General features: G+C 42.6%; 1 protein-coding gene across 1 annotated transcript; it reads left to right on the top strand.

Annotated features, from left to right (window-relative positions):
- Positions 1 to 64280: 64280 nt before the first annotated feature.
- Positions 64281 to 111447, top strand: LOC126235377 (uncharacterized). Its single transcript, XM_049944100.1, has 2 exons — positions 64281 to 64562; positions 110209 to 111447. The coding sequence occupies exons 1-2, from the start codon at positions 64281 to 64283 to the stop codon at positions 111445 to 111447; spliced, it is 1521 nt and encodes a 506-aa protein (XP_049800057.1).
- The last annotated feature ends 32732 nt before the right edge of the window (positions 111448 to 144179 follow it).

Here is a 144179-nt window from a genome sequence, read left to right as displayed (position 1 = left end):
TAGATTAACCCGCTGGATTATGGAATCACATTACAGAAACTGATTTGTACTAGGATCCCGGAACACACACTGTGCCCCAAAATTACAAAATATCTCGGCAAAGACTATCTATTGACATATAACCAGCACGTATTCAGAAAATATCGATCTTGTGGAAATGGATCTTTATCACAAAGTCATGAGTGCTATAGACAGGGGATCGCAAGCTGATTCCATATCTTAGATATCCAGAAGGCTTTCGACACCGTTCCTCACAAGCTGCTTATAACCCAATTACGTGCCAATAGAGTAGGGTCTCAATTGTGCGACTAGATTCATGAATTTCACTCAAAGTAGTTACTGAAGTAAAGTAACCTAGTGAATCTGAAGAATATGAGTAGCTCCCCAAGGTAGTGCTCTAGGCTTTCTAACTTTCTAAAGCTGTATAAACGATTTAAGAGCCGGCCGCTGTGGTCGAGCGGTTCTAGGCGCTTCAGTCCGTAACCACGCGGCTGCTACGGTCGCAGGTTCGAATCCTGCCTCGGGCATGGATGTGTGTGATGTCCTTAGGTTAGTTAAGTGTACGTAACTCCAAGTCTAGGGGACTGATGACCTCAGCTGTTAAGCCCCATAGTGCTTAGAGCCATTTGACCATTTGATTTAAGAGACTACCTGACATTCTTGCAGATGATACCCTCGCTTACGGTCTAGTAAAGTCATCAAAAATCATAACGAATTGGTATCACTTCGCGATTTATGCAGTGGCAGCTGACTTCAAACGATCAAAAGTGAGAGATTCTCCACATAGCCAATAAAAAAAAAAAGTCAGTTGCTTGATAAACCACACCAATTTGAAGGTTATACATTCAACTACATACATTTTTATTACAATCACGAACAACTTAAACTAGAACCACCACATATAAACTGTGTGGGGAAGGCAAACTAAAGACTGCATTTTGTTGACAAACCTGAGGCACAACAAATCATCCAACGAAACTGTCTACACTACCTTTCTTCGTCCTCTTTTGGAATACTACTGCGCAGCATTGGATACTTGCCATATACACGAAAGCGCCAAAGAAACTGGTATAAGCAGGCGTATTCAAATACAGAGATATGCAAACAGGCAGGATACGGCGCTGCGGACGGAAACGCCTTTGTAAGACCACAAGTCTCTGGTGCAGTTAATATTTATGTGAGTTTGAACGTGATGTTATAGTCAGCGGACGAGCAGCACGGAGATAGCGATCAAGTGGGGATTTTCCCTTACGACCATTCCACAAGTGCACAGTGTACATCAGTAATCCGGTAAAACATCAAATCTCCATTACTGTTGCGGCCGAACAAAGATCCTGCAAGAACGGGACCAACGACGACTGAAGATAATCGTCCAACGTGGCAGAAGTGCAACCCTTCCACAAATTGTTGCAAATTTCAATGCTGCGCCATCAGCAAATGTCAGGGTGCGACCTATTCAACGAAACATGACGATATGGACTTCCGGAGCCGAAGCTCACTAGTGTACCCTTGATGGGGCCCTCAAAACCGATATTGGAGTCTTGATGACTGTAAATATGTTGCCTTGTTGGACGAGTCTCGTCTCAAATTGTATCGATTGGATGGACGTGTACATGTAAGGATACAACCTCATGAATGTGTGAGGCGTGTGCACTGGGAGTGACATGCGACACATAATACGTCTAGATACGACTCTGACAGGTGATACGTACGTAAGCATCACCTGCGTCCATCTATGTCCATTGTACATTCCGACTACCTTGGACATTTCCAGTAGGACAATGCGACACCCCAAACGTCCAGAATTGCTACAGACTGGCTCCAGTAACCCTCTTGTGTGTTTAAACACTTCTGATGGCCACCAGACTCCACAGACATGAACATTATTGAGCATATTTGGGAGCCTTGCAACGTGCTGTTTAGATGATGATGATGATGATGATGATGATGATGTTTATGATTATTGGTTTGCGGGGCGCTCAACTGCGCGGTTATCAGCGCCCGTACAAATTCCCAACCTTTGCTCAGTCCAATCTCGCCACTTTCATGAATGACGAGGAAATGATGAGGACAAGACAAACACCCAATGCCGTTTAGAAGATATCTCCACCCCGTCGTATTCTTACGGGTTTATGGACAGTCCTGCAGGATTCATAGAGTCAGTTCCTTCCAGCACTACTTCAGACATTAGTCGAGTCCATGCCACGTCGTGTTGCGGCACTTCTGCGTGGTCACGGAGGCCCTACACGATATTGTGCACGTGTACCAGTTTCTCCGGCTCTTCAACGTAGAACCGACGGAGGACATCGAAAAAGTTAAGACGCCCCATTTTGTATCATCGCGAAATAGGAAAGAGGGGTTACGATAAGTCATCCGGGGTGGGAATCATTAAAACAAACGAAATTTCTATCACAAACTTTTTCTTCCGAATGTCAAAATATTTTGTACCCACACTTTTTATCTGCGTAGGGATAAGTACCATTGCAACAAAATAAGAGTAATTAGAACTTGTATTGAAAGACTGAAGTGCTATTTTTCCCGCATGCTATTCGAGGGTGGAATATTTGAGAAATAGTCTGGCAGAAGGTTCTTACAAACAATTTCAAAAACTTAAGCGTGAATTACAAGATGAAAACTAGACTACGTAGTCATTTGCTGAAGATTCGTGCCACGAATGGACCCGTTAACCTGAATGAATGGGCTCAAGTCATGGCGTAAGCTGCCCATATTGTTGGACACCAGAAGGCAACTCAAATTTTTAGTAAGAAACATTCTATCAACGTTATTATGTAACTGGGAGTATTGGAAGTGTGGAATTATGGATGGTGAAATAGTTTTACAAAGACGATAAGAATGTTTGGAGGTCAGTAATATGGTAGAAGGAGAACTTTAGCACTGATTGGAAGAATGTGGATGTAGGTCATGACACATCATGGACCTATAGAAAACGGTAAATCGGACCCTGGATGGTCTAACGAATTGTCGCCCCTTCATTTAACAAAGTGTCTGGAAGCAGAGAATGTAAAACAATTACAAACTGAGAACTGTGTTTACAGTGATCCAGAAGGAGTTTAGAAATTTCAGGATATATGTTGTGTTTTGACCAACAAATTACTAGTTGCGATGAAGAAATACGAAGGCTAATAGGTGAAATCTGAGGAATTATATGAAATGAAGACTGAGTCCATGGACAGGGAAATGCAGATCGCTAAAAGGACTACGGAGTTGTGGAAAAAGGGAATAATCATAATCGGTAATTTGGTTAAACAGTATTACAAGATGACTCCACGGAATGACAGTCCTACTGTCGATAGTATGAGTGTACGGCCAGTAAAAGGACTATCACTGAGAAACAATATTTTGATTTTTATATACCTAGGGAGAACCCAGCAGGAAATAATGTTACATCGTGTGATATATATGGATGTAAATAAAGCGCTTGTCCTGTCGTTATAATGACCGTGAAGAACTTTTACGTCAAAGATTCGTTAGACATGCGAAGTATGGAAAAAAAAAATCTACTAGTCGTTATATGAAACCACTTTCTAACTTTTTGAACGATTGGTATGATAATTGAGGACAATATGTGTCGTCTGTATTGCCACCAATGCAGCGACGTGGGACTGATGCTTGTTGCTATCCAGAAAGTGTTAAATAACAGTTCACATCGGCCGACATGATTGTGTGTGGTTAGAGTTAATTCGTAAGGAAACGAATGGCATTATTAGAGGGACAGTAAGATTTCAGCCTTCACAGTCACTGAGAAAGGGTGACACTGTTGACATGGTAATTAGAAATACAGAGAAGAATCCGTAAAGGCTGAAGAGTTTCTCTGTGGATCGAAAAGCCTTACTGCGAGCCTACTACCTTTCCAGTAAACTGAGGAATAAATGGAAGAAGTTGTTTGTTCAGAAGTCATATAAAGTGCGACACATTCCCCATTCAAATGTTATTGAAACAGGAACAATACGAACCAAGAAGAGGTGGCAAAAATGCGACGTCTCGGATATCATACGATTTCGGGCGTAATTGAAAGGACTGTCTTGTCGCTAGTAACTGGACATATTAAAGAAACCTGTGACTACGAGATATAGACGCAGTTTTCCCAGAACTGTGGGCTGTGATCTTAACACATTCTTTTATGAACATTAATCTTGTTTTGTCCTATGTGGGAAATGTTGCTACATTTGCCATGATTCTGAGATTTATTCATTTTATTCTGTAGGGCTGATCGTTACTTTAAGAATTTCCATTGTAGATGTTGCTTATATTCGGGATTTGAATTTTTATGGTTATTGAGTCATGATAAAATACACAGCGTGTTCGGACATTCCCGTTGCAAACTTACTCAAATATAATATAATTAATGGAAATTTAACTTTGTAAAGTGTACACATAGGTTGTTCGGATATTCCCTTTACAAATTTCTAGTACTTGTAGCGGGGAGTGAGTGTAAAATATTCTGAACAGGCACCCATGTCCGGAAACGTACCGTTTCCGTTCTACGACGGGTTCAGTTCAGATTTGTGGCGCGCCTACGTGTGCTGAGGAAAATAAAAGTCTGAGTCGCTTGTGCTGGTATGCAATAGGGTAGTAGACTGGTTCTTGTGGGATCGTATCTAATGTTTCATTTACGTGACTCCTGTACAGACAGGGGGAGGTCTGGCGTCACGAGTTCTCGCCGCTGCACTTGTAACTGAAGAGACGCCAGAACATGCTTCGTAGGTACAGGAACAACGTCTGTACCAACATCGAGTCGCTGTTGTAATGCATCAGTCCGAGTGGAGGTGGTTTGCCATTGCCTTGCTCCGGCCGTAATGGGGATGAATGATGATGGTGATTAAGACGACACAACACCCAGTCATCTCGAGACAGGAAAAATTCTTGACCCTGCCGGGAATCGAACTCGGCAACCCGTGTGCTGGAAGCGAGAACGCTACCCCAAGAGCATGAGCTGAGGACTTTGGAAAAATGTAAAACGATTATGTTTAAGTGTTAATATAAACAAATGTGCCTAAATGATTAATGGACGATTCGTTATCTTTCCTTCCGGATTCTTACCTAATCCAATTTCCCAAGCAGTAATGGTGGAGCTAAACATCTCAACTGAAATCATCGTAGAATGAAAACAGTGTGTTACCCAGCATAGGTTCCCAATCAAAATATTATGTACTCACTCCCCCTTACAACTACTAGGAATTTGTAAAGGTAATTTCCGAACACCCTGTATAAATACACTACAAAGCTAAATTTTCATTTGTTAATTTCTTTTTGCTTGTTATATTACATACACAAAACGCACAGAACTGAACTAAAATGTAGAGCCAAACAGAGAATAGTTTATTTCTCGTCCAAAAAAATATCCAAATGTGTGAATTCCTAAGGGACCAAACTGCTGATGTCATCGGTCCCTAGATTTACACACCGCTTAAATTAACTTATGCTAATAACACACACACACACACACACACACACACACACACACACACACGCGCGCGCCTCGAATGTCCGGCGGGAGGGGCCGCGCAATCCGTCAAATGACGCCTCAAACCGCGCAGCCACTTCGCGCGGCAATTCTTCGCCATGAGCTGGCTACACCACAGTATGATTCACTTCGAAGTGGAAAAGAAGAAATATAATTACAGAACTGAGTGAAATTAGTTTACTAATGCAGAACAAAACTGAAAGCAGGAGAAGGGAGGCCCGATAGAGGTACTCAAGGTACCCTCCGCCACACACCGTTAGGTGGCTTGCGGAGTATGGATGTAGATGTAGATGTCTCAAACGGTATGTGAAAGGCGATTTCGTTGTCATTTTTTGTTCGGTACATAATATACTAAGGCTTATACGGAAGTGCGGACAGTAATAGTCAATGCAGAGTTCTTGAGCGTGCAAGCCTCATTACTGGCGTAACGAGAAACATTTATAAAACTTCCGACATATTAAAGAAAACCGAGAAGGCAGTGCGCAAGTGGATTTGACGACTATACGATGAGAATGCGTATATGGAGGCAGGTCACGACGAGCGTCGAGATAACTGTGGCACATCGCGGAAGGAACGCGTGTTTACAGACGTAAATGTTTACTCTAATTGGTGCGTGAGCTCAAGGGTAAGATTTGTGCTACACCGTCTGAATCATGCAACCAAATCATATTTTAAAATGATACACGTAAGCTCTCCACACAGCACAACGTATGAAAACATACACACACACACACACACACACACACGTACGTACACTTTCACAATCAACATCCTTTACTAAACACTCGAAAATCCTGACAGCTCTCTCTCCCGGATAATTTTTATTTAAAATCGTGTTGGATATGCAGGGTGTAAGGCTTTCTCTGTTCTAAAACAAATATTTCCGAAACACCTGAAGAATGTTTTAAGTTATACTAAAAATAATACAAAACGAACATGAAAATATCTTCACAGAATCACTGTGGAGGAAGTAGATTTCAACAACTGGAACAAGACTCATTACCCTACTTAGGAGGAAATGAAAATGAAAATACTGAACTACAGCTATATCCGCCCCTTCTCCACAACGTGTAAATTTTTTTTGTATTTATTACAACAGCAAACAGGAAGTATGGGATTTTAATCAAACGTGAGACAGACTGGCCTTAGGAACGAATGCAGCACAGTGTCCATATGCAAGTCGTAAAGTAATCTATGAAAGAGGCAATGGGTGTGAATGAACGCTCTTCCTGGGAACGTGAATTTCAAAAATTTGTCGTCTCAGTTTCAACACAATCAGTACCGATAGCTTATGAGAAATAAGGCTTTTATTCAAAATACTTTGCTACGCATCGTAGATTCGGCTCCTGCTATGTTTTATACAGATGGCCAAAAGTTCATAATTAAAGTGGAGGCCATACAACGGAATTCCATAGCAACTTACTTTGAGAAGCACTAGATATATCTTCGGCTCGCCTCCAATTGGGAACAAGAATAAGGAATACCTGTGACTGGAACACACCAGAACCACCTTCATTTTGTTGATGGAACTGTAAAGTTAGCATACCGTGCGGAAAGGACTAACCACCCAAAAGAACTGTTCTGTTATTCAGAACTTCCTCTTAGTCATAACGTTTTGGACGTCTTGTCTATCTGCGTATTTCCAGCCGTTTCACTCAAGAAACTGGTAAGTCTATTCTTCAGTTGTTCTCTCACTGCTATGTTCATTTTATCCGACAATTTATATAAGAAAATGCATAGGAAACTTATTCTAAATTAAAACTAACCTCCTGTGAGAAAATTTCTTAGGAACCCAACCTGGTACTTCTTATATTCCATAAACTTAATAAAAATTTTACAGACACAAGCCATTAATACCAACTGAGACACACATATTCTCCACAATGCATAAAGTAAAACGTGGTAATTCTTCGTTACTAAGATAGATTTGTCTCCAGGCTATTCTTGGGGTATAGTTAAGTATGTGTCACCGGATTCATTATTGCCCTCATTCTCAGCTAAGAGCAGTTACATGTTGAAGTGCACTGGCGAACATCTGTAGCATTTACTGCTACCAACATACTTATGCTCTTTATGCCACGATTTGATAACGAAGCTAATACATCTGTCTCCCTTTTCATTTTAACTTCATCAAGAGAATAGAATACCAGTGAGTTAGTTAGCTTTGCTAGCTTGAAGTAAGCAAAAAAGAAAAAATCCAGTGGTGTACTATCCTTATAAGAACTGTCAAGTACACCAATTACAGCAGAAACGCACTCCCCGCATACTTACAATTCTCTGCCGCGATAGTACCTCCTCATTCGTTCCCTCACTCCCCTTGCTGTGTGAGTCATCTGTGTGGTCCAAGACATAGAGGGTCATTATCCCATGCGGTATGAAGTGCCTATCTACTTCCTGTATTATGAAACCCATTCCTTTTGACATCTAGGACTCAATTCTCAACTTGAACTTGCACATCCACTACAGCCGTTCAAGAGTGCTAAGATACTGTGGGCTCGAATATTGATACATCATCTTCACTAGAGATTAGATGGGTAGATCACATAACTAATGAGGTATTCAATAGAATTGGGGAGAAGAGGAGTATGTGGCACAACTTGACAAAAAGAAGGGACCAGTTAGTAGGACATGTTCTGAGGCATCAAGGGTTCACAAATTTTGCATTGGAGGGCAGCGTGGAGGGTAAAAATCGTAGAGGGAGACTAAGAGATGAATACACTAAGCAGATTCAGAAGGATGTGGGTTGCAGTAAGTACTGGGAGATGAAGAAGCTTGCACAGGATAGGGTTGCATGGAGAGCTGCATCAAACCAGTCTCAGGACTGAAGACCACAACAACAACATCTTCCCTAGGGTATAGCTTGGATTTTTCCAGGTCATTAGCTACGAGACATTCGTTCTTTGGGTGTGCCTATCCCTCCTCTTGTTTTATGTGACATCGGTAAAAATCCAGAGAATCTTTTGTCCCTGCATCTGGTGTACAGTGGCAGGATTTTATTTTGGTTTGTAAATATTCAAACTTCGATGTCATATTTATTTTGCCTTGTCAATATTTTCGATATCACATACCTTCTTAATGAATCTTATTCACAGAGTTGATTTGCAAAGGTTGAGGGATTAGCTAATTATGGTTAAGTAATTTACCTTATTCTTATTTTAATTGCTTCGTGATCAAGTAACTAGAAGCCGACAGATCGTAAAACTTCTGTTGACTCCTAATCGCGGTGTATATCAGATGTATTGAGCAATCATTCTGAAAGCATTCGCAAGAATAAATTTAACAGACGCTTACTTTTGGTTGTACCAGACCAGATATTGCATAATCACTAATAGTATTCAGCATCAGCTGACAGAACATCGACAACACTTTTAATTTTACTCATTCAGTATTAAATCCCAATCATATAACGCTTTATCAGGTGGAAAGTGTTAATTAAGTACTGAAATCAAACACACACTCTCTGTCCACATTTGTCCTATTTAACATAAAAATTTGCTGCTGCAGCAGAACAAATAAATTTGTATACATTACGGAAGGGCAGGCATTAATTTCAGTACTATTCTTCTCCTTCAGCAGTAAACAGATATCAGTCCTCAGGTAAGCAAAGACAAAGAACTGTAATGGTTTCGCAACCGCTATTCAACTTTTAGCCCTCTGACTGGCAACATGAGACACACGGCACTTTTACCGATCTCCAGTGCGCTCAGTATGACATAACATATTCACCGCTAGAATTTGGGGAACAGAGATGCCTCAGGCCTTTATTTCCTATCAATCCGTTCAGCAATTCTCTGCTTACCAGTAAATAAATCGCAACCATAGAGCGTAGAATGCGTAACACAATACGGGCGATTCTTCTTGAATTGTTCCAGCATTTAGCCAATGACATAGAAAATTCCCTGAAAAATACGCCAGGTTTACTTCTCCGTCTAGCTTCTCAAATCCTTGTTGCAACTCATCAATTATCTTACTTGAAAGTACGCTACTGCCCATTAGTTGTAGTTTGTCAATCTCCTCTTTCGTTTTCGTGAGCTCGTCCCAGATTTCCTGTAATTCGTCCCCGGGCTTAACTGAGTGCGCTGCATAGTGTGGTGTACTGATAGTTCATTCGATTTTCTTTCGTATCTTCAGCTATAGTAAGTCAGTTACTCGACCCTCCAAACTAGCAAACGTGGAACTGGGAACAGTCGTTATATCCATGTCTTTGGTTTGTTCTAGTTCAGTCAGTCTCGATGGTGTGTCTTAGATTTGTTGTTTTACTGTTGTAAGTTACTCTTCAATAAATTCTTGCTTTTTCTTTATGTCATTATTTACTTCACGAAATTGCCAATCGACCTACTTTACTAGATCGCATTGTTTATGTACCTCGGCCTGTAACTCTCCAGTCAACGTCTTTATTACAATTTGCAAATCTGTAAATTTAGCATTTATTTCTTGTTTCTCTTGCTGAGATTCCTTAATGTGTACCTCTGAACTTGTTTTTACCCTCGAAGATAATTCGGCTCTGTAGTTAGTAATACAAGGTGTTTCAGTTTTGATACTTGGCATTTCGTTCACTAAATCAGTTATATTCTTATTCAAATCCCTTAACCACTCAGGGATATTTGTTGCCATGCCTCCGGTACCTATTCGCATGCACTAAGAAAATCGGAGTCACAAAATTCCAATTTAACGTATATTTCTGCAGCACTACAAAGACTCCGTGTACACCCAACGAAAGGAAACTTTAGTCACTCAGAACTACTATGATACCACTAGCACCCGCACACCACAATTACCTCAAAAACAGAACGTCTCAAGTACAGCTGTTAGAAGATGAAGAGCAGCAGACGTCGGCGAGAAGTAGATTCACCTAACAAGGCGGACCGCGTCACCAGCGATTAGTCGTCTGCGACTGCGGCCGACGCACATGTAGTTGACTGTAGATGCGTTGACCTGTGCCGAGTGGCCGAATTAGCAGCTTACAGAAAACTCGCATGTTGCAGTTCCCACGCGTGGGCTTATTTGTTTCTTTAATGGAGAGACTGTCGAGGGATTGAGCAGCCCCTTCAACATATTTACTTTTTGTAGAATTTGTTCGTGTGCAGCGGAAACAACAGTTTATAAGCTGCTGCAAATCAAAGTTATTGCCTTAGTTGCTAGGGACAACGACGTCTGACGAAACTTTTCTTATTTGATGCTTTATTTGCGTTTCAAATCGAATATTTCTTTTTCTCAATAAAAACTTGTTATTCGCTGCTACAAACTCGTCCAGACGTCCTCTCTCAAAGGGTGTCAGAATGGAATGTAACGCGCCTACCGCTGTCCAGGCGTCTTATGGAGGTTACAAGCTTTTGTGGTCGCAGTTACTTATCTCTGGTAACTGTTTGACTGGCCCTTGTTGCCCTTTCTCGAGGCAGCGGACTCCGTTTGTAACGTCCCCTTACTGATCGGCCTATCCTGCTTACGATATAAAATATGACCGTGGATCGAGTGTATACGTAATGAAATTTTTCTAATTGGATAAGGCTATCTTTCCCGAAGAAGTGATACCGATAAGTAGGGGGAAAGTGTACAACCGATCTTTCTGATAGAAAAGTCTACTAAAAATAAAAAAGTGATTAATCCGAACAGGGCTGCAATTTGGAGAAATGAAAGTTATTTTGTGCATTCACTCACGAACAACACAGGACAGAAAAGGGGTACCACTGATCATGAATCCAAATGTTACACTAATGAACGAAAAGGATATAATTACGATCGCCAGCCCACTAGGGCGATTTACATCCAAAATCCTGTACAAGATGATGGGAAAGAAAAACATTATTAAGCACTGACGTGGCAACTGATGGTTGTGAGGTTTTTTGACACTAATTTAGCCGGCCGGTGTGACCGAGCGGTTCTAGGCGCTTCTGTCTGGAACCGCGCGACCCCTACGGTCGCAGGTTCGAATCCTGCCTCGGGCATGGATGTGTGTGATGTCCTTAGGTTAGTTAGTTCTAAGTTCTAGGGGACTGATGACCTAAGATGTTAAGTCCCATTGTGCTCAGAGCCATTTGAACCATTTTTTTGACACTAATTTTAAGTGAGTATGTAATGATAAAGAAAACTGAGAAGTGACTTTTACGTTAAGTTTGTCATTAATTTTGAAAAAGGCAATCGAATAATGATTTGAAAATATCCACTTAAACTGTATGTTAGTATTGAACTACGTTACGTGAACAATGACTTTCAGAGACCTCAACATAACGTCATCAAAGAAATTTAGAGAAAGGCAAGCACTTTTTACTTTGCAGTTACTTAATTTTCAAATCGGATTTCATATTATTGTCTGAACAACTGAGCCTTTTTCTTTACTGTCTTGAACAGAATACTAGAATACGTACCAAACCAAACAGCCATGTGCTCCAAGCTGTATGTAAAATAAATAAAACTTTTGCACTCTTCATTTGGACATTTTCTTTAGATGTGGATGTTTTCCAGTGATAGATTCTCAAACTTCGGTTAGCATACAAGGAAAAACGGGAACAAGGGAACAAGGACCTTGCCTGGTAACAATGTCTGGGGGCAATGAGGACACAATCGCCCTGAATTTAACTGCTTATTATTTAAAGAAAGTCCATTAATCAAATCACATTAAGTTGTGCTGTTGGGTTAGCCGTTAATACTTTCTACCAATGAACAGTCTTACTGCAGTGCTATGCGTGCGACGAAACTGAGCCGACGACGAATCTGTGTTGCTGGAACTGCTGCTGTTGTTGAAGACGGTAGCATCTTGCGAGGCCACGGCTAATTACAGGAACGAGCAATCGTAATTAATACAGCCTCTTCCGCCCGTCCACTGACCTTCCTCCTGCTACTACTCATCTGGCCGGCGCGCGTACGTGATGCCGCCGAAATGGTGCTCTCCCCTGCGAGAGCGTTAACACTACACTTACGCACACCACAAGCGCTGGAACCCGTCTCTCCCTCTCCCTCTCCTTCCGCTCTGCGCAACTACCCCCTACCCAAAGATTTTACAACGCCCAAGCACTGCTATTATCGTTGCTAGTTGATGCAAATAATTCCTTTGGCTTTTTCCCAGAGCTTTTAAGTTTCACATTAGAACACAGACAAATACAATAAAACGTCAACAGACTTCTACCTAAATGTACACATACAAAGAAGCACTGTCCTAACTTATTAAAAGAAAGCATTTAAATTACTATTATTTGCCTAAAATTTAAAAAAATTATATATCGGTAGCAGGTGCCATGCATCCCGCATTTTCGGTGTTACACGTTCTCGAAGACGACGAGTGAAAAGGCGTTTGTTTGGCTGTAATACTTGGACCATTTACACTTTGTACGCAAAAATGGTGTAACCGCGTATCAAGCACTTTATGAACATATAATTTGCTAGCTGCTGGTAAATCTTTCGTGATGTGAGCTTGTGGTCCAAGAAACTCTTCTGTTCCTGACGTTTCGTCCAGAAGAGTTTCTTGGTCCACAACTTCACATCCCGAAAGATTTACCAGCAGCTATGTCATCCTATGGTGAAAGCCTTCATTCTACATAATTTTCTGTCTTGCAGTTAGCGGGATGCTCTGCTAATTGACTTCTGGTGACTGTGCTGAAATGCAGTTTGCGCTCTGTCAACACGTTCTTGAGACACAGAGGGAGGACGTCCACTTTGGAGAAGTCCTTTGACAATATCTGTATCTTCAAGGTTTTTGGACCACCTCATTATGCTTGTTTTTACCGATGGTGCCCTCCCGTACTGCCGTCAATAATTCCACCGTACAGGTGCACAGATTTGGACGCTGCATACCAGATGAAACTTTACCCCTTCTCCTGGTTTCTGACCGTTTTGAAGCACTCAAAATCATATCTGCAACAAAGAACGAAGGAAAAAAGTCTTCAGAGCTGCTATACGATTCTCTGTCAAATAGTTTCTAAGTAAGAGTTTTTGAAACGATAATGAGATTTCATGGACACCCTCTATAAAAGGATGTTGTACATGTAATAACTCCTCTCAAATTCATGTCATACTATACCCTCGTTTATCACGGTGAGTACACCAGGTGCAGCATTTGGCAACTTCTCTGGGCACTGAAGCATTTTCTAATTGTGCTGATCAGCGTTACATGTTTCGAATTTTCGCGTATTTAGACACACTAATTTTGAATCAATTCAAATTGAAAACTGAAAAATATTACCCGGGCACTGAAATCTAAACCACAAAACTTAAGTCTGAAATAACATTACTCTTCAATATGCCGAAGCAAGTACCACCATATAGACCGAAATGATAAAGTATTAGAAAGCTTTTTCTGAAAGTATTTAAGACCAGACGCTAAAATATGGAGGCGAATCGTGGATGACAAACAGTGTAGGCTAGACGAGAGTAGAATCTTTTAAATCTAGTGTGACGTAAGTTATCAAAATATTGTGTGGGTAAATGGGATAATTAATAGTTACTGCATGGAACTTCCGCTTTAGTTACTGAGATGTCAACGCGAATCACTGTCATGTGGGGGCCCGGGTTCAATTCCTGGCCGGGTTGGAGAGTTTATTCGTACGGGGACTGGTTGTTGCTTTGTCTGCATCACGATTTTATCAAGATCGACGCTTCAGGCTGCCGAAGAGGCATCAAAAATTGACTTGGATCTGGCAGCTGAACCAATCCAGATGAAGTCTCCCGGCCAATGATGCCCTAAGATCATTTTATTTCATTTCACTGAATAGAATCAGGGAGAACGAAAAGAAGTTGATTAAAACAAAAGATCTGCTGGTACGATATATCCTCGGATGTCAAGGAATTGTTAATTTAATAATTATGGAAGTGTGGGATATAAAGACTGTTCTACTTACGCAGAGATGCAGCGACTTACAAGAGACAGACTAGCTTGCAGATGTGCTGCAAACTATTATTCGGACTGAGGAAGACGGCAGCAGTTTACAGAGATAAAAATGCCAGCGGCCTGGGAATGCCACTGCGGAAGACGTTTAAATACTATTCTGTGTATCAGTACGAATAAAATATGGGGAGCACTAAAATCTGTGACTTGTAACTATTTTAATAATAACTATCGTAGTCGTAATATTATAATTCGAGCGGGGAAATGGGGGGGGGGGGGGGGGGCAAAAGGAAACAAGAGAATCCGTGATTGTTCCAGCGGAAACTTTATATTGGATGATCAGAAGGAGAGCTTCAGGCGTTTTATTACTTAGAGAACAAAAGACTAGCAAGTCGGAGAGTCTCTTATAACTGAAAGAAAGTGCCCAACTACTTTAATTAAATCTCGTTTGATGTCTGTCTTCTGTGCTTCAGATCTCAGTGTACCACCTCTACAAACTGCAATATGGACCTAATAAGGCATTAAGGATGGCGATGGGAAAAGTGAAACGTAAATTTATAACTGTTCACATTGCCGTACCCCTTAATTCACCAAGCTAAATAGTGTTATACTTGAGTCAAAAGGCTTCTATTTTGGAGAAGACATCCGCTGCTGAATAATCGACTAAAGTTTTCCGTGTATTATGGCCTTCAGCTGCGTGCATCTATGTTCCTTCTCCATGTTTTCCGGGATCATCTACACAATTGGCATTATTTAGTCTTCTTCCTCTTCATGCATCTCGTAAAATCCAGCAAAGAAATTCACACGGCTCTCCCCCATTTGTCAGGCTACATTCATTTCAGGCCTCGTTTCAAATTATTTCTATTTATTGTTTGGGGGGGGGGGGGAGTTCTATACTGGCAGCATCCTGAAGTTGATTCTAATATTTTACATCAGTTCGTATTCCTTTTTCGTTTTCGCTGTTAAAGGTTTTCCAAACTTCCTCTAAGATTGCTAAAATAGTTTTTTGTAATGTGTAATACCTCTGTCTGACTTTTTCGGTATTGAGCTTTACGCTATCCTGATGAAGTCTACTATAACTTTTAGTATTATTGTGAATAATATTCTGTATATTATCGTAGCTTGAGTAAACAGACTTGAAACTAGGACAAAATCTTTCTCAAGATGGTGGTAATTCATAGCCGTTTCTCCGTTCTATTATTTTGTTCTTGATGCATAACTATCTACTGTCCTATATTAAGTTCTGAAGCCGATCCGGTCCTCTCATTCAAATGCATATTTTTCCTTGTTATTCATATTTTCAGTTGTTTTGCACATTAAGGTCTCACGCGGAAAAATTGTATCGCTGTTCCGGTTTTCGGAAACTGCCTTCATCCCCAGACCATCCTTGCAAGATGCTATTATTTTATCTTTTCCAGTTTTCTTGAGACACTATAATAATTTCTCGGTGCCTCCGCTTTCTTCGAACCACGGATGGCTTTATATGGCAGTATAAAGCAGGGTCGTTGGACGAGGATGTGATCAGACTAAATTTATATTGTGGCACGCTGGTAGATCGAGAATCTATCACACCAACGGCAAAGCTCAATATCTGTGTACCTGACTGTTATTAATATTTATGGAAAACTAGAAATTATTGCTGGAAATTCTGCTAGGTGGCAGTGTGATAAACATTAATTCCTAATACAAGTTTGTAGACGTAATTACTTTCTTCTTATTGTGTTCAAATCCAAACTTCCCTGTTATGGACTGTTCTCCTGTTTGCTCTTTCACAAATAAACTATATCAGGAATCACTTTAGATATCTTTCTCTCTATGTAGCTCCAGCTGATTGGCGTCGAGGAGTGTCCTCATTTGTCAAGTATAGCTCCCCCAACCTACGACGGATCTGACACTGAATTACAATCCTGGAAAAGGTACATCATCCATCACACTTCGTGCCGGCATACATTCTTAAACTATGTCTTTCACAAGCAAACATCATTAGCTGCTATCGCAGTTCCTGCAGGAACGTAGTGGCTAAACAATGCGTGAGGCTCGGAATTAAAGTTCATGGAAACACTTAAATAGTAGCCAAATTATTAATGGTTTCTGAACTAGACATTTTTTAATTTATCATTCGATAAAATCACAATTGTTTTCAGCAGAATTCATGTCGTGAAATAGTATTCTTCAAACATAGTGCATTAACCCAGCTGCTTAGGATGTCAGCAAGCGCAGCGTCGAAATTTCTCACTTGTATAAGGACGTTTAGGCGCAACTGAAATTTAGAAACACCAGAAGGTGAATGCGAGATCAAGATTCCAAGAGTAATGCTAAAAAGCTACCCATAAGGTTTTAAGGTTTTTTTTAAATTGTACCCGCGATGCAAAAAGGGAAAAGATTGAACTTGCCTGAGCAAGGCAGGATTGAATAACTAGTATGTTCTACTGGGACTAGCGGTTTTTCTACTTAGTCCTCCCTCTTGGCACCACATCTATGGTGCGTTGCCAGTGGTGGGGCGTGAAGATGGGATGAGAACTGACCAGGGCTAGGTCTTTCATGGAAACTATGTTGTGCAGGTTTGCGGCTGCCCAACGGAATTCGTATGGTTTGGGAGCATCGGGAAGTTGAGGTAAGGATACGTACCACCTCGCAGTGACTCCGCTAATATGTCCATCACCATCGTCGCAGCTTGCGTGTTGTCTGGCAGCCGCATGTGGTCGCGATTGGCAGCAACGTTTTCACACCATAGTAACGATAGCAGCGACTTGTGCTGCTTCTTCGCCCTCTTCTTCAGCCTGCTGTGCCGCCGCCTCAGTCACCTCGACCACCTCTCCAGCAAGCTGCATTTACGCATCGGCCAGGGAGGCGGTTGTCTGGGTTTCCCTTTCTGATGGTTTTATTTATTTATTGTTCCGTGGGACCGAATTAAGGAGAAGTCTCCATGGTCATGGAACGAGTCAATACATGAAATTATAACACGATAGTAGAAACAGATAACATGAAATATAAGAAACATATTCAGGCGACAAGTCGTAAGTTTAAATAAAGAAAATCAACAATGTAACACTGGAATTTGCTTAATTTTTCAGCTCTTCCAGGAGCTCCTCGACAGAATAGGAGTGAGCCATGAGGAAACTCTTCAGTTTAAACTTAAAAGTGTTTTGGGCTACTGCTAAGATTTTTGAGTTCTTGTGGTGGCTTATTAAAAATGGATGCAGCAGAATACTGCACTCCTTTCTGCAAAAGAGTCAAGGAAGTGCATTCCACATGCTGATTTGATTTCTGTCTATTATTAACTGAGTGCAAGCCGCTAACTCTTGGGAATAAGCTAACATTGCCCACAACAAACGACATCAAAGAAAATGTATACTGTGAGGGCAATGTCAGAATTCCCAGAATATTGAACAGGGATCGACAAGAGGTTCTCGAACTTACACCACATATAGCTCTAACTGCCCGTTTTCGAGCCAAAAATAACCTTTTTGAATCAGAAGAATTACCACAAAAAATAATACCATACGACATAATCGTATGAAAATTTGGGAAGTAGACTACTTTTCGTGTTGAACTGTCACTTACTTCATATACTGTTCTAATGGTAAATAAAGCAGCATTTAGTTTCCGAACAAGATCCTGAACATGGGCTTTCCACAACAGCTTAGCATCTATCTGAACGCCTAGGAACTTTAAGTGTTCCGTCTCGCTTATAATAAGCCCATTCTGTCTGATCAAAATATCGGTGCTTGTTCAATTGTAAAAACTGAGTCTTACTGTGATTTAGCATCAAATTATTTTCCACAAGCCACGAACTTATTTCATGAACTACGTTATTTGATACGGTTTCAATATTACACACAAGATCCTTCAATACCAAGCTGGTGTCATCAGCAAACAGAAATATTTTTGAATCACATGTAATACTAGAAGGCATATCATTTATATAAATAAGAAACAGCAGTGGCCCCAGCGCCGACCCATGGGGAACGCCCCACTTAATAGTGCCCCATTGGGATTGAACATTACTACCACACTCAATATTGCGGAAAATTACCTTCTGCTTTCTGTTCTTAAAGTAGGAGGCGAACCAATTGTAAGCTACTCCCCTTACTCCATAATGGTCCAACTTCTGCAGTAATATTTTGTGGTTAACACAGTCAAAAGCCTTCGTTAAATCAAAGAAAACACCTAGCGTTCGCAACCTTTTATTTAATCCGTCCAAAACCTCACAGGGAAAAGAGAATATAGCATTTTCAGTTGTTAAACCATTTCTAAAACCAAACTACTGTACATCTGACAGCAAATTATGTGAATTTCAATGCTCCAGTAACCTTGCATATACAACCTTCTCTATAACTTTAGCAAACACTGATGGCATAGAAATAGGTCTAAAATTGTCAACATTATCCCTGTCTCTTTTTTCATAAAGTGACTTCACTACCGGGTACTTTAATCGGTCTGGAAACCGACCACTCCTAAAGGAAAAGTTACAGATATGGCTAAGTACTGGGCTAACATACATAGAACAATACTTCAGTATTCTGCTAGATACCCCGTCATATCCATGAGAGTTCTTGGTCTTTAGTGATTTAATTATTAATTCAATTTCCCTCTTGTCAGTATCATGGAGGAGCATTTCAGGTAACATTCTCGGACCACTTTTTTCTACGAGCGCTATATGATTCCCTGTTGGGACTAGGTTTCTATTTAGTTCACCTGCTGTATTGAGAAAGTGATTATTAAATACTGTACATATATGCGACTTGTCAGTAACACGGACATTTCCACTACGCACTGATTCTATATCCTCTACCTGTCTCTGCAGACCAGCCACTTCCTGAACATATGGTTTTAATTTTATCCTGAGACATAGCTATTCTATCTGCATACCACATACTTTTTGCCTTCCTAATAACATTTTTAAGCACCTTACAATACTGTTTGGAATGGGCTGCTACATTTAGATTTTGACTGTTTCTAACGTTTTGATATAATTGCCACTTTGTCCTACAAGATATTCTTGGTGGTTGGCACCTCTTCTTTGCGGGTCACCACGCCTGACGAGGAGCCTCTACCGGTTCCATTCTCAGGGCCACCCACTCCTCCGCCATGGTGTATTTAAGCGTTGTGACGGCATGGCCAGTGGCTTTACATAAGGTTTCACGTGAACTGTCGCAGTCGTCGTCTTCGCGGCGGCGCGGTTCGCTTCCGCATCTTGGATACGGGGTCGAGGCGGCCCCCTTGTCTTGTTGGGCCACCTCTTCAAGTTTAGCACCCTCAGTCTTCTTGTTCTGCTTCTGCTTGCTCCAATTCTTGATATAGCTGCAGCGATGATGATTTTCAGCATGTGCGCCACCACAGTTGACGCACTTCGGAGTAGCATCTCGCGGCTTACTGGAGTCGCGTGTATTGTGTGCCTTTGCACACTTCACTTCATGCACGCGACCTTGTTGCCACAGGACTTTGCTATATGGCCAAGTTTTTGGCGCTTGTAGCACTGCCGCGTCTTCTTCTCGTTCTTCTTTCCACTTCCTACTTCATCGGCCAGTGCTGCAATAGGACGGCGAGATGGCGGGATCTTGATTTCCCCTTGGATTCGCCTCCCTTGCCTCGTCCAGCCATGTCTGCGACATACACCAGTGGCGACAGAGACAGCGACAACGACAACGACGAAGTGAGCGGCAGCGAGTCGAGCAGTGGAGTTTGCTCTCTCTCACCTTTTACGTTCCCCTCCTTGGGGAAGTGTATGGAGGAGTTTGTAGCCTGTTGGCTCTTACTCCGTATTGTATGCTTTTGTGTGTGTGTGTGTGATTATCTTAGGTAGGCGAGATGTTGGGTATCTTATGGATTAAGGATTGACATAAGAGATTTTGGGATTTTTCTCTTCGACTTAGCCGTCGAAGAACGTCAAAGGGTGTTTATACTTATCGCGGGACGTGTCATACCGACCTAGGGAGTGAATGAGGTTATTTCCAGATCTGGAAGAGGTCTCATAGAAAGCCCTTGGTAGATCCTGGAATCTTTCTTTGAGGAGTGGGATTCCAGCAGTGGCGTGCAAATCGCCTGTTGGAAACCCATAGGGTAGATGCGTTATTGGACGTATGAGAGACTGGTAGTCATTCACCCCTATCGAACAGGAGACATGGCTTGTTATGTCGAGGATTGGGTATAGGATGGACATTTTGGCGCAGACCTTCCTATGGACCTCGTCTATGTGGGGCTTCCACGTTAGTCGTGAGTCCAAGATTACGCTGAGCTACTTGGCGGATCTGTGACAGGGGAGTCGGGATCCATGTGGGTGTAGGTGTAGGTGAAGGTGAAGGTGAAGGGAGGTGGGGGGGGGGGTTGAGGGAGTCCGCTTCTCCAGAGCTTCCAGGTGATCAGCATAGCCTGTCTTTTCAGGGTTGATGGCGGTGTACCAGGGACGGGCCCAGGTTTCTATGTTATTTAAAACCTTTGTAGCCTACGAATGACCAGGTCCTTATTCGCATTGTGAGTGTAAAAGGCTGTGTCGTCAATATACTGTGCGGTGTGCACTAAGGGGGCTGTGGGGTTGTCCGCATTGTACAGACTGTACAAGACGGGCCCCAGGACCAATCCCTGTTGCACCTCAGCGCGAATACGTCATTTGGTGGAGGTGGCTGTTTCTACCTTGACAGAGAAAGTTCTGTTCGTGAGATAGCTTTGGATTAACCTGAATATACTCCCCCTGTGTGTATAACTTGTATGAAAGCCCTTTGTGCAACACTGAGTCGAAGGCTTTGGCTACACCACGTAGCACTATCTCGAAATAGCCTCTGTGGCTGAAGCCCTTTGTGGCTGGTTCAACCAGTCTCAAGATCTGTTGCGGGGTGGAGTGCTTCTGTCGGAATCCGAATTGGAAATCCGACAGAATTCGCTCGTTGGTGATGTGATCTCGTATTCTCGTATGGGTATTAGCAGGAGGCTCTCAGAGATCTTTATGAGAGTTGGCAAGAGGCTTATGGGCCGGTAATCCTGCGGGAATAAAGTGCCTGTCCCCGGTTTGTGTATCGCGACAACTTCGACGTCTTTACAGTATTCTGGGAACTCGCAGGTACCAGTACTCTCGCTGAAGACGTTCTCAAGGTGTTCGATAGCCGACAGCGGTAGGTTTTTAAGTAGCTGGTTGGCTACACTGTTATGTCCTGGCGCCTTTTTTGTAGGGAGGGACCTAATTACTTCTGCCACGTCTTCGGGGGCCCAAAGTGGAAGATAGCCAGTTGACGACGGACTACCTCTTCATGTTCATTATCCTGGGGTTCTGCCACTTCAAACGGCTTCTCGAAGGAGTCGGCGAGGGCCTTGGCGTTTTCAACATGGGTAAAAAGTGCTCTGACAGTTCTTGCCTCTCTACGGTATACAGGCAACATGACGTCAATAATTGGGAGACTGCTAAAACAACACAAAATTGACACGGTCTTCCGACCACCGTCCAAGATACGGTGAAAAACGGATTTGGCCCCAAGAAAGCGGGTATTTACAATATTTCATGTGGTTGCGGCAAATCCTACATCGGTCAAACAATCCCAACAGTCGAAGACCGCTGCAAAAAACACCAACGTTACACGCGCCTAGGCCAGCCCAACAAATCGGCACTGGCAGAACACTGCATCGAAACTGGACACAACGCGAAATACGAAGAGACCAAGATTCTTGCCCCTGCCAGCTTCTACTGGGACAGCACCTTCAAAGAGGCAATTGAAATTCGAGTAACGGACAGTCTCATAAACCGACAGACAGGTTTCCAACTCAGCAAGGCATAGAAACCATCACTTAGCTCCATCAAGAAGTCACGCCTCAAGAGGACACCAGATTCTTCCACAACGGCCGCCAGGAACACTACCAGCTGGAGCGACGTCGGGGATGGCGAGGGCCTGTGTCGACGCCCGCAAACGAATTGTCGGCAGCCGCAATCGAAGCGTCGGCACTAGCAACAGGACCGTCGGCTCAGGGTAACGAAGCCCGACTGACGGACACAAAAAACACCGACAATGAGCAGACTCCGCGGGCTTCACTCGCTGTGGGTCACATCGCTGCTGCTCGCTGCTTCAACATGCTTGGACATGAAAAGGGAAGACGAGGAGAACAAGTCGCCGCGATCGTCAGCCTCCTGGACCAAGCGCTCGGGCTGGACGGCAAGCAGAAGAGGCAGAAGCCTGTGCAGGGCTTCCGCAGTCAGAAGCTGGGGCACTTAGCCACGGATTGCACTGGCGCACTCGAGTGTTTAAAGTGTGCAAAGCCGCAACTCACACGCGACTGTACGAAGCTGAGGGCCCGGACGGTGTGGCCGAGCGGTTCTAGGCGCTTCAGCCTTGAACCACGCGACCGCTACGGTCGCAGTTTCGAATCCTGCCTCGGTCATAGATGTGTGTGATGTACTTAGGTTAGTTAGGTGTAAGTAGTTCTAAGTTCTAGGGGACTGATGACCTTAGATGTTAAGTCCCATAGTGCTCAGAGCCATTTTTTGAAGCTGAGGTACGTCGCCACCGCATGTGTCAACTGCGGCGGCGCACAGGCCGCCATCTACCGCGGCTGCAGTTATCTCAAGAGCTGTGGCCACGGTAAGGGGCGGCACACACGCCGACGCAGAGCCACCTCTCAAGACAAGGTAACAATGGATCAAGATGCGGCAGATACCCCGCCCGCGCGTCACACCATCAGCACCTCTGCCGGTGTTGAGGTGGATGGACAGCCGTGTTGCTGCACCCCTGACAGCACTCGCAAGGTCGAACACGCTGTCGCCAACGCAGTCGCCACTCTCAAATCCGCCACGGCGGAAGACAAGGCTGCCCTCCATGCTTAGCCGGATGAGGTGCACCCCAGCTCGTTCAACTCCGAGGTGCGAGACAGACACTCACTGGACCCATTGGGCAACGTGGGGTGTTGTGGGGGGCGCCCATGGAAGTTGCGACGGTCTGCCCCCTCCCCAAAAGGGGAGGCCCTGCAGAAACAATTTACCGATCGAGCCCCTTCAGCAACACAGACACCGAACCACCTGCCCGCCCTCCCGAGGACGAGGCGGAACAGCCGATGCCGGGAGAAGAATTCCACACTGCTACGTCCAGCCAAGAACATGACGCAGAAGTGGTCGTCTACACGCAGCCAGGGGAGACAACCGCGCCTCAACTACTGAAGATGGTCGCGAAATCATTGCGCAACAAGACATGCGTGCACCACAATAACCCCTAACCTTTCATCGATCGTAACGTTTCTAAACCTCCTCTACACCACAAACCTTTTCGGTTGGGCCATTGGAAACCTGACCGCCGTCTTTCCCAAGAGGGATCTGGATCTCATAAACAGCTTCCATATCTTTACCGAATATGACTGGCAACGTATTAGCGATACTGCGCCAAGCGTCAGACAGAAGAAGAAGAAAAAGAAGAAACATCCCTCTCCCTCACACCGCTAGTTTCCTTGCACCTGCAGTATTTTATTCTGTCTAGCTCGGACAAGTTTTTGTCAGTCCTTTTAATCTCAGAAAAGTGCCTTCTTTTTATCCTTGTAGAGTAAGTCAACTGACAAAAACTCTGGTATTGATAACCTCACCTAAGGTAGTCTAAAATATTAGAGAGCAGAGAGAACAGACTCCGCACTGACTCGCTGAGTGGCAGTCAAGGCTGGAGCGTCGATTCCGTTTACTCTCGCACATACAGCCAAAGGCCCCCGCTTGTATGGGAGTAAAACCAGGAGTATATAACGGCTTTGTTTTTATTAAAACATTGACTGGCACTAGCAATGAGGTCTCGCAGCGTAGAAAAACGACGCTTGGGAATTTTTGCGTGGCGTCGCCTGACAGCAGAACTGTCATGTCGTCTCGTCGAAGCGGAATGTCGAGCTTGTGCCTTGAGATCATGGCGGTCTCACTCCGACGAAGGTACGAGGCGCGTTCGCTTGTAGCCACGGGCTGCGCCGCCCGTCTTTTCCAGCATTAAGGCTGCAGCAGAGCCAGGCTTTGCTCCCCCAACATATGGGGAAAATGTGGGGCCAGGACCTGCCGTCTGCTTCACATCTCCTGTGCAGCGAGCTAAGTTAATTTAAGTATTAACTGTGTTTTCTTACTTGTCACTTCTTCTTCCGTGTGTTTTTGCTTTAAAGAATCTTTAATTTTCGAGTACTAGTAATAGTGTTCCATAGATTCCGTGTTGGTTTTGAATACAGTCAGAGTCCCTTTAGTCAGCTGTAGTGCCAGTAGTGCTAGCTTTTCTTTTGAATACAGTCCAGAGACGGGTAGTGCTTATTTTCATTGTTTTCAACAAGAAGTGTCTAGTAATCACAGTTTAGTAGGCTATCAGCCGCCTTTGCTGAATTAGCAGTCTAGTTAAAAGTTGATTAACTCTTTACAGTAAATTGATTTCTTAGGATGGATAGGATGTGTGACTGCTGTGTACGGACGCAGGAGGAGCTGGCCACTGTTCGCGAACAGCTGAACGTGTTGATGGCCGCGGTCAGCCGTCTTCAGGCTGCTGCCTGGGAGTGTAGCGCCAGTGGGGAGTCTGCTGCGTCGCATGGTACACCCCATGGGTTACATGCTTCGCCCACGGTCCCTGCTGTCGAGACATCTTCGCGGGTACCGGGCGCGGTTGGGCCACCCTCTCCCCAAGGGGAGTGGCGGGTTCAGAGGCGTTCGCAGCGCACGAGGCGGAGGGTCAATGTGGAGGCTGGCCGTGTGGCACCGCCCTCTCTGCCTGTGAGTGGACATGTGGCCGCTCCATCAGCAAGGTCCGAGCAGGCACACGGGGGGAGAGGTTTAATAGTGATTGGGAGCTCCAATGTTAGGAGGGTGATTGAGCCCCTTAGAGAGATAGCGGAAAGGTCGGGGAAGAAGGCCAGTGTTCACTCTGTCTGCTTGCCGGGGGTCTCATCAGAGATGTGGAGGAGGGCCTGTCGGCGGCGATAGAGAGCACTGGGTGCACCCGACTGCAAATTGTTGCTCATGTCGGCACCAATGACTCCTGCCGTCTGGGCGGAGTTGGTGAAGGCAGAAAGCCTCGGTCGCGGGGTGGAATCTGAGCTAACTATTTGTAGTATCGTTCCCAGAACCGATCGCGGTCCTCTAGTTTGGAGCCGAGTGGAAGGCTTAAACCAGAGGCTCAGACGATTCTGCGGAGATCTGGGGTGCAAATTTCTCGACCTCCGCTATCGGGTGGAGAAATTTAGGGTCCCCCTGAATAGGTCAGGCGAGCACTACACTCAGGAAGCGGCTACAAGGATAGCGGAGTACGTGTAGAGTGCACATGTGGGTTTTTTAGGTTAGAGAATTCCCTCCCTAGGCCCGACAAGACGCCTCCTACTACGCGACAAGGTGGTAGTAGTAGGCAAAACGCAACAGGGAATAACAATATTAACGTGCTAATAGTAAACAGCAGGAGCGTCTGTAGAAAGGTCCCAGAACTGCTCTCATTAATAAACGGTCACAACGCCCACACAATACTAGGGACAGAAAGTTGGCTGAAACCAGATGTAAACAGTAATCAAATTCTAAACTCGGATTGGAATGTATACCGCAGAGACAGGCTGGTCAGTGAAGGGGGAGGCGTGTTTATAGCGATAAAAAGAACAATAGTATGGAAGGAAATTGACGGAGATCCGAAATGTGAAATAATTTGGGTGAAGGTCACGGTTAAAGCAGCCTCAAACATAGTAATCGGATGTCTCTACAGGCCCCGTGGCTCAGCAGCTGTTGTGGCAGAGCACCTGAAGGAAAATTTGGATAATATTTCGAGTAGATTTCCCGACCATTTTATACTTCTGGGTGGAGATTTTAATTTGCCGGATATAGACTTGGAGACTCAAATGTTTATAATGGGTGGCTGGGACGAAGAATCCAGTGAAATTTTTTTAAGTGCACTATCTGAAAACGACCTTGAGCAGTTAAACAGAGAACCCCGACTCGTGGCGATAACATACTAGATCTTCTGGTGACAAACAGACCCGAACTATTTGAAACAGTTAACGCAGAACAGGGAATCAGCTATCATAAAGCGGTTACTGCATCGATGATTTCAGCCGTAAATAGAAATATTAAAAAAGTAGGAAGATTTTTCTGTTTAGTAAAAGTGACAAAAAGATTTCAGAGCACTTGACGGCTCAACACAAAAGTTTTGTTCACGTACAGATAGTGTTGAGGATCAGTGGACAAAGTTCAAAACCATCGTACAATGTGCATTAGATGAGTATGTGCCAAGCAAGATCGTAAGAGATAGAAAAGAGCCACCGTGGTACAACACCCGAGTTAGGAAACTGCTGCGGAAGCAAAGGGAACTTCACAGCAAACATAAACGTAGCCAAAGCCTTGCAGACAATCAAAAATTACGCGAAGCGGAATGTAGTGTCAGAAGGGCTATGCGAGAGGCGTTCAGTGAATTTGGAAGTGAACTTCAGACACACTGTGACCAAAATGGTACTGAAACAGAGGATGACAGACTAAAGACCGAAATACTAAATGTCTTTTTCCAAAGCTGTTTCACAGAGGAATACTGCACTGTAGTTCCCTCTCTAGATTGTCGCACAGATGACAAAATGGTAGATATCGAAGTAGACGACGGAGGGATAGAGAAACAATTAAAATCGCTCAAAAGAGGAAAGGCCGCTGTACCTGATGGGATACCAGTTCGGTTTTACACAGAGTACGCGAAGGAACTTGCCCCCCCTTCTTGCAGCGGTGTACCTTAGACTCAGCGAGCAATAGACACGGGTTCCCAGGTAGATGCCGTGTTTCTTGACTTCCGCAAGGCGTTCGATAGAGTTCCCCATAGTCGTTTAATGAACAAAGTAAGAGCATGTGCACTATCAGACCAATTGTGTGATTGGATTGAAGAGTTCCTAGATAATAAAACGCAGCATGTCATTCTCAATGGAGAGAAGTCTAACGAAGTAAGAGTGATTTCAGGTGTGCCGCAAGGGAGTGTTGTAGGAGCGTTGCTATATAAATAAATGACGTTGTGGATAACATCGGAAGTTCACTGAGGCTTTTTGCGGATGATGCTGTGGTGTACCGAGAGGTTGTAACAATGGAAAATTGTACTGAAATGCAGGAGGATCTGCAACGAATTGACGCATGGTGCAGGGAATGGCAATTGAATCTCAATGTAGACAAGTGTAATGTGCTGCGAATACATAGAAAGAAAGATGCTTTATTATTTAGCTACAATATAGTAGGTCAGCAACTGGAAGAAGTTAATTCCATAAATTATCTGGGAGTAAGCATTAGAAGTGATTTAAAATGCAATCATCATATAAAGTTGCTCGTCGGTAAAGCAGGTGCCAGACAGATTTATTGGAAGAATCCTAAGGAAATGCAACACGAAAACAAAGGAAGTAGGTTTTAGTAAACTTGTTCGCACACTGCTTGAATATTGCTCACTAGTGTGGGATCTGTACCAGAAAGGGTTGACAGAAGAGAGAGAGAAGATCCAACAGAGAGCAGCGCGCTTCGTTACAGGACCATTTAGTAATCACGAAAGCGTTACGGAGATGATAGATAAACTCCAGTGAAAGACTTCGCCAGAGAGACGCTCCGTAGCTCGGTACGGGCTTTTGTTGAAGTTTCGAGAACATACCTTCACCGAGGAGTCAAGCAGTATATTGCTCCCTCCTACGTCTCTCGCCCGCATCTCGTGGTCGTGCGGTAGCGTTCTCGCTTCCCACGCCCGGGTTCCCGGGTTCGATTCCCGGCGGGGTCAGGGATTTTCTCTGCCTCGTGATGGCTGGGTGTTGTGTGCTGTCCTTAGGTTAGTTAGGTTTAAGTAGTTCTAAGTTCTAGGGGACTTATAGAGCCATTTGAACCATTTTTGAACCTACGTCTCTCGCAAAGAGACAATGAGGATAAAATCAGAGAGATTAGAGCCCACACAGAGGCATACCGAGAATATTTCTTTCCACGAACAACACGAGAGTGGAATAGAAAGGAGAACCGATAGAGGTACCCTCCGCCACACACCGTCAGGTGGCTTGCGGAGTATGGATGTAGATGTAGATGCAGAAGCGGGCCGCGGAACCAAAGAGAAGGTTCTTGCCGCCGCCGTCCTGAGTTCCACGTCTACCATCGTTATGCTAGAGCCTACAATAGAACCGAGAAACTCTATGGTGCCAACGATGGTTGTGTGCGGCACCCCACATGGCAACAGTCCCCCCCCCCACCCCTTTCAGCTCCGTAAATGGTGACGTCCACACATTATGAAACTACACTGAAAACACAAATAACTTCATTTTTAGTATTTGTGATCACGTCCCTCCCTCCCCTCTCCTGAGCCCATTCCTGCTTGCCAACGCCCAAAATCGACTCGCCAAACACATCCTCGACCTAAATGATGAGAAGCAGAAGTCCCATCAACCGACCAAAATCCTCCCCCAAACCCACAACTGCGACTCAAACCCCCATCCGATCCCAATTCCTTAAATCCCTCCCACTCAAGTTCACGCCCACGAAGCAGTCGCGTGCAAAGAAGGTTCGCAAGGATAGACACCAGAAGAGCAGGAATTCCACCCCCTCCCCAACCCTAATCGCACCTCATACCCCTTAGGAGCCACCGGCAGCACCTGTTGTTCTCCTGGAAGAGAACCAGAAAACCGCTGGATTGGAAGGGAATCACGAAACCGGGGATGATTTGGAAGGCTTTGTGCTGGTGAGTAAAGCCTTCCGCCAGCCGAGACTCCAACCTACGTGAAGGGTGGACCCCATCAGGCGGTGGCCGATGCGCCAGACGAGCCACATGAAAGAACATCACGAAGTCTTGCGTGAGGTCGGTCGCTTGACTGTGTGCTTGGTGCGGCCCTGTCAGTTGCCAGTGCGCCGTAAGATAAGGAGGCTCGCACTATGGCGTATTGCTTCTAGTCGGGCGTGCCGCGACAGTCATCACAAGGGGAAGTGATGCGTTTCATATAGGCTCTCCTTTCGAAGTGGCTCTTTCTGCCTTCCAGTGATGTCAGACGTCAAGCTCGGCATTTCTCGGGTTCGCCCGAACGCTGCCTTGCAACTGAAGGGAGAGCTGCGGCCCAACCCGACGCGAAAGTAAAGGGTGTGTGGCACAGGGGGACCTGTGTCTGAGGGACCGAAGATCTGTCCCTCTCTCTTTTTGCAGGGCACAGACCAGCAGGTGCACTGAATTCTGGTGATCCCATTTGTCAGCGTGGGGTCACAGCGCGAGTCTGCAAGGACGCTTCGCCGCGCCCCTGGGTAACTGGGGTGTGTTCTTCCAACTCCAGGAGGTGGTGACATCGCCTGGGCCAGGATATCTGGTTGCAGACGGCTGAACAACTGGGTGACCGGCCCACCATCTGAGTAGGAGTGGGTCCTTCGCCAAGAGGTGGAAGCTCAGGCTACTAAGTGGCGAAGGGCAAGAGCAGCATTTGCCAATAGGGAGCGTGGGGTGCACTTGCCAAGGAGCATCGGGTGAAATCGTCGATGATGGAGCCACCGATGGGGACCAGTGCGCTGGTGACGGTGCGTTGAACCCAGCAGCTCGAGGGTGCCCATGGCCTTGGGCGAGGTCGGTGGGCGAGCTGCGTTCTTTGTCTCTCCCCCCCCCCCCCCCCATGCCAGAGGAGCTGGTCTGGGGCAAGAGAAGGGCTCCCACCTTTTTATCACTCGTTACTAATAATGGCTAAAATTGAAACGAGTGATTCGAGTGCACCTAAACGGGCATGTGTGGTGTCTGCTCCCTCTCCACAGGACGAGATGGGACAGGCAGAGGACGAAACAGTAACACAGATACATGTGAGAATTACACTGCTCTTGGAGAAAAATATTAAAAATGGCAAAATAAGTCAAGTGGCTTTGTCTGTAATCAAAAACGAGTTATCTGTATGGGGTATAGCCAATGCAAAACTTGAAGGCCGCGTCTGAGTTGGAAAAAGAAAATGACAGATTAAAGAGGTAACCCACTAAGACTGGGGTGGGTGTGGCTGCACAACCGCCAACCAAGCCACAAACGACAAAAGACACTATTGAAATACGTCACCAAATGGCCAGACATGGCAGTCGTCCTCAGGACCTTGCATGGCCAAGACACCGGTGTTAAGAAAATTCAAGAACTATTAACAACCACAATTTATCCCATAAAAGACAAAATTAAAATTAAAAGCGTTAAACCTATTAGGAACTTTGCGATCGAAGAATTTGCCACCGAGGACAAAGAAAAATTATTAAACAATCAAAAGTTGGATTCGGTGGTCAAATGTGAACCACCTAGGAAAAGGAACCCCTTGGTCATTTTGTACGATGTACCGACAGTAAATTATATGAGACAATAAATTATACGAGACAATAAGGGCACAAAACTTCGAAAAAATTGATGACGAAGAGTTCAAGAATTCTTTCAAACTGAGATTTAAAACGAGGCCTTCGGACCGTAATGTCGTGCACCACGTCACCGAGGTCTCCGCACAAATATGGAAAAGAATCAGGACAATGGGCAGACTATATGCAGGATCATGCGTTAAACACGAGGGATTATATCTTGGTACCTCGTTGCCACAACTGTGGTGACCCGGACCACATTCTGAGGCACTGCACCAAGGGGTCGGCAAGCTCCAAGTATGGTGTCCCTGAAAAGAATGTAGAGCAGCAGGGGTTTGCATTCCACGCAAAAGTCACGGCAGGAAATCCTGTGGTACCATTGGACGGAATTGGCCCACCTAACAGATGCTTGTAAAAAGGTTAATCTCAAGAATTGATCATGGCTGAGCAGGGCACAGTGAAAAGGATGCCTCAGCGAAAATCCCCTAGCAAAAGGAGGAAGGATGCCATGAGCGCGCCGGCCGTGGTGGCCGAGCGGTTCTAGGCGCTACAGTCTGGAACCGCGCGACCAGTACGGTCGCAGGTTAGAATCCTGCCTCGGGCATGGATGTGTGTGACGTCCTTAGGTTAGTTAGGTTTAAGTAGATCTAAGTTCTAGGGGACTCATGACCTCAGAAGTTAAGTTCCATAGTGCTCAGGGCCAAAAAATGGTTCAAATGGCTCTGAGCACTATGGGACTTAACAGCTGAGGTAATCAGTCCCCTAGAACTTAGAACTACTTAAACCTCACCTAACCGAAGGACATCACACACATCCATGCCCCAGGCAGGATTCAAACCTGCGACCATAGCAGTCGCGCGGTTGCAGATTGAAGCACATAGAACCGCTCGGCCACTCCGGCTGGCTGCTCAGAACCATTTGAACCGTTTTTGATCCATGAGGGCACACAGATTTAATGAATTTATAAGGTCACTCTCGGGCGCCGCTAAAGTTGAAACAGTAGAGAAAGGAATTCAAACAGATTTCCCTATGATGGACATATGTACTCAAACAGATTTTCCTGTGAAGATCACAGCTCCCTCCTCCCAGAACTGGGAAATGAGGCTGATTAAAGACCAGCAGCGGCAGAGCATCCTGTGGTGGCGGCCCCGCCTCTGGCAGTTTCCAAAGACGAACGAAGCAAAGTAGAGCGTCAGCCACTTCAAGAATGCATAGTCATTAGCTTCAGTGCACACGCAACCGTATCAGACACCCCCGTAATCAGGCTACCGCCTGTAGACCCCGTTAGTGTGTATCCCAACATATAATAGCCTATACTATTGAACTCACAAGATTGAAGCAGCCAACTATCCTGACCACTGTCTTAATACATGTGGTCCGGGTGGGACATGAGAATGGCAGAAAGGTCACCTTCTCGGTAATGGAGGCTGTAGACACAATACAGCTAAAGTCAGTGAACCTTCCCATCGACTTCACAGCCCTGCGGGACTTACTTAAGAAAGTTTTTGAGAGACGTGGTGAGAAAGTTGACCTCAATGACATCTACACTCAGTCAGTTCTAGCAAATGGTCGTATCGCCTTTGATTGGAGCAAGACCTGGCCTGAGGATAGAATACACACTTACTTCCCATAATGACTGAAATAACTATTGGCCAACTGAACGCACACAACAGCAGACATGATGCAGGTGATTCGAAGGGAGGTGGACGAGAGGAGGCTTGATGTGCTCTGCCTACTCTCAATCCAGGAAACTATCTTTCACAGCCACTGCAGGGCAGATTGTCAGTAGTAGGGATGCCCCCAGAGCGGCAATGGGAGTCACAAACAAAGCCCTACAGGTAATGACACTTTCGCAACACTTCCAACAGTCACTGCAACGTCATGGAGATACAATCTCCTGGGGAGGTTATAACTCCCGTTAACATGTATTTCCAGTATGGAGACAACATTGAACAACACCTAGATCACTTCAGAAGAGTAGCCACGGCGTTGCGGGGGCGAAAAATGGTTGTAACAGCTGCATAAATGCTAATCCCCCCTATGGTACAGTGGCACAAGAGATGAAAATGGTGGTAAAGTGGAGGAAATGATCATGGCTCTACAATTGGGGTGGCTAATAAACCTGGTAATCCTCCCACCTAGGTGGCGGGAGGAGGGCAAGCTACCAACATCGATGTGACATTAGTCTCGCTGAATGCTGTAAATAATGCTACAAAACTGGAAAGTTGAAGAGAATGCCACCACAAGCGATCAAAATCTTATTACCTTTACCTTAGGAGACAGAGTGCCACTGAGCTATGGTGTGGGCGCTGCAATTGAACTACGAAAGAGGAGATTGGGAGCGACTAGTGAGAGAATGCGACATTCCTCCATTGCCAGAAGGTGACGTGCAACAGGACATTGACGTGGACAAGAGGGCTGAAGAACTGATGAGTGCAGCAACCAGAGTGGTGAATGCAGCCGTACCAACCAGGAGGAGGGCCATGACGGCCTCCCCGTCACCATGGTCAGCTGAACTAGAGGAATTGTCAGTCTGTCAGAAGGCTGAGGAGGCACTACCAGCGCAGTGTCGTCTGGTGGGAAAGCAAAAATGGCTATTGCAATACTAGGAGGCGAAAGAAAAATTTCAAAACGAACTTCGAGCATTCAGGATACAAAGTTGGGAAAGCATTGTGTTAAATCAATTAGCATTGTACCCATGGGGTGTACCCTATAAACTAGTTATGGAAAATATCCGCTCCCCAACGATGATATCAACGATCAGCCATAGGGACGGGATGACGGAATCATGGCAGGAGACTGCCGAGGTCCTTCTCCGGTCCCTGTTGCCTGGTGACAATATGGATGGAGATACTGAACATCAGCACCAACTACGGAATGGAGATCTTGACAGACTTGTAAACGACAGGGCAGTCTACCCCTTTTCTGAAGAGGAGCTGGCTGCCCACATTAAATCTCTAAAGAGAGGCAAAGTCCCTGGCCCAGACGGCATTGTGGCGGAGGTGGTGCAGTTCTTAGCACCCCAGCTGGTAGCTCAACTTACCCACCTATTTAATGAATGAATTAGACAAGAAAAATTCCCTAAAATCTGGAAAGTAGCTTACGAAGTAATTATTACAAAAGGCCCTGATAAAGACCCAGCTGAAGCTAAGTCTTATAGACCTATTTGCCTATTACACATTTTTTTTGAAAATTACTTGAGAAATTGCTAACTGACAGACTGACTGCACATCAAGTGCTGTGCGGGATGAGCTTCAGGCAGTTCGGCTTCAGGCCGGGGCGATCGGCAACTGGTGTAATCGCCCTGACAGCTGAGGTCTGCTCTACCCCGCACAGGTACGTTGTTGGCATCATGGTCGACATCAGTGGCGCCTTTGACAAGCTGTGGTGGCCTTCGCTCTTCTCCTGCTTGCGGGAGAAAGAGTGTCCAGGGTTAGCTATATGGTTGCCTGAGGAGCTATTGTGAGGGTCGGGAGGTCTGGCTATCATCCCCTAGCGGTTGGAAAAACCTTAACAAAGGGATGTCCCCAGGGTTGCGTTTTAGATCCCCTAATCAGTGACACCCACATGGAGCCACTTCTGGACAACTTGCAACAGAGTGAAGAGGTGCTAGAGGTGATAGCCTACGCCAATGACTTCCTTCTGTTGGTTGGCAGCCGGAACCGTGAAGACATTGAGCTGAAAATAGAGATGGCCGTGGTAAAATTGCAACTGTGGTGCCGAAATACTAAAATGACTATTTCACCAACTAAATCAACTTACCTTTTGCTGAAAGGACAGCTAGTAAGAAATCTTACAGTGAGAATTGGGGGCTCACCAGTTCTTAGGCGACATGAGACACTAACTTCAGTAGTGGGTTTCGGCTCGGGAGTCTGAGCACACAGGCTCACAAGCATGGTGTCCGCCATCACAGTACGAAGAGTACAGAGGATCATGCTGTTAAGACCTGTGGGGGCTTATAGGACATCTCCAGGGGGTGCCCTATTAGTGATAATGGGCCTCTGGACATCAAAATTAGGGAGCAAGGAGTATGGTACTGGGCCAAGAAAGGGAATGATATGAAAATACAAAACGTTTTGGGAGTTCGGGCTAGGAACAAGGGTGAGGTAGGGAAAAGGGGCGAAGATCTATGGCAGGAACTATGGGAAATGGATGAATCTGGCAGAAGAACCTTCACACACTTACCAAATGTAAAAGAAAGGTTAGGCATGAGGTATTTCTAGCCAACCCGGGGTTTAATTCATTTTCTCACCGGTCATGGGCCATATCAGACAAATCTATGCCGGTTTGGGAAGAGGGCTACGCCTGAGTATGACTGTGGCGCATCGGAGGGTACTCTCGACCATGCGGTTTACGAGTGCTCTCTTTTCGATGGTGTAGCAGCTACATTACGACAATAACTACCAAACAACGATACATATGACTTGCTGAGACACGATAAGACTTTCGAAACCTTGAATAATCTGGCTAACGAGGTATCACGTAAAGTTCTGACAGCATACCTGAGGGACATTCGTGCCTAAAAATAACAAACTACTGAACGTGTACCTAATCCTAATCCTGTACCGCCTGTGCGTGGACAGGTCGACTCGTAAGTTGCAATCCGTCACGTGCAGGGCTAGAGGGGGTTGGGTACATGAACGTCACGATAATGACAGCACCGGACTTGACGTACGTTAGTTAGTAGTTATTAGGATTTTGAAGTAGATACAAAACTAGGAACCTGCAGCTATTAGTAATTTTGGCCTGCCTAGTGTCAGGGGCACGATCATCGGGATTAGCTCGATGAGCAACGCATTGCAGTAGGTTTATATCCACACTGACACACCTGTAACGTTGCAGGCAGTTAGGATTACTTACAAGTAGGAAGTAGTGTGTATAGCTCAACATAAATCGTAAGTTTGCCCATTAACCTGTGTTGTCTATACTGTCTGTAATTTACAAGTTAAATGTAATTAGCTGCAAATAGCAACATCGTATCACTTAGGACCCACTAATCATTAAGGTAGTGGGTTACATTTGTATAATTATAATGTATAGTTTAATTAAAGATTTAAAAAAAAAAAATCGCACACCACATCGCCTCCTACCGATCGTCGCGGAGTTTCCTGGTAACTACGAGGAACTCCACGACATGCTTTAAACACAAATCAAGGGGGACAACTTCAAAGCAAAATTAGCAGGGGAGTTCAAAATCAGTATCAGACTACACAACACAGAAGACTACAACTTCATAAAAATGGACCTCCCTGACAAAAATATATCACACTTCACGTTTCCCAACACCAATACAAGAAACAAAAACATCGTTATTAGGGACGACTCTCCCCCAGGTAGTCAAACCAGACCTGACTGCTCTTGCGTAATTATATATATTACGTACGTTAATAAAATAATAATTAAATGGTGTGTGATGAGCTCTTTAAAACGGGCGAGATTTGTTTTTGGTTTGGATTTAAATTATTTTTTGAAGTTGATTTTTATGCTTTTCACAACTAATTGGTCAATAATAATTAATCATGAGCAAATTTTTTGTTCATGTTAGTTACTGTAATACGAGCCAATATTGAAACACATTGCATCTTGAAACACATTAAGAACTGAAACAAAACTTTTGTATTTTGCCTCGCCTAATATTGTTAACAAGCATGAGATCTTTGATCATCATTTCTAATTGCCCAGTCATGCTAGAAAATTCTTCTTACCACTTTTAACAATTAATTGTAGTCCGAGCCGTGGCTCTCAATCTCGGACAATAAATGAAAATGAAAATCTTAAAAACTACGTCTTCGTACGCAGCGTCGAACGGCTGTGGAAAAAATATTTATATTATAAGTGGGCAATTTCTTTGCTTCCGCGAATTTCATGAATTAAGATTGCCACGCAATGGCGCCTGGGTGCATAGATCCTGAGATATCAGTACCCAGAACAACCACCTCTGGCCGTAATAACGGCCTTGATTCGCCCGGGCATTGAGTCAAACAGAGATTGGTTGGCGTGTACAGGTACTGCTGCCCGTGCAGCTTCAACACCATACCACAGTTCATCAAGAGTAGTGACTGGCGTATTGTGACGAGCCAGTTACTGGCCACCATTGACCAGACGTTTTCAGTTAAGAGATCTGGAGAATGTGCTGCCCAGGGCAGCAGTCGAACATTTTCTGTATCCAGAAAGGCCCGTATAGGACCTGCAACATGCCGTCGTGCATTATCCTGCTGAAATGTAGGGTTTCACAGGGATCGAATGATGGGTAGAGCCACGGGTCGTAACACACCTGAAATGTAACGTCCACTGTTCAAAGTGACATAAATGAGACCAAGAGATGACCGAGACGTGTAACCAATGGCACCCCACACCATCACGTCGGGTGATACGCCAGTATGTCGATGACGAATACACGGTTCCAATGTGCTTTCACCGCGATGTCGCCAAACACGGATGCGACCATCATGATGCTGTAAACAAACCCTGGATTCATCCGAAAAAAATGACGTTTTGCCACTCGTGCACCCAGGTTCATCGCTGAATACACCATCGCAGGCGCTCCTGTCCGATGCAGCGTTAAGGTTAAGCGCAGCCATGGTCTCCGAGCTGATAGTCCATGCTGCTGCAAACGTCGTCGAACTGCTCGTACAGATGGTTGTCGACTTGCAAACGTCCCCATCTGTTGACTCAGGGATCGAGACGTGGCTGCACGATACATTACAGCCATACGGATAAGATGCCTGTCATCTCGACTGACAGTGATACGAGGCCGTTGGGATCCAGCACGGCGTTCCGTATTACCCTCCTGAACTCACCGATTCCATATTCTGCTATCAGTCAATGGATCTCGACCAACGCGAGCAGCAATGTCGCGATACGATAAACCGCAATCGCGAAAGGCTACAATCCGACCTTTATCAAAGTCGGAAACGTGATGGTACGCAGTTCTCCTCCTTACACAAGGCATCACAACAACGTTTCACCAGGCAAAGCCGGTCAACTGCTGTTTGTGTATGAGAAATCTGTTGGAAACTTTCCTCATGTCAGTACGTTGTAGGTGTCACCACCGGCGCCAACCTTGTGTGAATGCTCTGATACGCTAATCATTAGAATATCACAGCATCTTCTTCCTGTCGGTTAAATTTCGCGTCTATAGCACGTCATCTTCTTGGTGTAGCAATTTTAATGGCCAATAGTGTAATATTACAAATGCGCTTACATTCAGCAGCAGTGAACCAATATGTCCGACGTCTAAGACGACAGACGAGAGAGAGAGAGAGAGAGAGAGAGAGAGAGAGAGAGAGAGAGAGAACTGATAAAGAGAAGACAATTGAACACAGTTCTTCATTACATTAATTTTCATTGTTGGTGTGGTGCGTAATTATTACTCTTTGCACTCGAAAGTTTATGTCAACATTTTATATAATAATAATAATAATAATACAAATGAAACAAATTATCTGCCGCCTGAGCGGCCAGTATCGCACTCAGTATAATATTTAGCATCGAGATAAAAGCCCTCGTCCATATTAATTGTTTTAAATAATTGCGTTCGAGTTTTTTCCAATACTTTCACTGGGGACGGCACACTGCCCAGGGAGTTGCTGTAAAAACCGTTCAGCAGATGAGAAAAAATGGGGCAGAGAGTAAGTGGCCATTTTTCCAAGTCACTCTGCCAGACATACCCCAGAACAGGTTGTTCTGGCAGTCCCTGTCACCACGGAGCCGCTCTGCCGCAAGAACAGAGTGGTGCCATGCTTCACGTGTCAGGGACTTTATCACACAGCCGCCCATTGCCAGATGCCAGTATGCTACAGAAAATGCGCCGAACCCCGTGACACCAGGACTTTTACAGTGATACGCATGGTCCCACAGATAGGGTACGCGTTGTGTGGGAGAAACCACACGGCTGGGTACCAAGTTTGTGAGGTCGACATCAAACACACCCAAAAGGCAAATGTAGCGAAGGCTGCGCCCACGCTCGAAAACAAGACACCATCACCCCATCAAACCACACAGAGAGACAAAACAGGACAACACACACAGAGACAAAACTTGGGTAAAACCAAGTCCCGACACACCAAGGGCAACATACACGGAAGTGGTTTCTCCACCAAAAAGCCCAGTCACCATAACATAAGACACACGCACAAGAACAACACCGCAAAAGTACAACGACTACCAGGTCCACCAAGACAGAGGAAGTTGTAGGGAACCCCACACTCAGTCCACCCCCTCGGATCAGCCATTATAGACCAGACCATATACCTCGACATGGAAATGATGAAGTAATTGGGGGAGGCCCAAAGGTAGAACACTCAGATCCTCGTCGTCCTTCAGGAAGCAGTCAAGCAGTCCAGCAGTCCTCTGCGACTTCCTCAATAGTTTCGAAACCTCATCATGGACAAACGACGAAATGTCCAGGCCTGACAAAGTGCGTCTTTAACGCAGACGGCATTGTTAATCAAGTGGTCGGGTTCAGAGAACTGGAAGAGGCGCACCGTCAGGTGTGGCAACTGACGGAAGCCTTGAACCTTGCGACTCGTAAAGTAGAGGCGCCGACCCCCACTAGGAAGGGGCTAAATGCGGAAACCTAGACGACCGCCTCCCTGGCCGACGCGGAACCGCAGGTTGCTGGAGAGGTGGTCGAGGAGACGGAGGAGGCGGCACAGCAGGTGGAAGAAGAGGACGAAGGAGCAGCACAAGTCGTTGCTATCGTTGCTAAGGTTGAAGAAGATGCTGCCAAACGCGACCACCTGCTCCTGTCAGACAACCCGCAAGCTGCGAAGATGGTGACTGACGTGTTAGTGGAGTCACTGCGAGGTGGTACGTATCCGTATATCAACCTTCCATATCCCATTACCCCTCCCGATGCTCCCAAACCATCTCTTGCCCACCAACCATACGACGTCGGTTGGGTAGCCGCAAACTTGCTTAACATCGTTCCCAAGAAAGACCTCCTGATCAATTCTCATCCAGTCGTCACGTCCCACGGAATTGGCAACACATATTATATGTGGTGCCAAGAGAAGGGACTAAGAAGAAAAACCGCTAGTCCCACTAGCACAACCTCTTATTCAATCCTGCCTTGCTCAGGCAAGTTCACTCTTTTCACTAGTCCCAGTAAAAATCCTCATCCCATTATTTTTGGAGTGAATGTCAAAATGACAAAGACTCCACATTTTAGGCAACCTCTGGGAGGCTGTCAGTCATAGAGAGCAAGAAAGAGAGCAGACAGATCATTCCATCAGAACCATCTGGCGATGACGGTAAGGTTATTCGCCGAAGTATCGTGGGACTTAAACCATCACATCCGGCTGGACACCCGATAGCCCTAGAAACAACAGACCAATTCCTGTTCTCGATTTTCATTTCCATTTGACGCTTTACTAAGCACTTTACACTCGATTGCTGAGGTAAAAGTGGTTACAGGCTTCATAAAAGCAATCAAAATGCAATCCTATTATTCTTTAATTTAGATCCCTTTACTTTCCTTTGAGACTGTAGAGGTAGTTGGTTTAATTTGATCAGTTTCCGTGAGCTGTATGACGTTACAACATGACCCACTGATTTTCTTCTTATATGACGTATGAAATCCAAGTTTTACTACAGATGGCTATAAAGGATGAACATTAATAGAACAAACAAACTGCAGGGAGGGATTCCTGATGGAAGAAAAAAGATCCTATGAACACTTATCCGGAAATTGAAGGTGTGCGTGCAACGACATCGAATTGTCCAGGAACACATTACAAAGCTGCATCGCATCCATATCTCAAAATATGTTCTAAGTGGCCTCCACGGGATTGCAGGTGATAGAGGTAGTAGCGACTGTCACGCAGTACGCACATAATCATACTTTGGCTTACACCATGTTAGCGGGAAACTTGCCAGGAGCTTGTACCACGTTTCGTCTCAATATCCTGTACAACCTGATCCTCCAGATCTGGTGTATGCACCGTCAAACGCCTCTCTGCACGTTCGTCTGTCTGAAACAACCCATGAACACACAAACGCCCAAAAAGGGCTTTCGTGAGTCAGGATACTTGCTTTGGTATAGCCGTGCTGCCTCTCGGCCGTTTCCTCTGCTCACCGTATACAAACACCATCTCGGCTTATTCCTGACACCAATACCGGAGCATTCTGCTACTGAGAGTATGCTACGTGGAACACACAAGGAACACACGCCACGTGGTCAGAGTAACTGTCATTTGGCAGTGCCACCTACCGTGGCAACGATGTATTTCCGGACACATGTCATTAGGTACCTTTTTCCTCCCTTTCCTGTCAGGAATCCGCCTCTGAAATTTGTGGGCTTTATTAATGTTCACCCCGTATAAGTTATACCTCGTAGTTAAAGCAGCCGCAAAAGGCAAGGGAGCGTTTCGCTCTTGGTATATTTGCTGCACTTCATACGCATACAGTTTCAGAAAGCTAGGAGTTTCAGCTACGGTATACAACTGTAGATGAGTCTAAAGAAGCAGTACTCACAGTAAATCTACGTTTTTCTCGCACTTTTAGGTTCTCATGCTCAACGAGGTAGGCCATGATATACTTTATTATTTCATTTCGAAACGATAGCATTCACTTTGTGCATGCTTTAGTTTTTTTCTGTAATTACAATGATTCCTAACGTGAAGATCTGCGCCAAAGTATAACATGGTCGTACACCTGGGAACAAAATATTCTATTTTAATTTAAAAACTTAGAAAGCCTTGTCAGTACTGTATCATTTTACTGGACATCAATTACACAGGAGAACAGCAACTAGGTTGTCTAAGATTCGCGTTTGACCTTTGAATCCAGAAGACAACCTCAGATGTGGTCTGTCGCGTCAACCTTTTAAGCTGCAGTATACCCTCTCCTTGTTTCAAATGTCTTACAAAATGTGCATACCAAAAAAAACCTATAGATTTTTTTACAAAGAATAGATTTATTCGCACAAAGGCTATATCCAGTTTCTGAAAATTAATTTGTGTTCATACAAATAGTATAATTTCTTTACCAAACGTTGAAGATACAAATTAAGGTAAACATTTTCGTTTATAGCTTCTTCTGGAGCATGTAATCTATAAATATCTCGCTTAATGCTGGAACAATAGCCAGCCATCACTTGTACATAACATTTATCCATAGTTCCTCTGTGATCTTCCAGCGTTGGTAAAATCTTTAATCCTGCTCATCGTTGACTGTACGAACATTTTCTGGGAAATCAGCAAGATGTTCAGTTTGTAACCAAGAATTTTAAAGCTCTCCGAGAGTTTCTGTACCATTTCTGTGTATTTTTGTGCTCGTCTATTTCCCAGAAATTCTTGGACAATATATTTCAATGGCAGTATTCTGTTCCAGTCCTGTCTATGAAGTGACATACTTGAAACAGTCTCTTTCAGTTGAAAATGCTTTAACAAATTTCTTCACGAGATCCAATTTTATACGCAGAGGTGGAAATATAACGTTCTTCCTGTCGGCAAGTAGTTGACGTAGAACGTTTGCATCACCAGGTTTCAGGTCTTGGTGGCCAGTTGACAGCACCCAATGCGTCTCACACTCTGTGCTGTCTCACAAGAGACACTTGGTACACACGTGTTGCTGGAGAAGGACGCAGCAGACAATTTTAAAGTCAACATAGATGACCCATTGGTGCTTGAGATTGTAACAAATCAAGGACATCTTTATCTCTTAGTATCCTTTACGCAAAGAAACTGAATAACCCATTGATACTGTACCAAATAAATTACCATTGTGGAGGAGAACACACTAAAAAATAAGTAAAAACGTGGAGACTGATCTTAAGATCCTCAGAGATAGCAACAGTCTCTATCAAAAACTCGCAATAGAGCAGAAGTACCACATATAAGAAACAATTATAGGGGAAAGAGAGTCCTGAATAAAAATACAACACTGTGTAGCAAAACACTGTTTTGAACACTCAATGAACTACACAAAGGTGACCCCCTATAAAAAACACTCTCTCACACACGTATTTTTTATATATATATATATATATATATATATATATATATATATATATATATATATATATATATATATAATACGTGTGTCATCTGCAAACTAGCCATGAAAAAAAATTATTGCGTATTTGTGGAGAGCTGTTTAGAGTGTAGCGGTTACGTACGTTTCTGTATTTACATTTTCCGTCCTGTTCAGTGTCCATGGTTGGTGTCACAATGAGCTACTATTTAGTGCATTGTTTTCACTTTCATAAATTTCCGCTCACTACTTCACCTCAAATGCACTTACACAAAATGTGGCGAAATGTGGTCTGAGGAGACACTTCTGACATGGCGCTGATTTTGAATATATATATATATATATATATATATATATATATATATATATATATATATATATAGAAACGTACGTAACCGCTACACTCTAAACAGCTCTCCACAAATACGCAATAATTTTTTTTCATGGCTAGTTTGCAGATGACACACTGTCAAAAAACGACGAAAACGAGCACTAAAATCGATGTATAATAATAAGTTCAATTAGCGATGTAATTTTAAGATGAGTATTCAAACAAAACTAAGTAAATTGCAAATATTGATTTTCGTAGGCCTACAGCAGTTAAATTATTACAAATGTGATAGTCTACTTTGCAGGAATAAAAATTTAACCCACAGAATATGACACATTGGTGTCGAAACATGTCTGGGGAAATATGAATATAAAATAATTGTGTTTGAATAAGGCTGATTTCCAAAACCACCCAGTTTTTAAATCGCAAACACGGAAAAATGAAAGAGGAGCTTCAGACCTTAGTAAAATGAGTATCTCCGTTTTGGCTATCGAAGACAACCACCATTCAGTTCCGTTATAGGATGAAATTCCAGACTCTTCCATTAAACCATGTGCATTAGGGCAATATACAAATTCATCATCACTTCCAACGCAAGCACTTACTATCCGAATTACTAGTGGCCGAGATAAGGAACAGATTCATTTCACATATAAATAAAAACCATAAATACAAACAAGAACTTGGATTCTCACGTCGGAATGTTATTCACTAAATCAGAGCGACACACCACGTTTCACTATAATATTTCACGTGTAACTGGGCTGGCACTGACAATATGAACCTGTCGCTGGTCCGCTACAGCGTCGTCTTTTCGCCAGTTAGATAAAGTTTCTGTTAACCAATAGGAGAGTAATACCGCTTGCTGTGCTCCATGTTTGATCCGACGGAGACTGGTCACATTTTCGTATAATATGTTGAGAAGAAACTTGACATGGTAGGAAAAAACTATTTACACTTTTGAAATCAGCAAGTCTTTGCAACTCTAAAACGGCTCAAAAATTTAACTCGACAGAAACTGTTCCAAATTGTTCCCCAGTATAGTCAGTAAGTGAGAGCAAGTTAAGAAGTATTACGAGAAACCAGTTAAGAGCAAAAAAGTTTTGAAATATAAATTATTCACAACTAACACAAATATCCCTTTCCAAGACACGGAAAATTGTTAAAACATTAAAGGAGCCCAGTGCATTTAAAAATACGAATGGTAGAAGACTTTCCAATTCAACGTACAATATGGTCCACTACTGGCGAAGTATCGCTTATTCGTCTACACGTTATATAACTTCTTTTAGAAATATACAGAATTTTACTTGCCATAAAACTCTGTAACTGAAGAATTAACAGTATCCTCCAAATAATTTGAATAGACTGGCTGTAACCGGTATATGCGCAAATATTTCTGTTGGTGACGTGACGGTGTACTGAAAAACGCTACATCAGTATTTATGTCAGTTGCAGATTAATAATTATAGAAATTACAAAAAAATGGCTCTGAGCACTATGCGACTTAACTTCTGAGGTCATCAGTCGCCTAGAACTTAGAACTAATTAAACCTAACTAACCTAAGGACATCACACACATCCATGCCCGAGGCAGGATTCGAATCTGCGACCGTAGCGGTCGCTCGGCTCCAGACTGGAGCGCCTAGAACCGGACGGCCACTCCGGCCGGCTAGAAATTACAATTCGTATGTTTAGAGTGGTTAGTACTTCCAGTAACTGAAGTGAAATGGAAAGAAGACAAGGATTTATGGACAGACGAACATAGGGTAATAACAACGGCAGCAGAAAATGGCATAACGGGAGTACTATGCGTTATAAAGAGGAAGGTGTGGCAGAGAGTGTGTTATTTGTTATCAGAAAAGACAAGAAACCAGCTCAGACAATAGTTCAGATATACATGCCGATTCCATAAGGAGAAGACGAAAAGAGAAAGTATATGGGGATACTGAACGGGTAATTCTGTATGTGAAGGGAGATAAAAATGCGGTTTTAGGGAAAGGAATAGAAGGAAGGGTTACAGGAGAATAGGGGGTTGAATGACAGAAGAGACACTAATTGAGATCTGCATTAATTATCAGCTACTGATAGCAAATACTTTGTTAAAGAATCATGAGAGGAGGACGTGCACTGAGAAAAGTCCAGGAGATGCGGTGAGATTTAAATTACGTTATATCATGGTCAGGCACAGATTCCCAAATCAGATGTTGGATCCTAAGGCGAACCCAGAAGCAGATGTAGACAGATCACAATTTAGTAGGCTGAAGTTTAAGAGACCGGGCAGGAAAAGTCACTGCGCGGCAAAGTGGGATACGGAAGTACTAAGGATTGAAGAACTAACGCTTTAACTTCTCTGAGGCTATAGATACTGCGACAATGAATGACTCAGAAGGCAGTTCATTTGAAGAGAAATGGATATCTCTAAAACTGCCATTCGCAGAAGTTCGAAAGAAACCGTAGGTACAAGAAAGGTAACTGCAAAGAAAAAATGGCTAACAGAAGAAGTAGTTCGGTTGATCGACGAAAGAATGAAGTACGAAAATGAAAAGGGAAATTCAGGAATACGGAAAACAAGCCACTTAGGAATAAAATGTATAGGAAGTGCCTTGCAGCTAAGGTGAAATGGCTGCACGAAAAACGTGAAGACATCGAAAAAGAAGTGATTATCGGAGCGACTCACTTACCATACTGAAGCTTCAAAGCAACCTTTGGTGAAGTTAAAATGGAGTGTGGTAACATTAAGAGAGCAATGGAAATTCCACTGTTAAATGCAGCGGAGAGAGAGGATAGGTAGAACTCATACTATTGAAGACCTCTATAAGGGGAAGAACTTGTCTGGTCACGTCATGGAAGAAGAAACAGGGGTCGACAAGGAACAGATATGAAATCCAGGATTAGAATCAATTTTTAAAAGAGCTTTGGGCGACCCAAGATCAAATAATGAAGAAGGGATGGATAATATTCTTTCTAAAACCATTGGTGAAAGTGGCAGCAAAACTACTACTCACGTTGTGGTGTAGAATACCAGACTTTCGGAAAAATGTCATCCACGCAATTCTCAATACAGCAACAGAGGACAAGTGTGAGAATCATCTCATAATCAGCTTAACAGTTCATGTACCTAAGTTGCAAACAACAGTATACAGCAGAATGGAAAAGAAAATTGAGGATTTGTTAGATGAAGATCAGTTTGGCCTTAGGAAAGACAAAGGCACAGAGAGGCAGTTCTGACTTTTCGGTTGATAATGGAAGCAGGACTTTAATACAGTGGTACAAAATGTTCGAAATTCAGAAAAAGTTAGGGGTAAGCTACAGGGGCAATATCCAACCCGAACAAGAACGAAGAAAGATTAATAAGACTCTAAGACAAAGAACAAAGTGCTCGGATTAAAAAGCATGCAACACAGGCATGTAGTCTTTCAACCCTTCTGTTCGATCTTTATATAGAAAAAGCAATAACGGAAATAAAAGATTCAAGGTGGGTTTGAAATTCAAGTTAAATCAGTACCAGATTCACTGACAATATTACTATCTTCAGACAAGGTGAATGAGAATTACACGATGTATTGAAAGGAATGAACAGTCTAATGAATACACAGTATGTGCTGAGGATAAATCGAAGAAAGGTGAAAGTAATGAGAAGAAGCAGAAATGAGAATAGCGAGAAACTGAATATCAGGATAGTCACGAAGTAGATGAAGTTAAGAAATTTTTCTACCTAGGCAGCAAAATGACCAATCATGGACGGAGCATGGAGGACATAAAAAGTAGATTAGCACTGGCAAAAATTACATTTCCGACCAAGGGAAGTCTTCTGGTATCTAATTAGGGATTAATTTGAGGAACAAGTTCCTGAGAATGTATTTTTGGAGCATAGTATTATGCGGTAGTGAAACACGGAAAAGCCGAACATAAGAGAACCTAAGCATTTGAGATGTGGAGCTACAGAAGAATGTTGAAAATTAGGTGGACTAAGACGGTAAGGAATGACAAGGCTCTACGCAGAATCAGCCACGAAAGGAATGTATGGGAAACACGGAAAAGAAAGTCACAGGAAGATAGCATATTTGTTAAGACATGTCTTCCGTTGTGCTACAGGCAGCTGTAGATGGTAAAAACTGTAGAGGAATACGGAGTTTGGAATACATCCAGCAAATAGGGACCAGGTTGTGATAGCCGAACCAAATCACTGAGAAGACCGATGACACAAAAAAAATATTTCCTCCATTAACATTTAAGATTTGAAGCTTATTTTCAATGGGCAGTAGGTCAGGATTTGAAGAGTGGACGTGTGGACGCAAAATGGTTACTGGCAGTTACGATCATGCGTATAACAACAGGTAGTAAAGTTTGTGACGTGTTTATGAGAAGACTGTTGGCAGAGAAGACTGCCTTTCACGGCTAGCTGTATTTTATTATTAATCGTTCATTTTAACAGACTACCTAACTAAGGGTATTAACCGCAATAGAAGTAAACAGTGCTGCAGATCGCTGTTTATATGTGTGTCATTCTTAAGACTGGATCTCGCTACTTAACAATGGAATACAGCCGCCTGATCACATAAACTATGCTTTCTGACATGTCGATAAAAATTTTATTGTACTTTTATCTGAGATTCCTTGGAGCCAAGGAAGCTGTAGACTACCTCATCGTTTGACAAGTCGTGATTTATAGAGTTTATTTGTTCTGTTGGTAGAAAACATTGCTAGCACAGAGTACAGCCGAATTTCATTGCTTAAACAGTCACGTTCACTGCTAGAGTTTTAACAATGTGCTTGGTGTTGCTATTATAGCTTTCAACTAGTTACGGTTAATATCGATAGACTCGATTCCCAAATAACCACTCTCTCGTTTGCTCAGCTCTTTAATCGTTAACAGGATGACGAGTGGGCGGGCAGACAAATCTGATCAAGCGAAGGAGGAAATGCGAGAATTATCTAATAACGGCAGTAATTACTTGAAACGTCAATAAATTGAGAGGGTCGGTTACACTACTCTCTTCTTCTCCGTACGATTCGTTGAAGTGTGCGAGCCTAGTATGCAAATGCAAGAGAGCTGTCAAACATCGCTGAAGTGCCACGGCATCTCTGGAGCTCCTAAAGGAAATCCATCCGAAGAACCACGCGTCACGTACGCCGCTGTTTGAGTTGCGTAAGGCATTTACATAAAGTGTAATCGGCTGCACAGGGTTCTAAGCAGTCATAAACTTCATTATACGTAACTTAACAAACTGACATAAGTGAAAAAAAATTTACTGCACAGTAGTTCAGTCTCTCCTTTATCTGCACAGTTTCGATCAAATATAAGAAACGAAACTGAGCATGAGGGAGAGTGATTGCAAAAAAAAAAAAAAAAAAGTCCCTAGAGACGGAGAGAGGGAGACAGTGTAGGGGGCGCGGATGGATGTTGGTGTATTTGCTCTTTATATACAGGATGAAGAAAATTTCGGACACACTGACTTCGCAGCACGGTTCCTCACATACTACCAATACAAAAGTGTGTGTCACAAAATTTCGTCCTGCGCATATTTCGGGCAGTAAATAGACCTTAAAGACTGGCAATCTGGCAACACAGTAATCAGCATATAGCAGTAGTCCTGTGCAGTTAGTGCTGTGGATAGCGTTTTGTATTAGCATGCAGGAGGTCGAGGATTTGATTCTGGATCGTGGGATATTTGTTTCATTTGTTAAATATACATGTGTTAGGATATCTGGCGTCTTAATCGTCATACTGCGATTACAGTGGGTCCTCTACAAAACATTTGGAGTTACATTCTATGAACCCAGAAGTACAATCGTTTTCATTCATCAGCTTTTAAAGAAATCTCTTGCATGTAGTGGACGCAAATTGTTTCGCACCACTGCATCTACTAGATTCCAAACTTATTTTGTGTGCAACGTCCCCTAAAGGTCGCACCGGTAAATACCAACTATTATTCTTTCCACGCTTAGGTCCATCACATTTCGTTAGGTTCTTACGTCACACCTAGGGACAGCAATGTGCTTTGCAAATAATTGCGATGGGACCATTGCGGAAGGGTACACAGAAAACAGGAGTCTAGTAAATGCAGTGACGCGAATCAATTCGCCTCCATGACGTGTAAAAGGCTTCTTTAAAAGCTGACCAACAAAAATGATTGTATTTCCATTTTTGTGTTCGTAATATGTAACTGCAAATGTTTTTAGAAGACCCACTGTAACCGCTGTATGACGATTAAGGCGCCATACACTGCACCACGCAGACTACATTTAGCAAATAAAAAGCAATAAGCCTCAACCCTGAATCGAACCCTAGAACTCCCGCATGCTAGTCCGAAACGCTATCCACTGCACCAACTGCACAGCGCTGACGAAATGTGCTAATAGACATAGTTACTGTACATGTGGTTACAGTGTTGCCAGTACGAAATTTTGTGAAAGACCTTTGTGTTGCTAGTATGTGAGGCACCGCGCTGCCAAGTCCGTGAGCGTGAATTTTTCTTCACCCTGTAGATAATTGCCTGGCAATACGGTCACAGCAGGGCAGAGGACGCCAAACTGGGCAAAATTTTCCAAATAATCGTTGGTGGGAAAAGAATCGTTGGTTGAAAGTGACAGACCATTCAGGAACGAGCACTCAGAGGTTTATGCAAGAGTGCATGGCTCTGAGCACTATGGGACTTAACTGCTGAGGTCATCAGTCCCCTAGAACTTAGAACTACTTAAACCTAACTAACCTACGGACAGCACACACATCCATGCCCGAGGCAGGATTCGAACCTGCGACCGTAGCGGTCGCGCGCTCCGAACTGTAGCGCCTAGAACCGCTCAGCCACTCCGGTCGGCAAGAGTACATGTTTGGGTTAATCTAGCACTACAGTTTCGTCTGCCTAAGTTTTGTTATGTTCATATTCTTAACAAATTAATGACATTACGTTAGTTTTAGGGTAGGTTATTTAATATTGAGGTTAACTGAAACCATTATTGACAGGTAATTTAATTAGCAACTTGGCTCTTGCAACTATAGTATTCGTTAGGATAAGATGGTTTAAATCCACACATTTTCGTACTCTCGTCAGTGATTGAGTGTTGTTTTATAGTCACATGTTGACATTGCTGCTTATCTGAAATGCGATTATTTAGAAACTTTTCCTCAGTTTGACATCCTACATCCTGCTCTGAACACAGTTGTTGTTCTCCTCCCTGATATACCGAGAGAGAGAGAGAGAGAGAGAGAGAGAGAGAGATTGAGTAGTGGGGGAAGGTTGTAAAAGGTGAAAGACTGAGAGAATAATGCGCAGTGGAGGGTAAGAAGAGTTGGAAGACTAAAGGGAGGAGAACTTCGATTAAATGTCTTCCAGACGACGTGGCCACTAGAGATTTAGAAAGAGGAGGAGAGGCAAATAGTGGATGTAGAGAAATGGTTGGGATATAAACTTGGAGAGACAGGGTGATACAGAGAGAACAAGTCGTATGAAAGGGAGGACGTATTTTGAAAGTAAACGACTATGTCCACAAATTTCTACGAGTCTGTATTGTCACTGTACATAAAACTCTTATGCTGACCACTTGTCCTTACGCTTAGTAATTTCAGATTCATGGCTGGAGAACCAACTTTAGAGCTATACACAGGTTTACAGTGGGGCCTGCAATTCACTCTGCTACGACTCTACACAGAGCGCTCGCAGAATTTACGGGCTACCAAAGCGGTCACAGTTCTGCTGAAACAATCGCCTTTGGCAAACGGCGAGATAAAGCCGGTCTGGCGGGCGGCGAGCGCGACGAGTCGGCAACTATGTCGAGTGGCGGATAGAATGTGATCGACGCGCCCCCAGGCCCGCCGCGCTATTGTCCTTAATGAATCACTCCGGCCGGCCGGCCTGCGGCACTCCATTGGCGAAATGACCCGCAGGCCGTCCGCTCGCCTTATATCTCACTGGAACAGAGCGCGCACCCACTTCGTCCGTTCTGCCCTTAGCGTCGCAGAACAATGCGATTTACCAGATACGTGCCGAGTGCCTTCGGCAAACCCCATTAGCTCTTCCGGATCGTATCGTAACAGGAGGACACGTAAGCGCAATTTGCACATTCGTTTGAGTTTCCCGTAGTACAATGAAACACCCTAGTATAGACTGGACTGAGTCTTCAAAAGAGAAACTCACTTCAAAGTAAATAAGAAAAAGAGTAAAGGAAAGAGAGATGCGAGAAACGAAAATAACACTTGAGCGCTGAAATAAGAAAACAAAGCCTTTCCGGAATTTCACAAGAAATACTGCACGGAATGACTGAAGTAAAGAAGTTGGGAGAGACAGATTACACAGGTTAAGGAATATTACAGGGATGAGAACATGAAACTGACCCAGAAAATATTTCACGCAACTTGGCGTAGGCAAACCAGTTTACATCATCTGCCCGGGTTGTGAAGTTGTAAGTTACGTTGCCTGCCTTAAATTGCTTTAAATACTGCCTGGGCCAGTGTCACTTAACCAGCCCTATCTTTCTACTTCAGAAATTCACTGACATCAAAAATTAAATTATGATGAAGAAGATGCTTGCACAATTATATGATTTGAGCACAACAACGAATTTCAGTGAATGCCAAAATAATGCATGTGAAGAGGAAGACGCTGCAGGAATACGAATTTTTGTCGTACAGGAAAACTGATGGAACAAACAAACTGGAAAATATAGAGTCGTTAATATCTCTATAAACGCATACACCCAGCAAACTTTCTTATGGAGTACGATGCAATACTTCTGGTGACTCACTATTTCTTCCCTTCCATGATGCATTCACAGAGAAGGGGAACGATGACTGTCAGTAGTCCTCCGTATGAGCTCTACCTATTTTTCATATTCTAGTACCAGATTTTTTTCGTGAGACGTGTGTCAGAATAAACAACATGTTCCCCGAATCTTCCTGCAACGTGTGCTCTCTGAATTTCAGCAGTAAACCTCTCCATGATGAACAATGCTTCTACTGACTATTGTAACGTTCTCTCGCTTACCGAACAATCCGTCTACGGAACGTCACCGTTCTTCGTGGGACCTTCTCTATCTCTTTTAGGTATTCAAATACCCAATGAATGACAAGCAATACACAAGAGTTGATCAGACAAGTGCTCTATAGACCCGTCTGTGGTGGACGAACTACGTTTCCTTAAGATTCCTCAAGTGACTCTCATACTGACACTAGCTTTACCTTACATTAGTATTATGGCGTATTCCACTTACGTTGCACCGGAGAGTTAATCGTACGTACTTTTAGGGCTTCGTACCTCAACAGTTAAAAAGGGAAGATTTGTAGGACCACTCTGTAGTCCGTCTGTCTCTCTGTATGTTAAGACCCGTTTTTCTCAAACAAGGCTAGAGATATCGAGTTTGAAATACACTATGTGATCAGAAGTATCCGGACACCTGGCTGAAAATGACTTCGTTCGTATCGCCCTCCATCGGTACTACTGGAATTCAGTATTGTGTTGGCTCACCCTTAGCCTTGATGACAACTTCTATCCTCGCAGCTTAAGGTAAACCAGGTGTTGGAAGATTTCTTGGGAATGGCAGTCCATTCTTCACGGAGTGCTGCGCTGAGGACAGGTATTGATGACGGTCGGTGAGGCCTGGCACGAAGTCGGCGTTCCAAAACATCCCAAAGGTGTGCTATAGGATTCAGGTCAGGACTCTGTGTAGGTCACTCCATTACAGGGATGTTATTGTCGTGTAACCACTCCGCCACAGGCCGTGCACTATGAACAGGTGTTGAAAGATGCAATCGAGATCCCCGAATTGCTCTTCAACAGTGGGAAGCAAAATGTTAGTTAAAACATCAATGCAGGCCTGTGCTGTGATAGTGCCACGGAAAACAAGGGGTGAAAGCGCCCTCCATGAAAAACACGACCAGACCGTAACACCACCGCCTCCGAGTTTACTGTTGGCACTACACACGCTGGCAGATGGCGTTCATGGGCATTCGCTGTCCGACAGCCGGCTATCTGATCGTCAAATTGTGTACTGTGAGTCATCACTCCACACAATGTTTTTCCACTGTTCAATCGTCCAACGTTTACGCTCCTTACACTAAGTGAGTCGTCGTTTGGCATTTACAGGCGTGATGTGTTGCTTATGAGCAGCCTTTCGAACATGAAATCCAAGTTTTCTGATCTCCCGCCTAGCTATTATAGTATAGTACTTGCAGTGTATCCTGATGCAGTTTGAAATTCCTGTGTGAAGGTCTGGATACATGTCTGGCTTTTACACATTATAACCCTCTTCAACTGTCGGCGGTCTATGTCAGTCAACAGACGAGGTCGGCCTGTATGCATTTGTTCTGTACGTGTCCCTTCATGTTCCGACTTCACTATCACATCGGAAACAGTGGACCTAATGATGTCACGTGCAGACGTGTGACGCAAGTGACACCCAATCACCTGAACACGTTCAAAGTCCGTGAGTTCCGCGGAGCACCCCATTCTGCCCACTCATGATCTCTAACGACTACTGAGGTAGCTGATATGGATTACCTGACAGCAGATGGCAGCACAATGCACCTAATATCAAAACCGTATGTTTTTGAGGGTATCCCGATACTTTTTATCACATAGTGTATGTGCCAATTACGAGTACTAACGTCTACGGTTCCTTGATCCTGTAAAAAATTTAAGTTAAATTTAAGTATCTAAGTTAATGCAACCAAAAGATACGGCCGGCTGGTAATAACCTTTTCTCGCAGGAATGGCTACAAATATCAAGTTGAAATTTATGCCTAATACTAGGGTCTACGATCGTTTGGTGGTGTAAGAAATTTTACTACGTCAATGTAATCAAAAGATACAGTAAATCATCTCACATATTTTGACACTCGTAAACTCACCAAAACTTACAGATTTACTAAGTATATACATAGTTAAGTAAGTTCAGAACCCTCAGAGCGCAAATCCTATTGGCACGTGTGCGTTATTTTTTCGGCTGTGTAGTGGGACGCGAAATTGAAGCGTCACCCATCTACCCGTGTCAGCCCAGTTTGCAGGTGAATATAAGTTTAATTTAGTTTTTTGTTTATGTATTTTTGTAATATTTGTAAATGTTGTGAAATATCTAAAGTTTTGTATTTATTTTTTATGTTTCATGTACGGAGAGGGCGGCGCAACGAACGGAGACAGCATCTTCACTGCCGGGACCAGGGAGAAAATTGCTGGCCACTATACGTCGCGGGTCGACAGCCAAAGAGCAACAGAAGATCCTGAAACCGAGTTGTTGCGTCGTGCTTCTAAAATACTGAAAAAATAAGAATTTGTAATGTTTCTACAACAATGACGTTATAGAAAGTCAGTCCTATGTTCAGTCCTATCTCGTCGAGGCTCAGGTTCACCTCTATATGTAGTATATAGGAAGATAATAAACTAGTGCATACTACAAAAGTTTAAATACGTGTTCCGAGAATTTATTTATGAAGAATTATATTAAGGAAGAAGCATTACTGATTTATTTGACAAGATTATTAATTTTTGACAACGTTCATCGCGAGTTTGAGTCCTGAAAGTTTATTCAATGTGGTTCTAATATTTATTAAATCAGATAACTTGCATTAATATAATTTCTGAGAAGAAACAAACGACATCTAAATTGAAAAAAGTTTGCGCAAAACAATTGGACTGAGTGACGTAATTCTGCGCATACGACTCAAATGATGATGTTTTACAGTTTCGTTCAAGAACCATTCAGAGACAATTTAAAAAGAATTTAAATAATTTTGAAGTGTGTTGTAACTGACGTAGGTGACGAAGTCTGCGCATGGTCATATGTCAAAAGAAAATCATTTATACAAAACTATACGTCGTTACACTACAGCTGCTATTACGTGTAGTTGAAAGTGCAAATGTGGAGAATCCACAATTATGAAAGAAATGGGTGAGACAGTTTCAGTTATTTCCCACAGTGAAGTGGTTACGTTACTTCGGGACCGCTTACTACATTTCTGCACAGTTTACTAGCGATTATTAAGCTTTCAGACACGTCGCGGTATTCATATGCATGGCAAAATGAAAACTCGTAGTTTGCTCGGTTTTCTGTAATTGGAAGCTGATTATAGTGAAGAATACTATCATTGCAGACCGCAGTAGTGCAGACGCAGAGTTGTGATCATTTCTTGACTTATGACAGTTGCTGCTTTGTTAAAAGCGCCTTATCGAGAACGTAATAATGCGATAATTCCTTTAATATTTAATCACATATACGACGACGTGGTGAAAAGTATACCTCTGAACTTTTTGTTCTGTTCTCCATGCATGTCATGCATCCTTGGTTAACTTTCCCGCTTCGCTGACGCAACTTGCACCACTTTGTTGCTACAGGACTCCTAACTGCAGCGCGTGGGGATGTGTAACGTAACTACGTCGGCGTGTGAGGAACAGCGTTCTGTAATCGAGTTTCTAACCGCAGTAAACGTATGTCCAATTGAAATCTATAGAATAATGAAAGCTGTGTACGGTGATGACTGTATCGATATCAGTAATGTGCGAGTTGGGTTGTTCGTGTTCGTAGTGGAGGGAACGGCGGTGCTGATCTGAACGTGTGCGTTAGAGCTAGGAGAGAACAACGGCGTGCAGCACCCGACGAGACTCGTCGGAATCGGGTTGATGAACTTATCAGACAGAATCGTCGGATAACATAGACAAAGATCTCAGGTAAATGTGGCATATCACGAGAGCGTGTTTAGGCCATACAGCTGGCCTCTCGTCGGGAGAAATGTCTTTGTCGCTAGAACGACAACCTTGAGACATATATGCAAGGCTCGTGTTCATGCCATTTATTGTTTGTCATCATCTATTACTGTACTGCCACCTCATTTTCTCATTCCATTTACTGGCGTCACTAACTTCCTGCCTTACTTGCCCGTGAGCGGCAGCAGCAGCGCGTATCGAGAAGTGCACTGTCGTACCATCTCTGGAGCGACCGATAGTATTTCCGGGTCGTTGTGTGTCTGGCAGTCAATTGGAGACGGACCAGCAGTTCAGTCGGGACGCAGCAGCAGCAATGAAATCAGGGACAGGGCGCCGATAGCCAGTGCTCGCCAACTGCTGGCGACACACATGAACTGTCAGCCAGAGGGAGATTGGAGCGGGTCGACCATTGATTGGTCGTTTGGTTGGTCGTCTCATCGGACGACGTATACTTTGTCCTTTCACAGTTCGGTTCTAGGTGCTTCAGTCCGGAACCGCGGGACTGCTACGGTCGCAGGTTCGAATCCTGCCTCGGGCATGGATGTGTGTGATGTCCTTAGGTTAGTTAGGTTTAAGTAGTTCTAAGTTCTAGGGGACTGATGACCTAAGATGTTAAGTCCCATAGTGCTCAGAGCCATTTGAACCATTTTTTTCACAGTTTCTGGGCCTGGGAGTTGGTCGGTTGGCGTGCAGCAGCGAGGATATCTCCGCGGCACGTAGTTTGGCCGAGGCCGCTGTCGGTGTCCACTCCCGGTCAGAGTGTGTGGTGCTGTTCCCATTGCTACAGGGTCCGTGGCTCACCGATCCTGGACACGAAAGCTGGGTTAATCTTCCAGTAAGTCACTACTATTCACATTGTGTCGTTTTGTTTTCGTTGTCGGCTGTTAGGACATTCCCGCGAGCAACAACGTGTGTTCTCAAGTTGGGAAATTTTAGCCACCCTCCGGTGGAGTTTAACTGTACTTGGGTATTTTGAATTGAAGTGCATCAACGGAATCTTCTGCCTTTTGACGTTCCGGTTAGCTGCCCTGGCCGTTGACGTAAATTCAGGCAGTGTATTTTCGTCATCGTGTTGTCGCTGTCCGACACGGTGAGTAGGTTGACAGCTCAATGTATAATTCGTTGTGGGCGCCAATACCTTCTACGTTGTTTCATTGAGCTCCTTGTTGTGTGCTGGTAGGGTGGAGCGGAAGTTATCTTCTCGGTGGGTCCGTTGACTGTGTCGGTTGCGTTGTCGTTGGATCGAGAATGGTTGGGTCGACTGCCTGTCTCGCCTCGGAAACTTCTCAGCGCCGATGGGTGTACTGCCTTTTCTTATTTGTTCTTGTTGTTAGTATTTGTATGGCTTCTAGCCGATTTTTAAATTAAGGTTGTTTTGCCTTTAAGGCGTAAGACTGTTTGGGCCTTCAGCCTAATTGAAAGAACTGATTTAAGATAAGTCCTTCTACCTTTAAAATTTCTGATTTTGGTTTGAGTTTTAAGTTATTGGCTTTCAGCCGATTTTAAATTAAAATGGTCTTGCCCTTAAGGCATGAGATTGTACGGCGTATTCAGCCGGCTATTAAGTTCTAAAAATTAATGTTGTGTTTTCTTTAATTTTCTTGGCTCTTGTAATGTTTGATCAAATAAAGTTGGATGTTCGAGTGTAACTGACAGCCGCTTATTTTGGTCCCTTTCCACAATTTAAACTACCTGTCCTGTCCTGAGGGTTTAGCAGGGCGTACCAATATGTAGATATGAAAAATAAAGATGTAGATTGTTAACAAAGTTTGTTTTATTTACAAAGCTTTAAGAATTTTAACATTAAAAAATCTTGTGAATTACTTTTCAGGACGTCCTCCTATATAATTTTTTTCTAAATTATTTATGTCCAAATAGTAATTTCTTTGTTAATTTTTCGTCATACAATGTCATGTTGCATGTCCGCCGTATTGCTCAAACTTGTTTATTACAACCACAGCCCGTGAATATTTTCAATATCACCACGTATTGAATTTCACTCGAAAAACATTAGTAATAAATATTTTCTCTCTGTATACTACGAGGCCCGTTCAGTAAGTAACGAAAAACATTATTGCTGAAAGCATGTTGGTTTTATTCGGCACCACAATACACCATATTTTTCCCCACTCTTTTGACTAAAAAATCCTGTCTTTCAGTATAACTTCCGTTCAATTGACGGCCTTACGCCACTTTACTCGGAGGATCTGTATGGCCGCATGGTAACACTCTACTGATCTACGTCGGAGAAAACGTCTTGTTGCTTCAATAATCTGCCCATCATCAACCTACTGCTTCCCACAGAGTGCATCCCTCATCAGGCCAAACGAATGAAAGTCGGAATGTACGAGATCCGGGGGTTGATGAGGGAGGACAGTCCAATGAAGTTTTCTGGGCGCCTCTCGGGTGCGCGGACTTGTGAGAGACTCGCCCTTTGTCATAGGTCGTTCCTTCAATTTCCTTAGGGTATCACAATACACTGAAAACCTGGTTATTGCACCATGAGAGAGGCAATCAAACAGAACAGCTTCTTTGAAGTCCTGGAAGGCAGTCGCCATGATTTTACCTGCTAAAAGTACGGCTTCGAACTACTTCTTGCATTTTTGTTTCGGTTCGAACTATGAACCAATGTTTCATCGCCTGTGACGATGTTCGACAAAAAAGTGTCACGATCAGCCTCGTAACACAAAAGTGATTTCGCGAATATCCTCCTCCGTGCTCTTTACGTTCTTCTAATAGGCGAGGAGGGACCCAACGGAGACACACCTTTAAGTACCCCAACAAGTGAAGCACTACCAACAGAGACGTCCAGCTGAGCAGCGAGGTGGTTGATTTGTGAAACGTCGATCACCTCCAGTGAGAGTGTCCGCAAGTTTCAATACTGCAGGAGTCACGGATGTAAGCGGGCGATCGGATCACGGGTGATCGGACACGTTCGCGCGACCTTGTTACGATAATGACAGGTACCACGCCCAATGAATCACAGTGCTTTTGTTTACTGCTGGGTCTCTGTAGACATTCTTCAAGCGTCTATGAATATCCACAATGCTCTAGTTTTCCGCCAAAAGAAACTCAATGACAGCTGTCTGCTTGGAGCGCACCACTGTTAAAGATGCCGTTTTGAAAGTTACTTCTGGGAATAGTTCACTTCTTTTTACGGCACACACAGCTTACATAGTGATTTATCGCCAGAGAGTATACGGAAAGTAATGGATCTCTTCCCCTATTTACGCACAATACGTCACATTTATTTGCGTTCTGTCAGACTCCAGCCTCTGTATGAATCATCGCTCCTCCACAGATTATTTTGCAATCCTGAAAAGTCTTCAGGCGCTGCAGTCTTCCTATAGACAACAGCATCATCTGTGAACAGCTTCACGGGCCTGCCGACGTTATCTACGAGTTTCTGTGTACGTATTTCAAACATTTACGGCTTTTGGAGGGCTCCTGAAGTTACCTTCCGTTTAGTTCCGTTAAAAATGGCATGTTGAATTTTATCTCCAAAGAAGTCCTGATATGAATCTCAAGTCTGGTTCTACTGAACATACAAATCCAGGTCATAATATTACATGTTACACAAGTGTGAGTAACGAAATACATTGTCGTAACCAAAAATGTAATAGTTAACCACCAAGGCCCAGCGGAAATGCTAAGGATACAATCATGAAATTCAACTGACTTACTCAACCCTTATTTAATCAAAGCAAATAACTGATAACGCTCCTAACTTCGTAAAACTCTCCTGTGTTTCTGATTTAATTATCTGGCACCTGACCACTCGCTTTGTTTTTGTTTTATTTTGTTTTAGGGCGCAAAACCAACTAAGGCCATACACGCCCATGTCAGAACCGTAGAACAAGAAGACGAAAAATGAGTTAAAAGCGACTACACGTTAAGCCTAATAAAAGGAAAGAAAGACAACTTTCTCTTAGAGAAACTTCCATAAAAGACACCATAGAGACAATATCCTTCGCCATACTTCTAAGACGGATAAAAAGTAAAACGCGGTCGACAGCCCGCGCGTCGTTCGCTAAAACAGGCGATAACTCGGAAGTAAAACATAAATTAGAAAGTAAGTCATTAAAACAAGGGCGTTCCGCCAGGAAATGGTGAATCGTCAAAGGCTGGGGACAATAAGCACAAAGTGGTGGGGGATCATCACTTAAATGACGACGACTAAAAAAAGTGCCCAAAACGTAAGCTAACTAAAACGATCACCTCGCCTTGGAGAGGACCTGGAGGAGGTCGGCCAAGCTGCCCCGAAGGTTGTTCCCATGAAGGGAAGACAAGTTGTGATTCCAAAGTGACACCATCTGCTGACCATCGGAGGAAATGGGAGAAATAGCGGCCAGAGGCAGGAGGACCAGACCAGGCGTGATGCGTCATAACACCCATCTGGAACAAGAGGATGTGACCAACGACTTGAGTTTTTGCCGGTAGTGCGTCATTCGTTGAAACAGTACACTGAAAAAAGTTACGGTGTGCAGTAACTCCTAGTAAATGATAACGCAGTGTACAAGCTCCATCCTGACATGTGGCACACGCCAGAACAGAGATATTGTGTGACGTAACAATCCTTACAGTCGCCCACTTGGTTGGCCGTGCTGTCTAACGCACGGCTTTCCGGGCGAGAAGGAGCGCCTGGTCCCCGGCACGAATCCGCCCGGTTTTCCATCTGCCTCGGCGAATGCGGCCTGGTTCCCCTTATTCCGTCTCAGCTACACTATGTCGGCGATTGCTGCGCAAACAAGCTCTCCACGTAAGCGTACACCACCATTACTCTACCACGCAAACATAGGGGTTACACTCGTCTGGTGTGAGACGTTCCCTGGGGGGTCCACCGGAGGTCGAACCGCACAATAACCCTGGGTTTCGTATGGGGCGTCTGAGGGGTGAAGTGAACTGCGGTAGTCGTCGTAGACCCCACTGCGGCTACGGCGGGTACGGAGCCTCCGTCGTTTCTAGGTCCACGGTTAAAATACAATACAATACAATACAATTCTTACAGTCGAAATAAAGTATGTCAAGACGGCATTTGATATGAAAGCTACCTACTGAAATTCCCTATGCCTTAGGAACAAAATAAAACAGTACGCAAATGATACCTCCACGAAAATCACATAATTATGGGCAATATTGAAACACATATCCTCAAATGTTCGGCTGCATGGAATCACACAATAGCCACACATTCAGATTAAAACTTACTTCCAATACAGAAGAAACATTCAGTAGGTACGCACGAGGAATCTCATTACACAATCTCATCCCGAAATTCAGATGCTACACACAGACGTAGATGATGAACATGTCCCATGTTCCCACAATTTATTAAATAAAAATTATTGATTGGCTTAAAAATGAATTTATTCAGTCAATTTTACACTTCTCCCGGTGTTAAGGCATAAAACCTAATGAGACAAAGGAGTAAGAGAGCTCGCTAATGACCATATCTCACTAGAGATGTCTAATTGTTTCGTTGTATTTCGCATTATTCCTTTGATTATATTTATCATTATTTCAAATTAAGTCATAATGTTACAGTTACATAATAATTTGAAACATTATCTCATTAATTCCGTTTTAGTTAGAAAACATTTTCAAGACAATATAGACAACTACACGAAGCTGTGATAGCACCACTTACGAGAAAGCATATTCAGCATACACACTGGAATCTCAAGGTCCTCGATGAAAGGATAGTAAGCATCTAGAGTAAACTTAGATGCGATACTACCATGGACCCCCTCATATAAATAATAGTAAGACTTATGATAATGTATGGTGTAATGAAGAGAAAGTGCCAGCTGAGGAATTTGGCAAAGCGCAGAACTGGTCCGCTCAGATGTAACAGGTGAATAAGCAACACACCCACTGCTGGGATGGATACCATGGTAAGATGTCCCCGTTACACCTTTGGGCTACAATGCAGCAAGGCATAGAGGTCAAAAACTGTGAGTAACTGGATGCCTTCAATATATCCAGAAACGCACACCATTGTAGTGAATATGGTAAATACAGGAATGGTCTTATATTCCGGCTAACCACACAATAACTTTCAGCGGCCTCAGTAAGCCTTTCGGTGCAGATATGAAGAAGGGACAAGTAACAGAATGAACCACGATATCATGAAAGGTGGCAAGCCCTTCTGCACATCTCTTTACAGTAATTTGCCTTTAATAACGCTACTAGGTGACAGCTGAATTAGTTCACCGGTAGTCATAGGAGCACCGTGATTGAATGAGCTGATTTCATTCATCTCTTCTTATTCTTCTGTAATCTAACGTGGTACTGGTTGTGTCAGCGAGAAGTGTTGTGAATATGAGACATCAGACTTCTTGTAAGGCCCAGCACAACGAGCCATGAGGAGCCACGGCCCACCGCCTTCAACAGAACTATAGGGAGGAGTGATACAGATGTAGCTGCCTCGAAATGAGGGGTGAAAATCGCTTTGTTGAATAGTGAGTGTGCAGTTCATAGCATGGTCTGCGGGACGGCTGAGATGAAAGCTTACGTTCCAGAGAACGGAACTCTGTAAATGGTAGGTGCTAGGAGCACTTTAAATAAATACTTGTGTAAGTAGACACCATCTGGCTTTGCTAAAATCTTGAAAAAATTATCAGCTCTGACCTACTTGAGGTTCAGAAATTGCAGCAGATTCGCAATAGTCCACACTGCACATATTTCATAGAAGATTATACTACGTGTTTCTCAAAGCTCTGGCTTATTAATATATGTTAAAGATTGTAGTTCAAATTTGTGATAGTTTCACTGTCTCATATTCATCAGTGCATCTTCTGATCTCTGAGATTCTCAGGTTCTTGCAGGTAAACGGTTGCTGTTCAAATGTTCAAATGTGTGTGAATTTCTAAGGGACCAAACTGCTGCGGTAATCGGTCCCTAGAGTTACACACTACTTACACTGACTGACGCTAAGTTCAACACACACACACACACACACACACACACACACACACACACACACACACACACACACACACATGCCCGAGGGAGCACTCCAACCTCCGACTTGAGGAGCCGCGCAATTCTAACTACGCAGCCACTTCGCGCGGCTGAACTGTTACTGTGATAGCCATATATTCAGGTTACAATACATTTCATAGCGCCAGATAGATCTTCTAGACAACTCCACCTCATTCAGTAACTCTGTCAACCCACAGTTTTAGTTTTGCTATCCTCATCGGAAAGTATGTCATTGTAACAGTGATATTTACATAATTGTTTTCAGTACTTTAATTTTCCAAATGTCTTGAAATTGAGTTTAATGTCATATCCATTCCCTTTCGGAAATAAGTATTGCGTCAGTAGCCTACCTTCAGATTCACCGCTAGGGATTAAATAAATTATAGAGGCAATAAAGATTAAATTCAGGAGTGAGTCTCATCGGTCCACCTGATTTATGACTAACTCAGAATGAGTTTGTCACTTACACACCTGAGGTTTTGCAGCTGTTCAGGGGACATAGTCTGGTTTACTGATGGATGGATCACAATGAAGGCGCTGGGGCCGGAGTGTACAGAATAGTGACCTAACTAGAGGAAGCAGTCTCTCTCTAACGGAAACTGGCCACAGTATTCCAGACGGTTATATCCGCTATCGGAGAGTGCACGGCAGAGAATGGTAATAACTGCTGAAAGGATCGAAGCATCTACATTTGTTCAGACAGCCAAGCAGCTCTGAATGCTCCAACAGCCCCTGGAAATGAATCAAACATCGTTGCAAAATACTATAGAATATTGGACTGTGCTCCAAAAAAATAAACATGGGAACTAATGATGCTGTAGTCATATTTGAAGAGAAGTTTTGTAATCCTGGACATGAGCAGGAGACAGATTAAACTTATGTGATTTACAAATGGCCATGGGAACTTTCAGAAACACCTACTCACGTTGGGTAAAGAGGAAGAAATCCCTAAGTACGGATTATGTGCTGAGGAACGGGAGAATGCATCACACCCAGTTTTCCAATGCTAAGCGTTGGAGGGAAAAGGACACATAACAACTGGGACATTAAGTTCTGAAGCTTTCGTATCTAGTAAGGAACAAACAAAGGTTCTCATACTACTCATAAAGGTCTTTCTACTCTAATGAAATCAAATCAGTACGATTCCAGGTTAGTGATTGCTGATTACATGGTATATTCGTAAGTGGAATTAAGATGTAACTTCAGTTGGCACACAAATACCCTCCAGACCACGCAGCTATTCGCAAACCACGTTGGCACTTTTGCAGCCGGTAGTGGTAGATTGGTAATAGGTTAAAGTTACTAGCTTTCCACAGTGTTTTGTTGTAAAAAAACGATGCTAGACACGTCTCTGGTCCCAGTGAATCCCGTGCAAACAACGACTACATTAGGATACATCCACAATGTAAACTGTGTCCTGTCGGCAAGTGGGATTCATTAAGTAGATTGATTTTCAACGTGTCCAAGTATGGGAACACGCAGAAAACTGGTAGTCTGCTTGATGACTCGTCGCACTGTCCAGAGCCCACTGGTGGACGCAGAGAATGCTGGTTAACCTGCCAATAAGCACCAGCAGTCTATCACACGACAGCTGCTCTGCGTTCTACCTCAGTTTTGCAGTTAGTATTCATTGTAAAGATAAGTGGTGAATGACGTCTACCTGGTGGTGGAGCCATACTTCCAGCTGATAGTACGGCGTTCAGCTCCCCATCCTGGGAACGGCTGCAGCAAGGTGATGAGTAGGAATGACGCAGAGTCAGGAGACTGACTCTGGCAGCTTTCGGGAAGGACGCTTGTGCCTGCTGGCGTGTTGCCGCCGTCTTAGGGTGGCACAGGCCAAAGACCTCATCGTGGACGGCGTCATCAGTGCTCTTGCCCATACTGAACTGTCAAGCAGCAATAGAGACTGCCTGCACAAGGCTGTAACAGCTCAGCAGCCAGATGGCACAGAAATGAACTGCGGACACCCTCCTATCAGTAGGCTTCCTCCAGTGGACGGTGGTCACTCTTTAGATGGCCCTCCGGCTGTAAAGCATCATGATAGCAGTATTCAGATGTAAGCATGCCTGGAAGTCCAACAGAGGAGACAGTGCCTGGCTATGACAGCCTAACGACACATCGCATTACTGCGACCAGCATAGACGGTGACTCATACTGCTTCTCTGAAATAAGCAGTATTTACTCGGTCTTTGTTAGTAGATTTTGAATCGGTAATTCTCTCTCTCCCATAAGTACAACAGAACCGAGATGTGACGTGTGGTCGTTTAACAGTCATGCCATCACTGCCTCGGTGGCCCAGTTTCCCCGCTGTCAGCGATATTCTAAGCTTTTCAGGACACCCGAGGACTGGATTCTATAGTGTCAGCATAATTCATTTTTTTATCGACATTGCAACACAGCTACGATGAAGAATCCCATGACCAATTTGGAACGAGGTATCACGGCAACAGCTATTACAGAACAATACCTAACTGGCCTCTGGTATTGCCGCGCGAAGTGGCCACGCAGTTGGAGGCGCCATGTCGCTGACTGCGAGGCCCCTCCCGCCGAAAGTTCGATTCCTCCCTCAGACATGGGTGTGTGTGTGTTGTTCTTAGCGTAGATTAGTTTGTTAGTTTAAGCAGTGTGTGAGTCTAGGGACCGATGACCTCTGCAGTTTGGTCCCTTAAGAACTGCAAACAGAAACAGCCTCTGGTATTGAGGTTTCTTGCATCATTTTGCCGTGATGTCTCGTTCTAAATTGGTCATGGGACTCTTCGTCGTAGCTGTGTTGCAACGTCGATAAAAAAAGTTGAATATTTCGTTACCTACACCATTATACTGTATATCAGCTTAATGGCGAGCTATCTAACTTTTCGTTAATGAATATATGTAGTCCCGTCACATAAATGTGACCACCGCCGATGTTCGACTTCAACGTGAAACAACCATTCACAGACGGCAGATGGCAGCAGTAGCTGTGGAGGGTGCATAAAACTTGTCGGGGGAACGTGAAAATGGAGAGATTTATCTCACGTCCAAAAAGGCACGATCATTGGATTTCAAGCCAATTGTGGAAGAATTTCCAAAACGGCTAAGTCTATAAATTTTTCACGTGCTGCTGTGGTTACAATATACCTTGCATGGCAAAACAGCTTTCCAAAACTGGCGCTGAGGCAACGTTAGTGTACCACACTCCATAGATGACAGGGGCGAATGAACGCTGCAGAGGTGTGTTCGGGTGAACACACGTGCAACTGTTGAGCTACTGACCGCCCAGATGAGCCAAGGGACTACCAAATGTACCTCATGAACGACTGTTCAACGAAAGTCGCTGCGTGTGGGCCTCCGTGTGAGGCACATGGTTCATACGTCCATTCTGACTGCTGCTATTCATTGGCGACAATGAAGTTAAGTAGCCCACCAAACGAAATTCAAATCCTTTGCACTGAAGAGTAAATCGATTTGTCCACGTTAGGTCATTCATTGCTGTGTATTTTAAGTATCTAAAACAGGAATTTTCATTTTCGTATCTTACGTAGGGCCCTGACTTCCACCCCCATTAATACACGGTAGAAATGAATTTTTCTTATTATTCATCACGTTAGACGTTTCATAAACTGTTAAAGATACTGAAACGCGTATTTTGAAAATTGTGGTACGCAGGTAGGAACATATTTGACCATTTGGTTTACATGCGAAAATTTTGCCCATATAAACAGAACTCACTACTGTTCCTTTATTTTCAGTGGAATAATGTAATTTTTAAGGGCAGATGAAAAGAGGAATTGTGTCAGGTTGCAGCAATATACTGACAATGAGCTTTTTTAAAGCATTGGTTTGACTTCGTAGCAGCTGAGGAAAGCTCCGCCTACCATCCTCCAAGGAAGCCATGGATCTGAAGATGGTTATATAAATATAACCGAAACCGGTCACCTATGTTATTGAGACATAAGTTTTGTGAACAAGACTGAACTTTAGTTAAAATATAATATTCTATTGATCACTGCTTCCAAAAATGTTTACCAAAATTGTTTTGTTCTCAGTTATGTTTTTAATAGTAGACTATGATCAGAATTACATCGCAATGCAACAACATTAACATATAAATCTAGTTAAATTACGTCGAAAGAAAGAAAAAGGTCAAAAGTTCGGACGAAAATAAATTACCACGTCTTTTGCAATTTTGCCAGTAACCTAGTATGTTTTAATGACGTGAAGCCATAACAGAAACTTAGTAGAGGATTTTCTCTCTAAACGGCAAAGACCTAAGGAAAAAATCATATGAAACAGTTCACAGCAAATAACATACTGTCTCATTTCTGCTATCCTCATTCAAAGTGTGGTAGTGATAGTTTCAGTGTGTGTGTGTGTGTGTGTGTGTGTGTGTGTGTGTGTGTGTGTGTGTGTGTGCGCGCGCGCGCGCGCGCGCGTGTGTCCGTCCTTGACTGGAGTAGGCTTAAGTCTCTCACAATATAATAAGCAGGATGCTTTAATAATCTTACCGTTACCTGACAGATGCATGCATCAAACTTTTTTTTTCAGACAGAATTTGATCCAGAACAGTTATTCTCGTTGAGACAATGTAACTATTTGTGTATTTAAAACTGTGCACACTGACTGATAACTTGCAGAACTCAGCTGACGACTCATCAAGATCAAAATAGATTATCTGTATCTTTGACTAACTAAAAGACATAAGAAGTGGAAAAATTCAATTCTTCACTCTTCACAGGTATAGCAACAAAAAACTTGTATTCCAGTTGGTGGGAATTTTTTTTCTATATTTCTCAAACCATTGACGTGAAGAAAGGAAGTCCTTTGGCAAGTTTAATTTCCAGTTATTCATTCACAAAAACACACGTGTTACAGGATTAAGTCTAAACTGCAACATGGGTTGCGAACGGATAAGACAGACTCAGAGTTACCCTAAAAGCCGAACCTACTGTTAAAGACAGAAGTAGACACAGCTGTTATTTTTAATCGTTTATTAATGTCAGTTTTTTGTTAGATCTAAAACGGATTTCAAACTAAAAACAAGTAAAAGTCATACAATTTACCTACTAAATATCTTCTTTCTAAGACAACATTAAGTCAACATATACAAGTTTTTTCATTAAACAAAATTATCAGTTATTTGATCTTCTGGGACCTGAAACTAAACGACATTCAATAACTTTGGGCACTTCAGTTAGAACTGCATAGTAATAACAATAATCAGTATTTAAATATTAATGCTTCTTTCTTCAACGCACTTTATCACCAACTTTATTTTTCTTGGAAATCGTTTCATTGAACTCTTGACAGGAAACTTTTAAATTACACAGCAGCAATTTCATCATCGCTGGTTTGCAGTTTATTGCGTTCCTTTGCCCATTGGCCGTTTATGAAATAGAACACCCTTTCGACGTTGACATTATAGCCTGGAATTGGAAAGCAATATTCTGCCAGTTTTAATAACACGGATAGGAACGATGCGCGAGCGTGGAGGGGCGGGTTGACATTGGCTGTGCGGCAAATTCATCTTTCCCTCACTCTGTTTCTTGCGTCGTATATGTTAGGCTTCTTTGGCCTACAGAGAAAAACACAGGACACAGACACAAGAACAGAAATTCCCCTTACGCTTACGTCATTAGCATGAATCGGGATTTGATTTATGCAGAGAGCCATAACGGCAGCGGTCTTATTATCCCACTGTTTCTCGCACCGAAAGCGGGTTTACTGTGCAGTTTCGCTCCCTCCGATTCTAGTAAAGCCAATCCGTACTCCTAAGAAGTAGTAGGAGGCACTTCACTAGCTCCTTATTAGACACGATTTATACAGGCTCATCTTTTACAACCCAGAGCTCTGCGTTGCAAGATTAGATGTGGTGTGGATCCATCCACCTGAGCACATAGCCTACACGTAGGGGCTTCTCCCTCTATACCCATCGTGTGTAAACGTTTCTTGCTGTTCCCTTGGCCGGTCATCTGCTTCCTATCATCTGCTAGCTGTTCAGCTTCAGGGTTACAGAACTCTTGAAACATATCTTCGTCATCGTTAGCTGGCCACGTTTATGTTTTGGATTGTAGTGCAGTACTCTATACCCTGTCTACTGATACTTGGAAATTTGTGGTAAGGTCTTATGGGGCCAAACTGCTGTGGTCATCGGTCCCTACGCTTACACTCTACTTAATCTAACTTAAAATAACTTTCGCTAAGGACAACACACACACACACACACACACACCCATGCCCGATGGAGGACTCTAACCTCCGAAGGGATGGGGGAGGGGGGGGGCGCTGTTAAACATTGGTCAACCAATCAACTGTTGTCGAGATACAACACATTTTCTGTTGCCGTTCATCTGTGTCTCTGAGTACATGGAAGGTCTAAACCTTAAAGCAGGTGTTGCAAATGATGTCCATGTGTCTGAATGCAACATTAAACTCGTGTCTGAAATGAGCTGCGAATGCTCTCAGGCAGCCCTGAAGAATTCTGTAAATGCTGGATGGCTGCTTCAATCCGCAAACACAATTCGTCAAGAGAGTTGACCTCGGTAGCGTAGACCAGGCTTTTGACATGACCCCCACACAGAATTCCATGGCATTTAAATCCGGAGACCTTCGAGGGCATGGTACAGGCCCCTCTCTACCTCTGTAAGTGGACCATACGTCCGAGCTAGAAGCCAGAGCCGTCGTAAATGAAAATGTGTTGGAGCACCGTCATGCATGAACCAGGTGTCTAGTGGGACACCATCAAGTAAATGTAAATGTGGAAGTACAGTCCGCAGACACCGCATCTACTGCTGTCCGGTTACTGTGTGTGGAGCAGACCTGCCCAGACGTTCAGCGAATAACGATGCAGATGTTGTGATACGTGTGTTGCATTAGAACTGACATCGGCCCATATGTGACAGTTATGGCAGTTAAAAATACCGTCAAGGGTAAATCTAGCCTCTTCCTTCAACAGAATACTGCTTACAAACAAGGAATTCAGAGTACGGCGTTGTTGCACCCATTGGCAGAAATTCTCTCTAGGGAGTAAGTCTGCATTGTTGATGTTTTGGACTCGCTGGAGATGGTATGGATAGAGTACTTGCCGACGTAAAATCCACCACACACCTCTATGACCAAGGACACGCTATTTGGCAGCAATCCTCCTCCTTGAAGTACACTGACATTCGTGTACAATGAGGAACACCCTTTTCTCAACGTCGGGTGACAGACCTCGGTCAATGGGTACATCCGGGTACATGCTGTGCCAAACTCCCGATTTCTCTAAGGCGATGATGTAACTAGCTAAATGTACGCCTTTCGGGCTGCCTGGCGAGAGGCAAAGCTTCTCCATACAATTGTGCAGCCTCAAAGGCACTGTCATTCGCTTTCCCATACATGAAGTGCATGTCCGCGTACTCTTCACTGGTGTAACATTTGTCCATGCTGCCTTGACATTCTTAACTGACTGAACGAGCGAGGTGGCGCAGTGGTTAGCATATTGGACTCGCATTGGGAAGGACAACGGTTCAATCCAGCGTCCGGCCATCCTGATTTAGGTTTTCCGTGATTTCCCTAAATCGCTCCAGGAAAATGCCGGGATGGTTCCATTGAATGGGCACGGCCCACTTCCTTCCCTGTCCTTCAGTAGTCCGATGAGACCGAAGTTTGGTCTCTTCCCTCAAACAACCCAACCTCTCTTTAACTGTGAGGCCGATATTGCACAGTGCACGGAGGGGGAAAGAGAAGAATTTGCACATGCGTAAATACCACGACATCTACAATTGGTTCCCAACTCGAATTAATGCGTTACCACGGCAACCGTTGATTTACGGACCCATGTTTATTGGAGCTTTCTGGATATTTTTGCCTGTACTTTCACTGTGTGGGCTATTGGCCATAGCTTTGGAAACACCATGTATTTTAATATGGCTTAGTGACGGCTAGGACAAGTTCCAGTCCAGTAAGTGGAGTCGTCGCGCCTGTCTTTGTCTATCTATCAGCTTGTTCATGGCCACTAATTCCTGAGTGACCAGGGACCCACAACATGTTTACCATGTTGCTTTTCCTTAGCCTTACAAGGGCGTTGTGGCGTTATAGAACAATGTTTGACTCATTGGAGGATTTTATGGAGATTTATGAGTTGCTAGGCTGTCTAAAGAAATGTAGGTGCTACGATGCCCGTAGCACATGCGATAATTCTCCTCCGCACACACTCTAGTATAGGATATTTCAGTCTCAAACGAGTTTTATTTGTACGCTCTCTACCTGACGACTAAAAACGTCTCAGAAAAGCCCGACTGGCTGCACTTTAGTATATTTCGCTGGACACGCCGGTAAAAGGCCAGTCATATCCGGCTAAAGCCTGACACCTGGTGACCTTAACTGCAATACGAATGACAACCTACTTTCGCCTGGCTTGTAAATTTATTTATTTATTTATTTTTGCTCCAGAGAGGTGTCAACTGTAGCGAGTTCTGAGTAACACATTTCTCCTATTACCTTGTCAAATTTTGCTTATTTTGCCAAAACTTAACAGAGTTTACACAAATTAACTTTCCTAACATACTAATACAGTTGCAGTTGCGACAGAATCCTAGATCGTAGTCTATTATTAAAGAAACAATAACGGACAAGATAGTGTATGAAATACCCCACTGTCAATCTGAAAATTAACGCATCATCTCTTCACTTACCTTGTTGCACACTCACGTAATTTCTCCTTTCACTATGTCGAATACTGGTTACCGTTCTTTCAACATTTTATGAAATATGATGGATGTTATGAATAATTCACTATCGGTATATTGTTTGTGTGTTTGGGCGAAGGTGAGTGCACATATAAAACCAACTTTCTGGTTATTGGATGTAGATTTAGAACTTGCCCCAAAATTAAGGTCAAATTAAAAATGTTAGCTACATTTTATATGCACCATTGTACGATCTAACATTAACTAAACGTAAATTGATAGCAACTTCTATTTTCCATTGCAAACTATTCGATTTGTGTGTGGTGGGGAACGTAATTCCCAAATATCACAATTACTTTGACCATCACGAAAAGATAAGGACTTCAACATGAAGCAAACATATGAGGCAATAAGTAAGGAAAAATCGGAAGCTTTCGCCGAACAGTTTGTGAAACTTCATTAGAGAAACTGCAGAGCAGTAGACGCGCGTGTACTGCCACTCTGCCAGCGTCGTCTTTCGGCCATCTGACAAGCTGAATCGGGCAAACAAAGCTTCTTTCAGTCCGACTAGGCATACGGCTTGAGTCCATAGCCGTCGGTGTTGCGTGCTGACACCAGAATGTCACTGTGTACTGTCCCATTACTCAACCCGCAGATATTCTTTGGTCTGCTTCAAGCCGCCTCACGTCGCGCTCTGATCCGTAGGTAAACGGCGGTCTTTGTATGTATAGCCTTCCGCAAGCACACCGAACTTTACCAACAGTCTGCACCAGTGCTAATCTGTGATGTCTCTTGTAAGTTGAAAAATGGTACACGTATGGGACAGCGAATTTTCGGCAGTGTCACCAACACTTGTATTTGATTCATTTCTGCCTTATTAACGAGAAAGTGACGCAGATGATAATCCACAGTATTTTTCTACTCTTGGTTATTTGTTTACTGAAACAAGGCGCTCTAATGAAGTTTTTATTCAAACAATCATTTTCGATTCAACTGCAAATCGTTCTCAAGTGTTCGTGATAATGATGTCTTACAACAAGTTATAGTTTATTCAGAACATGATCCCATTGCCTCCTAATGGATTAACAGAAATTCTTAACATGTGGCTACCACACAACAGCATACATTTCTAAGGAAGATAAAAAACGTGGCTAAGAATATTCTCAGAGTATTATTTAACTTTACTAATTAGAAAAGAAAGAAAGATTAGGATTTATAGACCCATCAACACCAAGGTCACAAACCAAGCTCACAGATCATAGGCTTGGTACATTCACAAGGTATTACACCATTTCAAAAAAATGTACTGATCATAAGTGAGCAATTTGCTTCCTCTGATGTCGATTGCGGTAGTCGCTGAGCCTCTATAGTTGCACTGATAAGTTACAGTTTCTCAGTCTTCCCCGTGGTGGCGCTTTTGCAGCAACGCAAGGAGATTGCTTAAATCTCGCGACCGCTACGGTCGCAGGTTCGAATCCTGCCTAGGGCATGGATGTGTGTGAATCGTCCGTAGGTATTTCGGAGTAATGCAGGAACCATGGTGAGCGTTAATGCGTTAGTGATGGTTCGCGAGAGTGTGTGCTATTCTTTCACCATTAACATGTCACCGCGTCGTCAGTACGTGACTACGAACCGCCATTCTAAAAGCTCTGAAGATCAATGATACGTTATAGCATGTTGAAGACGTATTAGTTAGGGTAAAAACCATGGGGCGACAACGATGAAATTTCACGACAATCAACAGAGGTATTTGAAAGACATTGAGTCACGATTAACCTGGAGAAGTCAGAATTTGGCAGAGAAGAGGTAGAATTCTTGGGAAACGTCATATCTGCAGATGGCATCCACCCTGATTCAAGGAAGTTTGAAGCAATTGAAAGATACTCTATAACGAGAACTGAACGACAAGTACGTGCTTACCTTGAAATTACGAATTATTAAAAACAGTTCATAAGGGATACAATATCCAAATCCAATCTTTGCAGACTGACAGAAGAACACGGGTTAGGAATGGACAGAACTTGAGAACAGAAATTTAGGAATCTGAAAGAAGCTTTGATGAACTTACCCATACTGTTTCAGCTGGACTTGAGGACAGAATTCTGCATATGAACATATGAACTGACGTGTCTAAATCAGGCTTATCTGTATACCTGCGCCAACAAGAAGAACAATACGGAGAATCTGTGATACATACAATTGCATTTGGTAGCCATGTCCTTAGTAAGGCTCACTGACTGAGCTGGATGTGCCCGCCTCATCTGGACGTCTGCTAAATTCAGATACTTTTTGACAGGAAAAACAACAAAAATGTGTTCACATCATAAGTTGTTGGATTTCTTAATGACTGCGGAATTGACACATGAACGACTCTTATGTTGGGTAACTTACTTACAGGAGTATCGTTTTCACGTGGTGCATATCTAAGGGGAAGAGACTGTACTAGCAGATGTGCTGTCAAGAGCACCCACAGATTTTCCAGTAAAAATGACAGTGTGGCAACCATTGAAAAATTCATCAGAAGAATCCTTGAGAACATTGAGAAAGGGCAAGAGGGGGACCCAGCCATGTATGCAGACAAGGATATCTGGCGAGATCGTTCAGCTGCCAACATTACACAGTTTTACATAGTTAAGAACAGTGTTTTGTTCAGATGCACAAATCCAGCAGAAAACAACTGGTTAGTCTGCATACTCGCAGGAGCAATAAATAAATTCATATGGTACATAAACCTGAGCCCTACACATTTTGAACCGTAAAAATGGAAAATGAGACAATCACCCCATTTAACGAAAAGGCGAATTAAAAATATATGCCGCCGCTGTCAGCAGGGTAAACCAAACACTATAACCCTCCGAGCACCCATGTTTCTGGTAGAATCCAAGGGATTATTGCACATTTTTTCAGATTTGTTCCAATCTAGAACAGAGGCTACCGCTGCACCCTTGTGACATTAGAATTGACGAAGTTTGTGGTACTCACTCCACTGCGAAAATCCATTGGAACGATGGCAACTAGTGCATTCAACAACTACTCCCTCCATAAGATGGGGAAAGAAAGAGTCTTGTCAGATAACAGCACAGATCAGGTCAAAAGATTGGAGGAATTTTATGCAGCAGAAGGGGATTCAGGATTATGTACATATCGCCTTGAGCCCTGCGGCAAGAATTATGAGGGAAATACTTAAAATATGCAGGTATAATGCAACAAACAGCATCAAACGTAGTACGTGCACCTGAAGAATTTCAAGAGTGTACTGAATGATTTCTTACATCAAACGACTGGATTTGCGCTCTGATTAGTTTTGATGAATCAGCCAACCAACGATACAACTTGAGAAATTGTGAACTTCCCCCTGACTCGATGTAAATGTCATCAGTAATAAAAGCCGCACTGAATAGGACCATTATGAAACTAGAGAAAGAAGAAAAGATCAGAAGGGACCAGCAAGAAAACAAACTCAATACAGGAGAAAGTTTTGGTGAGATGCAGGAGAAGAATGAAGGAGAGTCACTATGAATAAGAATTTTTTCTAAACATTTTTGGACCATGTAATGTTGTAGAGTTGGAAACCTTGAAAATGTATAAATCGACAGGAGATCATCACATTTCACAAGTAAAATATTTACAAAATAAAAGAGCATTAATGGAAACATGGCATCAAGTCTGTATTCTCTCGTCGAACAAAAAGAATTTGTAAGAACATGATGTGATTCAAGGGAAACATCTAACTGAAATTGCATGGAATAAACGAATTTGTCAGAAGAAATCAACCAGATATGAACAGAGATGTGAAGAAGAAACACATTGGATGATTGTTGACTGTAAGTGCACAACAAGAGAAATATGTATTGAGGATTATTGTCATGAAAAATGGTGTTTTACGAAGTGTGGCACACGCAAAGGACGCTGCCGAGTTAAGAGATGGATGATGTTTGAGTATTAACAAGCACAAAGGATGAAGCCATTTACATACGATTTTGTGGAAAAGATGTTTAGGTAATATGCTAATTTAAATGAGTCTTCTATGTGCTAATGAGAATATGATATTAAGTTTACATATCCCCAGGTACAGTTAATATTATATGAAATGTATGAGACAATTACGTAATGGAACATAAACTAGAATAAAGATTAAAAGAGGAGGAGCTACATGGATGAAATTTTGGGTCGACAAATACATGTGGAGACAGACAATGAATGACTATGGAGTACGGTGACAGGTAAAAGAAGGAATGGAAAGATGACGGAAATGGCACCTAGCACGGGTAATTGAGGGAGAACTATTCAATATCTCTAGGTTTCTCTGGTCTAATGTAGTGCATGCTGATTAAAACATTAACGATCACACACATCAGTTTCCATACCAACTAAATAGCGTATTAACTCTAAAGGACCTGAGTTTACAAGATTTATGTAAAAAGAGGTCTGAAAATATACATCTAACCTTTAAATATAAGTAATTAACTTCACTTTTGTGCTAATAATTTGGAATTTGTGAGATAAAAGCTGATTCATTTTTATCACAGGAATAATTTTTAAGCAAGAAGCATAGATTTCATTGATAAACTTTTGTAAATCTAATGGTTTCTTTTTTTTAGTAACTTTGCGGAAAGAAGGAGGGATTTCGCTGACGTAAGCATTAACTTTGGTAATGCATTTTAAATGCGAACAGTATGCGAGTTGCATGTATACTTATGATAGTCTTTAGTGTAATAATGGTAAGAATTGGTGTATGTCTTACACAGAGCGTGTAACTGATTACTGCTTGTAGCTTGCTCTGAAGTGGCACAAGCCACATGAGATTCAGAAATATGAGGTTATTTGCAAGCGAGATGTAACACAGCTTACTGGATGAACCTTGAATCATTAGGAAGTAAAAGTCGCACACGCCTCTAAAGGTGGTCAGACTTTGTCAGCTGTCATGTGACTGCAGTGAGGGGCTGCCATTTGGAACCAGTACTCGAGGAGATTAAAGAGAATGCCGACTGCAACTGGCATGCAGGACGAGGGCGTCGGAATCGCCTAGCACTTGTTAATGCTGTGGGAAGCTGAAACGTGCAGCCGACATGAAAACGAGTTGCAATGACAATGTCGCACGCTAATACACTGTCCACCTAGCTTGTTGAATATAGGCTGAATACTATTTAGCCTGCATGAGCCCACGCGTCATGTTGGGAGAACTTTTTGACAGCGTTTCTCACGACTACAATCTAACAAACTCCTCAACTTAAAGCTACGTATTAGGCAGATGTCTAGCTATGTTCTGTTTCAAAACTGGTCGCAACACCAAACAACGAAGCTCATTACCTCTTCATCAAATGAAGAGTTCGTGATTTGATCACCACTTGCAAATACAACTTCTGTATGCACAGCCATGATCTGATTACAGACAAGAACTTTAACACAGTTAAGGTCATCTGCATTTTAGAACTTGATATTTGAATAATAAGTGTGTGCACAATGAACGGTACACTATCGCAAATTGGTAACGTTGTTCCAATTTGAACCCCATGGCAAAATGAATAGACTGTAAAAGAAAGTGATCGTTGATGTGATGAGACCATTTTGCGTTCCAATAGTGTCAGTGATATTGTGTGTGTGTGTGTGTGTGTGTGTGTGTGTGTGTGTGTGTGTGTGTTGAACTAGTTGTGCCTCGAACTCATGTACATTTTTGTTGGTGTTTTATGTGATGAATTTTCAAGGACAATTATAAATAACAGTGTTTCAATTGTATAAAACTTTTACAAAAACATTAATGATTCTTGAAGGAAAGACAAAATTGCAGATGAACTCCACTGGACGAGAACTGAAAATGTACAGTGGTGTTAAATTTGTATTTACAGGCATGTACCTTAATCATGAACAGTAATAATTTGTGTTACCACAGAGATGTGATTACTACATTTAATGATATTTCATAAAGTTGCATTTAATGATTAGTTCACTGTCGAAATATTTTATAAACCCTAACCTCAAAGGCTTCCTCAACAAATAGTGCTTAAATCAAAATATATCCGATGAATCAACATTAATTACATATCGACAATTCACATAAATTTTCTGGAATAAATACGCAATGAATAGTCAACGAAAGAGTTATCTGAATTTCAGTTGACGAAACCACAGACACTTGCGGCCGTTATACTGCAAATTTAATTGTTGGTGCTTTGAAAAGAAAGCCGCCTCCTTCCTGTTTAGCGGCCTGCAAAGAACTTGAAAAAGTAAAATCATTCTACGATCGCCAGATTTGTGAATGAGGGTATTAGAAAAATATTTCCAGAATCTTCTGTAAATGAAAGGGTGTTTGTGTTTATTTTAGATGCTTCTCCCTATGTGATCAAAGCAGGAAAATCCCTGCGAGTTTTATCCCAATTTGATTCATGTGACGTGCTTTGCTCACTGAGTACATCACCTTGCTGATGAAGTACGTTCCACGTTTTTGAATGTAAACAAACTGATTTCATCCACAAAGAAAGTCTTTCTAAATGCTCCTGCTCGCATCAAGAGCATCAAAGAAAAATTGCCAAATGTGTCTCTACCTCCCGAACCAGTGGTAACTCGTTGGGGTACATGGGTCGAAGCTATGTTTTACAATGAACATTTCCAGGCCATTAGAGGGATTGTAAACCAATAGTGCAGAACTTCTGGCAGTTTGCCAGTGCAAGGAGGCTTTTAGTGATTCTGGTATTAGGAAAGACCTCCAAATATTAAAAAACTTGAAACTCAAGGTTTGGCATTGAATGAGTCTTTTCAGTTAATGAATAAAATTATTCTTGGCCAGGATTTGAACCACTGCGCGAAATTCATAGTTTTATTAATGGGGCAGGTGAACTTGCACCAGAAACAATAAGTGCCAACATAGCACCCAAATTTAAAAACTGCCCATTTATCTCAGTTGATGTAGAGCGGTCTTTTTCTGCTTATAAAAATGTTTTGAGTGATCGAAGACAATCTTACTACCGAACGTTTGGAATAAGTCGTTTAGGTTTACAATAGTAGAAAAATTTAAAATAAATTGTAAATGATGCTTTGGTCCGATAGTATTAATTAAAAGTTAATGTTATTAAAAAAATTCATGATAGTATGTTGTTTTTAAATAAAATGTTACGGAGTTTTTGAGAGTGCCTGTCTGCGTGCTATGTATGTCGAAGTTTGTTCTGTACATATCGACTGTTTCACTGCGACTCACTCGCATCGCAACCCACTTGTTACCGACAACAATAGCAAAGAAGAAACAGTTCTTGAAACACGGTATGCATTCCCCAATTTGCATATTTTAAAAAAATAATCCGAGAAAGCCCCCTTCCTACCCTCTGCCAGAAAGTATTCAGAAAATGATATCAGCGTTGTAAATGTACCGATTTTTCGCGTGGCCGGCGCTGTTCCTCTTCACTTATATGCACATTTTCAGTTTAAAAAAGGTAAGCCACTGGCTTAATCATAAGTTACGACGGAATACAAGCAAACGAATGAAAAAGTACTGTACATGTGATAGACAACTAAAATGATCTACGTTGTAAGTTATGTTACTGCCAAGCTATATGAAGTGAGATACATGTCTAGTTGGTATGTGTTCCAGAATTAACTTTATTCGGACTGAAGTTTTGCATCAAAGAGCCAGTGTCTTGGTCTTTGGTGCGAAGATTTTCGTTCAGTTTTATTTCAGTGAAAGTGGAAACAGCAGCGTTACAATTACAATAAGGAAAGTGACACATTCTTTCTCAGGCTTAATGGGACAGAAAAAATTTTCGAGCAATCCCACAGAACAACAGTAAGTTCCTAAAGTACACGAAGAAGGGAAACGAAAAGGTTTTCCAGTGTTAGTCATTACAGAGAAAATGAAAGCATGGAAGGCGCAGATTCACAAAAGAGTATACCGTGTCTTTCAAGGGAGAAACGAAGCCTGCTAGATATAGATCCACACGAGAGAATATGTAAGCATAATACTAAACATTTTTTATGTTTTTTTAGGTCCATTACCGACTCTACGTATAAGTGGGAAAATATTTTGGTTAAGAAAACCGTTTTTAATGTATTAGTCCAGATTTGTTCTGCTATCATGTACAATTTCATGTCCAATGCAGAATAGGTAAATCCTGAAATCTGAGCAATTACGTCGGTGGTCACTTTAAGAGCGGGACAAAAAAAAATTATCTCGCACGCAGATTGACGAACCCACCAGACGAGAGAAATGTGTCGTGAACGAAAGATAAAATGTATGAGAATTTATTGATCGGGCGCCTTCTGCATGCCCATGCCTCTGGCTATGCCGGCCTCCTGGAGATGCGGAGGACTTAATGACTGGGTGCCTCTTCACCTACCACAAGAGAAGTTTGTTGCTCAGGGTATGCTTACCTCATGGAGGTCCTTTGTCTTGGGATAGAAACGCCTATGTGCGTTCTGTCCACTTGGTTGATGCGGAACAGGTGTTCGTGGCATGCGTGATTACCTCTCTCTGACAGTGCCCGAGTGGGAATGCGCCAATCGGAATTTACTGAATCTTTCGCACGCTAAAAGTAGTATGTAAACCTACACGAACTGATGCTTTCGGCTAATCCACTGTAATGATATGGATTGCTCATGTTTCACAGAAAGAATATGTTTTCATCATGTACGATATAACGATGATGGGTTTCCTTCTTTCCGTCTTCCAGGTCGATCATTATCGGTTTCTGTTTAATAAATTTTTAATTTTTTTAAATTTTATATTTCACTTTTTATTTTACTCTTTTTTATATTATATTTTAATTTATATCTAGCAAACAGTGTGCTCTTGATAGATCTGTGTATCATCCCTCACAAATCTGCTCGGAATATAGCATAAAAACCTTCGCACGAAACACCAAGACTCTGGCTCTTAGATGCATAACTTGAGTCCGAATAAATCTAATTCTGCAACACAGAGCTATTGGACTCGTATCTCACTTCAGATACTGTGACAGTAACATAGCTTACAACACCGATTATGGTATCCGCCACAAACCAAGAAACGGTCTACATGTAGAGCAATACAAGGGAAATTTTTAACGTAAAATGAAGAAAGGGGCCATGAATGCCATTTTGTATAAAAAAGAAAAATCTTAGGAACTGAGATGCCTGAGATCTGTGAAAGTCTTCCCACGGCTAGACAGAATTAAAAATGACGATGTCGAACTGATTCTGTGACTACATACATACACACATGCTTACATACATACGAACTCTGCAAATCATTGTGAAGTGGCTTGTAGATAAAATTATAGGTAACAAATGTCACTGTAAAACTGAATGGATGAAAAACAGAATAATACCAAAAGAAGTTTTGTCGGTTAGAACGAATGGTGGCAGATACGAAGAACGCGCAAGCAAACAACTGTACCATCTGTGACTTGAACTAATCGCCTACCCCTTGGAAGAACAGTACTTTAATAATTTCTGGGACCTAGAGGATCTATCACGTTGTACATACGTAGCTGATCACCCTTCACACACTCGTTGATGACTAACAGCCTGGCGAGACTGTACCCTATGATCCGCCACTGGTGCCTGCTTGATGTGAGTACAGTGTCCCAGCTGCAACTAAATGCAACACTGACCACGAACACTAAGCAAAATTTTCTGCGATGTGACTTTGCTCTAAACAAAATTAAATGAAAAGTATTGGCTGTGCGGTCAAAAATGTCATTGCATCAGAATATAATAGTCCATTTTCCGTTAATTTGTCTTTTTCTTATGTTGCGAGAATTGCCTATCGATCCTAACATAATTAATAGTTAGTATCCCTTGAGTCAGTATAATTTTCTCCTAGTCTGGAGCGCCTATTACCTTCCCACTGTCGTGTAGTGCATACAATATGCAGGGATGTGAAACTGTGGACAACAGTCAGAAATTGAAATTTTCGTTAGTATCACAGTACTCGTATAAAATTCACTGTTGTGTTATTCTGAAACACCCACTCCAGTTTAAGGGACAGGGTTTTGACCACTACGCCACTTCCTCGATCACTGTTCAGATGCAAAAGAGTTTTGCGACGGACTGTCCCTCTGTAACAATCTACAACCGTATTGGAGCAATTTCATTTTTGCTGCTCGTTCGAGGCTACATCGTTATTACTTACTTTACCAGAAATTCGCCGCGTACGGTACGCCTCAGCGGTGTTCCACGGTGTGATCGGCTACCGGTACTTCCCCCCCAGGGAGGCAGCTTTCCGCTTATCTCTCGCTGAGCAGAAACGTCGGGTCCCCGTTCGCGGGCGTGACTGGAAGCAAGGGAGAGATTCAACAGCGCCGCAGGGAACGCCGGGGAGCGAGGTAAGCGGATAAGCGATGCATAATGCAGCAACCGATAAAACTACTCACGTAACGGATCACTCAAGTTTTCTTCAAAAAACCGGATAAATACGGGTACGACTCGCATTGTTAGGAATCCGTACAAACTTAGTTACTTACACTGGGTGTCACTTCCAACAGTCGTCAGGTGCATTTTCTGTGATGTTTCGGCAAATACTTGTTATTTCGTTTTTGTATTCTGTAGCTTGAATCAGCGCAAACAGTTGTTGCTCGTCAAGTCTTTCAGGCGACGCACAGAGTCAACAGAAAACGTCCGTTTGTTTCCCAACAAAATTATTTTTCAATTGCAATTTTATTCCCCATTCAATAGCGCGTTCCTTTAATAGGTATGTCACAGTAAAAGAGAAACAATAAAACAGTAATCCACTTTCGAATCAAATGTTCGAATGTTCAAATGTGTGAATTCCTAAGGGACCAAACTGCTTAGGTCATCGGTCCCTAGACTTGCACATTACTTAAACTAGCTTACGCTAAGAACAATACATACACCCATTCCCGAGATAGGACTCACCTCCGGCAGGATGAGCCACGAGTTGCGAATCAACAGCGCTGCATGTTTGCACGTTGGATGTTGCATATTTTGGGGTAACCTCACAAACCGAGAAAAGTTTTTAGAGTAGAGAAGCGTATAATAAGAGTAATGAGTAGTGTAAATTCAAGAACATCATGTCGAGATCTATTCAAATAATTGGGCATATTAACAACAGCTTCTCAGTATATTTATTCTCTAATGAAGTTTGTTGTAAATAATACATCTCTTTTTCCAACTAACTGCTTAGTACACAGTATCAATACTAGGAATAAGAGGAGTATACATAAAGATTTAAAGTCACTTACTCTTGCCCAGAAAGGAACCCAGTAATCAGAAACGCATGTTTTCGATAAATTACCAGCAACCATTAAAAGTTTAGTTTCAGACAAGGCACAATTTAAACATAATTTAAAAGAATTTTTGGTGGCCAACTCCTATCCATGAATTTCTCAACAAGTGCAGTAGATCATTTTAATGAAAATTTATTATACTTGAATTTTTCACAATACTTGGTTGTAACAGCCAAGTGACTAGCTACTGTGTGAATGATGGATGTAACGAAAGCAGCCGCGCGGGATTAGCCGAGCGGTCAGAGGTGCTGCAGTCATGAACTGTGCGGCTGGTCCCGGCGGAGGTTCGAGTCCTCCCTCGGGCATGGGTGTGTGTTTGTCCTTAGGTTAATTTAGGTTAAGTAGGGTGTAAGCTTAGGGACTGATGACCTTAGCAGTTAAGTCCCATAAGATTTCACACACATTTTTTAATGAAAGCACGTGTAAGTATTAAACCTGTAAATATTAGAAGTTTAATTTTAATTCATGTACATAATTTTACTGTTTATTGACTGAGGATTATTAAAATGAATGAAACTGGAGTAGTTCTAATTACATTTTTGTAATGTGTTTATCTGACATGTTCCACACCCAGGAGGATCTTCTCTTTTGTGGCTCTATGGAATGAATAATTAATCTAATCTAATCTTTGGCGGTAACGGTCGGCAGTGGCCAAGACAGGCCTGTCGTGCTGGAGTAATATAATAGTAATTATTGTTCTTGTTGATACATATCAGTAGAACAAATATTGCACTAGAAGAATCTAGGACCGCTGTATCGAATGGGCACATAAGATTCCGCTATGAAGATCATTTTAGTTGTAACGGGAACAAACGGACGCTTACCGTCAACAATGGACGTCGAATGAAAGCCGTGATGAGCAGTATTTTTCTGGACTGACTCGAGCTACACACTGACAAAACGAATTTTCAAACATCTGCTGAAACATCAGAGAAAATACGCCTGACGACTCTTAACAGAGACACCCTATATAGATAGAAATAACAATTTCGCATGCCTCTGATCTGGTATACGTCTTTCTGTTAGAGGCCTCTTCGGTGATTTGCGTGTTCCTAATTTACCGCAGTTACCCAACTGGGGAATGGAGAGCAACAGTTCCATGTTCCATCTGTTGTTTCTGGCAAATATTCACGTCGTTAAGTGGGAAGGACTAGATTAAGAAGAATACTGAAAAATCCGTGGTTCGCCCACGTCATTGGTTTCCAGGCACACGCTTTACTGATAGATCACCTTGGCCGACATATGAAGGGCGTGTCTGGAACGAATGTAAAAAATGAGTGGGCTGGTGGAATGCGTCATAACAAACATGTTACACATAGCAACCCTTGTCCGCATTCCCTCATCGTACGGCAAAAGGCGTCGTTGAACAGCGCCACGCGCCGCCAACAGGATAGGCACACAACGTGCCATCCGAGCAGTCATGGTAGCAGGTCTACAGGGCAACGGTTTAAATGTGTGAGGGTTGTCCAGAAAGTAAGTTCCGATCAGCCGCTGAATGGAAACCGCACTGAAAATCAGAAACATTTTATTTACAAGAGTTAGTTACACTCTCCAGATACTTCTCTACACAGTCATATCCAATTTCCAATTACCCAATTAAACCAATACCCAATTTCCAACACCCTCATCATAGAAGGCAACCGCCTATTCTTTCCGATAATTCTCTACGCTGGTCTATAGTGCGTAGCCTGCGCCCAAGTGTTGTCTTCGTATCCAGCGTTTCACGTGAACAGAAGTAATACTCAGGAAAAGCAAAGGCTGCAGGATCGTTTTCACGGCCCCTGCAGAGTGCGGCTGAGAATTGCCATGAAGAAGGACGTGCGTGGCGGTTGTGTTAGGATGGCTGCATTCATTAAGGCGAAGCCTCTCAGCGGGCCCTCCTACTTGGCGGGAGACATCGTTGTTCTAGGCACCTTTATTCGCTCACAGTGCACTCACAACTGAAAAGAGTGTCTCGATGCGATCGACGGTCATGCTAGGGACACTATCCAACACATCTGTGCAAAGCTTCATCGGGTTTTCACTGTGGTGTCCACTTCGCGACCGATCGGTACTTACTTTCTGGACAAACCTCGTATTTGTGACATCAAGGCTGATGATTTATGTCCTTTATTTGCGAAAGTTGTAGTCAATATAATTGTCGATATTGCATGCGGCATATCACTATGGGTTTTCCGCCTCTTACTGCCACGCGAACGATCTGATTTTGACTGTGCAAATGTCTGATAGGTGTTGTGTAGAGAACAGCGCCTGTGGACTCTGCGTGAGTTTGTCATCAAACGGGGACACTATTGTGTTTGTTACTGTGAGGAACGGACAGGAAATGAAGCGTTATTCTTGGAAGGATACAAGCACTGCGCTTACGGGGTGGCGGATGGAAATGTTCACGCTGCTCAACGTTTGTACGTTCGGCCGTTTCTGGATCGTCGAGTGCCAATTTAACGCAAATTTCCTGCCATTCGCAGGTCCCTACGAGAGACAGGTTCATTTGAGTTACGTTTATCCACTGGCACGTTCTCGTAATGACACACGTTCATTTAGGGGCCGACTTCGAAACCCTGTTTCGTCATTTTGTGTCACAGGTGCGAAGGCCTGACGGATGTGGTCGGCAACGCGCAGTACGTACACCAGGGCTTGAAGAGGAGGCGTTAGCACTGCTGGAAAACGCACCCTCGACAAGCTCACGGTGTGTTGCATGGAAAATGGGTGAAAGGCATTTCACAATTTTGCGTGTGTAGCACGAAGATGATTTGCACCCCTACCGCCTTCAGAAGGTACACGCCCTTTTCACGTCGAACTGAATTCTATCAGTGTTTTTTGCAAAGGTGTTCCGTTCAACTGGAATTCGCGAACAGTGTACTTTTTGCGGATGAGACATCCTTCACACTAGCCAACAGCCTCAATCAACACCTGTGCTCACGGGAAAATGCATACGCTGCCTTTGTTCTTGGTCACCAAGATCGCTTCGCTGTTAACATTCGGACCGGCGTCGTAGGCGATAACCTGGTCGGTCCATAAAAGTTACTCCGGCGACAGAACAAAACAGGTACTTAATCTTTTTATGAGTTGTTGGAACATGTTCCACTCAACGCGTGACAGAGAATTTGGTACCAACATGATGGTGCAGCTGCGCACTTCGCGCCTGCAGTGCGAACGCATTTGGATGGAACCTCCGGTGACAATTACACGGAGCGCGTTCCACAGACTTTACACCGATTAATTTTTTTCTTCTGGGGCAACCTGAAATCTGTTGTCTGAAATACTCATTAGGACTGATAGGGAGGTGACAACGCGCATTACAGCAGCCTCCGACGCAATTTTCACTTTTCCAGAGTTGCGACAGTCACTCCAGCGTCGTTACGTGGCATGCTTTCTAGCAGGAGGGTGTTGGTTTTGAGCATTTTTATATCTTTTTTTTTCAAATAAATGTTATAAAACTTCACCCCGACTTCACATTTACTGTGATACAACAAATACATTGAAAACGTTGCCCTGCAGACTTGCTGCCACGACGGCACGAGTGTCAATTTGTGTGCCTCCCTATTGAAATACACTTGTTATGATCCACTCTACCAGCCGTCTCACTTTCTACATTCACATTTGATTGTTGTATCTGTCTTTCCACGAACATGTCATGTAATTTTCTACTTGATGTTTTCCGCATGGTCGTAACTCCACTTCTAAATAGATTACGCCTGTCAGTATAAGCTAACCATTTTGGGTCCACGCTTCAATGCCTGACCTGCTGCCCAAAGGATAATAAGCATTAATTACTGGCCAAATATACTTGTATTACTAACCAAGCTAAAAACACATGACTTGTAATAGCTATAATTATTAGTCTACATTACTGAAATAATGTTGTTCAGTTCGGTCACGTGTATATAGTTCATCTACACATTCTGTATGATTGAGTTTGCAAGTATCAAAATATATGACACATATGTCCGTAAAAATAGGTAAAATAGGTCAAATAATGCCCATTCACATCTCCGGGCGGGAACAACTCACAAGGACATCGTTATCAGGAGAAACAAAACTGGCATTCTACTGATCGGAGCGCGTGGAATGAGATATACATCAAACGTGCAGGTAAGTTAGAAAACATGAACAGGCTGAAGTTAGATATAATGGGAATTAGCGAATTTCGGTGGCACGAAGAACAAAATTTCTGGTCTAGTGCATATATGGTTATAAATACGAAATCGAATAGGGGTAATGCAGGAGTAGGTTTAATAATGAACAAAAAAAAATTGAAATTCGGATAAGCTACTACCATCAGCATAGTGAACGCATTATCGTAGCCAAGATAAACACGAAGTCCACTCCCACCACAGTAGTACAAGTTTATATGTCTGTCAACTCCGCACTTTATGAGGATATTGAAGAAATGTATGATGAGATAAAAGAAATTATTCACATTGTTAAAGGAGATGAAAAATTTAATAGTCATGGGGAACTGAAATTCGATAGCAGGAAAAGGATGAGAAGGAAAAGTAGTTGGTGAATACGGTCTGAGGGTAAGGAATGAAAGAGGAAGCCGAATGGTAGAATTTCCACAGAGCATAACTTAATCATAGCCAACACTTGCTTTAAGAGTCATGAAAGAAGGCTGTACATGTGGAAGAGACTTTGAGACACTGGAAGCTTTCAGACTGACTATATAATGGTAAGACAGAGACTTAAGAACCAGGCTTTAAATTGTAATTATTTCCAGGGGCAGATGTGGACTCTGACCACAATTTATTCGTTATCAACTGCAGATTAAAATTGAAGAAGGTGGGAATTTAAGGATATGGGATCTGGATATAACTGAAAGAACTAGATGTTTTAGAGAGTTTCATAGGGAGCGTTAGGAAATGGACAAGAACAGGGGAAAGGAACAGAGTAGAATAAGAACGGGTAGCTCTGAGAGATGAAATAGTGAAAGCAGCAGATGATAAAATAGGTAAAAAGACGAGGGCTAGTAGAAATCTTTGGGTAACACAAGCGATATTGAGATTAACTAATGAAAGAAGAAAATATAAAAATACAGTAAATGAAGCAGGCGAAAAGGACTACAAACGTCTCAAAAATGAGATCGATAGAAAGTGCAAAATGGCTAGAGGACAAATGGAAGGATGTAGAAACATATACCACTGGAGGTAAGATAGATGCCGCCAACAGGAAAATTAAAGAGACCTTTTCAGAAAAGCGAACCACGTGTATGAATATCAAGAGCTCTGACAGAAAACCAGTTATAAGCAAAGAAGGAAAGAAAGGTGAAAGGACTATCTTGAGGGTCTATACAATGGCGATGTTCAGGAACAGAGTGTTTGGGAACTGAAAGAGGATGTAGATGAAGATGACATGGGAGATATGATACTGCGTGATGAATTTGACAGAGAACCGAAGGGCTTGAGTCGGAACAAGCCTTGGGAGAGCCAGCCAAGACAAAACTCTCCCATCTGGTGAGCAAGATGTATGAGACAGGAGAAATGCCCTCAGACTTCAAGAAGAATATAGACTAATAATTCCAGTTCCAAAGCAAGCAGGTGCTGACAGCTGTGAGAATTACCGAACTATCAGTTTAATAAGTCACGGCTGCAAAATTTTAACACGAATTTTGTACAGACGAATGGAAAAACTGGTAGAAGCCGACCTCAGAGAAGATCAGTTTGGATTCCGTAGAAATGTTGGAACACACGAGGCAATAATGACCCTACTATTTATCTTAGAAGAGAGGTTAAGGAAAGAAATCTACATTCACAGCATTTGCAGGTTTAGAGAAAGCGTTTGATAATGTTGACTGAAATACTCTTTTCAAATTCTAAAGGAGGCGGGGGTAAAATACAGCGAGCGAAACGCTATCTATAATTTGTACAGAAACCAGATGGCAGTTATGAAAGTCGAAGTGCACGAAAGGGAAGCAGTGGTTGGGAAGGGAGTGGGACAGGGTTGCAGCCTTTCCCTGATGTTATTCAATCTGAATTTTGAGCAGGGAGCAAAAGAAAAATCTGGAGTAGGAATTAAAATCCAGGGAGAAGAAATAAAACCCTTGAGATCTGCCGATGATATCGTAATCTGTCAGAGACAGGGAAGGCCGTGGAAGAGCAGTTGAACCAAAGGGATAGTGTGCTGAAAGGAGGGTGTAAGTTGAACACCAACAAAAGCAAAACAAGGATAAAAGAATGTAGTCAGATTAAATCGGGTGATACTGACGAAACTAAAACGAGAAACTTAAAGTAGTAGACGAGTTTTGCTATATGTTCAGAAAAATAACAGATGATGGTCGAGAAATAAAATGTAGACCGGCGATGGTAAGAACAGCTTTTCTAAAGACAAGAAATTTGTTAACATCGAGTATAGATTTTAAGTGTCAGGAAGTCTTTCCTGGAAGTATCTGTATGGGGTGTGATCATGTATGGAAGTGAAACATGACGATAAACAGTTATACAAGAAGAAAATAGAAGCTTCTGAGATGTGGTGCTACAGAAGAATGCTGAAGATTAAATGGGTAGATCACCTAACTAATGATGAGGTACTGAATATTACAGGGGAGAAGAGGAAATTGTGGCAGAACTTGACTAGAAGAAGGGATCGATTGATAGGGCATGTTCTGAGGCATCAAGGGATCACCAATTTAGTATCCTAGAAGGACACTAAGAGATGAATTCACAAAGCAGATTCAGAAGGATGTATGTTGCAGTAGTTACTCTGAGATGAAGAGGCTTGGACAGGATAGAGTAGTATGGAGAGCTGCATCAAGCCAGTCTTTGAACTGAAGACAAGAATAACAACTTGCCGCATCTGTTGACTATATTTCGATAGAAATTTTCCGCACGGGATAGCAACGGTTCGCGCGACTCACCCCCCTCCCCCGTCGGAGGTTTGAGTCTTCCCTCGGGCATGGGTGCGTGTGTACATAGCGTAAGTTAGTTTAAGTTAGATTAAGTAGTGTGTCAGCTTAGGGACCGATGACCTCAGCAAAAAAAATGTTTCAAATGGCTCTGAGCACTATGGGACTTAACATCTGTGGTCATCAGTCCCCTAGAACTTAGAACTACTTAAACCTAACTAACCTAAGGACATCACACACATCCATGCCCGAGGCAGGATTCGAACCTGCGACCGTAGCAGTCGATGACCTCATCAGTTTGGTCCCATAACCCATAAGATCTTATCAGAAATTTCCAAATTACATAGAAATTTCAATCCTTCACACCGCCAACGGGCCGTAAAAGTTGTTACGTGACAAACTTCAGTTGGAAACATCTACCCGTGCATGAGAAAAAGGAGTTGTAACAGTCGGACACACAGACAACAAAGCGATCCTGTAAGAGTTCATCGACTGAGATACGGAACCCTAAAAATTGCTAAGCATCGTAATAATTAATGAAACGGCGTGGGACGTTGATAATATGTACAGAATTTTGAGGCCACCAAATTTGATAGATTTGGTGCTTGCTTTTTTAACGATACGTGGTGTGTTTTTATGGTTCTGGTAAAACGGCTAACCCATGGGTTAGATTCTTAATAAAATCGTCAGCAATGAGTGATTCGTGGCACAATGCCAGAAACATTGTGAAAAGAAGACCCAGGAGAGGACAGAAATTGAGGTCACCCTCTTGCCCTCAGGGTAAGAAGCTTCTCCTAAATGCTGATACTTCTGCAATGATCAAAGCCATGAAGATGGAAAACAGTCGAAAACACTCTATTAAAGACACACAAGGTTGTATATTCGTAGGAAGTGTGGGTTGTAATTGAACAGAGGTTACTGCGGTCTTACGAGAGATTTCGGATTAATCCCAAATTCGGGTTTGAGAGAGGATTGCCATAAATTGAAAAATTACGGAAAGAGCTACAATCCACATGTGAAAATCAATGTCAGATGTCTAAATGTGATGTGGAAGCTATAAACGCGGAAAAGGGAATTTCAAAGGCTTAATCTCTATACAGCAAGGATTAGTTAAGTGAAATGAATGATAAAGAATACAAGAATATACTTTAATATGAACACCAGCTGCAAATTCTATGACGGGAGGTGGATTCGTTATGTGTAAGAAGCAAGTTTCTGTGATCTGTTTAGTAATAGGATTATTTTCGTTAGAACCGACAACAAATAGAAGCCGTCAACAAGAAGAAAATCCACCAGAAACATTCGAAATTTCTGGTAATGACATTTCCCCCTTTATATATTACATATTTATTTATGTATTATATATATTAATAGTAGGTATACAAAACACGAGCGCCTTCAGATATGCAACATTGCGCAAAAATTTTAAAGTAAATTGTGAAGAGCTTTCGGAGAAATACGACTTTGAACAAAGAAACATGTGTATTTTCATTTACATATATTAAATAAAATTTTGAGACGTACGTTCACTCACAGCTTTACTGAGCCCTAACACTCCCACCACCACCACCACCACCACCACCACCACCACCACAAGAACAATCCACAGCGATAACTTTAATAAAAAACAGGGTTGGTGCATGAGTCCTAAGGTTTCTCCATCAGTTTAATAAACACAAACACATGCGCATAACAAAGACTTCGGCCATCAATAACATATTCTCTTTCACTATTAGCAACAGTCTCCCAACGCTGCGGTAACTTTTCAATTCTGCGACTGTGAAAATCATGTGGTTTGATGCGAAGAACTCCTCGAGTCGTGTTTAGAACGCTTTTCATCTCAGGGAGCAAGATCAGTTAAATCAGTCTGGTGCGGAATCACTTCCCAGCCAATTCCTATATCTTGTTCTTGTCAGTATAGCAGAATGCGAGCGGAGTAGCATCACTTTCCCAGCGAAGCTCTTTTATTGAGCAGACTCGCATACAGCAATGAAAGCTGCAACAATGCTTCAGTCGGTTCCTTGTGGTTGTATGCCATAATCTGAGGCAGTAATGTTTATCATATGTCGCAGGAAAGAACGCGTCTTTCGGGATATCTGGTGCTAGAGCTACGTCTAAGAAGCTGTGGAATCCACTTAGTTTCTCAAAGGGTATTGCAAGGTAGTTCGTAACATGTCATGCCACTCTTCGCCACCTCTGAAACATTTGAAGTACTTTTGGAGATAAATCAGGTTAATGCCACAATACAAGTTTTAAGGCTTTGTGACATTACATTCAACTTACAATTATAAACAATACATCAAATGAAAATCTCAAACAGGTTTGTTTGTATAGCTGTGCGCAAAGGGAAGAGTACGAAACGACCAAGAGCGACTGAAGAACGTTTTGAATGAATTAAAGTCTTTCAAGCGTTGCTCCAAGAAATTAGTTCGGAAGGCTAATCGTGAATTTGTAATTCCAGTGACGTGTGTGTGGAGACTTAAGGTCGCGCTTGCTACTACGTCTCATCGTTTGAGGTAGTTCCACAGCTTGTAGACTACGTTTAACGTGCCAACACTACAAAGGAAATGTTGCTGCATGACAATGAAACTTCACTGGATCGTGTCGACTTCAGCGACGAATCGACATTTCACCTGAGCGGAAGTAAAAACACACGTAATGTGCTCATTTACGTGTCAGCAGCTCCCCACGAGATGGTACAATTGCAACGAAACTAATGAAAGTTTTTTGTGCCATATCCAAGCAGAAAGTGTGTGTGCCATTCTTTCTCGCTGAAGCAACTCTAAATGGTGTATCTTATCTTGATGCGCTAGGAGTATGACACTTGCGGCAATCGGAAGAGGATGAATCACAGAACTTTTTGGCAACAAGATGGTGCGCGGCCTCACTAGCATAACTCAGTACGCTATTGGTTAAACGACATCGCAGCCGAAAGGTGGATTGGCCGCAAGGGACCGGACAGCAGATCTTGTTTTGCATGGCATCCACGATCACACATGATCCGAAGCCATGTGATTTTTACCTTAAGGGGTTCAAAAAAGATATGTATATGCCTCCGTAACCAGCTGTCTACCAGTCATTAGAAATAGCGTTGTTGCAACAGTTGGCTCAGATACACTGAGAAAGGTTTGGAAGGAGTCTCCTATCGACTCTACTGGTGACGAATGGTGCTTAAATTCGACACCTGTAAGAAAAACTGAGTTGCTCTTACATTTGAATTTTTATTTATAATTGTTAGTTGACTGTAATAAATGATACGAAGCCTTAAAACCGGTATATTCAATTTGAAACCCCTTTATTTCTAAATATCAGGCTGGAGTTTAAAAAATTTTATTACGTAGATTTTTTTGCGTTTAGTTTACAAACAAATAGATACCACTTCACGTCTGTGTAAGAAGTTAACTCTTTCGACTAACAAGCCCACTGACCGTATAAAATTTCTAAACATTTTCCCTTTCTGTGTGTAAGAAGTGTTATAGTTCTGTTACATACGATCCTATATAACAGAGCTGTATAATAATTAATTTCGTATCGCGACCCTAAAAATATTTTCTAAGCTACCTTGTCGGACGATCTGACACTGTTCAACCCTATTGTCACCAGGGCCGAACATAATAAGTTCATCCTTCAGGAAACGAGGCACGATGGATAATATTAGTGGCAGCGCTCACAGATGAAATTAGTGTCCTCGCTTTCAGTAATAACAGCGGCTCTTTCATCAATGGAACAATTTTCAGCAGAAAATGGACTAATTCCTGTTTGCATAATATTCCACTGCGCGTAATCCGCTCTCAGAAAAAAGTAATTCATGGAAATCCAATTACGTAGTGCGGGTAAGCATATGAGAGTAACAAGGCCATCACAACGCTTCATTATTTTGTTACATTTTGACATGAATTTAAAGGTTCAGGGCTAACCAGTCTTCTTCCTCACCGATCCACTGTTTCCTTTATGTCCTACAAGTTACAACGGTTGGTGTTTTTCATAGACGTTAGTCGCTGTTTTAGTCAGCACTTTTTAGTCAGCACTTTATAATCATAACTACAAAATCACCAGTTCATATGCATTTTCAAACCGGATTTGTATAGTACCTGATACGCTTGTGCTTCAACACTAAATGTGTGTTACCATCGTTCTGCTCATTTTAGCAGACTTGGAGCTTCGAAACAGCTACAATTAAGTGAGCATTTATTCTATCACTTTTTTGAATCTGATAAGGGGCCATGTGAAGTCTTTTTCTAGGGTTTCGGCTGAAAACGTTCCAATAACTCTGTACCTGCCCTCTAACTGTAAATTCGCCTTAAATCTACGTGAAGTTACTATGCGTCAATCGAAGGTGACCTGTTAGCATATTTACGTCACAAGGTTCGAAGATGTTGCAGGTTACAGAGAAACGACGAGATCGTAGATAACAATTATTGGTTTAACAAGAAATTTAACAAATGTCAAATAACGGAGCGCCTGTTTGAACAAGAATATTGGTGCTAGAAGGAACCTAGTGGTGCCTCAAGACCAACCATTCGTAGAGCCAGACAATAAGAAGACGACCTACCCGCAACTTCCACGAATATGAGTTGTACCTCACCTTTTTCTACCGTGCTAAGCAATTAACTCGGGGTACCCTTCGACTGTCAACATGGAAAAATCACTTGCTAGCCATTCGATAAAAAGCTCACAATAGGCCAAAAATACTAACCGGACGAATGTGAAGGTTGCACTCTCCACCACACTCCAAACCCACGTCGTTAATCCGATGTTCACTGTGTTTTCGAACGTCATTCTTTCCGGCTCACCTTCCCCACCCCCCACCGCTCGAATCTTAACAACTTATTACTTTCCCCACCTCACTTAACAATGGATTTTCTTAACTTTATCGAGACTATATATCACCTATCAAACCGTTTCATCCTAATTACCAGCCCTCGCAATCTACTACTCTCCCAGAATAGTCACGACATATTCTCCACATGCTATTCCAAAGTATATTCAGTCACCTCTCCCTACATTACAGTGAAATCCACCCAGGGTAATCCTTGTGCAACAAGTATTAACAACTTTCCTGTCTAAGTCAGGACCACGCTTCTTCCCAGTGTTCCCTTTTCTACATAATAGCTAGGTTCTGGGCCGTCATCATTTCAATCCCAGATCCTTTCCAAGTTCCTATAGAAACCATTATCACTTACAGTTCTCGACTTCGACATATTACAGTTCCCATAAATTCCTACTTCTTGACAGCATCAGACCATACACCGTCATCATCATAAACCATATTAAGTTGCAGACTAACACCTTTGATTTAAGAGGGTATCAAAAAGAACTTCCGAAAATAACTGAGTTTTATTTCTTAAGATATTTTCAAAGTCCTCGATATTTTATCGTGTAAATCATAGGCATTTTGAGATCCTTACACATTTTGAGAAGGCGGTAAGACAGCATTACATTACAGTATCGTTAAGTCTGTAAATTCAGCTAGCTATAAAGAAAGCCAAGAAAGAATTTGGTAACGAAATCAGAGCTAAGGGAGAAGAAAAACAAAAAAACCATCGAGGTTTGCCGACGATAGTAAGTCTTTCAGAGACAGAAAAGGACTTCGAAAAACACATTAACGAAACAGACAGCGTTTTGGAAACAGGTGATATGATGAATATCAACCAAATTGAAGATAGAGTAACGGAATGTAGTCGAATAAAGTCAGATGATGCTGAGGAAATTAGATTAGGAATTGAAACACTAAAAATTTAAATGAGTTTTGCTATTTGGTCAGCATAACAACTGCCCAGACTAAGAATAGCGAAAAGAGCATTTCTGAAAACAGGAATCTGTTAACATCCAATATAAATTTAAATGCTAAGAAGTCTTATCCAAAAGTTATTTCTCCAGACCGTATCCTTGTTTGCAAGTGAAACGCAGACAAACAGTTCAGACAAATAGAGAATAGCTTTCGGTACGTGGTGCTACTTAAGAACGCTGAAAGTTGCGTCGTATAAAATAATGAGGAGTTATTATATTAGACTCAATAGGAAATGCGTTTATGGCAAAACTTGACTAAACAAAGGGATCGTTTGATGGATGGCATCTTTACTCGTCAAGGAATTTTCAGTTTTGGGAGGAACGAAAGTGTGTGGGATAAAAATTGCAAGAGACCAATGCTTGACTTATATGCAGATTTAAACAGATGTAGGTCACACTAATTGTGCTTAGACGAAGAGGCTTCCACAGGATAGACTATCATGGAAAACTGCATCATGCCAGTCTTCGGACTGAAGAACACAACACATACGTTTTTAAATCAGCCGTATGTAGCTCTTAGCTCTAACTGGCAGTAGAAGGAATGTGATATCGTTGATAGTTTACCCATAGCCCACATGGGCGACGGGAATGAAATATCAGAACAGGATAAGAATTTTTAACTTCATAGTGTTTACAAACGAGGGCGGTAGAACATACATGTCAGTAAGTAATGCAATACTTACTCTCTGAGAGCAGGGTGGTTTTATTTCCAATACACCATATTATTCCAGACTGTTTTGGATACAAAGCCCTATTTTTCAACATAATCTCCGTTCAATGCGACGGCCTTGCGCCACCTTACCTGTGTCCACATGGTACCACTCTGGTCGACGATGGAAACCGTTTTGCTGAATCAGTAACCTCCACTTCGTCCACGTACTGTTTCCCACCGGGTTCATACTTGATTCAGCCATACAGAGGAGTCAGAACATGCGAGTTCTGGGCTGTAGGATGGATGAGGAAGAACAGTCCAATAAGGTTTTGCGAGCTCCTCTCGGGTGTGCAGACGTGTATGAGGTCTTGAGTTGTCATGGAGAAGGAGAAGTTTGCTTGCATTTTTGTAGCGACGAACACGCTGAAGCCCTTTCTTCGATTTCCTGAGTGCAGCACTATACATTTCAGAGTTAATCGTGGCATCATGGGGGAGGACATGGAACAATCCGTTCAGAGTCCCAGAAGATTGTCAACAGGCTGATGGTGCGGCTTTAAACTTTTTTCTCGGAGGAGAAATGGCCTGGCGTCGCTCCATTGATTGCCGCTTTGGTTCTGGTTCTAAGTGGGGAACCCATGTTTCATTGCATGTGATGATGTTGGGCCAAAACTTGTCCCCATCAGCCTCTTAACGTGCAATCCAATCAGTACAGATGGTCCTTCGTTGCTGTTGATGATGTTACATGGGGAGTACCACAGCGGGCATAGACCTTTGTGTAGCCTATCTGGGAGACGAGTATGTAAGTACTACAACAGAGATGTCCAGCTGAGCAACGAGGTGTTTGTGATCCGTTGGTCCCCTCAGATGAGAGTGTCCGCACGTTCCAACACTGCAGCAGTCACAGCTGTGTGCGGCCGGCCCGCACGCCAGATATAGGATACACTTGCGCAACCTCGCTGAGGGCAGACGCTTCGGCCAACGATTCACCGCGCTCTTTCTCGCCACCAGGTCTCCGTAGACATTCTGCAAGCCCCCTACGAATGTCTGCGAAGCTCTGGTTTTCCGCCAAAACAAACTAAATGATGGCCATCGTCTTGGGTCGCACCTCAGTTACAGAGATCATTTTCAAGGATGCATATAGTACTGCCACCAATGGAGCTTCATGAAACTATACTGGCTAAGGCGAGAATATTCTATCATGTCCCAAATCAAATTCCATAATGTTGCAATCGAAATCGACCGAGAGAATAAACGTGTTGCATTAGTTATTCAACGCCCTTCGTATTTCCATCGCCCTCTGTCAAATGGCACTCTGGAGGTCGGTGGCTAAAATCCATATCCGCCCATCCAGATTTAGTTTTCCCGTAGTTTTCTTAAACAGTTTTAAGAAAATTCCAGGATGGTTCCTTTGAAAAGCTCAAACCTATCACCTTTCTCATTCCTCACTCGAGTTTATGCTACATTGCTAAGGACGGGGCGTCGACGGAACGACAACCCTGATCTTCCTTGTCCACCAAATACCCAGAAAAGCTAAACTTTGTTCCAGGTACGAATAGTATCATATTTCCTTATCTCTCCAGATGGAAGTTACAACGATTTAATAGACTGAGGAAAGCGGATGTTTCACTAACGAACGTGATTTCCCAATAATAAATTTTATCACTTTGGTAAAACAATTTGTAGAGTTTCCCATTTCATAGCAACACATTGTTTTCCAGACACCCTAAAACAGACGTCGTCTTGTCTGGTACACAGAGGATCAAATCCGGTTCACGTTATCGCTAGATTTTCGCCGTTTTGGAGGGAATGTCATTTTCACTTGATTAGAAAACCACAGAGGATTTAAAATATTGTACGTGTTTCTTCTTCTTCTTCTTCTTCTTCTTCTTCTTCTTCTTCTTCTTCTCCGTCTTCTTCTTCTCTTCTTACCACAATTTCCCCTCCCTTATTCGTCCCCTACTTCTTCTCAGTTTCATTTGTCATCATTCAATTTTGGATGAGCGTACCTCTCAAGTGCTAAGCGCCTAAATAGATCGTTATTTACAATGCGGGTGCTGTCGGACAAATGTAAGATAAAAATTGGAAAGACAATATACTTTGCTTATTTTCATTCCATAGATTGAAATGGGACCATTTCTGGGTTAACGTACCAAACCAAGCAAACACTAATCAAGTGCGAAAGTGTAACACGAACTATTTGTAAATTCACCAACGTCACGCAGACGCCTGTTGTTATCCCTTTCCAGTCCAACTTTTATTTACTTGTGGGAAAAAATATTTTTTCGCCTATTTCCCTACGTAATGATTGGAATGATATATGCATGGGGGCTTAATTAAATAAATGAAAATAATTATTATTTTTCGTAGCTGTAAGTCCGATTACGAAGTGTCGTAAACGGTTGGCCCTGACTAGTATTTGTACGCAATCTGACTGCATAGAACAACAACAAAGAATGAAACGAAATTTCCGTTAACACAATTAATTAATTAAGTCCCCAGCAACTATGAAAGCTACGAAACAACAAGGCACAAGTGTCGCTGTTCTATGTGTGGAAGTGTGATTCAACGTACACATCTGGCACGGTTCTTCTTCAATAAGACAAGAAATTTTACTTACCATTTATACTGAAGTAATTTAAAAAAATAGAAATACTATAGTTGCGCAAGAAAACCAGAAATACACTCTAATACAAGAACACAAGCCAGATGCTTTGTTGACTGAACCTGTAATGACGCATTATTCAAGACATTGAAATAATGAGAAAAAAAACCGAGTTTTGTTACCTTCATGTATATTGATGAAAAGCACTCTAATCATTACAATATCTCCATTAGAACAACATCTGCTGTCTAGCCCATCAAACAACTGCATAAAACATGGAACAAGCACTCCCTACTACAACATCTCAACACTGACTCACTACTGCCACATCTCAACAAGCACTCTCCACTACGACTTCTCGACAAGCACTCTCCACCACTTCTCGACAAGCACTTTTCACTACGACATCTCAGCAAGCACTGCCTACCGCTACTTCTCAATAAGCACTGCCAGTGGAGGTGGCGGAATAATACTCTCTGGCGCGATCTCTGGCGCTGTGGCTAAGTGTAGCCACCTTACATATGCCCCTCCTCCACGGGCTAGAATTTGATGGTATTTTTGCCAGCATTGGTGGTGAAAATACCACCAAATTCGTCCAAAAAAATACAGAAAAATAAAAGATAATATTAATACGTAAATATCACATAATTAGATAAAATTTTGGCTTTGCACTGACCTTTCAATAACCTAATATATAAAATACAGTAAGCAATACAAATTCTTTCATACATGTGACTTTACATAATAGTTTACACAATACACAAAAAATCAGTTTATACAAATGTTCACATAAAATGCTTTAAATTATTCAAAAAAAAAAAGTTGTTGATAGTTCCAGCAGTAGCACCCAGCAATGGTCAACAGGTGCAAACACCAACATGTGACATTATTTCAGTAGAAGCAGTTCCATCAGTGGCACCCAGCAATGTTGAACAGGTGCAGACACCAACACGTGACGTTATTTCAGTAGAAGCAGTTCCATCAGTGGCACCCAGCAATGTTGAGCAGGTGCAGACAGCAACAAATGACATCATTTCAGTAGAAGCAGTTCCATTAGTGGCACCCAGCAATGTTGAGCAGGTGCAGACAGCAACAAGTGACATCATTTCAGTAGAAGCAGTTCCATTAGTGGCACCCAGCAATGTTGGGCAGGTGCAGACAGCAACAAGTGACATCTTCAGTAGAAGCAGTTCCATCAGTGGCACCCAGCAATGTTGAGCAGGTGCAGACAGCAACAAGTGACATCTTTTCATTAGAAGCAGTCCATCAGTGGTACCCAGCAATGTTGAACAGGTGCAGACACCAACAAGTGACATCAGTCAGCAGAAACAGTTCCATTAGTGGCACCCAGCAATGTGACATCATTTCACTAGAAGCAGTCCATCAGTGGCACCCAGCAATGTTGAGCAGGTGCAGACAGCAACAAGTGACATCATCTCAGTAGAATCAGTTCCATCAGTTGCACCCAGCAATGTTGAACAGGTGCTACAGCAACAAGTGACACCATTTCAGTAGAAGCAGTCCATCAGTGGCACCCAGTAATGTTGAACAGGTGCAGACCGCAGTCCATAATATTCACTATCACTAATCACACTGTTCATAAGAGTTTATCAGCAGAAATTAAACATGTCCTAGTGGCACCAATCACGTAGAAAAAGTGCAAGTAACAGTCCATAATAGTCACTATCACTAATTAGACAGTTCATCAGCAGAAATTAAACATTTCCAAGTGGCACCCATTATGTTGAACAAGTGCAGGTAACAGTCCATAATATTCACCATCACTAATCAGACAGTTCATGCATGAACAACAGTTTGAATGCACACACAATTGCTTTAACAAAATTATTATCAATGCTGAAAAATAAACTCAATTAATAATTACCTTTTTAGTTTATTAGTTTCTTCTTCGACATTACATTCTTCCTGAAATTTTCTCCATCGCAAGTCGTCTTAACGTCGGACACGCACAGAATTTACCTGAAGTTCTTAAATATTTTATACAACCGTATCCTGAAAAATACTGAACGTTAATAACATAATTCATCAAGTCACTATAGCTTTATACTTAATCAGAGAAATTCGACTGTGTATTTGTTTACGGCTGTCAGTGCATTCGCACTGAGCACTCGATCAGCTGTAGGCGCGTGACGTAGGAAGTAATTGTTTGCGGTCAACGACTGCCTTGTGCGGCGCGCAGACTTCAGTGTTGCTTTGAGTATCTGCCGCCGCCGGAACACGGTGCGGTATCCTTGTACTCTCCGTGTGTTTACGTATAACTGTTAGTTTCTCTAAAGTATATCATTCCACAAAAATTTTAACGTTCGATATATGATGTATTCCCTTAGAGCGCCGAGATTTAACAGTTTCTACTTCGACAGTGTTATCATGAATAATTTTGCGAACTCTATATGGACCGTTATAAAGCAGAAAAAATTTGCGACACAAGCCCTTTCCTTTGTGAGACAAACGATGAGACTTAATTAACACCTTTTGACCAACTGACAAAATTTTTAAACGACCAGGACGTTTAGCTGATTTCTCTCTTCTAGCAGCCGCAGATGCAATATTTTGTAGAGCCAGGTTCACAACTTCAGAATGCCGCAGTTTCCGTGTAGGTGGTAAAGGAACTATTTCAGAAATGCGTTTTGTCGGTGCTTTATTTTTTAATATCAGTATAGGCGGTAAAGAAGTTGAATCATTAGGGAGTTCATTCAGAATGTTTTGAAAAATATGAAGATACTGATCCCAAGTTCTGTGATTCTGATGACAATAAAGACGACACAATTTATTGATTTCCTTCATCCATCTCTCTCAAGCGTTAGATTGAGGGTGAAAAAGTGAAATGAAAATTGGTTTAATCTTATGACGCCGTAGAGTACGAAGCCAAATTTTAGAGCGAAACTGTGATCCATTATCTGATATAACCTTATCAACATGACCCACTTCTTTAAGAAAATGTTTGATGAAAGCATTAGATACTGAACGAGCTGTTGCTTTGCGTAAAGGTGTAAAACACATATTTTGATGTCAGTTCCACTGCTACGAAAATGTACGCAAAACCATTAGTAGAACGAACCACTGGACCGAACAAATCGACTGCAGCCATCTCCTTTAATTTCGCTGGAATGATAGGAAACAACGGTGCTCTGTGAGAAATAGTTGGCGGCTTAGCCTTTTGACATAATTTGCATTTGGCAAGAACAGATCGAATACGTTTTTCCATATTACTGAAGTAGCAATTTTCTCGTAATTTATGAAAGCATTTTCTGGGACCAAAGTGTGCATAACTGAAATGTGTGTACCAAATCAGTTTATTAACCCACTCATCAGGAATACAAACTAACCAAACAGAGTTGTCGACCGATTTTCGTTTAAAAAGAATGTCATTACGAACTAAATGATACTGTCTAATCGCTACGCTTTCCTTTCTCCTCCACTTCTCCTTAATGTCCTTCCAGATTGGATCCTTATTTTGCTCCTTAGCGATGTCCTGGAGCGAAGACAAAATAAAATTCTCAAACGCAACACCTTGAATGTACATCAAACAATAATGGTTTTCTTTGCAGTCCTCTTCAGCACTTTGTTTCAAACCCATAGGTGCACATGATAAAGCATCAGCAACAATATTTGAAGATCCCTGTATGTAAACAATACTAAAATCAAATTCCTGTAGGTCCAACGCCCATCGTGACAATCTGCCATGAGTTAATTTTGTCGACATGAGAAATTCCAGAGCTCGATGATCGGTGTAAACCTTAGTACGTCTGCCAAACAAAAATATGCGAAATTTTGTGAAAGCCCATACAACAGCCAAAGCTTCAAGTTCCGTAATCGAATAATTCTTTTCGGATTTAGAGAGAACACGACTTCCAAATGCAATAGTCTTCTGTACTACAAAGCCGTTTTCTTCTACCTCTTGAAATAAATGTGCACCTAGGCCTTTGTATGATGAGTCCGTCGCCAAACAAAAATCTTTAGACAAATCCGGATGTGAAAGAAGTGGAGCAGCAACTAAAGCATCACGAAGTTGTTCAAATTCTGACTGAGCTTCCTCATCCCAACACCAATTAGAATTCTTTCCAGATAGTTCACATAAACGAGGTGTGGCCAAATCGTCCAATCTAACAAAGCGTCTAAGAAAATTACAGACACCAAGGAAACTACGAACATCGCGTTTTGTGGCAGGAACAGCATAATTACGAATAGCGTCTAATTTCTCTGGATCAGGGAGAATACCTTCTGTAGAAATAATGTGACCGAGAAATTTCACCTGAGAACGACCAAATTCAGATTTTTCCAAGTTCACTGTAATGCCAACTCGTGCAAAAATACGTAATAATGAATCCAAAATTTTGTTGTGTTCACTCCAAGAATGTTTAGCAATAAGAATGTCGTCAACATATGAAGTAATATTGTCACGAATATAAACAGGTAAAATTTCATTTAAACTAGGAATGAATGCTGCAGAAGATATAGTAAGTCCAAACGGTTATTTCCGAAACTGGTAACAGTTACCAAAGGCTAAAAAGGCAATGTATTTTCTACAATCAGGGTGGAGTTCTATTTGCCAAAAACTTGCGCGCATATCAATCGTGGATAAAACTTTAATTCCATGGAAATGTTGAAGTTCATCTAAATTTTGTGGGCGGTCAGTTTCAGGAATGATGATATTATTTATCTGTCTGGAATCCAGAACCAAACGAATTGACCCATCCTTTTTAAGAACAACGTGTAATGGGCTGGTATAAGAGCTGACTGCTGGCTCAATAATGCCCTGATCTATCATGTATTGAAGTTCACTCTTAACCTTGTCTCTGTAAGCCAAAGGAATAGCGTACGTTTTCCCGCGAAATGGTGTGTGTTCCTTTACTTTAAATAAATATTGTAAGCCTTGTATAGTTCCTGTGTGATGACTAAACACTGTAGCATGTGAAGTCAAAATGTGGTGCAGCTCTTCTCTTGCAACTCCAGCTTTCTTAACCTTTTCATTAATTAATTCTTCGCTATTAATTATATCATCCATCGCGTCTCTGTATCTATTGTCATTGTCATTGTCATGAATAAACACACTGTCGTCATAATGCTCAACGAAAACATCAGAAGTAAGAAACCTTAAACATTTTGTATCTGATTCAGATCTTGCTAAACACTCGAAAAATTTCAAACATTTCGGCATTCCGGCAACAGTCAAATTCACACTTCCTTCTTTAAAGTTCTAAATTGCCTTGTGTGTGTTAAGAAACTCCATACCTAATATAATTTGTGTACTGAGTAATGGAACAATAATAAAATTAGCACAAAATTCGTATCCTTGACAAATGAAATTTAGGTTGGTCTGTTGTTTAACTTCCACACTTTTTCCAGAAATAGCGCCTCGAATTGTAGTTTTAGAAACAGGTAACACAGGACAGGCAATAGTTCTTTCACATATACGAAAAACTGATTCACTAATGACGTTCAATGGGCTCCCAGAATCTAAAACTGCAGTGAACTTATTCTTACCCACACATACTTCAATAACAGGATGTAAAAACGCGTCTACATTATTTTCCTTTTCGTCTAGCAAAATGTCTCTCATGTCTTCCAGGCGTACGTAGTGTAAAGTCGTAGTGTCATTACTTTCTGAACCGTTTATATTGCTGCCAGAAGCCGAAGCTGCAAGTCATTGTCGATTGTTTGCGTCACGTCTTTGATTATTCGCGTCATTTCGCGGATCAATTTCTACTATTTGCACTTGTCTCCCTGAAGTTCTGTCACGTGGAGGATGCCAATTAGGTCCCTCCTGTCTGTTAGATTCAAATTCTTGGTTGTGTCTGTTATTAAAATTTCTGTTTTCCTGTCTGTCTGCATAACTACTTCTTGTATAATTTCGACTGTCACTTCTGAAATTATTGTTGTATCTACTACCCTGGCTATTTCTGTAGTAAGAATTTCTATTGTTGTATGAATAATTTCTGTCTTGATGATACCGATTACTGTTTCCGTATGATTGATCATTCCGGTAGGAATTACCGTTATTATAATTGTCTATGTAATTTCTGTTAGAACGTCTGTTATTGTCATAAGGCTGGTATCTATTGTCCTGTCTGTTACGTCTGTCATTCTCAAAATTACCCATATAACGCCCGTTCCGATCACTATCCCTTTTCTCTGAAAATCTAGTGTAATTACTGTTACTGAAAAAATTACAAGAAGTCCCGTCTTCGTTGTCATACTCAAGTTCTTGTAGCAAAGTCTTAAAAGTCTCAATGTCGTCTTTACATCTTCCAGCTAAAGCAATTTGTCTTATGGATTGTGGCAGCTTAGTTAAACAAATGCGAATTAATTCAGTCGGGCTATAAGGGTTGGACAGGAACTGATTCTTTCGAATCATGTCTTCAAAGTATTCTGCCGGCGTGCGGAACTCAGACTGTTTAAAATTACGCTGCATAATAAGACTGTGTTTGACTCTGTCTTGCGTGTTTTCGGACCAATATGCCGATAGAAATGCATGATAAAAATCATTTAGATTATTACAATCTCTAATGAATGCGCGCATCCGCGTCGCCGGTTAGTTTTCTAAATATCCACACATAAATTCCAGTTTGTGACTAAGTGGCCAATTTGGTGGAAGTGCGTACATAAATTGATCTAGCCATGAACATGGATGTATGTCATTCTTAGAATTACGAAAGATCTTAAATTTCCGAACAGTCAAAAAGTGTTTATAGTCAAAGTTTTCGCCTCGTGGCGACAAAGACCTACCGCGTCTGTCCCTGTCCCAATGTCGATTATTGTCAAGTTCGCGCGCCTGGCGCTCTCTTGTCGCTTCTCGTAAATGAAATAAATTACTTTCTTCAAACCCCTCTGCTATCTGTGATTCTAAATTTCTTCTACTGTCTTTTCCTACAATTTCGCCTTCGATTTGTTTGACTTGCTTTCGTAATGCCTCAACTTCCCTTTTAACATGTTGATTTACGTTCTGGTACTCTTCAGTTTCTGCAAATGGTAATGGAGCTGTATCATCCGAATCTCTGTCCCCATTTCAACTAAGACTTGTCAATTTATCTGAAATCTCCTCAACTCTTTCCGATAAGTCACCTAATTGTTCTCTCTGTTTATTTACGTCTTCCGTAAGTGTCGCGACTCGGGTTTCAGTATCGACACATTTGGTAGTTGACTGTTCATATTGTTGTGTTAGGTTATTTAATCTGTCATTTGGTACGGATTCCACGATTCTCTCAAATATTTCTTCCTTATCGTGTGCACGTTGTAAATTTAACTCTGAAAATTTTTGTACTATCACGCGATCTCTTTCTACCTGTTCTCTATCCTGTTCCCTTTGTCTAATCTCTACTGCAATTAATCTATTATTGTGAGAATTCAAAATCGGTTGTACTTTTTCTCTAATTTCTTTCTTTAATTCATCTTTCATGTTTTTGAAACATGTCCCTATTCGTGAATCTAACCGTGTTTCCATTGTTCCCATATCAGTTTCTAATCGTGTTGCCGAAGTTCCCATCTCTGTTTTTAATTCAGATCCTAACTGCTCCATTGTTCCCATTTGTGAGTCTAACCGAGATCCCAAATTTAATATTGCACTCATCAACTGCTCCATGTTAACTGTTTCAAAATTCTTTTCGCCCCTAACATTTCCCGCAAAACCAGCTTCCTTCGTCATAGCTGTAAAGCTATCTGTGTTCGATACTATTACAGAATCTTCTGTCGTTAATCTCGTATTCTGTAAATTTTCTGATTGAGAAAAATTTTGAAATGGTTCCGGACTATCTTCCCGACTTATTAAATTGTTTTCAACTCCATTATTCATCATACTGTTGTCCTGTGTTGGCGAGTTCGCCATGTCAACAATTTCGTCATTCTCACTATTCATCATTTTCGCCTTTTTCATCGATCGCGTAATCATTTACAAAACTCGTCACAATACGAAAATTACAGAGAATATAACACGTTGTCACCAACAATGCCATTCACACGAAATACTTCCCTCAAACACGATTAACGAACAATTGAAATAATTGCACTAAATTATCAAACGCGTAGACAACAAAAAATAAATTTTGCAAAATACGATTAGAAGAATGCCAATTACCCCCATTGAGCATGTTTGGGACTGGATGAAGCGTCGTCTCACGCGGTCTGCACGTCCAGCACGAACGCTGGTCCAACTGAGGCGCCAGGTGGAAATGGCATGGCAAGCCGTTCCACAGGACTACATCCAGCATCTCTACGATCGTCTCCATGGGAGAATAGCAGCCTACATTGCTGCGAAAGGTGGATATACACTGTACTAGTGCCGACATTGTGCATGCTCTGTTGCCTGTGTCTATGTGCCTGTGGTTCTGTCAGTGTGATCATGTGATGTATCTGACCCCAGGAATGTGTCAATAAAGTTTCCCCTTCCTGGGGTGTATATTTATAGAAAATGGCTCTGAGCACTATGGGACTCAACATCTGTGGTCATCAGTCCCCTAGAACTTAGAACTACTTAAACCTAACTAACGTAAGGACATCACACACATCCATGCCCGAGGCAGGATTCGAACCTGCGACCGTAGCGGTTACGCGGATCCAGACTGACGCGCCTAGAACCGCACGGCCATATATATTTATAAGAAATTTGGGATGACTCCATATGGCATCATTGGGCAGGATCTGTTTCCTTCAGTCAGGTGGTTGGGATCTCACAGTGCTCGGTAATGGAACTTGAATGAATATATTAATTACACAATTTGATGCAGTTTATTAAAGAAAAATTAGTACATACAATAATGCAACTTGCTTTTCAGGACAATTTTATGTTTTTTTTAAAACATGTATCGACGTCTCGAAATAAATCGACACCCCGAAATATATCGACATGTCGAAACAAATCGACACCCCGAAATATATCGACACCCCGAAATATATCGACACCCCGAAATATATCGACACCCCGAAATATATCGACACCCCGAAATATATCGACATGTCGAAACACACCGACATGTCGAAACACACCGACATGTCGAAACACACCGACATGTCGAAACACACCGACATGTCGAAACACACCGACATGTCGAAACACACCGACATGTCGAAACACACCGACATGTCGAAACACACCGACATGTCGAAACACACCGACATGTCGAAACACACCGACATGTCGAAACACACCGACATGTCGAAACACACCGACATGTCGAAACACACCGACATGTCGAAACACACCGACATGTCGAAACACACCGACATGTCGAAACACACCGACATGTCGAAACACACCGACATGTCGAAACACACCGACATGTCGAAACACACCGACATGTCGAAACACACCGACATGTCGAAACACACCGACATGTCGAAACACACCGACATGTCGAAACACACCGACATGTCGAAACACACCGACATGTCGAAACACACCGACATGTCGAAACACACCGACATGTCGAAACACACCGACATGTCGAAACACACCGACATGTCGAAACACACCGACATGTCGAAACACACCGACATGTCGAAACACACCGACATGTCGAAACACACCGACATGTCGAAACACACCGACATGTCGAAACACACCGACATGTCGAAACACACCGACATGTCGAAACACACCGACATGTCGAAACACACCGACATGTCGAAACACACCGACATGTCGAAACACACCGACATGTCGAAACACACCGACATGTCGAAACACACCGACATGTCGAAACACACCGACATGTCGAAACACACCGACATGTCGAAACACACCGACATGTCGAAACACACCGACATGTCGAAACACACCGACATGTCGAAACACACCGACATGTCGAAACACACCGACATGTCGAAACACACCGACATGTCGAAACACACCGACATGTCGAAACACACCGACATGTCGAAACACACCGACATGTCGAAACACACCGACATGTCGAAACACACCGACATGTCGAAACACACCGACATGTCGAAACACACCGACATGTCGAAACACACCGACATGTCGAAACACACCGACATGTCGAAACACACCGACATGTCGAAACACACCGACATGTCGAAACACACCGACATGTCGAAACACACCGACATGTCGAAACACACCGACATGTCGAAACACACCGACATGTCGAAACACACCGACATGTCGAAACACACCGACATGTCGAAACACACCGACATGTCGAAACACACCGACATGTCGAAACACACCGACATGTCGAAACACACCGACATGTCGAAACACACCGACATGTCGAAACACACCGACATGTCGAAACACACCGACATGTCGAAACACACCGACATGTCGAAACACACCGACATGTCGAAACACACCGACATGTCGAAACACACCGACATGTCGAAACACACCGACATGTCGAAACACACCGACATGTCGAAACACACCGACATGTCGAAACACACCGACATGTCGAAACACACCGACATGTCGAAACACACCGACATGTCGAAACACACCGACATGTCGAAACACACCGACATGTCGAAACACACCGACATGTCGAAACACACCGACATGTCGAAACACACCGACATGTCGAAACACACCGACATGTCGAAACACACCGACATGTCGAAACACACCGACATGTCGAAACACACCGACATGTCGAAACACACCGACATGTCGAAACACACCGACATGTCGAAACACACCGACATGTCGAAACACACCGACATGTCGAAACACACCGACATGTCGAAACACACCGACATGTCGAAACACACCGACATGTCGAAACACACCGACATGTCGAAACACACCGACATGTCGAAACACACCGACATGTCGAAACACACCGACATGTCGAAACACACCGACATGTCGAAACACACCGACATGTCGAAACACACCGACATGTCGAAACACACCGACATGTCGAAATACACCGACATGTCGAAATACACCGACATGTCGAAATACACCGACATGTCGAAATACACCGACATGTCGAAATACACCGACATGTCGAAATACACCGACATGTCGAAATACACCGACATGTCGAAATACACCGACATGTCGAAATACACCGACATGTCGAAATACACCGACATGTCGAAATACACCGACATGTCGAAATACACCGACATGTCGAAATACACCGACATCTCGAAATACACCGACATCTCGAAATACACCGACATCTCGAAATACACCGACATCTCGAAATACACCGACATCTCGAAATACACCGACATCTCGAAATACACCGACATGTCGAAATACACCGACATGTCGAAATACACCGACATGTCGAAATACACCGACATGTCGAAATACACCGACATGTCGAAATACACCGACATGTCGAAATACACCGACATCTCGAAATACACCGACATCTCGAAATACACCGACATGTCGAAATACACCGACATCTCGAAATACACCGACATGTCGAAATACACCGACATGTCGAAATACACCGACATCTCGAAATACACCGACATCTCGAAATACACCGACATCTCGAAATACACCGACATCTCGAAATACACCGACATCTCGAAATACACCGACATCTCGAAATACACCGACATCTCGAAATACACCGACATCTCGAAATACACCGACATCTCGAAATACACCGACATCTCGAAATACACCGACATCTCGAAATACACCGACATCTCGAAATATACCGACATCTCGAAATATACCGACATCTCGAAATATACCGACATCTCGAAATATACCGACATCTCGAAATATACCGATATCTCGAAATATACCGATATCTCGAAATATACCGATATCTCGAAATATACCGATATCTCGAAATAAACCGATATCTCGAAATAAACCGATATCTCGAAATAAACCGATATCTCGAAATAAACCGATATCTCGAAATAAATCGATATCTCGAAATATATCGATATCACGAAATAAAATTGTTCCAGAAGCTTAGTTGCATAACTCGCAAAAACCACCGAACTCGCAAAAACCACCGAACTCGCAAAAACCACCGAACTCGCAAAAACCACCGAACTCGCAAAAACCACCGAACTCGCAAAAACCACCGAACTCGCAAAAACCACCGAACTCGCAAAAACCACCGAACTCGCAAAAACCACCGAACTCGCAAAAACCACCGAACTCGCAAAAACCACCGAACTCGCAAAAACCACCGAACTCGCAAAAACCACCGAACTCGCAAAAACCACCGAACTCGCAAAAACCACCGAACTCGCAAAAACCACCGAACTCGCAAAAACCACCGAACTCGCAAAAACCACCGAACTCGCAAAAACCACCGAACTCGCAAAAACCACCGAACTCGCAAAAACCACCGAACTCGCAAAAACCACCGAACTCGCAAAAACCACCGAACTCGCAAAAACCACCGAACTCGCAAAAACCACCGAACTCGCAAAAACCACCGAACTCGCAAAAACCACCGAACTCGCAAAAACCACCGAACTCGCAAAAACCACCGAACTCGCAAAAACCACCGAACTCGCAAAAACCACCGAACTCGCAAAAACCACCGAACTCGCAAAAACCACCGAACTCGCAAAAACCACCGAACTCGCAAAAACCACCGAACTCGCAAAAACCACCGAACTCGCAAAAACCACCGAACTCGCAAAAACCACCGAACTCGCAAAAACCACCGAACTCGCAAAAACCACCGAACTCGCAAAAACCACCGAACTCGCAAAAACCACCGAACTCGCAAAAACCACCGAACTCGCAAAAACCACCGAACTCGCAAAAACCACCGAACTCGCAAAAACCACCGAACTCGCAAAAACCACCGAACTCGCAAAAACCACCGAACTCGCAAAAACCACCGAACTCGCAAAAACCACCGAACTCGCAAAAACCACCGAACTCGCAAAAACCACCGAACTCGCAAAAACCACCGAACTCGCAAAAACCACCGAACTCGCAAAAACCACCGAACTCGCAAAAACCACCGAACTCGCAAAAACCACCGAACTCGCAAAAACCACCGAACTCGCAAAAACCACCGAACTCGCAAAAACCACCGAACTCGCAAAAACCACCGAACTCGCAAAAACCACCGAACTCGCAAAAACCACCGAACTCGCAAAAACCACCGAACTCGCAAAAACCACCGAACTCGCAAAAACCACCGAACTCGCAAAAACCACCGAACTCGCAAAAACCACCGAACTTGTGAAAAGCAGGAGAACTACCTACGATAAGAGAGGGATTCATCAGGAAGGAGAGGAGTGGCGTCATTTTTTGTTTCTTTTCCTTTAGAGGATGGGAGGGATATGGCTGAAGAAAACGTAATGGACGTACTTAGGAATGGGCCGGAAAGCATGGAGGTGTGTGGAACGTGAAAAAGGCAAAATATCTGCTTAAAGGTGTAGTAACAGAAACGATTGCACTCTTATTCCCTTGTTGGGGTTAGATAATGGCACGTGTTTCGTGGAATTGCTGTAATTGCCATATAACTATTAAGAAGCCAAGTACCGCATTACGCAATCTAGAATAAAATGAAAAAATGGTACACCAAGAAAAACTGAACACACTAACTCTAGGATTGTATCGCAAACCCTGCCCGCTGCTCAGTTAAAGGTGACTGATCGCATATGCGTACAGTGTTGCCGAGTTGTCTATGACGTCCGTTTACTATCGACAATATACAACTTAGCTACAGACATTTATGTACTGTTGGTAAGCAAGGAACAGCACTTTGGGATCCGAGAGTGCGAATTTTTGTTCACCACATATATAATTATGAGCTTCACTTCACAAGGCAAATCACAAAACAATAAAAATAATAAATCTATTTACGAGCTTAAGAGACCGAAAAGACTAAATCTGGTCATTTGGAATTCCAGACTGTCGCTATTTGACGTTAATTTACAGAAAAATATCTCACGTAAATACTTTACGAAGTCTGCAAGCATCTCTGTCTCCGATATTTCGTTCGTTTTAATGTTTCGTAAAAAAACCTTTACTACTGGGTGTTGTGTGATGCCCTTAGGTTAGTTAGGTTTAAGTAGTTCTAAGTTCTAGGGGACTGATGACCATAGATGTTAAGTCCCATAGTGCTCACAGCCATTTGAACGAAACATTTACGATTTTCTCTTTTCGTTCAGCGATGGTATTCTGCACGCTGCAGTTGCAGCCGAAAATTGTCGTTGAAATATTTATCTGAAAATTCCACTATCTAATGGATTCAACAGAAAGTAAATTATCACTGTTCTTTCGCAGAAGTACGATAAGTATATGCATAGCACTGAGAACAATAGCAATATCAACTCTGATTTATTTACGTGACTTAATTACTTTATAATAAAATGGATAGGCACTTACACTAGGCATCTAATTCATTACTCTAAGCTCATGTAGTTTTCTCCTAGAAACAGTTTTTGGGCAGATTCGCTGCGATTTCCTAACATCACATTACACTATTTTCATATCTGATGTGTCAGTTTACTTAGATGACTGCCTTCGCTATTTTGTTAATTTTTACTTTCTCTCTCTCTCTCTCTCTCTCTCTCTCCCCCCCCCCCCCCCCCCCTGTGTGCGTGCGCGTGTGCCCGTTTTACATGACCTTTTTTAAACCTATAAACCTTTACGTGGAAACGAAAAATCGTGTAATCGCTTAATGCAATTTTCATAGTCAAAACGAAGTAAATGGACAGTCAAGTACTATCTCATACATGTGTTACTTGTGGTACTTTGGTCTAAAAATCCAGTAGTTATTTGCTCAATGTCAGGTAGAACATTTAAGTTCAATTCTCTTACATGGTAGATGAGCTTCCCACAATGTCTACAGCCATTGTGAAGACTAATTAAATATTTATTCTGTACTTTGTAATAAATAAAACGAGAAGTAATCACATACTCTGCTACCCGTAACCATAATGAAAATTGCTATTCCGTACTTTTGATTTTGGATGACGTGGGTTTTAGGCTGGGCGATGCACGAGCGCGGGCTCATTTTAAAGATCATATAACATGGGCGCATACGAATCACAAAAAAGCTGGAAATAAATAATATCTCGTCCAAATGCATATACAGTAAAAGTTCTTATTCAAATTATAAGAAAATATAATAAAAGTATCTGTTTCAGGCAAATCCAACTATTTCTTAGACAATCTCACTCAGCCCAAATGACTTTACAAGTAGATTTAAACGAAGAGAACTATTATCAGATGTAATAACTGTAGGAATGAGCTCATAGAATCACACCGAATAACAGACAAGCAATTGCCACTGGAAGAGCGGCCTGTACTATCAGCGACCTCCCCCACCCACTAAACCATTAATAACGTACAACACAACCATACACAGCTAACTACGACATAGACAAAGATACGCAGGACAATACAAACAGCTTACGACTGCTATACAACGGTGAAATCACCGTCTCTCAAGAGGACTTTGGTCACAACAACAAAATTTAACTCTCTCCTGCGATACCGTAATTCACCTGACAATTCATAAGAATTCAGCGGTACTTCAACCAGCATCAGTTACCAAAATATTTTCACCCCTCTTGGCACAACTCTAATTTACTCTGGTAACAACTAGTAGCTTCACGCTAATGTGGATAACGAAGACGCAACAATTTGTGCTCTGCACTATTTTACAATAGGTAAATGGAAATAGGAAGAAAATTTGTGTTTTTAAATCCGTCGGCATCCTGGTCACTAGAGATGGAGCACAAGTAAGGAATGTTTAAGGTAGCGGCACCATCCTAACATTTGCCTGGAGCAACCTAGGGAAACCATGGAAAATCTGTACATGATGGCCAGACGTTGATTTGAACCGTTGGCCTCCTGAATGCAGTAACTAAGCACTCCACTTTTCCTTGTCTCCTGCAAAGAGCTGCCACCTTTTTTCAGATTCTTTAAGTAGACAATGTCTGCATATACGAGTAACAGGACAAGACCTGCATTGAAAATTGCAAGTTGTACACCATCCTGCCAAGACCCACAATTTCGTATTTGTTCAGCGCTAAAAGGAAACTTAACCCCTGTTTCCTTTGCTAACTCCCAGCAGCCGTATTAACAATGTTGTCAGCGATCGAGACTTCCCGGCGCTGCGGAGCCCTTAGACATTTGCCAGGATTAGACGCTTTCTTTCGGTAAGAGCAGGTGCAGGGGTCGGCCGCCGGGCCGGGCTAACACGGGGCTCGGCTTAGTCGGTAAGGCGATTTTCCGCGTGTAAGTGCAAGTCGGAAGCCACGCGTGTCGCCCCGCCTCTTTCGTTAAGTCCCGCCGGGAGCGAGTCCAACGGGACCGCTGTCAGACGCCCGCGATTGTCGTTGAAATTTGCGTGTGCTTCACCGTGCCTCACTGTAAAGTTTGAGTCGCTGTTGTAGCGTACTTTTATGTCTGTTACACTTAAAACGTTCCTTTCGACCGTGCCTCGTAGTTTCCGCAGCGTCGCGCTGACTCTCACGCACGGCTGCTGCCAGAATACCCGCACTCCTAACATTGTACAGCGCGCGGAGTAAGTTACGCGATGCACAGTGTGGCACAATCCTGAAAACTTAGCCAAAAGTTTAAAATCTGCTCCAATATGGGCATGATGGGGTTTTGACCCTTCTGATAACGATTTTCTATCAAAATTGGGAAATTCAAACTAGCGTATCCAATATGACGAAAATATCTGGAATAAATTAATGGACAGGCCACGTAAGCGCCAAAACACTAGATGCGAAGCGAAAGCACTCCGCCTAGCGCGCTTTTCGAAGAGCCGGACAACTACAGTTCAACCTCCCCCAACTGATTATGCCTAACCAGCAGGTTAATCGGACCCAGAATCCGAAGGATGGTACAAGGGTCCAAAAAGTGGGTAGTGAATTAGCTCACTCTGCCTTCGCCCCTTCCCCCAGCCAGAGAAATTCCTGATATAAACCTGATCGCCTGGCTAACCTTTCTAAGGCCGACGATTGCGATTATATCTCAAAGCTTGTCCACCATGAGCGGCAGCAATATTTCGGCGCGCCCGATTCCAATTCTTCTTAATCAGACGAGGGGTTACCCGCTCGGGGATTAGCTCTTGAATCCGCCACAAGTTTGACAAGAAGGAATTGACTGGATGGGCGAACAATAAGGAGCTGGAGAAACTTTCAACGCCTCGTGTACCGCCGTATCGTATTAAATGCGAAGTTGATCCACGGTAAACTGGAATACCACCTACTCGGACTACCCTGATGGTAAATTGTAAGGGCTGATTTCATGTTCCTATTCACCCGCTCTGCGAAAGATCCCTGAGGGTAATATGGGGTAGTGGTTATATGTTTAACACCATTCCCAAAACAAAAGGCCTTAAACTTCGCCGAAACAAAGGCGGCACCATTATCACTGACCAGACTTAGGTGGACCGAAAACAGAAATGTTGGTAAGATATAGCCCCTCTTTGACCGAGGCAACAGACCCACGTAATACATAAACGATCCATAGCGTTGTTCTCACGCTCGGAGGATGTAAGAGGTATGCGATGTATGTGCTGCCTGCAACAGGCAAGACTTAAGGCGTGTCTGCGCGTGTCTGCGCGTGTCTGCGCGTGTCTGCGCGTGTCTGCGCGTGTCTGCGCGTGTCTGCGCGTGTCTGCGCGTGTCTGCGCGTGTCTGCGCGTGTCTGCGCGTGTCTGCGCGTGTCTGCGCGTGTCTGCGCGTGTCTGCGCGTGTCTGCGCGTGTCTGCGCGTGTCTGCGCGTGTCTGCGCGTGTCTGCGCGTGTCGGGACTCTGGAGGATGAGTATTATTGTAGAAGGTAATGAAGCAGCCTGGCGCATATCTAATGTATGTCAACTGTCATTCAATTTCTTTTAAAAAAGTAATTTAAAAAACAACATTCAATTCAATTTAAAGATTTTATTCAATGGATTATCTTTCCTTTCATGAATCATAAAGCATAGGCCAGCATTGCACGGAGCTGTGTCGAAATTTTTTTTATGTAAGAGCAGATACATTTGCAGTTTTTATTGAGGTAAGAATTTTTGCTTTTTTTAATCAGAATACAGGGCCGTGGCGCAGCGCTGCTGTCGTCATAAAATTTACCAGGTTACTAAATTTTTTATTATTTTGGTGTTTAGGAATTTTTCTGTTTCGAACTTAACATTAAATGAGAAAAGAATTTTGTGGGAACATTACAAGTGAATGCATTTCTGCACAGAAATTATAAATGGGAGCCAATTTTGTTTAGAGGTTACAATATTAAACATTCACATTTTTATATTATTTTATGGGCAGGTTACACCTGGTTCATTTAATTTAATATTTCTGTGGGGAGGTTACAAGGAGAATAGACGCATGGCACTGTAAGGTTTCGCAGCCCGACATAAGTGACACTTAGCTACCAGCTGTTCAACATCCCGTTCAAGGTGAGGCCACGTAACATACTGCTTAATCCTTTGAATAGTTTTATACGTGCCCAAATGACCCCCCCACCCCCAAAGGTACAATGATAATACCGAAACATTGAATCAACACTTAGGGCAAGCAGATCCTGGGATGACGATCTCGATCCACTTCTTTACATAAAATTCCTTCCCTAATACTATATCCCCAAACTAACTCGCGCGACTTCACCCGTTGCTTAATCAGTGCTATTGGGGAATCCTGATCCTGATTCTCGGCAAGATCTCCGAACAGCTGGGGTACCTTGCCCAAGACCATGGTCTGAACTACTTGTGACTAATCTTGTCCGACACCCGAACCCTCGTGCTGCTGGTCAAACCTTCGACTAAGGGCGTCCGCCACCACATTCTCGGTACCCCTAATATGTTTGACCGTGAACTTAAAAGCCGAGATCCTCACGGCCCACCGGGCGATCCGTCCCGTCTTGCGTGGTCTGGCCAGGACCCAACTTAAAGCCTGATTATCAGTCAAGAGCTGGAAAGGCTTATGCTCCAGATAAAAACGAAATTTCTCCAAAGCAAAGAGAACTAACGCCTCGCACTCGTACACTGAGTACTTCGACTCAGCGTCATTTAGCCTACGAGATGCACAAGCCAAAGGCTGTCTATGGTCCTCCGACTCTTGTGAAAGAATAGCCGAAACTCCAGCATTTGACGCGTCCGTTTGCACAACAAAGGGTTTTTCAAAGTCGGGAACGCCAAGGACCAGCGGTTGGCAATAACCGTTTTAATCTGCTAAAAGGCAGCCTGCTGAGTGGGACCCCAAACAAAACGAACACCTTTCTTACGGAGTTGATTCAAGGGTGCGGCTAAGGAGGCAAAATCCGGAACGAAACGCCTAAAATAGTTCACCATACCAATGAACTTTGCCACTCCCCGCTTATCCTTAGGAGGGGGGCAAGGCGCGCAAGGCTTTCGTGCGATCCTGATCGATCCGGACTGACTGCCCCGAAACAATATGGCCCAAAAAGGAAATTTGTGGTTTCGCCTGCGTAATCTTAGATGGTTTGACTGTTAGATCGGCCGTCTGGAGCCTAGCCAGGACCTGAAGCAAATGTTCTTCAAATGACCTACTATAACTAGATCGTCTAAATACTTGCAGACGCCACATAACTTAAAATGGCCCAACACATTATCTAATAAAAGGGTCAAAACAGCAGCCCCAGTAGCAAGACCGAATGGAACGCGATTGAATTCATACAGTTTCCAATCGGTACAGAAGGCAGTAACATACTTACAATTTTCCGTCAAAGGAAAATTCAAATCAAGTACAGTAAATCAAATCGCGCCAGCAAACCAAGTAACGGAGTTCTGGAGGTCGGGAAAGTGTACTGATTCCAAAATGACTCATTAATACGCCGGTAGTCTACTACCGGCCTGAAATCCCCCGCCCCCCCCCCCCTTGATTTTTGAGGACCAGAAATATCGGGGAGGCATACGGAGATGCGGAGGGACGAATAACCCCCTGGTATAACATTTTTACGTACCTTCCCTCTTAGTATTCTCATTTCGGGAGGAGACGACCGGTACGGGGACTGCCTAATAAACGTCATCTGTCAAATGAATGTCGTATTCCAGAATGTTACTCACCCCCAGTTTATCTCTCAGTAAATCCGGAAGCTCTCCTAATAACTCACGCACCTGCCGACCTTGCTAGAACGAAAGGTGGCTAATATCCCCTTCAACAGAAGCTACCGGAAACGCAGGGACCACCGACGACAACGCCTCCCAACATTCACAGAGACCAAACTTCTCCAGAGGAGCAAAATTAAAGATGAAAAGCCCACCAGAATAACCGAACACCAGCTGCGTTTTAGAACTAAAGTCACAGCCAACAACCAGGTTCACTGGCAAACGCCTCACGAGAGCGAAGGTGATTGGCCCAGAAAACTGCCCTACCGAAACACTAGCCTTAATCCACCCCACCAGAGTCAACACATGACCATTAGCGACACGACATCTCCGAAGCGGGATCTTCTCGGGTTTAAGTTTAGTAAGGTGGCCGAACTCCAAAAACCAAGCCTCACTAAGTGAGTACGTGCTACCAGAAGTCAACAAGCCGCAAATGGGTTCGTGGTTAAGTTTAACACAAATATAGGGAAGACGCGGTCTGGACTCTGCTACGACGGCACGCCCACAACAAGCTGTAAATTTACCAAACAAGTCGCGCCGCTTTCCCTTATGTCATTTGTTACTCCTACTACAACGGGGAACAGGACAATCCCGAACTAAATGACCACCCTCACCACAACGAAAACATTGTCTTGTCTCAACCCCGGTGGTTCTACCCCGACCGCGCTCCTCGGCCACCACAAGTTCTTTTACGGGCCTAGAAACCCTTGCGCCCCCTGTTTCCTCTAGCAACTTTAAGGCAGACGCCGTGACTATTCCTCCACGCAAATCCTCCCATGTAACCGGAGGGTATTTGAAGATAAAATGCAATTTATCTTCAGCAGCCATCGCTTCCAAAATCACAGAAACCAACTGGTCCTCAGACATATCGACCAATAGCGCTTGTGAGGCAACTTTCACCCTCTCCACATACTGCTGTAGGCTCTCGCACTCTCCCTGTACCCTCCAAATGTAGTGATACTAAATGCTTCCTAAAGCCCGCAGTAAGTCTCTCACTAATAATCTTTTGCCTAAGCTGAAGCAAGGACATCTGTTCAGCGAGAGCTCTGGAAACAAGATCTCTAAGACCCCCTTTGGCTAAAGGGTAGAGTAAAGCTAGAAGGGCGTGCTGTTCAAAGTGAACCACCAACCGAAGTACCACCTCGATCTTACTCAAAGAATTAACAGTTAACTCTCCTATATCCTTCAAAAGAAGTCCAATCGGGTTAGGTAATTTAGCAAAAGGTACAAAACTACCTTCCATCTTCTGGTTTTGAACAATAGGCAAGATCCCCGCCTGGGCCCGATCCGGTTAGACCTGCCCACTGAATTCCTCAGAACCAAACTCTAAACAAGCTAAGCTTAGCTGTAACGCAGCCACCTTCTGCTGCAACTCCGAAACGATCTTACGATCAGTGTCACTCGAACCTATTTGCTCTACGTCAGAAATCCAGTTAGAATTATGCACCAAATGTGCACGTAATCTAGTAAGTTGTTTCCGGCTACGATGATCTACTGAAAACCAACTAAGAGACTTTTCCAGCTCACCCATCGCCTCAACGGCCACGGCTACGCCCGCCAGCAGACCAATGACTTCCTTAGTAACAACAGGCCGCTGCAAGAAATCTCGTAAACATGCGGCCAGCACTGGAACCGTGCCCTCCTTGTCAATCCCACGAATTTTAATTTCGTACAAAAGCTGCTCGCGCCGGAGCAATCCTAAGCCCGGGCACTCCCTCACCGCCATCACACCCTAGAATATACACTAAGTAAATGTGAACAAACAAAATTAAACAAAATATTAATAAATACTAACTAAAAAACTTCCACCAGCAACTCAAGAGGACCAGGTAGCGAACGTACAACCACGTTCTGCTACCAGTAATGAACCGTCAATTAGGGCGGTTCACAAACAACTAGAGTACACATTTTATTCCAAAACGTTATCGTGGAAGTAGGGGCCAGGAGGTGCTGGTGAAATAACACACTGCTAAAGATACCTGTTTATTTTAAACTTTCTCAATAATAAAATTTTAAGTCTGGCACTTGTTTGAAAAAAATAATTTCAAATAGCTTGACAGTTTTCATTATGAAAAGGAGATTTCCAGGTATGATATTAACAACTTGCCAATAATGAGATTTTAACTTAAAACACACACACACACACACACACACACACACACACACACACACACACACACACACATTATAAAGACAACAGTAAAAACCCTTTTTAAAAATAGCTCTATGTAAAGGATATTGCAAGGTTTGACGTTAACAGCAGTAAGAAGATTTTAAAGTTGTTATATCAATAAGGGAACAATTTTAAAAAAACTAAGTAGCTAGCTTGTACTCAGCAAAAATAGTTCTCTCGCGAGCCACATAACTTATATTTGTTACAAGATAAATGTAAATAAGCCAGCACACAAACCTTCACATTAAAGGCATCTCCCAAAAAAAAAAAAAATTCCTTAGCTCAGTGAGGGAGCGACACGTGTAAAGGGGCCCAAATCACAATAGGCGGAACAGTTACTGGTGGTCTACAGGGCCATAGCAGATCAGCCCCAAAACTTCCATTACAAGCGGCCACCTCCCCGAGTTCTCAAAACCAGAAGATGTAGCAAGGGCGGTGCCTGCACAGACTCCGAACCACAGACCCGCGACACCGACCCTACATCACCGAATCGAGGTGTGAATGAAAACAGCGCGACCAAGAAGCAACTACCACATTCCCGCGGACAGGCAAACGAAAACTGCGGTTGGACGACCCCAACAAAACCACTGGTGAAGAAACCCATACACTTCACTAGAACTTGAAAACATATAACTGTTACATAAAAACAGTACTCAACTTCTCACACTCCACCCCCAGCGCCGGGAAAACGTCGCTCTTCCAAATGCTCGTCAGAGCCAACCGCTGCCAGTGGTTTCAACGGCGGATAAGAAGACATACGGTCCCACGCGCTGATCTCCTGCACCACAGCTTCTACGCTTTATAAGCCACGTACATACGGGTAAGACAGAATTCGCCCCTGACAGCCAAGAGGTCGGCCAAAGCACGTGGCGAGCAGTTGACGACCCCCAGCAGCAGGATCCCGCTCGCGCCACCATCTCTCGGTCACCGCCCAATACGTACTCCACGATCGTCACGCGACCGTACACTTGCTCCATCTCCCGCCAGAGGGCGGTAGCGATCCAAACAGGGCGCAAAACCGAAAGCGCCACCGCAAACACTAGACGCGAAGCAATAGCACTCCGCCTGGCGCGCTTTTCGAAGAGCCGGACACAACTACGGCTAAAAAGGGAGGCAGATTTTCACCGCTATTGTTCAGTAGATACATCGAAGAAGCACTGACGGAAATAAAAAAAAAGTTCAAGGGTAGGATTTAACCTCAGGCAGAAAGAATACCGATGACAAGATTCGCTGACAACACTGCTCTCCTCAGTAGGAGAGAAGAAGAATTACAGGGTTTTATGGGTCGAATGGACAGTATAATGAGTACAGAATATGCACTGACAGTAAATCGAATAAAGACGTAACTAATGGGAAGTGGCAGAAATGAGAGTAGGAACAAACTTAGCATGAAAATTATAGATCACGAATTAGAGGACGTTACGGAATTCTATTTCTTGGAAGAAAAAAAAAGAAAAAAACCATGACGGTAGAAGCGAGGAGGAAATAAAAACCAGACTAGCACTGGCAACAAGGGCATTCCTGGCCAAGAGAAGTCTACTGGTATTAAACATCAGGCTTAATTTGAGGAAGAAATTTCTGAGAATGTATGTTTTGAAAACGACATTGTATGGCAGTGAATCATGAAGAGTGGGAAACAGGATCAGGAGGGAATCGAAGCGTTTGTGAATCGCTGCTACGGAAGAATCTTCAGAACAGCTGGACTGATAAGGTAAGGAATTACAACAAACATCACTATCGCTACTGATGGGAAACGTACCTAAAAGTTAAGCGAAGCTTTGGAGCGGTGCAAAGCTATGCCAGTACTACTGCCTACTTTCGGCAGCCATTGAACTAATTCCGTAACGAGGTTAATTGGTATATAAATTTGTGTATTCCACTTCCTGCTTGCCCTAACGGTGTTTGTTTATGCATGGTGTATCTTTGGTCCATTACGTTGACAGCTAACTTATGTTCTTAACTATTAACGAACAATAGTATAACACGTTCATACGTGTCTGAAGTATGGGTCGTCCTCCGGCTAACATGTAGGGACGTTCGTATATGCTATCGACGGTTATCTAACTGTGCACACGGCACTCAGAGAATGTCACGCTGCTAAATTAATTTGGAAGAAACGATAACGCTATACGTCAAAAGATGTGCTCTAATGAAGTTACGGTTCAGACTAACGAAAGCCTGTTGAAAACGTGTGGACAATGTTGTTTTCTGATCAAAAGCCATACGGGATTTCTCTAAAAAGTGCTGTTAACGTGAACCGTGTTTTAGGATAACATTTACAGCTATTTATGACTAACTTCAAGTAATTGGCTATTGACGTAATCGAGTTTTTACACTAAAAATGATGGACGATCGGTTGGAGATATTTTGTACGGATCTTAATTTTATTTTAAATGCGTATGAGGCTGTAAAATGTTAAGTACTGCAAGGTAGCAGTTGTTCACGTTTTTAAATATATTAAAATACTGAAGTTTTCGAGATGCCAAGAGGTTTTAGACTAGAACATGGTGTATCGCCTACTTTGTTCAGTTGTCTCTTTAACAGGTGATCCTAGAATGGGAAGAAAAAAAGTGTGGCGTAAACATATACGTCCAATTGGTCTTTTAAAAACGAGAGTCTAAGAATTCAGTGTTTAGCTTTACCAACGATCCTGGAATTGTATCCGAACACACTAAGAATAATCAACATTTTGAAAAGTAGTGGGGTTCTCAAATATCGTACTCATTAAAACAGAACGTATGACAAATATAAGACATACTTCAGATTTCATGAACACAGATTCAAAACAATAATACCCAAGAAATTTAAATATATTGCTTAAATAATACAGATTAACAGCTGTATGACGAAGCTAATAAATTCAGCGTAAGGAAGATGGAAATGTTCTTGGCCTGACATATATGAGTCCAATAAGAGATCTATTTTTTCTCACGCAGTTTTGCGCCACTATATTAAAGTAATAAAATCCAAATAATTACACCCAGCCTAATTTCCGGAGTTGACTAAGCCCGGAGACACACAAAGCTTAGAGAAGAAAGTGAGGAAAATCCTAAGTAAAAATATTGGAGAAATAAAACACAACGGTGAATATAGGAACAGGAATAATGAAAGCCTGCACAAGAAAAGTGATCAACTAAATGTAGCGTTGAGAAAATGGAGAATGATATTTTACGGCCATCTGGTTCGGATGAACGAAAACAGATTGTGAAAGAGAGTATTTGAACACGTCAGTCGAAAAAACTCTTCAAGGTGCAAGTGGCTCCAAGAAATTAGAAGTGATGTGAAAGAGGCGAAGAGTAAAGGATAAGAAATTCTAAACAAAGATATGTTTAGAAAGAAAATTTTAGAAACGGGTCTCCAGAGGAAACCAAAAAAGGAAACTGGAACAAATTGATTAGAAATTCGGAAACAACAGCAGTAGTTAAATTACAAGTAGTTATTTATGTGGACCATAGGAGGCTCAAATTGATTTTAAAAAATATGGGACTCGTGGTTCATGGTGTGGGTTCCTGCAGTCATGTCCTAGTTCATGAACCACGGGCAACTTATGAGTGGCCAAGTAAGTGGTCCCGACAGTCGGGATACCAGTTACTTTGGAAGAAGGCTGGCCATCTCGGACATATTCTGAGTCGTGGTCACCTTTGTGCTCAGACGGCAAAGACTACCAAATCCACCGGTTCGTCCCTCAACCGTTAGGGGTAAAACCCAATGGGACTCGGGGCAAGTAAGGCTAGCAACCTGCTTCCCTGGTACTTTAAATATGATGCTGGCAACAATCAGAGCAAAATGCCTCGGACCTTTGGAGGTGACGGAGTCCCACCTCTAACTGACAAACCAGGGACTCCTAAGATACGACTTGGCAAACAAATGGTAATGAGATGGGGAGCTGTTAATATCAAAGGGGGCTACTCTGGGAAGAAGGTAGAACTGGCAGAGGCTGCAAGTAAGACGGGGCTGGACGTTTTAGCTGTTAGTCACATTCGGGTAAGGGGTGAGAAAGAAGAGGAAGTGGGAGAATACAAGGTCTACCTGTCAGGAGTCAAAGCAGGAATAGCACAATGGGGTGTAGGGCTTTACATCAGGAAAGAAATGGAACCCAGCGTAGTTGCAATAAGGTATGTAAACGAACGACTGATGTGGATAGATTTGACAGTGTCTAGCAAGAAAATTAGGATTGTGTCAGTATATTCGCATTGTGAAGGGACAGATCAAGATGAGATGGATAGTTTTTATGAGGCACTCAGTGATGTAGTAGTTAGAGTGAAGGACAAGGACAGTGTTCTGCTCATGGGTGATTTTAATGCCAGGATTGGAAATCGAACAGAAGGGTATGAAAAGGTTATGGGTAAATTTGGAGAGGATATGGAGGCCAACAGGAACGGGGAACTTCTCTTGGATTTCTGTGCCAGTATGGGCTTAGTAATCACAAACTCCTTTTTTAAACATAAGAACATTCACCGGTATACTTGGGAAGGCAGGGGAACCAGATCTGTCATTGACTATATAATAACAGATCAGGAATTCAGGAAGGCTGTGAGGGACACACGTGTATTGAGGGGATTCTTTGATGACACTGATCATTATTTAATCTGCAGTGAAATTGGGATTGTGAGGCCGAAAGTGCAGGAGGTCAGGTCCATATGTAGGAGGATAAGAGTGGAGAAACTTCAGGATAAGGAAATCAGGCACAAGTACATAACAGCGATCTCAGAAAGGTACAAGTTAGTTGAATGTAGTCAATTACAGTCATTGGAAAAGGAATGGACAAGGTACAGGAACACAGTACTAGAAGTGGCTAAAGAATGTCTTGGAACAGTAGTGTGTAAAAGTAGGATGAAGCAAACAGCTTGGTGGAATGACACAGTCAAGGCAGCCTGTAAAAGGAAAAAGAAGGCGTATCAAAAATGGCTACATACTAGAACTCAGGTAGACAGAGAAAGTTATGTTGAAGAAAGAAACAAAGCCAAACAGATAATTGCAGCATCCAAAAAGAAATCTTGGGAAGACTTTGGAAACAGGTTGGAGACTATGGGTCAAGCCGCTGGAAAACCATTCTGGAGTGTAATTAGCAGTCTTCGAAAGAGAGGTAAGAAGGAAATGACAAGTATTTTGGACAGGTCAGGAAAACTGCTGGTGAATCCTGTGGATGCCTTGGGCAGATGGAGGGAATATTTTGAAGAGTTGCTCAATGTAGGTGAAAATACGATCAGTAATGTTTCAGATTTCGAGGTAGAATGGGATAGGAATGATGATGGAAATAGGATCACATTTGGGAATTGGAGAAAATTGTCAATAGATTGCAGTGCAATAAAGCAGCTGGGGTGGATGAAATTAAGTCGGAACTCATCAAATACAGTGGAATGTCAGGTCTTAAATGGCTACACAGGATAATTGAAATGGCCTAGGAGTCGGGACAGGTTCCATCAGACTGGACAAAAGCAGTAATCACACCAATCTTTAAACATGGAAACAGAAAAGATTGTAACAACTACAGAGGTATCTCTTTAATCGGCGTTGTTGGTAAAATCTTCTCAGGTATTGTTGAAAGGAAAGTGCGAGTATTAGTTGAGGACCAATTGGATGAAAATCAGTGTGGGTTTAGGCCTCTTAGAGGTTGTCAGGACCAGATCTTTAGCTTACGGCAAATAATGGAGAAATTTTATGAGTGGAACATGGAATTGTATCTATGCTTTATAGATCTAGAAAAGGCATATGACCGTGTTCCTAGGAGGAAGTTATTGTCTGTTCTACGAGGTTATGGAATAGGAGGCAAACTTTTTCAAGCAATTAAAGGTCTTTACATGGATAGTCAGGCAGCAGTTAGAATTGATGATAAATTGAGTTCATGGTTCAGAGTAGTTTCAGGGGTAAGACAAGGCTGCAACCTGTCTCCACTGTTGTTCATATTATTTATGGATCATATATTGAAAACAATAGACTGGCTGGGTGAGATTAAGATAGGTGAACACAAAATAAGCAGTCTTGTATATGCAGATGACTTAGTTGTGATGGCAGATTCGATTGAAAGTTTGCAAAGTAATATTTCAGAGCTAGATCAGAAATGTAAGGACTATGGTATGAAGATTAGCATCTCCAAAACGAAAGTAATGTCAGTGGGAAAGAAATATAAACGGATTGAGTGCCAAATAGGAGGAACAAAGTTAGAACAGGTGGACGGTTTCAAGTACTTAGGATGTATATTCTCACAGGATGGTAACATAGTGAAAGAACTGGAAGCGAGGTGTAGCAAAGCTAATGCAGTGAGCGCTCAGCTACGATCTACTCTCTTCTGCAAGAAGGAAGCCAGTACCAAGACTAAGTTATCTGTGCACCGTTCAATCTTTCGACCAACTTTGTTGTATGGGAGCGAAAGCTGGGTGGATTCAGGTTACCTTATCAACAAGGTTGAGGTTACGGATATGAAAGTAGCTAGGATGATTGCAGGTACTAGTAGATGGGAACAATGGCAGGAGGGTGTCCACAATGAGGAAATCAAAGAAAAACTGGGAATGAACTCTATAGATGTAGCAGTCAGGGCGAACAGGCTTAGATGGTGGGGTCATGTTACACGCATGGGAGAAGCAAGGTTACCCAAGAGACTAAAAAAATGGTTCAAATGGCTCTGAGCACTATGGGACTCATCATCTTAGGTCATAAGTCCCCTAGAACTTATAACTACTTAAACCTAACTAACCTAAGGACATCACACACACCCATGCCCGAGGCAGGATTCGAACCTGCGACCGTAGCAGCCCCGCGGTTCCGGACTGCAGCGCCAGAACCGCACGGTCACCGCGGCCGGCTACCCAAGAGACTCATGGGTTCAGCAGTAGAGGGTAGGAGGAGTCGGGGCAGACCAAGGAGAAGGTACCTGGATTCGGTTAAGAATGATTTTGAAGTAATAGGTTTAACATCAGAAGAGGCACCAATGTTAGCACTGAATAGGGGATCATGGAGGAATTTTATAAGGGGGCTATGCTCCAAAATATGCTCCAGACTGAACGCTGAAAGGCATAATCAGTCTTAAATGATGATGATGATGATGATGAAGATCATGATGATGATGATGGGACTCGTGATTTTATATCAGCCTTATGTTTTAACTTTCTTCCAAAAAATTTCGTTTTCAACTTTATCACTTATCTTCTTAGCGTCAGCTCCTTACAGATGAGAGCTAGTGAGGAACAATTACTCAAAAGCAGCAGTACCTGTAAATATAAGAATGAACTGAAAAGTCTGGTAAATCTACACTAAATTGTGGTAACTCTCTTTTTTTGTGCTGTGACCATTGGTGTTGATTGCAACGTTTTTTTTTTTTTTTTTTTCAATTTTAAAAACTGCCTGCATGCATATTGGTGTGTTGTTAGCGAACCTAAAGGATCAGTGTACGCGTTTCATTGATTGATAGAGACAAATAACCTGTGCCGATAATGGAAACCGAATTTATAAATTCGTAAGGACGCTGGACCAAGATTTAAAGTGTTTTATTACTGGTTAAATCAATTTAAACGTTCTCCCCGAGAACTGTAGATTTGGCGTGGTCACTCCCAAGGAGATGATGAAAATATATTAGTTTGTCACATAAGCCGCAACAAATGAACTGAAAATTTCACAGTTACACAGTTTCTCTGTGCTTTGTCAAGACGTTCAAATGGTTCAAATGGCTCTGAGCACTATGCGACTTAACTTCTGAGGTCATCAGTCGCCTAGAACTTAGAACTAATTAAACCTAACTAACCTAAGGACATCACACACATCCACGCCCGAGGCAGGATTCGAACCTGCGACCGTAGCGGTCGCTCGGTTCCAGACTGTAGCGCCCAGAACCGCAAGGCCACTCCGACCGGCTGTCAAGACGTATAAATAAATAAAAGCAAATGGCACGGAGGAGTTTTGAACACGGTTCTTTCACTTTATAATCCAACACCGTGAGCCGGCGCTGTGGCCGAGCGGCGATCAAATTGGTTCCGTGCCGGCCAGCGAGACCGTGCGGTTCTAGGCGCTTCAGTCCGCAACCGCGCTGCTGCTACGGTCTTAGGTTCGAATCCTGCCTCGGGCATGGATGTGTGTGATGTCCTTAGTTAGTTAGGTTTAAGTAGTTCTAAGTCTAGGGGACTGATGACCTCAGATGTTAAGTCCCATAGTGCTTAGAGCCATTTGAACCAAAACAGTGACTTCTTAACCACGACGCTCAGCATTGCACTTCTTGAGCTTGGACCGTTCACTGTTTGCATTTTGCTTTCTTTCACAGATCCGTACACCTCCTTCCTGCTTTCATGCTTGGTCTGTGTTCGGCTTTTGATGGGATATCCACTGCGCCATCTTACCACTAAATTCGAGGGGGATATGATGGGGAGTTTCGCTTCTCAGGAGCCTCAAGTGCTTCGTCAGATTTGTTGGAAGTGATTGCGTTTCTGTGGCTGGACGCTTTTACCCCCTTTAGTCTAGAATTTGGAATGATTTCGCCATTTTCTGTCTGCTAATCTCGTAACCACTGTTCCGTCCTTCTCCTTGTATCAACAGTTAGTCAATTACTATTGAGTAATGAAAGTGTGTTATCAGTTCATTTTTCGTAAATGTGCATGGATAACCAACTGAGGGCTAAAGTCTCACTTGGCGGGATATTATATCAGCTATTTTTAATCTGATGCTCGGATTTGATTCACATTTCATTAATTATATTTATTGATATGCTTTTCTTATACGTACTTCAATAAACTACTTGAAGTCCATCGCATACGCCCTTGCAGACATCAGAAAATATCTTACATACAGCAGCTAGTGAAATGCGAAACAATTACGTAAATGTCTACGGGCAGAGTGTAGATACTAGCTTTTCTTCAGGTCATGTCTGTCTTCGGCAATTAGTGTTATGCTTTTAAAGTTCGTCCTCTGTTCTCATGAGAAGCCAGCGAAAGGGGTAAGGGATCAGCTGACATACATGCTAAGTTTTCAGATAATGTTAAAGGAAACCTGGAGCTGCAATTGAGTGTTAAGGCGGCACCAACATGCATTTCACACTTGCGTACAGTTCAGACACACAAATACTTATTTTCCTCGCCAGTTTTCTTATTTCGTAAAAACAGTGAGTTCGCTGTGTAAAATAGTCGGACCCTGAATATCAAAATAAGCATCGTATATGGTGTTGTACACTATGGGCGAAAAAACAATAGCGCAGCGTTCATACGCTTTGTTCGTTATTTGGTGTTTTCTTTTGTTCCATACGATGTAAAAGCTGGTTCACAGACTGTACACTGGCGAACTGTCGGCGAATGCTCCCCGTTTTTCTCCACTTCCATTTTCTCCGGCTTAAACAAGACTTTAGTGCTGTGATTCACTACGTCACACCGTTATCTATAGTAATTACCCCTCAGAGTCAATGGTCAGGTAATCGGCTATAGTATACAGTAAACAAAAATCGTACTAGCTTGCTGATGGCATACGAAGTTTCCCATGCTACGATGTCTACGAGCAGTAGCATCAACAAGATAAAAGTACAGTGGAGGGTACACACCTTATTGGACAGCAGAGAAACGTTGCCACTGCTTTATGTGGAAGCAGTATTTTTCTCATCGGAGCTTATCTTCGGGAGAGCCGTCGTATAAAGGAACAGTTCGCCCTTAGCGAGGGCTGCGGCGCTGATGCTGACTACAGCGACCTCATTGGCGTCCGCTGATCGCATCCCTGGATTGGCAGCCTTTCCGCTTCGAAGGAGGACAACGGAAATTCGTTATCTGCCGAAACCAGTCCTATTGCTTTCTTTCGCAATGACTCTGGGAATAAGTCTTCAGCAGCGCACTGGAAAAAGAAGAGGATCAAAGTGGTATTCCATTCGCTACAGACAGATATATAGCGCATCATTTTGAGCTACTGGATATCGAGAAGGAGCGGAAGAATATCAGAACCTAGATCGCCGGAGGGATGCTTACAGCTCCGATAAGATTTTCCATATTCCCGGAACTTGACTGGCGAGATATTTACATACATTCAACTATGCTGATTCATCATTGGTAAACTATCACACAGAGAGAATGTGGGAGGAGGGTGAGTACTTAGACAGTGCAGGAATAAGAACGCTAACAACTGCAGTGCTTTTATGTTGCGTTATTTTCTACGTCTACATTTTATGAATATAAAGTTTTCGTCTACATCTTTAAACTTTTCAGGCTGAAACTAGTGATTTATTGCAATACAATTTTTTACGTTCTACATTAGCAGTAAGTATTACGGAATTAAGGTAAGTGCGGTATCGGCTGCTATCCGATTCTGCCACACTTCCAAATAGGCGCGCCGCCAGTTACACAGCCGCGCTACGTAACAGCCGTCAACGCGGAACTTGGACGCTGCCACGAACGATTACGGCGCTTTGATACAAACGTCTGCTCTCCGGAGTTCCAGCGGAGGGTGTACTTAAGTTCGAACGGTCGTGCACTGAACCCTTTCTGTGTGTTTGCTAGATGAATAATATTTGTAGATTTTCATAGTGGCCAGGGCTCAACATCTTCTGAATAGACATTGTATTGAAGAGTGACAGGTTTATAAATCTTTTATATATGTATATATTTCTACATTCAGATCTATTGTTAGCAAATGACGCAGCAACTACACCAACAAAATTATGTATTATTTTTAACTGCTTCACATCAGACGTAGAATAAATAATTATCTGAATTCTCTGTTCATGAATAGCATCTGTTCCTCGCTGCTGTATCTGCTAAAAAAACCATACGGCGTGCAAAGAAAGTCATAAAAATACGGAATTACGAAAATTATGTATTTGTTTCAACGTAGATGAATGTTACGGTAGATGAGACTACCATGTATAAGGCGTGACTGCATGCTTGTACTGTTAATCCCCACGAAAAAAACGCAAAAGGACGCATTCATCACTATTTACATAACGTGATGCTTTCGGCAGTAAATGCGAAGGTGAAACGTATTTCTTTTTATGGTATTACAGGAAATAACGAAAGGTGACGGAAAGGACCATTCACCACAGTAAATGATGACCGCAACTGTGAGAGCGTTCAAAGATATTTGACTCCGATCTTCCTCTTTCACCATATGGCTATTCATTATAAATAAACTAATCTTAACATAATATTGATAGTCAAAAACTGGAATTTCATGGAACTTGACTGGATTGTGTATTCTAACATCTTGTTTAAATTGGGTTGACATAAGCGTTTGTCATAACTCGAGTGTCTTACAGCGCGGGAGAGAGTATGCGATGACAATACTTGCTTTAACGGTTACATGTAGTAGTACTTAATAACTGTTCAGTGTCACATCTGAGACTATACTGAGAACTGTTTGATACAATTAACGCTAGACTTCATTCAAACAAGTTGGGTAATGACGATGATTAATCTACAGGAGGTATAAAAAAGGGCACTGGCACTGTTTAGTGTGTTGAGCAGAACGGCAAAATTAACATTTAAGGGGCAAGCTGTGCCCAGAAACGCACAGATGCAGCGTACTGAGGCGCCGATGTTTTAGCACTGCAACGTCAATGCGACTTCAGATCGTGCCTGGCATCCTAATTACAGTGCTGGCCGTTAAAACTGAAGCACCAAGAAGGATACCAAATCATGAAATTTTACTACTGAAGTGTATATAATACAATCGGAAGAATACATGATTACATTTTGTAAGACATTAGTGTTTATGCGTGTGTGTGTGTTTAAAACTGATCTGTTGCCGTGAGTAGTTCGATAAAGCCCTGATGCATGACGCCGTGCCCTAATATGTGATTCGAATGAAAACACAATCTGACAACAAGTAATTCAAGAAATTCGTCACAGAATTACACATAATTTTACTGAAGCACTCCACCGCGAAAGACAACTCCTGTATCATTTCTTTGTTACTGCACATAAAACACATGCCTACTTGGTATGACGCCATTACTTCGTCACTATTAAAAATTATAGAATGTGGATGCCTTCATCTTGTAGACAAAGTAGTGCAGTGAGGATGTATCCTCGTGACTGTAATTACTGAATATAAACTCGAAAAATTTATCGCTAAAATACTACGTCAGATCGACAGAGTCCTAGCGCAGTTCAAGGACACAATCGCAACCCACTTCTGAAAATGGAGGGAAACCTCACTATCATGTGGGACACACTGTCGTCTATCGTTGTAACACGAATACACACACTGTTCAGACTACCATAGCAATCGGCAATCCAGATACGACATCCAAACTTACCTTTATGCATCCGTAAATTTCTCAGGCACAAAGTGGGATATTAAGAATTAACGAAGCCAAAATGCAGTGTACGATTGAAGTATAGTCTACCACAGCTATCAGCAATACAGATACGCCGTCCAAACCTACCTTTATGAGGTCGTAAACTTCTCGGGCACAGATCGGTATATTAACTATTAACGAAGTGAAAGAGCAGTATGTGATAGAAGTATTTCGTTATTTGCACACCGATTTACCATTGATGGGACGAAGAGAGTTTTTATAAACAGATGTTAACATAATGGCGTCACACCAAGTATGCATATTTCTTATGAGCAGTAACAAAGAAACTATATAGGAAGACCGGAAATAATTAGCAAGAATGCGGAATATAGTCACTAGATTGTGATATAAACCACATGGTTTCCCAGTACATGCGAGGTGAAACGAAGTTTTTGTAAAAGGCACGGAACTACTTGCTATCTACACACACCTTACGGTAAAACAATAAACTAATCTTAGTGCATGTGATGATGATGAGGAAAGTGAGTGAATAAATTGAATAAGACTCGATCCCGTAATCAGCTTCTAACTCAAGAAACACGAACGATCTCTGAGAATTTGTGATGCCAAGCGCCTGAATACCAACTCATTCACTATCAGTTCTACATGCAAACAGATTGAAAAGTAACTGAGCAGAAATTTGTGTCATACCATTGGAATGATCAAAGCGTCATCTACGAACAATCACGGCAAAATGACGAAAGTGATTCTCAGTAAAACCTCTAACATGCAGACGTTGCATCCGAATGCCTCGTTTCGAATTCCGTAACAGAGTGAGCAATGAAATACAAGATGGTTATAATAAACTTTCGCTACTTGAGCTACTTGTAAAGGAATATTATAAAATTTTTTTGTGAATATATAGACACTAAATCAACTACCAGAGATTAATGCGTAAAGCATTTGCTGATCAAAAGAAGCTTTAAGCTCTTCGTTTATTAGTTTTAGAATAAGTTACCTTTCGCTGTTATCCTGTCCTAGTGTTAAGAAGTGTTGTGCCATTTCTTACTGATAACATTGGGTTAAATAATGAAAGTGATTTTGAAGCAAAGCGATTTCGTCTTTTGTGATACCATGAGTCCCAGCTCCTGAAATTCTGGAAAATTATTACTATTATTTTAATTTCATGCAGAGAATTTAGATGGAGGCGACGATCTTCACGGCGACGCTGCTCAGCAATAGAGGTACGTGAATGTGTTCATCTTTTTCCTTTCGTGGCCACTACCGTCAATTTCAATATATTTGCCGCGACATTCAGAACCTGCAGTCTTTCTTTTCATTTAATTTCGAAGTCCACGCATTTACGTTCTAAGATGAATAAATGCATTTAACTGTAATTCATTTTATCCAGATTGATATAAACCACGTGGGATGATTACACTCAAAATGTACGTGCCTCTATCCCGTTCGTTATTTTCACATACGTTTGAGTGTGTACAAGCGTAACTATATTTCCTACACAGTATTAACGCTTTTTTCCCCTTGACCTCTCATTCGCGAATGTACGTGGCCTCTTATTTGATGTAGTCAGTCGGCTGTATTCTTTAATAACATTATTTGTAATGTTCAGTGGCTTAGTTTCCACAATGGATCTTTGCCTGCGTCGCAACAGCGCTTCACGCGAAATATTTATTACGCGACATCCACAATAACTATTATTTCAAAATTTTGACGACCGATTGAATAAAGATTTTTCTAACAATAACAATAGCAAAACATAATAATATAAGAGGACACGTTACAAACGGCGACCGAGTGCCATGACGTTTGTTAATTTTCAGAAAAATTTAGTACATATTTTAAGTGGAAATACTTAAGTAATTTTTCCCATCCATTATTGCGACTATAACCAATTGTTTCTGTTACATGTTACGCTAACTGCGTGTAAGATCACCAAATTTACTAATGAAATCAGCCCATAAAATTCAAATATATCCATAAAATAAAAATTTTGAAAAGAGGAGGAACTTCCGGAGCATCGAATTATTAACCGATTACTAAGGAAAAGATCGGGAAAAGAAAATACGTAAGTTAAGAATAACCGCACTACTACGCTTTTAGCTGACCGTAAATATGGGACTGAATAGCATTTCTCCGACACCCGCAGCGTAGCACGCATTTTTTCAAAATTTCAATTTTTTTGGATGATTTGCAGATTGCTGTTAGTAAAATATACGTGAATGCGTCACAAAATGGCGGATCATTTTCATTGATTGAGCGCGTAAAAGTCATTTATCAGTCTACTGTTTTAACAGAGACATATTTTACTACACTGAATTACGCGAAAGAACGCGACGTCATCTGTGATTTGTTTACGTATAGTACGAGCCGCAATAGTAGTGAAGTTCGGCTGCACGCTGGTTTACGCTCACATACAGCTATGGTGAAATTAAGATCACAAACCAAAACGATGGATAATTCGTCAGATGAGGAATCAGTTGCTCAACCTATACCTGACACAGAGATAGAAAACAATTCAGATACAGATACCGCACTCACAGCGACTAGTGGTACTCAGTCGCAAGCGACAGACGAAAATATATCAACTCCAGAAACTGTTCCGGATTCCGCACATGTACCAGGTCCAGCAGAGCCAGGCATTATGCAGATGTTAAGAATAATAACAACACAGATAGCGAATGTAACAGTCCAAATGAATACACAGATAGAAAATGTCACAGCACAGATAGGGAATGTAACAGCCCAAGTGAATGCACAGGCCGAAAATGTCACAACGCAGATAGAAAATATCACAGCACAGATAGGGAATGTAACAGCCCAAATGAATGCACAGGCGGAAAATGTTACAACGCAGATACCAAATGTTACAGCACAGATAGGGAATGTAACAGACCAAATGAACAAGCTAGACACTGATGTAAAAACCCTTAATGGGGGTACTGATAATTTGAAAACCCCAGTTAAGGATGTGCCAAATCAGATAAATAAGTTAACTGAAAACTTCAATGCCATGAGTGTACAGCAAACCGAGCTCAATACAAAAATACAGGAAGCTGTAAATCAAGTTGAGAGCTTGACAAAACAGCAAAAACAGCAATTCGAGGACTTTTTAGAAGAAAAAGACACAAACATAAACCGTACTCTAGAAACAGAGCTACAAAAAGCAACAAGTAACACAATGGAGCAGGTATACACTACACAAAACACATCTGTAGTTAAACTGCAAACTGACATAGGCCAGATACAGAAAACTTTGACACAGGACTTAGCAGGTTAGCAGAATCAAATAGTAGAGCAACTAAACAAGAAACCTGGTACAATTAAAGAACAAAACCAACATGCAGCAGAAGAACTTGACAACATACCCACAGGTAAGAGCGATAGTGCGGTCAGTGAGTATCCTAACCCGAATGTACATGTGTATTCACCTAACTATGAGGTGTATGGTAACCAACGACACCGTGACGAAAGAAGGGAACAGCAGATAGCTGAACTCTCTTTGTCATCAGTTTTGTTAGAAGAGAGTCTTATAAAACACCGTCAATTCCAAGTGTTTATCCCGGAAAAAAATTCCGTGCATCCGGTAATTTTTATAAAGTCATTCAAAAATGTATTGCCTAGAACGTGATCGGAACAGCAAAAGACACAATATGTCACGGGTTACATCCAAGGCGATGGAGCGTTATGGGCGATGCAAATGTCAGAAACTTGTCAGACATTAGAACAATTTGAAAACGCGTTTCTTTCAAAGTATTAAACACATGGCGGGCAAGAGAGATTAAGAAAAGCCTTATTCAACCCTGAACAATATAATTCAAAATTTGGATCACTCCGATAGTACTTTGAGAAATATTTAAATAAAACAAGATTCTGGGATGAACCAGTGACATACACGGGCTTCCTACGCATTCTGGAAGCTAAACTACCACTAAATATTCGGGAAAGTCTAGTACAAGTACCCGAAAGCAATTTGGAGTATTTTCTATCTGTCTTGGACTCTATTGACTTAATTAATGAAGACGCAAGACAGAGCCACACCAATCAAAATAATTTCCGTAGCAGCGGTGGCAACCAGGATTTAAATAAAAAATGGGGACAGAAACTACTCAGGCTATTCCGGTAACCGAAGGCGAAACTGGAATAGGAACGGTAACGGAAATCAGTGGGGTAACGCTCACAGTAATTTTCAGCCTCAATTTAGCAACAGCACGGCTAACCCACGAAATGTGCAGTAGCAGTACCCGATTAGCAATCAACACTATCAGTCCCAAGCTCAAAGTAACATGACGCCTGTAAACTCAGGACAAAATCATGATCGCAATGTGCAATGGAGTAACAATACATCGGGGGTGAATATTATAGAAGTGACGATCGAAACATCTACAAACAGTAATAATGGGGAGTTAAACTAAACGTGGCCTCATTATGCTCCCCAATGTTGACCATGGATAGCCGTGGGGGCGATCCAAGGTAAGACAGGTATTGATCTCTATTACAGAACAAGCTCAACGCCGTAAGAAACATTTTGACAAACAGCTACCTGGTGATACCAGATTTGTGGTTAGAGAAAAAGTATTACTTAAGACCCATGTGAAATCTTCTCTGTCAGCCAAGATAAACCCTAAGTGGCAAATAAGACGTACTGGTCCGTATACTATTGTACATATTCCGCATGACGGATGTTATTTATTTGCGTTTCCTCACAATGGTAAAATCAAAAGACTCTATGCGCACAGACACTTGACGAAATTCCACCATGTTTAAGTATCACACTTTGTATCTATCTATGCACACGAGTGAAATAATTAAACTATGGTAAAAAGAAGAAATACGATTAGGTTAAAGTAGGCATATCTTCCTGTGCAGCTACGTGAATCGGAGCATTTCACCACTTCTGTTTACATTTGTCAGTGATTGTGGACTCAGTACACAAGCAAACTAGGAGATACACGTCAATTGATGGAATGTTGACGGAATAGTTTCTGATCACAGTGGTATTTTAGTTTTAAGTTTATGTACAAAGGATTCTGGAGCGAACAATTAGCACAGACCTCGGAACAAAGTAGATTTAAATTTTTTTTGCCACTTGTGTTTCAAGATTATAAGGTACAGGGTAAGTTACAGAAAATATTGCACTCCCTAAGGTACATAAGTATACGGTCACGCAAGTACATGCCATGTTGGCAGAGAGAATATTTTTTTTTTTTGACGTGTCCACACCACTAGGCGTTATTTATTAATTATCGAGCAAAACGATATTAATTTTTTTATGCCGCGATGATGATATGATTTCTGGCTGCTAATGAAAGTTTAGTGAGTTATACACCATACGCACGACAACCTGATCTAAGTAAAGTGCATCCGAAGATAGAGTTTAGGAATAATAAAAAAATAGTGTGATCTTACTGAAATAAAAATAATTTTTCAACTTTATACACACGTTTGAGTGCAAGTACACTGCTGAGGTACGATTTGTAAACATGATATGAGGCATACTTAATACCGTCTCTTCTACAATAAAGTAAAAGAAATACACTCCTGGAAATGGAAAAAAGAACACATTGACACCGGTGTGTCAGACCCACCATACTTGCTCCGGACACTGCGAGAGGGCTGTACAAGCAATGATCACACGCACGGCACAGCGGACACACCAGGAACCGCGGTGTTGGCCGTCGAATGGCGCTAGCTGCGCAGCATTTGTGCACCGCCGCCGTCAGTGTCAGCCAGTTTGCCGTGGCATACGGAGCTCCATCGCAGTCTTTAACACTGGTAGCATGCCGCGACAGCGTGGACGTGAACCGTATGTGCAGTTGACGGACTTTGAGCGAGGGCGTATAGTGGGCATGCGGGAGGCCGGATGGACGTACCGCCGAATTGCTCAACACGTGGGGCGTGAGGTCTCCACAGTACATCGATGTTGTCGCCAGTGGTCGGCGGAAGGTGCACGTGCCCGTCGACCTGGGACCGGACCGCAGCGACGCACGGATGCACGCCAAGACCGTAGGATCCTACGCAGTGCCGTAGGGGACCGCACCGCCACTTCCCAGCAAATTAGGGACACTGTTGCTCCTGGGGTATCGGCGAGGACCATTCGCAACCGTCTCCATGAAGCTGGGCTACGGTCCCGCACACCGTTAGGCCGTCTTCCGCTCACGCCCCAACATCGTGCAGCCCGCCTCCAGTGGTGTCGCGACAGGCGTGAATGGAGGGACGAATGGAGACGTGTCGTCTTCAGCGATGAGAGTCGCTTCTGCCTTGGTGCCAATGATGGTCGTATGCGTGTTTGGCGCCGTGCAGGTGAGCGCCACAATCAGGACTGCATACGACCGAGGCACACAGGGCCAACACCCGGCATCATGGTGTGGGGAGCGATCTCCTACACTGGCCGTACACCACTGGTGATCGTCGAGGGGACACTGAATAGTGCACGGTACATCCAAACCGTCATCGAACCCATCGTTCTACCATTCCTAGACCGGCAAGGGAACTTGCTGTTCCAACAGGACAATGCACGTCCGCATGTATCCCGTGCCACCCAACGTGCTCTAGAAGGTGTAAGTCAACTACCCTTGCCAGCAAGATCTCCGGATCTGTCCCCCATTGAGCATGTTTGGGACTGGATGAAGCGTCGTCTCACGCGGTCTGCACGTCCAGCACGAACGCTGGTCCAACTGAGGCGCCAGGTGGAAATGGCATGGCAAGCCGTTCCACAGGACTACATCCAGCATCTCTACGATCGTCTCCATGGGAGAATAGCAGCCTGCATTGCTGCGAAAGGTGGATATACACTGTACTAGTGCCGACATTGTGCATGCTCTGTTGCCTGTGTCTATGTGCCTGTGGTTCTGTCAGTGTGATCATGTGATGTATCTGACCCCAGGAATGTGTCAATAAAGTTTCCCCTTCCTGGGACAATGAATTCACGGTGTTCTTATTTCAATTTCCAGGAGTGTATGTACGAGGTAAGTTACAGGAAACTGACGGGCAGAGAAATTGGATAATGCCGAAACAACCTTAATTCTTTACAGGCGGCGTTCATCGAGATGCTACGAGGCTTCAATCGGCGAAGAGAAGCAACTATATTACCCTTACGTCATTACGACTTACGATCTACGTTACAGAATATTACCAAGATCACTTAGATGTACACTACTTGACACTCAGCAACACCAGAAAGTTTTAATAATTGGTCTTATCTTCGGCATTGAGAGTACCAAGAATCTATGCTGGCTTTAGAGCAATGTATGAACTGATTTTCTCTTATGTTTACAATATTTTGTCCAATCCGAGCTGGAAACGTTTTGTGAAGAATTAGAGTAAGCAAGGACTTAGGTCACGTTAGATTATATATATATATATATATATATATATATATATATATATATATATATATATATATATATATATATATATATATATATATAATCGAACGTGACCTAAGTCCTTTCTTACTCTAATTCTTCACAATATATATATATATATATATATATATATATACATACACACACACACACACATATATATATTTGTTTTTGATGTGTACCATGCGTTGTTACAATCTTGGGTGACGTAAAGATGAAATTCTCCCCCCCCCCCCGCCCCACCCAGTAACTTACGGGTAGCACATGAACAGATTTTGCCTCATTTGGAGACAATTTCTATAAGTACTTTTTGTGCATTCATTATTTGTAGTGTCATTTCAATGTGTAAGTGCGTCTATAGCACGATCCTAAGTTAGGGAGGTGCTGTTGCTCACGAAAACGTGTTCTCTTATGCCCTGTGAGATGTCAGATAGTATCGCGATTGCGAACTGTAGTACTAGAGGCAAGTATGTTCTGCGAACACATTCAGAGACCAACCTCTATAATGAAATGTTTTGAGCAATATGTACCGCGATAAAGTTTTGAAAGAGAATACAGGAGCAAATAGCGAACCTGGGCATAAACTACTAAATACCAGTCAGTGGTCTCATGAGCTATAATTTTTTTGGGGGGGGCAGAAAGAAAATCAACGAGACGGTGTATAGTTACCCAACGACAGAGTGTTATTCAGTGTCAGTGACATGTGAGATACACGTATAGGAACCAGTGAGAATACTATTATACCACAAGCCTTCTCCTTCGAAATAACGAAGACTTGGTAAACCCGTTACGGCACGAGTGTTTGTGCAAAGTATAGAACAGTGTCCCGTTGGCAAGCTAAATAATAAAGTGGAGTACTTACCTTCGTGCAGAGACCGTAGGAGGTGCCCTGTGGTCCCTTCTCACAGCCAAGGTGCACAACGAGTGGAAGCAGATGCAGTAGTTTCGTAAACGCTACGAACGCTGCACAAAACACTTCACGGAAATGTATTGATCGGCACGCGCGAGATCGCTATCCGTCGGTGTTTGCACGACTACTGGACTCCGAACGGCATGTAGCGTGCCGCCAGACTCATTGTTGCGCGTGCGGTTGCTTGTAAGACACACATTATTGACTGGCAGCGTGAAGCTGGACGGCAATTTGAATAGGAAGCAAAAATCTACGTTCAAATGGACGCTCACCATAGTGCAAAGAGGCGTAGATACTCGATTTCCTGACCTACTAAATAAAGTCTTACTAATACAGCCCATGATTTATGTCCCACGTTACAAAACAAAACATAAAAGACGACACCCATGTTCATTGAACAGTACCCATGTTTGTGTAAATGTAGTGTTAAAGCTAGAATAAGTACTGATCTCTGTGAATTTCATTTGTTACATGTTTATCTTGCACATGATGAGACTACTATGAAACCCAGAAAGGACATTATCATATAGATCCTGGTATAGAAGAGGGAGGAAGTGGAGAGCATAAGCAACTATAAGGAAGAATTTCTCCCGCTTACTACTCCAGATACCCTTGCAACCATACAGCCTGGATCGATACACTAAAATATACGACGTTCTTGTAAAACTTTCTTGTTTTCAGCAAAAATGTAACTGCAGAATCATAGGAAAGACTTGTGAAGTGTAATGTTATTGTCAACGTGCGATTGAAGATGTTTTTTGTACGTAGGAATCATGACACTGAATCATCGTAAAGAACTGAACTATAAATTTGATCTAACAGACGATGTAATGTAATGTCCACATATTTGATGTAAAAGACGATGTAACGTAATATCCATGTATTTAATGTAAAGGACGATGTAGTAATTTTTGTATCTAGTAAGTAAGCATTTTGTGTGCCCTAGTGTGTACGTTTTGTTTTCCTTGCTAAGTAACAGTGCCTGCACCAGAACCATATAAACTAAGTGATGAAGAGAACTCCATTAAAGAAATGAACAGTGCCATTTAAGAACGTGTGTAGAGAAGTCAAGAACTACCAGTGTGTAAAGTGGCTGGGCTCCTTTCCCGGAATTTGACAATTCTTCGGACAATTCGCCCAAGGGGGCAATGTAAAGGAATTATATAAAAATTTTTTTGTGAATATATAGACACTAAATCAACTACCAGAGATTAATGCATAAAGCATTTGCTGAACAAAAGAGGCTTTACGCTCTTCGTTTATTAGTTTTAGAATAAGTTACCTTTCGCTGTTATCCTGTCCTAGTGTTTAGAAGTGGTGTGCCTTTTCTTACTGATAACATTGGGTTAAATAATGAGAGTGATTTTGAAGCAGAGCGATTTCGTCTTTTGTGATACCATGAGTCCCAGCTCCTGAAATTCTGGAAAATTATTACTATTATTTTAATTTTATGCAGAGAATTTAGATGGAGGCGACGATCTTCACGGCGACGCTGCTCAGCAATAGAGGTACGTGAATGTGTTCATCTTTTTCCTTTCGTGGCCACTACCGTCAATTTCAATATATTTGCCGCGACATTCAGAACCTGCAGTCTTTCTTTTCATTTAATTTCGAAGTCCACGCATTTACGTTCTAAGATGAATAAATGCATTTAACTGTAATTCATTTTATCCAGGCCACGGGGGATGATTACACTCAAAATGTACGTGCCTCTATCCCGTTCGTTATGTTCGCATACGTTTGAGTGTGTACAAGCGTAACTATATTTCCTACACAGTATTAACGCTTTTTTTCCCCCTTGACCTCTCATTCGCGAATGTACGTGCCTTCTTATTTGATGTAGTCAGTCGGCTGTATTCTTTAATAACATTATTTGTAATATTCAGTGGCTTAGTTTCCACAATGGATCTTTGCCTGCGTCGCAACAGCGCTTCACGCGAAATATTTATTACGCGACATCCACAATAACTTTTATTTCAAAATTTGAGCGACTGACTGAATAAAGATTTTTCTAACAACAACAATAGCAAAACATAATAATATAAGAGGATGCGTTACGTACTACAGACGGAAAACTATTTATCGTATGAGTACCCAGCTTTATAGGATTGACGTTCAGAATGTGGGCCGCGGGATTTGCGTCGTTTGTAGTTTTAGTGTCATCACTTACAGTTAGACACTGATGATGGTACGGCGACGCAGTGTTGAAAGAGAAGCATCAGTGTGCATTGCCGTTGCGTGCAGTCAATACTGATCTGAACAAGACAAGACAAGACAACCCGTTAAGTTGTTTTATCAAAACAACAGCAGAAGTGATGCTGCTCTTTGCGAGTGTGTGCGGAGAGGTCCTCTTTCCATACCGGGGTTGTAGAACGTGGTTTGGAAGTTCCAATTAACAGACGATTTAGGAATTGCTCCTGAGAGAGTCCGACGGCCAATTGCACCACAACATGTTACTGTGCCACGGCTGAGAATGCTGAATGCAATGTGTGATCTTCAAACAGTGCACAAGCTGTCTAACGACAGGTGAACATTCCATGGTCCTCCGTTCTAAAAGTACTGTGAACAGATGTGAAATGACAGCCGTTCAACCTCCTAGGCTGTTGTGGATGAAGATGGTCGTCACATTGAGCAACGTTTGCAACCTGGAACAAGCACAGTTAACAAACATTACCTTCGCATGTGGAAATTAAAATGTGTCTCTTTCAATGGCTCATTCATTATGTTTCCACAGTCACTCTTTTTCCACGGGAGTCTTCTGATGTAGCGAATGGCTATTTATAATCACCCTGTACACGAAGTGCAGACGACTGATAAAGCCCCTAATTGGCTAAGGACCCGAACAGCACACCAAACATGAAAACTCGCTTCAGGAATGCCACAAATAGACAGTCCAACGACCGTGTAAGACTAATAGAAGGATGGTCAGTAGATGTTTTTGCTCAATATTGCAGACACTGTTTTGCGGTACTGAGAGACTTAAGTACTATTTATAAAAATGAACCTGCAGTTTAAGATCCAACTTTCAGTTCGTAGGTGATTCAGGGTATAAAGTGTACGCAGTTCAGTGCACACAGCTAATATCTCTGGCAACAACACCAGCTGGGTATCTAGTCGATTCGAGCTGGGACGACAGTTAAGCGTATGTTGTTGCCATTATATGCCGCTTCAACTCTAGGGAAGAGTTCATTAATCGAAGTACATGGCGAATGGTGGCGTGCTAGTCC

This window comes from Schistocerca nitens, chromosome 2 (genome assembly GCF_023898315.1).
Source record: "Schistocerca nitens isolate TAMUIC-IGC-003100 chromosome 2, iqSchNite1.1, whole genome shotgun sequence".
In the NCBI taxonomy this organism is placed as follows: domain Eukaryota; kingdom Metazoa; phylum Arthropoda; class Insecta; order Orthoptera; family Acrididae; genus Schistocerca; species Schistocerca nitens.
The sequence above is the reverse complement of the archived record's forward strand: the minus strand, read 5'-3'. Positions and strand labels throughout refer to the sequence as shown.

Coding starts and splice junctions, on each gene's coding strand:
- LOC126235377 (XM_049944100.1), top strand. CDS start 64,281: ATGACGCAGAGTCAGGAGACTGACTCTGGCAGCTTTCGGGAAGGACGC. Junction 64,563..110,208: donor CTTTAGATGGCCCTCCGGCT/GTAAAGCATCAT, acceptor CCAGAAGCTTAG/TTGCATAACTCGCAAAAACC.